Genomic DNA, 130,211 nt, shown 5'->3' on the forward strand with positions numbered 1-130,211 from the left:
CTTGAATTCCCGTTGGGAGCTTTGCCTATGTAGAAACATAGTTCTTAAAACCCACCAGGCCCTGCTCGGAGTTATGGCACCGACTTCAACTGAGGCACGGTCCGTAGGAGACACTCACTTACGCTTCGGTATTTGCAGCAGTGTCCAAAAAATCTTCTTGTTTTTCTTTACAGAGGTATTGCAATACCTAGGCAAAAGGACGGATTAAGGTCACACTCTCTCTAAACGTCCGTGCTCCTTTGAGTTTCACTCAGCCGGACGATATTTTTTTTTTCTGCACGCAATTCGTTTTTGGTTTTATAATAACGGGCAAAATAATAATAATAACTTTAAAAATGGACGTTTAACAATGAGTGGCATGAAAAACCGAACGGCTGGTGTTATTTAAATCGGTATTAGTGCTCCCCCTCCCCCCCGCCAGGTATATAATAACAAGCAATAATAATAATAATAATAATAATAATTAATAATTAATAATTAATTTAGACAGTAGCTTTTCCCTTTTCATGCCTAAAGATCTTGTGTGCTGTGAAGGCTATTTGATTAAAACGACAATAATGAATTAATTAAACAGTACTGCCTTAGAACACCAACATACAATACTCATCGTCCGGCAAACACCCAGAGAAAGGGAGAGGTGGCTAGGAACTAGGTATCTGCTTTAGGACTGTCCGGATGGGTTTTGCACATGAATTGTGACACCAGACACAAAGGTTTATTCACAGCTGTTATTATGCTAGGGAGTTTACATTCCCATTAGTTACTTGCAATAGGCTTTAGGGCCCGATCCGGCTGTGCTCTCTATTTCAGTCACTGGCCAGGTCTGTCTGAGTAACGACTGCAGGATCCAGTGTTCTTGTTTGTTTTGTTTGTGTTTGTTTGTGGTTTTTTAATGAGACTCTTCAAATATCCCAGTGGAACATAGTCTCTGTGAATACAACAGACACTTTTCTTTTTTCAGGTCCAGCATTTGGGGAATTGTATTTACCTTTGTAAAAAGACTGGGATGATGGCTGGATTAGGGACTAATCCAGTGGTCGGCAATTTTTCAGAAGTGGTGTGCTGAGTCTTCATTTATTCACTCTGATTTAAGGATTCACTGCCAGTAATACATTTTAACATTTTTAGAAGGTCTCTTTCTACAAGTCTATAATATATAATCAAACTATTGTTGTATGTAAAGTAAATACGTTTTTTTAAATGTTTAAGAAGCTTCATTTAAAATTAAATTAAAATGCAGAGCCCCCCAGACTGGTGGCCAGGACCTGGGCAGTGTGAGTGCCACCGAAAATCAGTTCACCTGCGGCCTTCAGCACACGTGCCATAGGTTACCTACCCCTGGATTAATCCGTGGCAAATTCCCCGCCGATTAAGGAAACTTCTCTTTCCAGGAATCTGCCTTTCCTTTTGTAAAGTCAAAAGTGATGTCGAGGTTTTGAGCTAGAGCAACAATATTTTTTGCACTCCTGTGAACTGAAAATAGCCACGAGCCATTGACTGCAGAGGGGTTTGGGGTGCTCCAGGAAAGAAGGAGGAGCCTCTAAATTAGACCGGGTCTAGCGGTTAAAAAAAATTTAAACTTTTGCACCCGAATTATAAACCCCGGGATTCCGGCTGGCAGTGCCGAGGGAAACTCACTTTCGTACAGTAGCCGAGATGGCGGCGTGGCAGAGTCTCGGAAAGTCTGTGCGCTGGGCGAGAGGCGGCGTGAGGTGTTTGGGAGTTTTCATTTACAAAAAAAACCCAAACGGGTGGTTTTGTCACTCAAAAAGCAGCTCCGATATTGAAAAGCATGAAGTTTACAAATCGCCCCATGCCAGTAACCATCAGCCATTGTCACAAATGCACTGTTATTTTTCCCCCAAGGGGGCATATCATTTCGTTAGTTTTGAGACCTTGATTTCAGCTGGGGATTTGCACTCAAACACTGATGGTACAGCATGCAGGGCCGGCTCCAGACCCCAGCGCGACAAGCACGCGCGTGGGGCTGCTCAACCGCAGCCGCCGGACCAGCCCCAGTTTAGTAACAAACGCGCTGTGTGGTATGGACACCGAGTAAAATCCCCGGGCCTTGCTGTCAGGGGCGCCTGCGGGAGGTCCACTGGAGCCGCGGGAGGAGCGCAGCCGTGACTGCGGCAGGTCCGCCGGCCCAATCTGCCGCCCCTGCCGGCAAGTGCCGCCCCACGCGCGTGCTTGTCGCGCTGGGGTCTGGAGCCCGCCCTGCTAAAACGGATTTACAGGTAACAAGCGGAGCAGCTTCGGACTAGTGTCTTCGGCCTGTGCTGGTGTTTCTAAAGAAAGGCTCTTAAAAATCCACCTCCGCCCTGGAATGCCTTTTCCTTGTTAGTTTCATTCTTTAAAGGGCAGAATCCATACGCCCCTCTCAATTTCTTGGGCCGGATTTGTAAACCTTTGGGGATGCAGACAAGGATTTGCGCTGGGGTTTGGGCTCAGTCTGTTTTGTTAAAAACCAAATACACCCACACGCCCGTGATTTCAGTGTTGTCTGGATCTCGAAAGAGAATCCAAGGTCCATTAAACCGCTCACCTGTGAGTAAAAGGGGAAGCCTGGGGAAAACCCTGCCTCTCCCCTCTCCCAACCCCGGTTGTGTTCTGAACAAGAAGATTCTATCGCCTTTCCAGCGTCGCTCCGGGTCCTAGTCCCTGGTGGGTAGATTTTAACTCTCCCTTCTCTTTAGGTGGCTCCTACGTGGTAGAGCAAGAGGAGAATAAGAGGACGAGGACCGCCTACACGAGAGCGCAGCTGCTGGAGTTGGAGAAGGAGTTCCTTTTTAACAAGTACATCTCCAGGCCCCGCCGCGTGGAGCTGGCGGTCATGCTGAACTTGACAGAGAGACACATAAAGATCTGGTTCCAGAACCGGAGGATGAAGTGGAAGAAGGAAGAGGATAAAAAGAGGGGAGCAGGGGGCGGCGGAGGAAACAGCAATGACGCTGACCAAGACTGTGTGGTGTCCTCTGGGGAGCTGCCGGGGAACGAGGAGCTCCAGCAATGCCACGCGGCGAACCTGGCTTCGGCCGCCTCCAGAGAGCTGCTCCCCTCCAGCCTCGCTGCCTCCCCCCAGCCCTCTAGCGCCACCCCGCGAAGGCAGCAGGACGCTCGGTGAAAGGACCCCCCCGGCCTTGGCAGGCGCCGCGTGGAGGGTAAGAGTTAAAGGAGAGGGGCCAGGGGTGCGAAGCCTCGGTGTCGGGTGGACCCTTGCCACGCGTCCCCGGGGAGCCCCTGTGCTGTATAGTTACACCGGTGTCCTTGTGGAAACATTAAAGCTGTTTGGCTGTAGCAGAGAAAGGCTCGGTGTGGTTTGTGGGGATGGGGGTGCGGGGTCCTCGCTCTACTTTGTTAGCACCTCTGCAAAGATCCCGTCTTTAACAAAGCAAATGTCCTCTCCTGCAAGGGGCGGCGGGGGCGGGGGGAGGCCTGGCTGGGATTCAGGTCACAGGCTGATCGTGGGGGGCAGCTCCCCGGGGCCCGTTATCGGTCCAGCTGCAGCCAACGTTAAAGCGGGGCGCGGAGGTTGTAGAAATAGCTGTCCTCACTGGAGGAACACTAGGGAAATAAAAAGACAGGCGCAGTTTTCCGCCCTTAACTATCCCGTGCATCAAAGTAGTAAGCGATGCACAAACTCCAGGCAATGGAGATCTGGGGATGGCAGGGGGAAGCGGCAATCTCCTGTTCAGTTTTGGTGGAGTTGATGAAACTGAAAATATATGGTGGGCCGGGTTCTCCAAAGGAGCCGAGCCCCGCGAGCTCCCGCTGACTTCATCTGGAGTTGTGGGGGATGCTCCCTTCTGAAATCCGGCCCGATAGCTACAGTGACGGTGGTTTTCCGAGAGAGGCACACGAAACATTGGTCACTCTCCTCGCCTTCCTTCTAAACTGGATTTTTCCCCCTTTGAGAAAAATTACCAACACTTTCTGCAGGGTGCACTTGTGTTTTCCTGGAGACACGGGACTGATGACTCAAAACTTCCGCTGGCTAGCTAGCTCGCTAGAGCATTTTCTCGCGCCGGGGTGATCTGTGTGGAAACACCTGTCTCTCTATATCAGCTCATCTATAGGTGGGCTTATATGGGAGAAAGCTAAGTTTTGAGAAACCAATTCTGTCTGTGTCTTCAGAAAAAGGATCGCACGCAGGAGGCTTTGGGGAGTGTGCTGTGTATGTCAGTGACGCCTGCTTTGCAGCTGCCTCGCACACCCCGCGGGCGCGCGTGGAAAGCAGTCCCTAGCGCATGTTAAACCTGCGGGGCTTTGGAATTAGCACCCCCTGAGATTTACACCCGCTGGCACCCGGCACGCCCGCACGACAAACTTGGGACGCCCACCGAGTGCAGGATCTGGCCCTTGCCCGTGGAGATGCTGAGGTTTAATTAAAAACAATATTAAACTGAACGTAAGCGAGCTCCAAGTCAACAAGGAGGATGGCGCTTTGGGCTGTTTTACCTTCAGCAAGGACAGGGCGAACCGACTCCTCTCCTCGAGCGGGGAGAGAGAGAGTTCGCACTGAATGCAAGGCAGGAGAAGAGACTGAAGGGCAAGTGATCGTCTGAACAAGCGGTATTATTATTTTAATGCACGAGCATCAGCAATTGCCTTTAAATAGCCCTCCACACAATTCAGGGCCATGTTATGCCATCCGGTTTTCAAACGAACTATATTGGCACTAGCCGTGCTTTGATGGAGTTTTTGTTTTCTTTGTTATTCTTGTTTCCTATCGGAGTACATGTAAAAGCTTTCCGGGGGTTGTGTGCATACGGTCTGTCCAGAAGGCCTGTGAGTAGAAAATTTAACAGCTACAGTATCAGTCTGCTCCGTATTTCCCAACCAAATCCCCCACCCCCCAAGTCCCTGGAGAAAGATCTCGCTGTGCGGTAGAATATGCGGAGGGTTTTTGCGCTGGAAAAGGTTTTTTGAGTGATTGTTTGTTTTCTTAAGAAAAAAATCTGTCTGACATAAACAAAAAAGTAACTCAAAAGCTGCCCAGAGCAGTGGCTCTCAGCCTTTCCAGACTACGGCACCCTTCCAGGAGTCTGATTTGAAGTTTCACCTCACTTAAAAACTATTTTAAAAACAGACATAAAATACAAAAGTGTCCCCGCACTCTATTACTGAAAAACTGGTGACTTTCTCATTTTTACCATATAATTATAACACGAAACAATTGGGCTATAAATATTGTACTTACATCTCAGTGTATAGCCTATAGAGCAGTAGAAAGAAGTCAGCGTCGGTATGAAATGTTAGTTTGTACTGACTTCGACAGGGCTTTTTGTGTAGCCTGGTGTAAAACTAGGCGAATATCTAGAGGAGTTGATGTACCCCCTGGGAGAGCTCTGCTTGCCCCCAGGGGTACAGGTAGCCCTGGCTGAGAACCACTGGCTTAGAGCACTAGTCTAATTGAAACCAGCAAGGAAACCAGATGCGAATTGGGACACGCCTGCTGGCAGGGAGCGGTTGCAAACTGCATGGCCGCCCTGATCAGCAAGGAGGAAAATGACAAAGATTACAGCATAGATCGGATTGTCTGGTTTGGTCCATCGTTAGAGATGAGAGATCCCTGCCTCCATCTGGGCTCCCGCTGCACTGGTGTTAGGCTGCCGGGGCTGCGCTTGTCGCATCACCCACAAATCGTTGTGCAAAATGAAGCCAGTTCCCGCGCGCATTGGCTGTTCATACGCACAGGCATAGGGGGAGAGGTAGGTGTATATTCTCTTCCCCGCGCCTGCACTAGCACAGGCGGAATTTAGGTCTGTGTAAATCGAGCACAAAAATCTGTCCAGGTTTTTGAGATTGCAAAATGTGTACGGGGGGGTGGGGTTATATTTCCTTTAGCACGTGGCGCTCACGGCCGCCACTGGGTTTGGGGAGATGGGTTTGAGCGCCTTCCTTGCAGTGTAGTGTTTGGCGCGGCCGAGCGCGCAGGGCGCTGGTTGCACCGGTGATCAGCAGTTGGGTTTCAGAAGCCCAGGCCTGAGTAGCCCGTCTCTATCTGCGGCTGAAACCGAGCTTTTTTTCCGCCTCCTGACTCTATTTGCCCAATACGGGAAACTCCTCGGTATCCCAACAACCGCAGAATAGGCACTTGGTGGGAAAGGAACGTGATATTTCAGCAGCTACCCACCTAAAAGGGGGGGAATTAAATTAAGTAAATAAGTAGCATAACGGATCGGTTCATGTTAACAGTCGCTTTTCAGTTAGTTAACAGGCGTTTCACCTGCATACAGACCGCAGACTCGGGTCCCAACGACTCTATATTAATAGATGAGATCTGTCATTTAAAATCTTCTAGGCAGGCAAATTGAGACATTCAGATACTGGGAGCAGGCTACCAAAATACCCACTCCGCCACTATTAGCTAGACACGGAGCAGCAATCGACTCTTCTTTCCATGCGCTGCTGGATAAATCCTGAGATCAATGCAAAGTTTAGTTTCAAGTCTTTGACCAAAGAAAGAAAGAACCAGTGATGTAGCCAATAAAATACCTGCAAATAGAGGCATCAAGTAGTAATGCCCAGTAGAACGCAAGTTTATTCAAATGTCAGCCTGAATTTCTTGATTATTACCTATTATTATGTGAATGTTCTTAACACCCAGGCGCTCAGCCATGGACCAGAGCTCCTTTCCAACTTTGTCGGAACAGCTCCGTATGGGCAGCTCCCTAAGCCCCAGAGCTTCGAGACTTGGCTCTGATTTTTCAGCTCTGGAAAGCACTAATACATTTAACTACTTATGTGAAATGACTTGTTGTGGGACCAGGCTGGGCTCAGGATTTGAGGTCTAGACAGTGTGATTCTAACCAGCCAGAGCATCCCTTGGTAATGTTCCTGCCCTTCTTCCCTGGAAGATGTTGGGCTCCTTTGGGTGTCTCTGCAGACTTTGTTCCTAGTTCGGTGTGGCTTGGCAACGACGAAGCAGCAATCGGGAGACCCTTCCTGGCCCAGAGTGGCTGAGCCAGTAAATCGGATTCGAGTCACCGCAGCTTCCCTATCCTTTGGACGCTTCTCAGCGAATCAGGTTGGACGCCCTGCGCCGGGTCCCGGGCAGATACGCGCGCCCCTTGTCTGAGTCAGTCGGGCCGGATCGGGAGATCCGGACCCCGCCAATAGGGTTCCTGGGGCTGACGCAGGAAGGTAACGAGGGGCATCCGACAGCCGCCTGCCGATGAGAAATGTGCGATCACCCGCGGATCTACACCAGTGCACCCGGCTTTGCCGGGGCGCTTGCAACCCCTCGGGGGATTATCTGAGCCCAGCTCCAGCGCCGGGGCGGGAGCCTCAGGCTGGCGTGGATTGATTCCCCCTCCCTGGCTTGCATTACCCCCGGCAGCCTGGCGGCGTGGGGGGAGGAGGGTGGATTGATCCCCCTCCCTGCAGCGGCAGGGCTGGCTGGAGACCAGGAGCAAGATGTGGAGCAGCCCGCAGTGCCGGCCGGGGTATGGGCAGAGCGGGGCTCGCCCCCACGGGGCTGCCTGGCCGGAGAGACACGCCGGGCTCAGGCCCAGGGCCCAGCAGCTCGCGGGGGGCGCTGGAGAAAGCCCTGGGCGCTAACCCAACGCGGCATCTCCGGGCTGCCCGGGCACTCGGAGCGCAGCGGGGCAGGCGAAGCGGAATCGGGGCGCAGAGCGCGCGGTTTGGCGGGGTCTGGATCTCCCGATCCGGCCCGACTGACGCCGGCAAGGGGAGCGCGTGGCTGCCCGGGACCCAGCGCAGGGTAATTAGCACTGGGTGGGAGACGGAAAGCCTCGCGCGTTGGTTAGTTTATGTCTGTTGATTTCTCAGCAAGGTGCTGGGGGGGGCGGGGGGCGAGCGCTAGGGCCGTCGGCCGAAACACAAGCAGAGAAATCAAGGCAGCCGCTGCGCCTCGCCCCCGAGCAAAGAGAAGGAGCAGCCACGGTAGAACCAACTCGCCAAGCTGCGCCAGCAGGGAGCGCCGGACCTCAGTGGGTACCCGGCCCCCCTGTGCAGGGGTCGGGCCCCATACCAGCGGATCCGTGCCTGACTGTGCCCTTTCCTCTGCAGAAACCAGGGCAAGGGGGCGAGCCTCGCAGAGGACTCCCAGGGTCATCAGCGCCACAGCCTAGCAGCCCCAATCTCAAATGAGCCTGGGAGCCCATTGGGCTGGGCCCTGTGCACATACAAAGCGAGGCAGTCCCTGGCCCAAAGAATTTACAATCTAAGCAAAGCGGGTGGGGAAGAGACTCTGAAGGGAGAAGTCGCTTGCTTAAAATCACGCAGTGGTAGAGCTGAACTGATTTCCTGCCTGCTAATCCACCGCTCTAGTCCCTAGGGCATGGCACCTCCCAAGAGTACAGTAGTGTATATTACACTTTATATTCATGCAGAGCGAGTCCTCAAAACACAAAGAGACAACCTCGAACTGAAGCACTATCCTATTCTATTCTGTTTTCTTACGTTAATATTTGCATTCAATCGTAAAGAAATATTATTTATGGGAAGTTTTAATGCGGGTTGTAAGAGGAATTTAGCGCCCAAACCTACAACTCCTTATTCCAGTGATCAGTAAAACTATAATCAACGGGCAAGAGTTTGCCACAGATTTTAAACAAAACTCCCAAATAGATGAGATAGCTGTTCGGCTTAAAAATCACTAGGGTGTAATAGGACCTACATCAATAGGAGTTTCCAAACTATGGTGCTTTTCTCATATTAAGAAGAATTTACGGTATGTTAACATAGAAAGTTGCTGTGGCTAAGTATGATTAGATGATTATATTGCATTTTGTTACTTAAATTCTCCTCGCATTTTCAGTAGAATATGGTATTCAATTTCTGCCCTACACTGTAGTGCAGTATTGTCACGCACTGTTCAAATTTCATCCCAAAGCTGGGGTAGTTTTATGTCTAGCTATCTCACCTGCATGTATAAACTGTAGTATATAGTCCTGAATCTTCCCTCAGTGACGCAGGTTTTACACCACTAACTTCAGTGGAGTTACTCCGGATTTACATCCGTGTGAGTGAAAGGAGACCCAGATCCTATTTTATTTTTAAAGAACAAAGTGTTTATCGGCATAAAGAAACACGGACCGGTGGGCGCACTTTTTATTTCTGTCTCTTCTGACTGACGCGAATGGGGAAACTACCACTGCCTGAAACAGAAGGATTGGGCTCTGTGTGGGGAAAGACCTGTTCCCCATGCTACTGTACACTGGGGAATGTAATGCAAGCAGCCCAGCACCCACCCTGGCTAGTGGTGTGGTTTTGGCTCTTTGGGTTAGGGTGTTGCACAGCTGCTATAGTTCTGGTGGAATGTCATGTCACTGCACAGAGAGAGCAGAAGCGGGACATACTGCCTTTGCACCTAGCACACCTTTGGTTGCCATGAAACCACAAGTAAGAACATTCCATCTGCTTACATTCTGTGAATAAAAATATGAAAACTCAATTGTCTAAATCTGATTTAAAACATTTTTAGGGAACAGGAAAATAGGTTTTGTGGTGCATTTAGATTTGCTTATTGGACAACACTTGGTTCCTTTTCCTCTGCTACTGAGCCATCTGTTGGAAGGAAGTGCCCTCCAAATGCCACATGCATGTTGGTTTTTGTTTCTTTTTAATATGAACCAAGCAAGATTCCTGGCCAGATTATTGTCTTGAGCGCCTGTGGAGCCCACGAGTAGGATTCAGCCCCTCCAGCAGTTGTGAAGGGAAATGTTATTTCTCCATAAGGCTCCAGATGAGCACAGTGAGGAGCAGGTCTTGATACACCTTTCAAAAGCCATCGCCTGCTTTTCCTCACCAGCTGGCATTTTCCAGGGCACATAGTGTGCAAGGACGTGACAAAGCCCCCGCTGTTTGGTAAGTACTGCTGGTAGGACTAATCGCCCCACTACTCTTTCTTGCTTCCTCAAGCACTTACATCCTAATTTAGCTGCTTTTGCACAGGGGTGCTGTGGGAAAGGATTTGTTGTACTTTCTTCTTCCTCTAGAGCACATGTGTAGAGCCAGCGACCTTTCACTCTTAGCTACTGTGATAAGTAGACAGATAATGTCACAGGTATGAATTTAAAATGTCTTTTTTTCTGATACAGTTGAACCACTTTGCTAATGCATCAGATTCCGGGAATACAGGGTTTGCTCTCCAGATGTACCTGAGTTCCGTTAAGTGGCCTCATGCCATCTTTCTTCCCCACCTTGATCCTGAGGACAACTAGGGGTTGGTGTGGCCCAAGGTGCAAGCTAGAGAGAGGGCTGAGAAAGAGAGAGAATCGCTTGAGGGGCACTAAATGTGAGCCCCCATGTTTGGTAATGATGGCCTAGGTGACGTCTCTATAAACAATTGTGCTATAAGCTTATATATTGAAGCAGACATGGTGCCTAGCCTGAAGAGCTTTCAGTGTAAGAAACATGACTGACTCCAAAGCATGATCAGTGTGTGATATGGGTGAATCTATTTCCATTGAAACATGCACTTGTGTGTTCATGTTAGTTGGGTTACTAAGATCAGGCCCATAAGTGCTAACTTATGCTGTTGCTATTTAATTACTGTATTCATATATTGCAAACAGGCATTCAGTTTGGTCTAGTAAAATAACTAACAGGTCTCTGTCACCACCACCAAGTCTCTCATGCCGGTGTAACTTCACTAACTTTCAGTGTCAGTACACTGGGTAATGCCAGTAAGGCCTGTGACAACTAAGCCCAGCAGATCATACACAGAGGAATCTCAGGACACTGTAAGATAAAGTACATTTAAAACATTCCACTTTTAAAACCAATGGCAAACAGTGGTTTCTTTTGTTTCATTTTCATACCGGGAATGGACTGGCCACTACACTCAGATTTAGGAAGTCATGGAACACTGTTGCTTCAGGCCTTTCTCCCTAGAGATTTTAGATTGCATCTTTGCCAAAGCAAATGGCCTGCTGATTCTGAGCTCCTTAGGTGGTTGAGGACACAGAGTGACAATGTTGCACCTGTTAAGCACCTTAAAAGAAAGTAAAACCTCAACTCCTCAGGGCAGGGAGGAAGGATGATCTGTATTTGTGTCTTGTAGACTAGAGCACTGAGCCCCGCTGCCTCGGGCTTCAGTGCCAGGTGGTGCGGCTCGGGCTTCAGCTTCGGTGGGTCTTGGGCTTTGGTGCTGGCCCTGGGCCCCAGCAAGTCTAAGCCAGCCCTGGTGACCATGCTGGACTAAAGCACTGAGTGCGTCATCAGTGCTAGAAAAATAACACTGGCCAAAAGATGTGCTTTTTTCAGCCTATTTTAAGCAAGCACCAGGAAGACACTGACCACTCCTGGAAACTGAAAAAAAATAAGTTAAGGGTAAATCTCCAGAAGAATTTTTGTTCCCCAGGGGTATTGGTATGGTTTATATTAGGGTTCAAGAATAAAATTACTGGGAGCCAAGAGTATCTTAGGGTAGAAGCGTACCTAGAGTGATTTGCTTCTCAGGTCATCTAAATTGGCAGTGGAAAGGAATATTCCCTGAAACGTTGGCAGGTTATTTTAAACATCTTCTGCAGCATTGAATAAAGGTAATTTGATGAGATTGAATAATAGCTGTGATGCTCACAGGCCAGGGTCCAGCTCATGCCAAAGTCCCCATGTCTCAGCTGGACACTAACAGATACATAGTGGGAATCTGTCTGGCTCACTTGGAGGTTAATAGTGATAAAATAGGTATTAGAATTATAAGAAAATGTTTAGTGTTTAGACTCTATTGCAGGGATCAGCAACCTCTGGCATGCAGCTCGCCAGGGTAAGCCCCATGGCGAGCCAGGCCAGTTTGTTTACCTGCTGCGTCTGCAGGTTCAGCCAATCACAGCTCCCACTGCCCACAGTTCGCTGCTCCAGGCCAATGAGGACAGCAGGAAGTGGCAGCCAGCACATCCCTTGGCCCGCACCATTTTCTGTAACCCCATTGGCCTTGGACGGCAAACCACGGCCAGTGTGAGCCACAATCAGCTGAACCTGTCGACACGGCAGGTAAACAAACTGGCCCAGCCTGCCAGGCTGCTTACCCTGCAGAGCCACGTGCCAAAGGTTGCCAATCCCTGCTCTATTGCATGCTTGTGAGTTGCTGCATGCATTAATCTCACTAGTAATATCTGTGTTTCAAGTTGTAATGTAATATCTGAGTGGTTGTACTATGAGCCACACTCTGTGACCGTATGTATCGCCAGACAGGAGAGATGCATTGAGTGTTAAGAGCTGCTCTTCTAAAAAATTGTTCGCCCCTTATGAAAGAGGACACCCATAGATACCAGATGGGTGCATCTTACAACTGGAAGCTCCCCACATCTGGGGTGAGGAACTGTCAACAAAAGGACTAAAGACCCTTATTGTTCTGCTCTCCTCTCCGTGAAGAGGAGTCATGCAAGTGGACTCTTCTAATCAGCTGAGTTTTCAGCTCAGAGCATATGGAGAAGGGGGATAAAACCCCAAACCAAATAAACTAAGGCTCTCTGCGTTGCTTGGACTCTGGTGGGGGCAAGGTGTTTCTAGGCATAAGCAAGAGATCCCCAGCTGCTTAGCCTGGGTTAGCCCTAAAGGACAAATAGAGCTTGCTGATTATTGAAGCCTATGTTATCATCTGAAACCTGAGGCAGCAACTCATTTGTGTGTCTATGTTTGCTTGCTTTGAGCTTGTAAATAACTCTCTCATTCCCTTTTCCTATTTAATAAATCTTCATCTAGTTTACTATGGTATGGGCTACAAGTGTTGTCTTTGTTGTGAAACCTAAAGCACAATTGACCTGGGGTAAGTGACTGGTCCTTCAGGATAAGGAATAACCTGAATATTGCTGTGATTCTTGGCGTAAGAAGCCATCTATATCACCTTGGGGGCAAGACAGACCAGAGTACCCAGGGGACTGTCTGTGACTCCATACTCAGGCTGTTAAAATGCCTGAGGAGTTTGCACTTGGTGCAGTTGGTTAGTGAAGAGTAGAACCCACAACCAATTTGGATTTGTGTCCTGGTTCTTAACTGTCTGCCCTGAGGTTGGTGCTCATGCTCTTGCATCACTGTTAAGAGTGTTACAATAACAGTAATTAATTATATTGTGCTTATACAGGCCTCTCATCCACAGATCGCAAAGCTTCTAGCAAAGGCAGGTAAGAATTATTAGCCCCACCTTTAAGAGAAGCACAGAATGGACCCACCCAAGAACTCACAGTGAGCCAGTCTCAGAGCCAGGCATAGAATGGAGGTTTCCTGAGACCAGGTTCAGAGCCCAGTTCCCTGGACGACGCTGCCTACAACCTGACCAAGCTTGAGACTGCATCGGGTGGCAATGAAGTGTCAATTCTTGACTTTCCCAAGGCGCAAAACCTACTCTTAGGAAAGGCAAAAGTCTCTGAAACAGTGACACAGGCAGGGAGCAGTAGATCATGCAGCATTAGGATGAAGAGTCACATTTTAAAGATGAGTCCATTTAACTCAGATCTCTCTAGGTGAATACGCCTTACTTCGCCTGATCGAGAGGTTGCTGAGAAGATGGCTTTCCTCCCAGCTCTCACCTGTGCCTCCAGCCTTTCAGATACCTTCTTCCCCAAGACACCTTTCTGTATTTCTTCCATAGATTTCTGTTTTAACCAATGAAAGCTTCTCTTCCAGCCAGAATGCCCTGTTTCCTGCAGTTTCCTTTTCACCTTCCAACACCTCCAGAGGTGATTCAATATTTGGTTAAGACTGCGTGGGGGTGACGTAACTCCAGATAAGGGGGAGGCACAGTAAAAATGTTACTCAGCTTTTCTAGTTCACTCCATGGACCAGGTTGTGCCCGTTGTAGCAGAGCCTGGAAGGGCAGCAGGATTGCCCAGCGAGAGAAAGTGGTTCTCAGTTTAAAGGCATCATCTGTGCCTGGAGAGGAAAGACTTTGTCCCTAGCATGGAAAGGGCACAAGGGCAGGGCAGGAGGAACAAGCTGGGGAAAGGGGATGCACATAAGACCCCCAAGCAGGAAATTCGACCCCATGGAGAACCCACCATTGCCCTGTGCATAATGTAACTAGGCAGCCAGGAAAATGGCCACATCATTTATGTGGCTTGTAAGATGAACATAACCCCCATTTACACCTCCCTATCCAGTTAGCTGCCATCTTCACCTTGCCCAGCTGCCATTTTGCCTGCCACTCCCCCACCTCCATGTGTAATGTTCTATAACTTCTCCCTAGGGAGCAGGCCTAGGGGTTTTCAGAAGCTGCTCCCATGCTGCTGCCTTAAAAAGATAGAATAGGAGACAAAGAGGGGGAGCTCATTCTGCGACTAGTGAGGGATCACAGACAGCAACACTGTGATCACCTGGGCTTGGTCTCCAGTGAGCTGTGGGGGTGGGCTGCCAGTCTGCAGCAGCAGCTAAACTGCTTCCCTCCAGTAGGGCTTAGGAGCTTGTAAGAAGGGAACCATTGAAAAGAACAGTGTTGGGCCTGGGGGTGGCAGAAAGGGCCCGAAGCAGAGCCGAGGTCCATGGGGAGGAGGAGAGGGAAGTTTCTGGCTCCTGATCCATCCCAGAGCAGAACTCCACTGGCGGAAACTACAAGGGTGAAATTTTGTGCCAGGGTAAAAGTCTGATGTCTACACAAAGGAATTTGGGCTGAACTGTGTGTCCAACAAGAACATGTCCTGGGGAGGAGATCAGTGTGTTAGAGGAAAGTGCTTGCTCTAGTACCAAAGTAGGCACTTGTAGCACAGACTTAACCCAGTCTTATCCCCATTAGTGCAGAGCAAACCTCTGATGGGCCCAGTGAGGCCATGGCCTTTCTGCTGAGTGCTCCACTCCGCTGCAGTGCACAGGAATAATCCGTGTTTAGCTCTATTTTCATCTCTGGTGCCTTTCCCCAATCGCCGGTTCAGCCCAATGGACAGTTCCCCATTGATTTCCCAGTCAGTTAACATTCATCCAGAAGGCCCAGCTTGCTGCAGAATTCTGTGCAGCTCTGCTATGTAGGTCACAGAAATTAGCACAGCAGATACTGGGCTCTGGGCTCGTTCTGATCCCTATACACCTCTCTGGCAGCATGTAGGGGATGAGGAGGCATGACTAGACGGCAGGAACAACATGGGGCTATTACATGCAGCCCTATACTGACCCCTTTATAGACCCCAGCATAGGGGACATACTAGGGGTGGGTGTTGCAAACTGGAAGGGTAGTCTCCATAATGCTCTGGGCTGCAATAAATTATACTGACCAACCTTGATTTCACCCATCCTGTGGGCCTCAACACAGAAGCTGTCCCTGGATCCTTGACCTTCTGGGTTGATAAGTGACTTGACCAGTCTCCACTATTATAGGGGTTCAAAATTGACAGCAGGGGTCCTTAGGCAGCCTGTACAATTAGCAGTCAGGATTGGAAATGGACGTTTTCACTTTGCACATAAAATCTGTGATGTGCTGAAAAGAAGAGTTCCCAAAGGGAGAGGAGGTGGAGGGGAGGCAGTTATATCTAATATACATGAGCTAGAACATGACAGTGAAGTAGGTAGCAAATATTTTGGCTATGTATGCAAAAAAATGAAAAACAAAAAGACTCTGACGTATGCATGTGTTACAGGCCACATGGACATAGGGAGAGCAAGGATGAGAAACTCCTGAACCAAATGTTGAGGATCCAACACCCTGGGTGAGAAGTAAATCAGACCTACCTCTTGGTAAGATGGTCATTCAGCCCCCCCGTCCCTGGGGTTGAGAACTCAAGTTTCAGCCAGTGGCACAACAAAAACAATATCTATACTTGCAAGCTCAAGATCCACTCAACACCAGTTTGTCAACTGGGACTAGGAGGCTCACCCCCAGATGCAGTGTAGACATAGCATTAGTCTCCGAGTCCCTTTGTTCCTTGGCCTCAGCTGAGGCCACCCAAAAAGTGACCATCCAGTAACCCAAAAAGTCAACAACATGATGGGTCCCTAGTCCTGACTGGGGCTTCTAGGTGCTACCACTATACAAATAATAATTACTGTTATTATGGTGATGGTTTCTTATGTGACCATTTGGCCACTAGGAACTGGTTAGAAACCACAAAATCATTCCCATAGGCTGTTGGACTGCTGTAAATTGGTTATACTATTAACCCGAGCTTGATTTATACTGCCACCCTAGAGATGAAGGAGGAATTCTTTGAGAAGACTTATGGATAATAGAGAGCGACTAGAGCTTTGGAGAAATGAAAATGCAGTTCCCAGTCTCTTAAAAATGGAGGGGAAAAGGGATCCTAGTGATTACTTTTGAGATAGATAATTATAAGCCTCGCTAAGTAGTTGAATAACTGTTAAAAGGGGAAAAAAGTCTGTAAACATCAGGAGATAACAAAATCATGAACAATGACCAACAGGGGCCAAACCCTTAACTGATGTAAATTGGTGTAACTCCATGGACTTCAATGGAGCTATACCAGTTTACACTAGCTGAGGAACTGGTCATATGTGTATAAAGAACAAATAAGGCTATAGAACCCTAATGGTTTATTTTTTCTGTTTCATTTTAATGAACTACAAAATCAAGGTTTGAATCTTCCCTTAGGGAAGTCAGTGGCAAAAGCCCCATTGACTTAAGTCAGAGCAGGAGTGGGTTAGCACAGCGTAGTGGATGTAATATAGCTAGCTGTTCGTACAGTCTCTGATATAGTCCCCCTTCATGTCTTACCTTGAAAAATAATTCTGTTTAGTTTGGATATGGGCATTGGAAACCATCAGAAAGACTGTGTGAGGGTCATTCATCATCATTCATGCCCGTCACCCCAACCGGGGTATGGGCCGCCAACAACAGATCTCCATAGTCTTCTATCCTGGGTCATTCAAAGGGTGATCGGCTTAGTGGCTTCCTCGCGGCTTTCACCACCCAGCGTCATGCATCTTCGAGTTGAAGACCCTTCTTTTTCCAGGCTAAAAGTCTCTGTTAACTCTATTGTTGGCGTTTCTGTAGCAAGCTGATTTTTACAGGGTGGAGTTGCTAGCCCCACGCCCAACCCTCCTCCTTTACCCTGACTTGGGACAGGCAGATGGCCCCAAAGGACCTCTCTGGTGGAGTTTGTGTGAGGGTAGAGGCTAAATAAATATTCATTGGGGTAATAGATGTTTGCCCAGCCTCAGCACAGCATGTGCTTCATTTTAAGCAAACGAGTAGTCTCATTGGCTCCTTAAAGTTAAGTACAAGTTTAAGTATTTTGTAGGATTATGGCCATAGGTGTTAAGTCCAGTTTTATTTAATACCTTTATTGGTGATCCAGAGGATGTGGTAAACAGCTCATTAGTTATATTCACTGATGATGTGAAATTAGGAAGTTCATTCTGCTTCTCTGTCCATGAAGTTCCACTGTTATTGTATTATATTACAGCTAGCAGTGCTATTACTAAGGTTGCCTGACACTTCCCATTATAAGAACCTGTTTTCAGTTTCTTATAACTCCCAATTTTTGTTTGCTTGGGCTAATATTTTCTATGCCAGGTGTCTGCCTCAGGGTGAATAGTTTGGGAAAATTTTAGCTAAATCAATATTGCCATTTCTGAGAAAGAGGCAAGGGAAAACCACATTGTTTTGGCCCTATTCAAAAATTCTGGTGACCTTTTCTTTGAGAAGCTCTATTACCCCCTTGATCTGGAATGGGCATTTGTAGTTTGGCAGAAGGATGGCCTTTGTGTCAGGGACACGCCAGTTCCCATCCCTGTGGAAATCTGCCCAAATTTGGCCATGTTACATGCCTTTGAAAAATCAGTTTGTACATGCTTGGTAGAGACTTCTTGGATATTAGCAGTTAAATTCCCTGAATGTTTCATTCACACTGGGCATGATCCAGTGCCCAGGGCTGAGCAGAACTTTCCCTGGGTTTGCAGCCCTGGGCTGGGTACCTGGACTGAGAGCAAGGAGATGCTCAGTCCTGTACTCTCAATGATATCCCTGCTGGGCCTAGAGAACAAGGAGAAAGAAGCTGCCTGATCTGAACACAGCAAACAAAACCTGGAGCTGCAGGAATGGGAGAGGAGAGGGAGTGAGGATAAAAGACTGAGCCCAGGGTTGAGGGAAGGGTGAGAGACAGGGACAGGAAGCTGGCTGCGCAGGAGAAGGAAATTGGGACTTGCAGAGGTAGGATACTGGGCCTACGTGCTGGGGGGAAGAGTAAGATGGGCTGGGCAAGGAGACTGACTGACAGCCAGGTGGATACAGGGAATGGCTGGGCAAGGAGACCAGGATTGAAAACGAGTGGATGAAGAAAAGGAGGTGAGAGGGGAGATGAATATCACAGGGAGCTGAGCTGTGAGGGGAGAACTGGGAGTGGTGGGCAAAGAGACTGGGATAGGGATCCAGAGGGATACTGAGCTTGTATGAGGAGCAGGGGGAGGGATATTGGGACTGAGAGGCAATGGAGAGGAGGAATTTGGGCAGTGGAAGTGTGGGCTGACTGGAAATCAGGGTTTGTGAGAGACACAGACAGATCAGATGAGCAGACAGGAAGGGGGGAATTGAAATTGGCTGGGCAAGGAAACTAGGGACAAGAGCTAGGGGGAGGCTTGTGAATGTTTGGGCAAGAAGGCTGGGACTGGTAGTGCAAAGGGGTGAGATTAGGATTTACGGGTAAAGAGATTGGGAGTGGGATGAGAAGCCTGATAAAAATGGGACTGGGACAAGAACAGGTCAGAGGGTGTCAGCTCAGATGGAGGCACACTTGGTAAGCAAGGACAGAAGAGTCTGTTCTCCTTGGAACACAGTCCCCTCCCCAGCCTGGAACTGACCCCATTATTCCTTTGCTGTACGTGAGTATCTGTGAAACCTACTGGCAAAGTGTGCATCCCATATCCCTCTAGTGCTTGTTCTCAGAGATGACAAATGTTATGTTCACCGCATACACACAGAGAACTTAGAGAACAGTATAAGAGGTTGAGGCTGAACATTATTTTATTTCTTAGAATGCAGAAAAATAATACACAAGAGCCCAAACCAGAGAAAGAGAAATCATAACTCACCCAGACTTACTCTGATTGCATGCTCTGCTTCTCAGCCCCTCAGCCTGCAAGCAGAACCAGGAAAGCCCACAGTCCTCAATACACCACAACAACCTACTATTTCTATCAGTTATTCCATTAGCTCAGAGGTCTGTGCAGCGGCTCTAAAATGTTCCTAGCCCGGTGACTGTCAATATGATGCCACATAATGGAATTTATGGTTTTTCAGTTTGCTTTTTATTAAACTCTAGGAAAATACACACACTGACCGTTAAAACACGATTAAGGTTGAAAAGTCCAACCCTCAAAACTTAGGAAATACCAGTCATTTAGGGCCTGATCCTCTTCCCACTGAAGACAATGAGGGTTTTGCCATTGACTTCTGCCAGAATAGGATCAGGCTATTCCACCTGTTCAGCATAATTTGGTAGCATTGTATACACCTGTAAACGGCTGTACAGGTGGTAAGGCACAGATAATTCTGCTCCAGTAGAGTTACGCCATGGATTAATTTGGCCCAGATGACTTGGTAAGGATATGATGGTCCCCTTCTATCAGCATACTTTGCAGTATATGTTTATTATGTTGACCTCTTACAACTAAAGGGAACACGAGGAAAATGTAATATTAAGACTCAAGGTTTTCCGAATTTGCCTCCATCTCAATAGATTTCATGCAAGATTTTCACCTGAAGCAATGTATTCCCATAAAAGTAAATAAATATGTTGAAGATCTATGAAAATTAATTGAACTATAAATTTGCTGGTGTGCGAGCTAAAAATACAAAAACAAAAACAAATACAAAATACACTTGGGTGTTTCCAAATCCGAACAAAATTAACAAACAACCAGCCCCAAGACACTCCACAGGGGGAAATCGCTAGGTCGGTTTACTAGGGTAATTACCCTCCATTTTCAGGAGATTCGAATTTTGCTTTTTAAAGAATGATGAAGAGTGTGAATTGGTGTGAGATTGCCAGAAATGTAAGAAGTCGCACGAAGGAGTCAATGGGGAAATAGAAAGGTTAAGTAGTGGCAGATAAGGGGGAGGGAGGGTTGCAGTGGAACTTGGTTTCTTTGCGGGAATGAATTTTGTTCAAAGGTTCCCAGGGGCGCTGCCTGATGATCACGGAACAGAACCCGCCAGGTCTGGGCCCCAGATCCAAGCATCAGCAGCGGGCAAGTGTTTACTCGCCCCTTTGCTAGCGAAGCAGAAGGGCAGATCAGCTTCCTACTCTGGGAAGCACTAGGGGCAATTGCTATTTTCGCTTGCCAGGGGTAACACCTAGAAGTGTCCTGGCGCGGGAGCTTCTTCCTGTTGAACAGGCAGTGGCTTGCCGTCCCCATCGCTCTTCTCTGCCATGAGCTCGTGTAAAGGGGGCGGATCCTGCGGGAAGGTGTTAATGTTGCTCATTAATATTGGCTCCCACCCCTGCTGGCACTCGCTAGGCCTGTGCTCCCACGGCCTTCTCACTGATTCCTTCCGCCCAGCGCCCACTGTGAGAGCCAGAGCGGGGTGGGGGGAGGGAGTCATTTACTCTATCACATGGGGCTGCAAGAGGAGCTATTTGGCTGGAACCTGTTTGTGGGGGTTGTAAACCGAGTAGGAGCTGAGGCAGAAAAGTAACTGGCGACAGATTCCTGGGAGAAGCCTTTCCCCCGTCCAGTGTCAGGGCCAATACTGCCATCTACTGGCCACTTCCCAACAGTGCCAGTCTTTGAAAATGACCAACCCAGGGCAGGGAAACACCCCGGACTAATCACTAATTATAGTAACGGCGAGTTCCTGCGAGCAACAGGGAGAGTTTGGACTTTATAGAAACTTGCATGTTTCTTACGTCCCTTGGAGGGAAGCTCATAGCACTAACAAACGCATAACTACGCACCCCTGTGACTGATTGCGGAAAGAGTTGGCGGGTTAAACCCTTCGAAAAAAAGCTGAAGAGCACAAGGGGGGAATGTGGAGCTACTCGGCAGCAAGCCTGGTCTAAGTAACAAATGTATTCTAGGCCCAGGCTTATCTGTTCTGAGCCAGTGTAGCAGTGAAAGACAGGTTCAAGGTCTAAGAATATTAATTAAAATAGATTTTCGTTGTAACAGTCCCTAGCACATAACTAGGGCTCCTAGGCGCTGGAGAATGTATTAATTATTATGATTATTGCCGGTGTGCTAAGTACAACCACAAACTACGCTCGGGTGTCAACTAAGGGAAAACTAAATCCAGAGAAAATGTTGAGGGGAAATATCTGATCCTACCAGACCTAGAGAAAAAGCTCCTGATTCTGCTTGTTCTATGCATTTGATTGCTATTATTTGTACTCCTAGTATCTAAAGTATGTGATTAGTTTATTGTTCTGAAGTGGGAAGTCAGAGTTAGAGTTTATTATTGGTCCATACAGGCGATCTCTATTGCCTGGTTCTCAAAACCAGGAAGCCCAAACGCACCAAAAAGTTGTATGAAATTGACAAAGAGTCCTGTGGCACCTTATAGACTAATAGACGTATTGGAGCATGAGCTTTCGTGGGTGGATACCCACTTCATCAGACGCACGTTGTACGAAATTGAGAAGATTTTCACCCCCAAGTCCTAAAGTACTTTAGCACGTCTGCAAAAGGTTCATAATTGTACATTGTTAGAACAAGCAGTAAGTGTGCTAAAGGATCCCAAGTAATAAAACACGGAAAGAAAAGCTGAAGCTGCAGTCATTAATACTGCCCCAGGACAGCGAGACACATCGCCTGCTACTCTGGAGGCAAATTCTGATCCTAGCTCACCTTTGATAAACCCATTCCGGATTTACACTGGTGTAACTGAAGGCCTTCTCTTGTCATCAGTTTTTCAGTAGAAGTTCCCATGGCATTGACTATAATGGGGACTTCTGCTTGAAAATTCATGGCGTAATATGGCCATGAGATCACAGTGTGTGACCCCTAATATTTAGAAGAAAGAACGTGAAGATTCGTGTGATCTCGGTTGAAGGGGGGGGGGGGAATGAGAGGGGAATTGTGGGTAACAAGATTGAGAAGCTTGTCTATACTGGGAGAATGTTGCGACGTGGGAGAGGATTGTGGATTCTTGGCGGTTGAGGTGTTTTGCACGTAACAGACACGTGCTTGTAATCACCGCACGGTGCTGTGTGTAGTGGTCATTTACAGGCGATTGTTTCCGTACTGCTAGCCATAGTACTGTATATCGGAGGGAAAACGCTGCTCTTTTTTCTAGGTCTCCTCCAGTCCAGTAACTCCGATCCATCTCTTGGTAGCTCGCTAGGTTATGGTTATTGCAGCAGAAAGTCTGCCCGCTTCGTCGTGGTTCTCTTGTATTTACAACGTGTGAGAAAGTGGAGGAACCCAGATGGGGTCAGATAGGCTGGAGAATGACTGGGAATTACAGGAGGGCATGGGACGCCGTGTATGATATTATTAATAGTGGCATGTGGTTACCGGGACTAGGAAGATGATCCATGGAAAAGAAATAACTAGCTGATAAAAGAGAGCTGCTTTCGGTTCTGAATCACATCGATACCGATTGAAGTCAGCGAGAGTCTGTCATTGCATGAAGTCCTCTGTCAGTAATGCCCTTCAGAGCCCCCAGCTCCCACTGACTCCAGCAGGAATTCGCTGCGACCTTTAAACAGTGTGAAATGTGTTTCTAGAAATTAGCAAATATTATAAGCATATGTTGCATTTCATACACTCGGCAGTAGAAAAAATCCTTCTATTAGTGCAATCCGGGAGTCCTAAAGCAGTCAATGTACTTTTAAAGTAAAATCATTAGTTCTCCCCTATAGCTAATTGGGACTGATTTTTAAACCCACAGCAAAAGAATGAATGTAAATTCCCTGTTTTAATCTTCAATTTTGTAAACTAAAAAAACTAAATTGTAGGGGCTTTTAAACCCATAAAGCAATAATGCTTTGACAGCTAGCAGAGAATTTTATCAACCAAGCTATCTCCTGGGGCTGTTTTACGTATTTTATGGCAGTGAAATGTGACTTTATAAATAACTGAAGGCAACTTTTAGAGCATGTAAACCAACAGAGCTGCGGTATGTAAATACATCTCAGTTGGAGGATGGTTTGCTGTGTCATCAGACAGCCAGTCATAACAGTCTTGAAATGAAATTGTAGGTGATGTATCTAAACATGGCTAATGATATTTAGCCATTCTATAGGCTGTGTACAAACCTGAGTTACTACTGATAACCGCTGGGGGAAGAAGGCCAAATTGTCCAATTTTTAAAAGGAGGGACTCTTAAGCGACTTGCCTATTTGAAGAACGAGTTAGTGATACTGTCAGGATTAGACCTCAAGTGGTTTGGTTTTGGCTTCTAGAGCTGTGAACTAACAACTAAACGACTCAGGCTCTAGAAAGTGCTATTTTCTGGAGTCCCATAATAAAGGAACGCTCCTTTCCTTACAGAATTCGGAGTTCTGTCGCAAACATTCAAGTTCCATGATGTACCGAGCGCTAGTGGAGTCAATGGGACAAGTAAAAGGAGCGGGACTTAGCCCAAAGGCAAAGCTACAAGAGTTTACAGTGGGCTCTGACATCAAAGAACACTTGGACGACTAAGGGCGTTAACAACGAGGAGTCCGGTGACAGATTTATTTGGGCATAAGCTTTTATGGGTAAAAAAAAACCCCACTTCTTCAGAGGCATGGAGTGAAAATTACAGATACAGGCATAAATATACCTCCCTTCTCTTCGTGTGTCAGTGTAATAATGCCTGCATCTGTAATTTTCACTCCATGCCTCTGAAGAAGTGGGGCACGAAAACTTACCCACGAAAGCTTATGCCCAAATAAATCGGTTAGTCTTTAAAGTGCCACCGGACTCCTCGTTACCGTGGAAAGGGTCTCTGGGCTTAACTGTCTCTGCAACAGTATTTGCTGTTTTAATGTTGTCTGTTTGGTTTGTTCTCCTTTATTTCCCTGCAGGAATGCAGGCTGTGTATTACTTCGTACCCTGTCTTTTGTACTTGGTAAAGAAACGTTTTCCTTTGGATCTGACAGTGCCACTCCCTTTGATCATGTCCGCATCGCCCCTATCTCTTGTACTTTGCATTTTCCGTCTGCCTCCAGTCCTTTCCTTATCGATGTAGTCCTCAGCATACGCTGGCTAGATAGTGCCTGCCCCCGGGTTCATTTTGTGTCTGATTTCTTAGCTGTTCAGGCTTCAACTTCTGCTTGCAGCCAATACAAACATCCAGCTGTGAACTGCTCTAAATCACTCATGGAGCTCCCTTTAATATCTGTCATTATCACATGTGAACTCAGGTCGATAGATGGCCCTTTGGCATTACATTTGATCATAACGCATTGGTTCGGTACAGCAATGTAGGTGTCAATGACACTGCACTAGGCCATAGAGCTCACTGGCGACTTCCTTTTTTTATATCACCCATCGCCGTGTACGTGTAGATGGAGATATGGCCACTTTCAGCTCTTCGATTCTTGTACCTGGGGCCTTGTCCTGCTCCAGTCGAAGTCCCTAGCAAAACTCCCATCGATTTCCACAGGGCGGGATCTGGCTTCTAATGAACGGTTGAGATACTTGTTTCTAGTCATTGATTCAGCGAATCAGCCAAGAGTGGAACTAAGGTACCCAGAGCGAGGCAATTGTATGTTTATAAAGCAGAGGGGATCGTTTTGTCATGGTTTCCCCTTGTTTGAGTTGGTTTTCCTGGAGTGGGATTTATCAACTACCGTTTGTGTATAGCCTGTTATTTCCATCCTTCAGGTGCAAAGTGCTGAGATAACAGGCCGACGACACGAACCACGCTGATCTATAGAACATGCTCGCCGCTAGAGAAATGTGGCGTGGATTTAGCCAGCGAGAGGCTGAAAACTCGAGCAAAAGGGGCGATGACTTATGGAATTGTTGGATGTCCGCCCTGCTCGGGGAGTGATTGCGGGAAGGCTGATTCGTGCTACACGTGGCGAGCTTGCTGGTATCGTTTCCATTTTCCTGGCTGGCAGCTACTGCTGGGAACATAGCATGGGGAAGGGCCTGGGTGAAGGGGGGAGGGGCAGAGGGAAGTCCCTCGGCCTATTCCTGCTGTAATGGCAAAAGGGAGCAGAGGGCGGCCTTCGGATTAAGACAGAGGGCTTGGAGATCTGGGGTCTATACCCTGCTCTGTTTCCTGAGCAATTCATCTAAGCTCCGTGTGTCTCCTTTTCTCCACCTGGACAAGGGGTAATTGTGCTGCCATACCGCACAGGGGTGCTGTGAGGATACAGTCATTAATGCTTATCATGCGCTTTGAGAACCTTATCTGGTGTAGGTGCCATATAAGCAGAAATATTAATTTACCACCTATCAGTAGAATCCTAGAATCTTCAGAGTAAAAAAATGGGGAGAAGAAAACGGTTAAAATAATAATCCAGCTGCCAGGGACAAATGAGGGAAGTTCACGCTGCAGCGTATCTGCCAGGGCTTTGTGTTGACTAGTTTCAAAAGTCACCTGAAATGAATAAAACAAACAAGCCAACAAAGCACGTGCCTTCTTATACTCCTTTATGATGCATGGGGACCAGGAAGATCTGAAAGATTTTTCCCCCCCAACTACAAATATTTTAAATTGGGGTAGGAAATTTGGTACTTTTTGTGCTTTGTTTTGTTTGGAAAGATTCCCTGATAACTAAGAAGGAGTGACATGATGCTATACCAAGAGTCAAGAAAGTGAACGCTGAGTAACCAAGAAGGAAACAGATTTGTAGTCAGGCTGTTTAAAACTCTGGCTTTATCTACACTTATTCCATTCTTACGTTTAATTATCATGTTGGAGAAACGAATTATTTTTTAAAGATTAACCCCCACCCCCGCTTCAGTTAAGAGGAGGTATGTAACCATTTTCTGATTTCTCCAACAAGTCCTCTGGAAAACACAGGAAGAGCCGATGTTCCTGATACTTCGCAGGTAAAACCAAAGAGAAAAACAAACTTCAAAAAGGACACTCGTCCAGCTGTTTTAAAAATCATGTGCAGACCACAGCTAAATGTGGCAAAACGTGAGGCGCCCAGCGTTTTCCTTGGGAGACTATATTCAACAGATTCCACTAGAGGGAAGCTTTCCTAATTGCCACCCTATGTATTTATTTCATTTCCTTCCCTGGCCTCTAGCAACGGGAATCCCACGGCTTCGCCAGCCCTGCAAGCAGAGACGCCCCAGCCTAGCTCCCGCAGAATGGAAAAATGCCAGCAAAACCACAGTGAACGGCGCGTATTGCACCCATAGATCCGTTGTGTTTAATTTCCTTATTGATGGCCTTTCATAACTCAGTAGTCATCTTTCTTGCTCTGCCATTAATTATCCCGGGAAGCAAATAAATGTGCCCAGAGTCAAGACACTGACATGCCTCCCCCCTCCCCAGCAGCCAGTGCTCCCGAGGGAGAAAGAACTTGGGATCGTTCGCAGTAGGACAATGCCGACTTTTGAACCTCTAACCACTAAGCAAACAAACCTTGCGCTCTGCTCCACAATCCAAACAAGGTTTATTGACAGGCGTTACACAGCAACGCATAGCAACTGAGGCAGCAGCAGCAGCCGCCAGCTCCCCGGCAGAGCACGAGGATCAATGGCGTGCGGGCGCGGCCCCTGCAGCACCAGAGGGCAACCTTGCAAAGGCTGCGCCCTCGGAGCCAGAGTCGTTTTCCCCCGCGCCCCGCGAGGGCTGGGCACAGGCATTCCAGGCCAGGCCAGCCCGCATCCTCCTGCCTGGCTGGGGAGGACTGCAGGCTCGGGCTGGGGCAGGGAGAGAAGGGCTGGCTTTGGTTTTCATTGGGGCCGGATCCTGCAGTCCCAGGTACAACTCTTGTCTCGCAGGGATGAAGAAGCGCTGCAGGAGTGGAGCGTTAGTGTTGTGGGTGAGACGGTCCTGATTGCTCAGGATGATCCAGCGTTGCCGGGTTGACCGCGTCCCAAGGCCTGCACACGGGCCAGCCTTTCCCCCCTGGTTGTTTCTTTTAACAGCACAAAGAGACTCCTAGCAGACACAGCTCCCCACGGACTCCCCTCTCCCAGCTTCGGGGTCCAGCGGCTAGTCCCTGGAGCTGCGCTTTTAGTGGGTATAAAATGAGCTTTTCGATGGATAGGACCAGCTCCGTATTCCAACCACCCTGCGAGGTCTTCAACTACCGCAAATGCTGCACACACCTTATAAAAACCGCATCCTACGGAACAGCGACCCACGCCTGGCTCAGTCGCACACACACTCATTTCGTATACATCTGCGCAGACACACACTGTTAGCCGCCAGATTTCGGTGAATGCTGCCTTTTCCAAATACACCAGGACACAAAATCTGCAACCCAGAGAACAAACAAACAAAAATCCAAACAAAAACAAAACCTCCGCTCATCAAATTATATTGGAAGCAACTAACAAAAGAGACTAGGGCTTTAAAACCACGGCAGAGCCCAGGGGGAAGCCCCATGTTGATTTCACATGCTTGGCACATGAAGTCAGCTTCTCCGTCTTCGGGCATGAGCCTGCATGCAGCACTAGACTCCCCTCTTTGGAAGACCCTTAATTTCTAACACATCTTCAACCCCCCACTGCGTGGAATCACACCGAAGCTACACAATCACTTATACAACCTCTCCGTTTTTAGCAGACGCCTGTCCTAGCCCTAACACGTGGTTAAAAACAAGATTGGTAATAAAAGAGCCCCCCCCCGCAAAAAAACCCACTCATGTTATTAATAGCCTTTCTAACATGACACGGGGCAATTAGTGTATTTAAAACTGCTCCAGCATGGAAAGGTTATAAATAAAAATAGCAGGAAGCATTTAATAGACTATTTCCCCCTTTGATTATTGGTATTGACCAGAGTCCCAGAAGGGATGATGGACTAAAAATTGCACCATGAACAAATCCTCACCAATGCTGTCTTTGGCCAAAGGTGTTGGGGCCGGAGCTCACATGTTACCATGGGCAATAACAGGTCTGAAATGTCAAATCAATTTCACCCTCATGGCGCACTGGTAACTGCAAATCCCGGGTAAAGTATATTGCCAATGCCCCGCTGAGTATAGACTGGCTAGCTGTCCCTATCCGCTGGCAGGTGCAATGAGGACATGGAGTTTCCGACCTGGCTGGAAAGCTTTGGTCTGTGTGTGTTTCAAAGACTAATTTTCCAGATTTTGGATAACGAGTTGAGTAAAACTACAATAAAACGGTGAAAACCAAACTGAAGCTTGACCAGAGATTGCAGAGATCCTCCCCCCCCCTTGTCTGTGTCCAGATCTGGGGAAAGAATCCATATTTTGGTCTTTCTCACCCATTTAATACAAAGATTGAAACGTGCCAACCCCCAAATGTCTGTGTTCCAGGCAGCTTGTTGAAGAACCTTCCTAGGGCCCAGTGGCTCCCCTGGGGGCTTTCTCTTCATTTTCGGCCCTATAATGAAGCTTGGATAAAGCCTGGGAAAGCAGGAAGGCCCCTGTGTGTATGAAGCTGTTCGGTTAGGGAGAAGAGAATGGCATAATTTAAACAACAGAACATTACACTGGGTGCATTTCTCAACTCTCTCATCCCAGCCCCTTTGGCAATAGTATCACGCAGGCAGCGATCCTCGCGCTTACACGTGTAGCTAGTTGCAGTTTCGCTGGAGAGCTCAGGCAGTGCAGAAAACTAATAAACCAGCACCAGATTTATGAGCTCCTTTACAGGTGGCTAACGTGAAGCAATTCCTTTCGGAACATTTAAGCGGTGTCTTATCTTACCTTCCCGCGCTGTAAGGCGAGATGGTCATTTTGAAGGTTTATGGTTGGGACAGACAAATGTGCTTTACATTTGGCTATTAAAATTCATGGCTAGCCCAGCCTGTGTAATGAAAACATGCGCACCGATCCCCGAGATTACCAGCGGGAGAATTTACAGACTATTGCGGTTCAGCTCTCGGCTACAGTGGGATTTACTGCATTGCAAACGCCAGTGTAAAAACACACGAGATCATGAATATCCCCGCCCACGGAAACAGACACACTGTACACTTTGTACAAAAAGCAAACGGCTGGAGTGTGGTTGAGGAAGGTCAGTGCGGCCATTGTAGTGCACAGAGGGGAAAAGCCTGGGCTCTGTCCGTTTCATTGGGTGACCAGTGACCTTTTCCACGGTGGGTTCTGTGAATGTCGGGCTCCTGTTCACCAAGGAGGGCAGAAGCCCCCCCGCCCCCGACTCAGTCTCTGGCTGCGGTCACTGGGTCACTGATGGCGCTAAGACCCCAGCAGCTCCCAGGACGCCCCCAGCTGGGCCAGGACCCGTTGATCCCTGGAGGGAGGAGACCGGGCTCAGCGCTTGCGAGCCGCTGTGCACCGCGCCGGGCTGAGATTGCTGCAATTTCTTCTTGTTGATCTTTCTTTCTTTCGCTCGCCTGTTCTGGAACCAGATTTTCACCTGGCGGGGATAAAAGAGGGAGAGAAAGAGATGGTCAAATCAGAGAGCGGAGCGGCTCCAGAATGACCAGGCGAGCAGGGCTGGGCAGCTGGAGAGGGCACCGTAGGGGTTTCTCCGCAATCAGCCCAGCCATCTGCGCCCGGCTCTGCCGCAACACGCAGGGAATAGCCCCGTGTAATGCAAGCCAGAGTCCCTGCAGAGCCTTTCACTGGGGAGTGGGCCCGATCCCAACTCCTGACGCCAGGGACTTTCTAAGGTGGGGCCAACATGCACATCTCAGCCGTCAGCTCAGAGCACGCTGAGAGCGAACAGGCGCACGAGTGGGCAGGACACCTCACCCTCAGATGTGCCACTTGGGAGTGTGTCGGGTTGGAAAGCAGGCACGCCTGTCTGTCGGTCTGTGTCTCCTTCGCACACACCAGTACTGGAGACAGGAGAGACGTTCCAAACATGGTCACATACCCCATGACCTAGGAAAACACCCACGCTCCTTGCCAGAGCAGACAGCGCCTCGGTATTTATCGCCCTTCCTAGGCCTTCCCAGCGATTGGTGCCAGCCATTCTCTACTATGCCCGCGACCCCACGCCCACGTTTGCATGATCTCTTGGGCCAATGGCACCGTGACAAAGCGCGTGGGTGTGTGGGGGGGATGGACACGACTAAAGAGCATGTGGGTACTTCAGAAATAAAGCGAAGGGAACTCTCAAGGGACACACCTGTCTCTCTGACAATCCCAGCGTAGCGGCCAGTTCTGCTTTCCTCCTGATTGTTATATACCGGCTGTAATGAAACTCCTTCTCCAGTTCCAGCCGCTGGTGGTCCGTGTACACCACGCGGTACTTATCTTTTGTCCTGGTTTTAACTAGAGAGGAGAAATCCATGACAACTGATCAGGCACATTTAACGGCAACCCTTTCCCCCGATCCATTCTTTCCGTCACATGATCTGGGACTGGGGCTCGGCTACTCTTCACCCAGCCCAAACCCTTCATGGGCAAGGAGTATAGGATCGGGACCCCGTTAATGATTTCAGTCCCTAAACTGGGACTTAATAAAGAGCGTGACCGGGCTCGAGAAAGAAGATTTGCAGATAACCCATTTTTTTCAGGCCGTGGGGAAAAAAGGGGGAAAAAACTGCACGAATGTCATCAGAAACCAAACAATATTCCCCGGCCCGGGGCAGCCCAGATGTCAATGATTTTGAAATGTACCTTAATTTTTTACATTTCTCCAAGGAACATTGTTCTGAAATGCCGCTGTTCCTGTTCATCCCTAATGGTAATAACCCCCGATTAATGTAGGCACGCGTTGTCTGGGGTTATTTGCTACAGCAGCAGAAGTCTTAGATTCTCACAAGTAAACTTCTTGGGCATTGCTCTGATTTTCCCCCTGATTTTTGATGTCCCTCAGCAAACGATGGTAGTGCAGACGATCTGCGATTGTTATGTCGAATCCGTACCTTTACTCGGATTCATTTATTTTTGCAGACGAGAACCGACAAGCCTGACACTGGAATGGAGGCAGAACATATCAGTGCTCAAAAATGCCAAGTTTGACGCATCTGATTTTTTTTTAATGCGGAGCATGTATGTACATTGCTAAATCAATTGATCTCCCTTTGCTTCGTATTGTTTCTTGTTTAACTGGTTATATCCCCAGCTTTCTGGTTCATCAGAAAGATCTGAAGAGTCGGGAGGTTCTGCCCCTAGGTATGTAATGCCCGGCAGGCTGACTTTGTTCAGGTAAACTCTCTGCAAACCACAACAAAAGCGCCCTGCAAAGATACAAGTCTGATCAGAGAAAACTCCCCAGAGCCGCTGAATGGGGAACACAATCGCAAACAATGCCGGACAAGGAGATCTTATCAAAGAAAGACCTTCTCAATGCCTTAATAACAGCCCCATTCTGTTTGAATTACCACTACTGAGCAAATGGCGGCAGGCGCTTTCATCCCCTGGCCTGCAGATTAACATAAACACTGGCTCCAAAGGCAGCATTTGAATGGAGACATCCCCCCCAAGTGACCAGCCACCCTTTCCCAAAGGAAAACGGTGGGAACAGGACGGAATTGTGGGGAAATCGGACAGCTTCCATTCCTGGATTGCTGGCCACTGGGCAGGGGGCTCAGCGGCCTGCAGATTCCCTCGCATTAGAGCTGGTCGTTTGCGTTCCCATGTAGTGCGCTGACTCGATGCCCTTTGGTTTGGGGGAAATGGTCAACCCCAATCGCCCCCCACGTTGTCTGGGGAAGCCGGGGGATGAGAGAGGAATGCCAGAATTCATTATTTACTGCGAAAGTTGCCACCCTCTTTCCGGCCAGTAAAAGGGACAATAGCGTGGAAGGTGTATATCAAAGCTAGATGTGTTTAAAGGCCCATGACAGATGAGGGTCTGCAGAGAACAGGAGCTCCTGGCTAGTCTGCAGGCACCCGGGAGACATTAACATCACAACTGAGAACGGCGCCTGGCCACCTCTTTGGCACCTTAGTGCAGGACATCACGGACCGTTCTCAGTTGACATTCAGCTCCCCTCCAAGCCTCCTTCCCCCACGAGATTGAGGAAGGGGGAAACTTTCAAAATCGGGCTTGAGACACCCCGCCCTACCCTTAACACCTTCCGATCCGCGCCCCGCTCCCCAAGGCGAGGAGGAAAAGACGCACAGATCAGTGTCGCCTTCCCGGAGGAAACCCTGTCCCCCGGGTAAGTTGCAGCCCCAGCTCGGTGGGATGGGAATGCCAGATCCAGCCCGAACCCTGACAACCCCAGGACCCAGAACCGCCTTCGCCCATTTCCCAGCGAGGGAGCAGCAGGTCGGCGTGAAGACCTAAAGCTCACCAAGACGTAAATAAAGGTATGCGCCCAATGACTCAGAAACGAATGCAAAGCGACACCGGCCAATGATTTATATGGCTGTAATTGGTTATAAAAATCCTTGAAGTGCCTATAACCGGGGCTACTCGGACTGAAGCCCGGGGAGGACCAGCGCGCACTCCACGGGGATGAAATTAAACTAAATTGGTCGGGAAATCGGTCAACACAGGCTCTCCCGGCCACTGCGAAACTTGGATCGTGCAGGAAAAGCCCCCACCAAAAGACTGTCCCACGGCTCAGCGATTCAAAAGACCCCTTGAAACAGGGGTTCCAAAGCTCTGTGGGGTCGGTCTGCCAACCCGCAGTGCGTTAAAATCGTACCGCAACCCCACCCCCAGCAGGGCTCGGTCTTTGTTGCCTACGTTTTTCATGTTAAGCTAATTTCTCACAAAGGTCCACATTTCTCTCTGTACCCGCAGCTCGGTAACACGATTCCCAAGCCCCAAAGTGACTCTACTTCTTGCTACAAACTCTCCCCGTAAGGATCTGTAATTCAAGTGCTGGCGAGAATACGACCAGTTATTTGAAGAATTTTTCTACCCACTGCAGTATTTTTGTTCAATATTAAAACATGTAAAATAATCGAAATAGAATTTTTCCTTTTGGGGAAGAGCCTCATTTTTGAGCTGCTGCTTCCTTATTTTCTTTAATAGATATATATTGGAAGTGAGGCCATTCCGGTGAAATGCCTGGGCCTGGGCCCGCATGCCTGCGGCGGCCTCCAAAACGAGTGAGCTTCTTGGCATTATCAAATGTCCCTGCAAATCACTTCCACGCGTGTATGGCACAAACCTCTCTCTAGTAACACCCAGGCTGCTCTGATCTGAACTAGCGCCAGCGGCTCCAAAGAGAACTCAGCTGTCTGGGGGGCCCTTTCCCTCCTGCCACCGGAAAGTTTGGGCCCTATTTCCTACTGGGTTTTCCTGGAGGAGGTTCCCTCCACTCCCCGAACCGAAAAGCAGCCAGGCTGAGAAATGACTAGCGAAACAACTGCCTGCTGTTAACCTCCATAACCCCCACCGTGCAGCCCGAGCGGTGCGCAGCGCGGTTCAGTCCCCGGAGAGTGACGGTTTCCTGGGCTGCTCTGGGTCCCAACAAGGCCCAGGCTGGTTACGAGGGTCCTCGAGCTCTGCTACTTCCCAGACTGCCCTGAGCTAGGCTCCCGTGCAGAGCTCCGGTGCGCAGGGCCCCAGCGCTTTGCGGCTAGCCAGAGCCCCAGGCCTGCAGGGCTCTGCTGCAATCCAGGACCCCTGAGCTGGGCTCCGGTCCAGGGCCCTGGTGGGTGGGCAGCTGGCTCCGGGTCCCAGCGCTCTGCCGGGCTCTCCGGGGCCCCAGGCCTGCAGGGCTCTGCTGCAATCCAGGACCCCCGAGCTGGGCTCCGGTCCAGGGCCCTGGTGGGTGGGCAGCTGGCTCCGGGTCCCAGCGCTCTAACGGGCTCTCCGGGGCCCCAGGCCTGCAGGGCTCTGCTGCAATCCAGGACCCCCGAGCTGGGCTCCGGTCCAGGGCCCTGGTGGGTGGGCAGCTGGCTCCGGGTCCCAGCGCTCTGCCGGGCTCTCCGCCGCCCCAGGCCTTTGCTCGCCCAGGCCCCCGGCGCTCCGCCGCTTACCCTGGCCGCCCAGGGCGGGCTGTGTCGGCTTCCTCATCCACTCGCACAGATTCCGCCGCTGGCCGCCAGGGGAGAGCTGTTCTGCGGCCGGGGCGCCCGGGTTGAGCTGCTGCATGACCCCGGAGGCGGCGTGGGGCGCCGGGCCCGGGTGGTGGTGGTGGTGGTGATAGTCAGCCGGGCTGTAAGCCAGGGCCGCGGCGGGGGAGCCGCCGTTCAGCCCGTGCACCGCGCTGGCCGCCGCAGCGGCCGGGCCCCCCTGCCCGTAGCCGTTCCAGTCATCCCGCAGCGGAGCACCGTAGGGAGAGGGCCACGAGGGGCCCGGGGACTGGGCGCTGTCCAGGTTCACCCCGGCCGCGGCCACATGGTATCCTCCGTAGTCCGGGTATTGCGGGGCGCTGACAAAGTTCTGCGCCGCCAGATTGAGCCCCCCCGAGTGGCGCACGGAGCTGGAGTACATGGGCACCTCCTTATCCAATAGGTAGCTCACGTACATGATGGCGAGAGCCGGGCAGCAGCTCTCCACATGCTGCTTGGGGCTCTGGAGCTGCTCTTCTCTTCCTTGGGGATGGGCTCCCCTTCTGGTCCGGGGGGGTGGCAGCGGGGGGACTGTCCCCCTGGTTGCCTCTGCAGAGCCGTCTCTCTCCCACTAGCGATCCGAACCCATTGGCCGGCAGCACTTACATGATTAACGATTGTTTACAAGGCTCTATTAGTAATGGCACAGACACACCAAAGGCAGGTGACGTGGAGAGGCGCTGGGTATATAGCTACTACCCCTAAAAGAAGATTTGCATTTAAAAAGATAAGGAGAGGGCAGCGACCTGATCACAGCTAAATATTCAAGCCTTTATTGTTTAAGAGCTTCCTCCTTCCATTGCAACCTGGTGCACTTTAACCTCCAATCACAGGTTCAAAGAACTAAATGAAGAGACTTGCAAAAGAGAGAGGGAATGAGAGAGAGAGAGACTTCTCAGAGCCAGGGTGGGAATATGGGAACCGTGTGTCATGGACTATCTATAGGCAGCACGTTACAGAACAGCCCTTGTTTAGGTTTTTGCTTTTGTTTTAAATGTTATAAAGGCAGCACGTCTAAGGAGATATATAGCTAGAGACATTTCGCTTTTTAGAGCTGTTAGTTTAGAATAACTTCCATAGACTACTGGATGACGAACAGAGGAAAAGTGAAATCGACAAGACTCTATGTGTGTATACAGAATTTTCAATCCTGAAGGAATGCACTTGGATCTCCTTTATTTCTTACCAAACAAATCAAGTTTTGCTTCCCCTAAATGTTGATAAGTGGCTCCTTTTTCGTTTTGCTCTATCGTGTTTTAGTTCTACTTTATATATAACAATATTACCGTGTTGTATATACTTTGCTGAAAACGTTTTCAGAATCATAGAAACGGCGAATTTTCGGATACGCCTGCCGAATAGCCTCAAGACAGAGAGGTCGCACAAAATCAAGAGAATTAACAAATATTAATCTAATTGCTAGATATTATTGTTGAGAAAGAAATATAATCAATGCCGAACAGTGAAGGGGGGGAAAAAGCCCTCTGCCGATCTAAAATATATTTTAGCCCCTATTTGATAGTTTAGATTGAACGGAGAGAAGTTATTGTAATTGAGGGAAAGTTTGCTATGAAATATGCCTTAAACGCAAACTTCAAGCTAAATCTTTGTTACTCCTATTTCAGTTACGATTCTGGAAAACCAGGGGATGAATTTAATTTATTTCATTCATTTTGATTAATTCCTTTTGACCAATTGAAACTAAATTCAAGCGAAGTAGTGCCTCGCAATGACACCATAGATGTGAGGATAAACATGAGAATGGTTTTGGTGATTTGCAGCGCTCACCAAATTATTTTTTCACCCAGTGAATTGCCATTTTAAAGCGCCTTGCAAACCCGATCAAACTCCTAGCGCCGACCAAGCAGCTATGAAAATGTTACTTAGCTACGAGAATTCTTCATTCTCCTCACAACACATCTCATATACAATTCGTTCTTTGAAGAGGCGCCATCCATTCAGTGCTTTTATGCTTTAACTTGTCACCTTGACCGGGAACAATGCAGAAAATGCTGAATATTTGCATCTCTTTATATACACAGCAACGAAGTCTTTTACTCACAGAGATAACTGCATACGATGGAAACTTTTCCCTTTCCACCCTGTTTCACAGAAGTTTGGCAACTCAGCACTGACCCTTCTCAAAATCCACTTCACAAGTCACCTTCAGTCATTCTGGGCGGCCCCAGGGGAGAATCCAGTGATCGCGGCAGAAATACCTTATGATCAGAACTCGATATCACAGTGCTGAGAATTGTGCGAACCATCGCTTGAAATTTCATGTCATGCAGACCGCGCAGGAAAATTCAATTCGCATTTAATATTTCTAGTTAATATGGTCCGCTTCCAGGCAAAACTCCCCTGGATTTCAGCAATGAAAACTGAAGGGTGGACCCCATTATTAATTATAGAAATTATTTTTGCCAGGGGTAACTGTTCAGGACTAGCTCGCTCAGAAAGGCTTGTCACTAAAGCCCTGGCAGTGTGTGGTGAAGTGTAATGTTTCTGACGAAGAGGTTTGGATCATTTTAGCTCTCAATTTTTATTTTCCATGGAATGTCCTCCTTCAGCACGCCAGAAAGTTGTTGGATTCATTTTTTAACCATTTTTTTAATGGTGGAGCAACGCCAGGGACTGTGAACAGTGGAGTTCAGATCTGATGCACACCTTGTTCGAAATCTTTTTTATGAGCTGGAATATATCCCCTTCATTAGCGAGCCTGCTTGGTGCACTCTGTCCCCATGCAGGGTCTTTATGCATTGTCTGTACCTAGCATGCACACAGACTCTACGTGGAAACCGTCCCTATAACATACACAGTTTAAAATACGGCTGGTATTTTATGTGCTGCAATATTGTACAGCTGTAATATGAACGTGCTGAGCACACGAAATCCACTGGCTCGGGGGCTGATTTCTTTCCCTGGTGTCAGTTTGATGACACGGTGCCAACATGAAAGATAGAAAAACGGGATGGAGAATTCTTTAAAAGCCCAGCGCTCCTAATGCCAAAGGCTTAAACAGACTTCTGGAAAAGGCTGCATCCTTCAGCGTAATCTCCTCTCCCGATAAGCACTAACAAAGCACATCTAGGAGTATGCGAATTTGATGAAGCAATAAACCGAAAACAGGGTCATTAAACTGACAAAGCTCTGAACATATTGGATCCAAAATGCACAAGCGCCCCTGGCCCTCGCGCTCCGCGGGGACGCACGCGGTTTACACGGGAAGCAGATTTCTTCCCCCAAAGCACCGACAACACGCGCGTCCCTGGAGCACAGATACTTTGGCTCCAGTTTGTGCCTCGGCTTTGGTGTTTGGGGGACGGGGGCTGGCAGAAGTGTGCTCAGCCGGTGGAGGGGAAGGCAGCGATCTGCACACCCGCTCAGGAGGGATAGGGGAATGCTGCCTGAGGTGCCTGTGGTGATATAAAGCGGGACAGGTAATACAAAGCCACCGCGGATGGGACAGGGTGCTAAAACCTCGTGGCCTCCTCCCGGCTTGGGAAGGCCTAAGGGAAAACGCACACACCGTGACGCTTAAAATAAAGCCCAGGATATGACTTTAATCAGTACAAAAGATATGGTCTAGTTATGAGCGATCAATGTGCTAAATCCAGCCAGCACCGGGGTTTAGGGGGCGAACAGCTGTTAGCCAGACAAGGCGAGTTCGGGGCAAATGGAAACCTTTACAATGTCTTGCTCTTGGGGGAATTTCATAGCCAGGTTATTCAAAAGCATTTTTGTGGGGGTTCATTTAATCTTGCGTTTGCCTCTCAGAATAAAATCCAGGGGGAGGCCGCTGAGTTATCGCTTTAATCCACACCATCACCGCCAACAACCCCATTCAGCAGCTCCAGAGAACTAGTTAGGGACCCATCATCCACCAACAGGGGAGTCTATTGTGTGAACGGGTCAAAACCGCGACCACGTATAGGGCGGAAGAACTGCAGAAGAGAAGAATGAGGGGGGATTTAGTCTGCAGAAGAGAAGAATGAGGGGGGATTTGATAGCTGCTTTCAACTACCTGAAAGGGGGTTCCAAAGAGGATGGATCTAGACTGTTCTCAGTGGTTGAAGATGACAGAACAAGGAGTAATGGTCTCAAGTTGCAGAGGGGGAGGTTTAGGTTGGATATTAGGAAAAACTTTTTCACTAGTAGGGTGGTGAAGAACTGGAATGGGTTACCTAGGGAGGTACTGGAATCTCCTTCCTTAGAGGTTTTTAAGGTCAGGCTTGACAAAGCCCTGGCTGGGATGATTTAGTTGGGTTTGGTCCTGCTTTGAGTAGGGGGTTGGACTAGATGACCTCCTGAGGTCCCTTCCAACCCTGAGATTCTATGATTCTATGAACAGGAAGTGAGGGTACCCAGAACTCTTGCGAGAAGTAATGTACCGGCACGAACAGCTGGCAATGGTCACCTTGTAGCTATTTTGGGTTTGTGGTTTTATTAATGGTTGCATTGCATCGGAATTGCTGCAAACTGGGATTCAAGCCTTGCCAACGCAAGGGACTCCGTCTGAGGCGAGCAGCCCCCTTGACTGTATGGGGGCTACTTGCGTGAGTAGGGATTACGCGAACGAATAAGGGTTTGCAGGCTCAGGTCCGTTCTCGTTAAAAATTCCGCATTTGCCAGGTCCCGCAGCAGGTTTGACCAAGGCACAAAGAAGTCACGTTAGTGCCTCAAGGTGACAGGGAGTCAGTGTCCCATCTTGCCTCAGGACCCAAGGTCTTCTCGGCTCACTGGACCATGTGGCCTCAGTTGGGCGCAAACGTGTTACTGATCCGTTTGAACCGCCTCCCCTCTTCCGTGAACTGGGGTTCTTCATGGAGATGCTGCTCAGCGAATGGACCCACAACAGCCCGATGCCAAACATGAAACCGGAGACAAAGGGACTGAGAAGATTTCGGGAGCTAAATTCGGTTACACAGCCTGGGCCAAATTCAGCCCTGGTGTAAACCAGCGCAGGGCTGAATGTGATCTCTCACTAGCACTCACGGGGACTGCAATGGAACGGGGAGAGGGGGGACAGCAGGTGACCCTCAGTCCTGCGCGGTGATCTCCCTCATCTCCCAGGACTCTCTGCAACACCTTTCAGGATCGGGCCCGCACCTGCTCTCCCCTCCCACCCTTCTGCTTTTCCCTTTGGCTCTTCCCTTACCGCGACGTGCACACCTTGCCCGTGGAAAAGAGTTAATCAAACACACCCGAGTCTCTCTAACCCGAGCGAGTAGATTTGCAGCTGCCCAACTCCTCTCCGCAAGTAGCGTTTCGGCGCTTGCTGCCTATTTGGTCCCGTCTGATTTTATTTGCTCGGTATCTGAAAACACCGAGGGGCGAAATACAGGATCCCTGGCTGCCAGGGGCCGCTCAGACCCGGGCTCTCATGTTAGCTTGCACCGGGCTTTAATCAATATCATTCCAGGGCAGAAATGAAGCACAACCAGCTGCGTGATCTTGCTTGAGTTGCCCGGGATGTCCCAGTCACCCTAGCCCAGCATGAGAGCGCTCCACGCTGAAAACAAACCCCGGGCGTGAGCAGGGCCCCGCGGTTGCTATTTATGGGACATCCCGGTTGGGATGGTGCGGTATCATAGCTACATAATCGGAGGGGTCGCTTGTATTTGTACATCTCTTCTTATATCCCACCATTACACTGCGTTGCATTTGTCTTTGTTGGGAGGCAGGGAACGGGTTTTAACAATCGTGTAATACACCTACAGGTTGTACAGTGTTGTATGCCTGCACATTGGAAATAAATGCAATCCACAACGACCCTCCCTCCCCCCTGCGCTTCCCAAAGCAACACCATGGTCCAACAAATAGACACGAAGGCGGGCAAGGCCATTTGTATGTATTTTAATATAAAGTTTTCCTTGTCAAATCCTGACCATGCTGTTCATTGTCTAAATAAGGTTCTTTATTATTGGGACCGCCCCTAGTTTGCTACATGCTTCAACGCAAGGAAATCGGGAGTACATGGCTACGGGGCTTTACCACAAATAACCTCAACTGTACTCCAGTGAGGACCTTGATATGGGATCGGTGTTGGCTTATAACCCCCAGTTATCAGTGCGCATCCTCCCCCTCTCTCTTTACTCACATACACCACTGTGAGCAAGCGACACAACCACACACACCAATGCACACATCTCAAAGACCCTCCTTTAAAACTTTTCGCTCCTGTCAAAGAGACATTCCGGGTGGTTTCAATGCCGCGTTCCCCTAGGACAAAACTGAAGCATCATTTAACGCCTAATTATTTATTACGATTTCCGCCCCCCCCCCGCAGGCTGAGCAAGTTCCGAGTTTATTAATGACTAGATCGAGCGAGGTGCTGAGCTCCGAAGCCCCATTGCAGAACCCGGGGAGCCCAGCGCGCTCAGCGCGGGGCAGGATCGGGCCCACGTGCAAAGCCTTTTTCTCTTCAGAGCCTTTCAAGTGTGAGGTTAGACAAACGATTTGACCTAAAAGTTGCAAAACGCTGATTGCGGGTGGGACGAAACCCTCGTTTGCTTCGGTTGTGCGGCGTCTTCACCGTCAGGCTTCTTGCTATGTTTCCTCCTCAGGGCAAAGTTGTTCGCATTGGAACCAACTGGAATATCACCCTAAATGTCTGTTGTTATAAGAGGTGACATCTGGCCTTTGCACGGCACAGCCAAAGGGTTCAAGCCAAAAATACAGGATTTGGTAAAAGCAAAACGGAATAAAGCACCGTCCCTTTTCACGTGTCTTTATTCACTTAACCCGCAGCCTGACACCCGCTTAAACTGACTGGACCAACAAGCCACTCTCTTCTCTCCTGCATGTATAAGTAAAACGAAATGTTGTTAGCAAATCCTGCTCTGTGCCTGGGGCTAAGGAGCACAGAATACAGATGCAGCCTTTGGCTCCGATTGTGTTCGGAAAGTGAGCTCTGTGTTCACACTGGGAAGCTAGCTGGACGGAGCCTGGCATTACCAAACAGCTGTGCCCCGCACCACCTTTCGCCAGTCTGAAATGCGGCTGTGGGGAGGCAGGGGGCTCTGTCAGCGATGGAATTAAGCCAATGTGTGTGTGGGGGCTCGCCTTGCCTCTGTCCCCTGCAGTGCGCGGGGCCAGGGCTTGTCACCTCCCCAGAGCTTGGGAATAGATCCCAGGGGCCGGCTTTGAAATTTCCACTGACGAGCTGGGGCGTGATCTCAGCCAAGGGGAGGCTGGTTTGTAGCGCCGAGCCCCCTCAGCCCAAGGGAGGATCCGGCTCTCGCCCCTCATTCTGGCTGCGGGGAGGGAGGGGAAGCCGAACTGATCTGCTTGCTAGACGTGCAGCCGGGTCAGCCTTGGGCTTGGGGCGCTGCTCTGGCTGGGACTCCCACTCCGCAGCGCCTCCGAGTCAGGGGCTCGGCTCAAGACCCTCTCCTTACCTGCCGCTGGCTGCGATCGCTGTGTGTGAAACCCGGCAGGCTGCTCGCGGGGTAGCTAGAGATCTAGGCTCCTGGCCGTCACCACGCCAGGATGGCTGGGTTCCTGGGCTGTGGTGGAATCACTATTCACTGCCACCAAGGGACTGGTGGGGGCGGGGGGCCCACCCCCGGGACTCTCTCGGAGATGCTCCTCTCTGCCCCCCCAGCTTTGTTTGCGAGGTAAAAATAACTGTTTTAAAGCCCTCGGTGGCCCAGCCGGGGAAGAAAAGGAGGAGCCGTGGGTTAGTCCGACCTGTGGAATTTATGGCTCCCCCTAAAGCACAGACACGATAAGGGGCTGAAATAACATCTTGGAGCTTTTCAAGCTGGCTGCCCCCGGGGCTTTGATGTAGATTAAGTTGCAGAATAAGCCAACACTTTTATCCTTGGGTTTAGGGTTGTTTAAATACACGCCGCTAGGAGCGGAGCAGAAGACGAGCGTTTGCTCGCAGCGGGCTCGGGTTCAAACGCGTGCACACGAAATACCTACTGAGAATGTGGCTGCCCTTCGCTTCAGTAAACGCACAGTGACAGCATAAGCTCTGCCATCGGCTTTTCATTGCCCTTACAGAGAAGTTCACCTCCCCCCTTTTCTCCAGTCAGCCCACATGCCAATATTTGGCTCGTTCCGCCCCCCCCCCCAGTAAAACGTGGGGCTCTCTGAGATGCCCGTCTCTGGAGCGAATTTGCCAGGTTACGCATTAAGTAACTTCTCTTTAGCCAGGTGTGGCCAAGTGGGCTGCCCGCTCGGGGGAGATGAAAAGTGTCTTCTCCTACAGTCGCTGTGAGTGAATAGGAACCGGGAGGACGCAAACACATCAGTCACCGGGTTTGCTCCCCAATAGGAAGGCACTATCATCGCTGTTAATCAGACATCTCTCGCCGCCACTCCACCTTTGGCTTAATAAGGCGTCGGGCTCTGCTGCAGTTTGCAGCCTAATTCGATCGACTTCAGTGGAATCCTTTCGGGTTTACACCAGGATTCGGAGGCCCGCTGCCATTGAAACCCCATTGACTCCGCTGGTGCAGAGCCCAGCTCCAACCGGGCCGAATCGGGCTCTTGGTCTGGGCTGAGACTAGTGTGGTCTGGTGAAACTGCAGGGACCGGGTGAGGATGAAATGAACTGCGCTTCCCTGTGGCAGTTTTGAAGAGAGGGAGCGAAAGGACAGCAAGTCAGTTTCACATCCCAGAAGAGGGGCTTGTGAAATGCAGGACAAGTTGGGCCCTCAAGCCTCTTGCTAGCGATTGCAGAACAATTCAGTACAGCAGTGACTAGCCCCCAGGGTCGCCCACCCGCCTTTCGTCTGCAGACCGGTGCCTACAGCCCAATGCCCCGCTGCCCGGACCGTCTGAACCTCCATGCAAAGGGACACTCCAACCCCTTCCCCGCCCGCTGCCTGGGGCCCGATCCAGCTCCGCACAGGCATCGGGGCGTAGAAAGAACATTACTCCACCCTGATCACTTGCGCTAGTGAGTCCGAGTTCGAATTCTGGCCGTTTCAGAGGTAAATACCCCCAGACTTCTCCCGTCACAGCGCCTTCCCGGCCGCCCAGCTCCCCGGGAAAACAGCACAATACGGATTCCCCACTGTCTGACCTCCGCCGTACACCGGCATATCTCCACGGGCAGCCAGCGTGTCGGACTGGTGTCAAAGGGAATGTATGTCTCCCTGTGCGTTAGCACAGCAGCCACGATCAGGGGACCCGAGCCCCCGGACTCTGGGCACGACGCAGTGTTCAGTATTACCATGGTGCCGTTCATCCCTAGTACACGGCTTTACACAGGTGCCGAGAACGTTTTCATCCCCATTTCACCCGTGGGGAAACTGAGTCATGGAGCGACTATATGACTCGCAGGGCATCACTAGCGACAGAGCTGACAATACAGCTCCTAATGACGCCCGACTCCCCCGCGACACAGGCTCGCTGGTGCCTGGCGCGCAGGATAATTTTGCTAGTGGCTTTATACTGACTCCATTCCTCAGGAAAACGTGAAATTCCAGCTGTAAAACATCTAGAGCACTATCCGCTGCACACTCCCAGAGTAGCCTTCCCTCGGGCGAATCGAATCGTTATGCCTTAGTTAATTACCAAGTGTCTTTATTTTCTACACTGTCTTCCATAGCAAGAGACTTTGCAGCGCCTTCTCTGCAACCGCATCTTGTGCGACAGCATCTCTCTCTGTGTCCAACTAAAGACCATAGGTGCTGGAACTAGGGCTTCGCTCCGAGTGGTTCCCATCATACACAGGGTTAACAGTTTGGCTCTCAGAACCTCCACTATACAAATTGTTCCAGCGCCCCTTCTAAAGACCCACTTCTACAACTCCTTATTCTAAGGGAAGGAATAAAACTACTCCCTTGAGTATGGATTGCAGGCTTGAGTAAAGGTTTGTAGGACCGGGCCTGTATAAGAGGGCGATTTTATTTGTCATTTAAACACCATTGCACTGCCCAGGTGCTGTATGAATAATAACTAGAACCACTACTAGTACCAGAATTATTCCTATGAAGACAGTATCTGAATTCTTATTTGACTTTAATGGGAGCAGGCTCAGGCTCATTAAGAATTACAGCAGTAGCTAGTAGTGGATGCTACAGCCAAAGTAGTAACATGTTTAAATTACAACCTCCTGATTTAACTGGCTCATAATTATCCAAAATCTTCTTACAGGATGAAATTTTCCATGCTTCGTCTCCGCTCCCGAGTCTTTCTTTCTTTCTTTCTTTCTTTCTTTCTTTCTTTCTGGACTACATGAAGATGAAAACAAACAAACTTAAAACCTTCTTTTGGGGCCCAAACCTGCTCTCACTGGAACCAAAGGATACTTTCCCATTGACTTCAATGGGAGCAGGATCAGACCTCTGTTTCCTTCTCTAAACACCGGATTTCCAGGCAGTTCTATCATCTGAGATAATGTGCCCATCTGGGCACCAGCACACCTGTGAGGTGGGTAAAGCATTTATTTCCCCATTTTACACATCTGGAGAACTGAGGCAGAGACTCTTATCCAAGCCCCAGGAAGAGTTAGGGGCACAACTAACCTTAGATGTAATTCATCCAAGAGGAGGGTTCTGTCTCTGGCCCATGCTGCCCTCCCCAGGCTAAGTTGTCTGAACTCTACAATCAGACAAAGCAGGGCCGTAGCCCTCAGTAACATATGGTTTTAGATCCCAAAGTATGACAATTTGAAAATGCCTTTTGGAAGGTAATGAGCTCGATCCTGCACTTTGTGTGCATGTAACTCCAACAAGAGTTACTTATATCCTGTAAGGGGAGAGGAAAGCCCTGGCAAACCAAGTAAGAAAGAATTCCCAGCCCTTGTTTAGCCTGTGGAGAAACTGGGCAAACAGATTGTGTAAGTGACTTGCTTGAGTTCTCACCGCTGCAGAGAAATAAACCCAGACCCCAGGAGTTCCAATCCACTGTCCACACAACGCTGGCTCTGTGTAGAAAACTTGACTGAATAATAAACCTATAGAGCCAAATACTGTCCAGAGTTACCCCTGAGATAGGTATAATTGTGACTGTCCCATATCAATTAATCATAGCAAAGAGAGTGAAGCAAATGGGCCACCTCGATTATCACCTTAAGTAGCCATACTGAATTTGGACAAAAAGCTCCAAGGCAGAGCTATTTAAAATGGTTCTTTTTTTTCTTTTATTGCAGTTACAGGATTTTAAAATGTTAATATTGATTATTGAGGCCAGTGGACCTTACTCGGGTAGGGATAAGTGGAGCAGGGTGCCAGGATTTTGTGAGGATTAACTGTTATGTTTGTACAAAACTTTAGATACACAAAAGCTCTATAAATCATATATACAAGACTAGGACTAGACCGTAGTGCAAGGCTAACCCGGTACAGAAAAACTAAAAAAGTGATCTTAGGGCGCCACCTCGTGTCCAACAATGTCTGAGAGGGTTGGCCTGGCTTTTCCTCTTCAACCCTAGCGTCCAATAAAAGTGTAATTGTAATTAACTGCGACTCCTCACGGGCACTTCATAATACTTGACAGTATTTTAACATTCACAAGCTATGCATTTAGGCCATCATTTTAGGCTTGATGTAGATTCTGAATTGCCTTTCCTTCGGTATAGGTGTCATGACTTTTCTCTTCATGGTTACGTCAAAAAGGGAGCTATATCTATTTGAGGGGTAAGGGGACCCTCTCTTGTTGATGATGATTTTACAACTGTTTACAAAAGTAGGCAAAAGTGTGGCTAATTTGACCAAGGTCACTTGGTACTGCCCCCTAGCAGAAAAATAAAAACAAATCAATTGGATCACAGCAGCAACTAGGCGCCTCAGTCATGAAGGTTGGGGGTAGTGTTGAGTGTATCTTGCACTTTGGTTTGTTATATTTCCTATTTTGTTCTCTGTTTCATAACGGTTTTTTAAACCTGGGGGGAGCATATGATGCTTTTTATGGTAGCAGATCCAATTAATTTTTAAACCTTTGTTATCATTCTTTGGCTGTGGCAGGACCACTGCTGTTTAACTGCTTCTTAGTTTAATGGTTCTTCTGAAGTTTTCAGCACTCTCTCTCTCTCATCTTTCTAGCAGGGACTTTCACTAGAAAGATGGTTCCATACTCTTTATTGATGTCCTATAATCCTCTGGGCAGCTCCACTGATCCTTATTTCAAGATATAAAGCCCATTCTGTATAAAACTTAGCCATTTTAGGTACTTATATACCCCTTCACAGCAGTAGCTGACAGCCTCACAATCCTTAATGTATTCATCCTCCTAACACCCTTGTGAGGTAGGGAAGTGACATCCTTATTTAACACATGGGGAACTGAGGCACAGAGAGGCTACAACCCACTAGCACAGGTCACACAGGAGAGCTATGGAAGAGCAGAAAATTGAACCGTGATCTCCTAGGTGCTAGGTTGGTGTCCTAACTGTTGGACCAGTTTATCTCTCAGCTCCAGCATTTCATTTTGTTATCCTTTATTAAGGAGAAATCCCTTTGCCATTCTATTCTCTTCTGGGGTGAAATGCAGGAACAACGCACTAGAAACAAAATCATATATTACTCCCTCCTCATCCCAGAAGCCCTGAGAGGCATTAGGAATTATTCAAACAACATTTTAGCTGCACACAGTACGTGTGACTAGTACCTTTCTCCTTATCAGATAGCAGTGTTGTGACACTCATGTGATAAATCTTCTCTGGTCACTGTTGTGTATCTACATGTTGCTGTATAACACCCAACATGTTTAACACCAAGGTTAATATTTTTTTTGGAGAGCGAGAGAGAGAAAATTGCAAATCAGCCATTTAAAAGGGGCTATCTTGTGGTTTTGCACAAGCCTGTGAATGGGCCAGCACTTTGCTGTGCTGAACCAGGAAAATCCAGGGAGGGAATTCTGGCCCTAAGAGTCATTATTTCCTTTCGAAGCCCCTTACTCCAGCTCTGCTCTGCTCCAGCCATTCTTCACACTCTGGAGGTGGGAATAGCAAATACACAACACCAACTTATCGCTGTGTGCCCAGAGCCAAGATCCAGGTAGCCCATGCAAGATTTGTAAGGGAGGTGCCAATTGTCCTATCTTCAGTGCCGGGCACAATCTTACCCAAAATATTTATACACACGTGTGTGCTATATGCAGCAGGTAACATGAATGGCATGAACTACATGTACAGTTCATCCCATAGAGCTCTACAAATCACAATGGCCAAAAACCTATCCAAATGGCCCCCTCTATCTGTGGAAGGATCACAACCCTTTTTTTTCATCTGCTTTTAAGACATGTGTTCAACCATGCTCAACAGTGCAGTCCCTTTTCTGAGTATTTTGAAATTATTCATATTTCCATATATTGGGAAAAAAACCCTTTTGAAATACACCAAGCATGTTTGCTTTTTCCAGAAACAAAAGAAAAATATATTTGAAAAAAGTTTATTGCTACACTTGCATTTCAAAGGCAGGATTTTATATCTGGTATAAAACATTGCCATCTGATAATCCAGTAATAAATGTTAACCTAGATATGCAATGCATTATTGCTGTACAAGAACAGATTTATTAATTATTGTCAGGAGTTTGTTAGTAAATAGTACCATAATTTATGGGGTAACATTTAATCAAAATAATGATACACCTACTGAAGTTACCAAAGAAAGTGCTGAACGTGGTTAGCAATTCTTGTAGGGCAGAAAGAGAAAAATGGTTAAAAAAGCATATTCTCTTCTTGATTCACTGGGAGTTATGCACACATCTCTGGTTAGCATTCCTAGAAGTTGTGCCAACACATCCCATATCATCAACAGGAAAATAATATATCTCCAAATCTATATGAAGAACAATCACCTCAGGGATTTTTCTCATAGGAAAGCAGGAAAGGAGATAGAGAGGTATATTCTCATCTCAGTGCAGTGGGATTCGTACATGTAACTCTCATTAAAACTCCTGGGAGTTGAATGGTTGCTGAATCATAGAGATGAGATTATGCCCCTAAATTAGGACCAAGAATAACCTCATTAAAAATGAAGTGTGTCCATCTGGCAGAAGTATAAGAACTCAAGCTGTACATCTAACAGGAAATGTAAAGGAATGAAAAGATTCATAATCAAATGATCAGAAATACTCAAAAAAAACATATTAGGTTCTTGGCAATAACGGCCAACATTTTCAAACACAGGTGCTTACAGTTAGGTCTTTAAATAAAGTGGCCTGATTTGCAAAGGTGCTGTGTACTCTCAAGCCTCATTAACTTCAATGGGAGCTGTGTGTAAGAAGCACTTCTGAAAAATCAGAGCCCTAGGATTTAGATACCTGACTTTAAAGCTCGTAAGTTTGAAAATGCCTTAAGATTTTCATGTTTGCTTATAATGCAGCTTACAGTAGTTTGAATGTAATACCTTGATTAAATACAGCTTCCATAAAGCTGTTACTGGAAGGTTTTCAGTTGTAGATGCATCAAAAAGTCATTGATTAAAAATACATACTGCTTCTGGCTTGTGGTAAATGCATTTTCTGGACTTAAAATAATGATTTTGAATAAAGGTTCCCTTCATGGTATGAGATGATGGAATTGCCTGTAAGAAATGCTAATATAGCAGCAGCTAATAATCTGTTTACTTATAGTGGTGACATAAAACATTAATCATATACAACACTTATATGAATTTCTAGGTAAAGTCCAGAAACTGGATTATTTTTTTATCTGAGAATCTTCATCCTGGGATGCATCAGTGGATGGAAGACGTTCATTTTTCCTGCTCACAGGTGGTCTGGTTTTGGAATTGGAAGGGTGTGTAGAAATATTGCTCTCCATATTTTGATAGACCTATATATTAGGAAGGGAAAGTAAGTCATATAAATTATTGTTTGCTCTAAACACAACAGAGTACATTAGCATTGAGTTTTTCCTCATAATACTGAATTTTCATATCTAAATTCAGTGTAGCTATATTAGCAAAATAGCAAGTAATACAATAATGAATACCAGCTGTAAAGCTGAATGCACTGCAGCCACAGTACAGGAGAGTAAATCTTTGCTAAGCACTCTCTTGTAAAGGTAATAACCATCTAAGACCATATTTTCAAAACTAGTTGTCTAAGTTGTGCCTGCCAAATGTGTGCAACTGCATTTACTAATTTACTGCTGTTACTAAGGGACGAGTTATAATAAAGCCACATGTGAATTTTGTGCATGAAAATGGATGCGTGCTCATGTTTTAGCGGATGCAGCTTAGCTGCCAGCATCTTGAACATTTTGCTTTACATAATATTAAATTGTTTGGGGGATAAAAATCCATTTTCCAAACCAGGAGGTCAAATTCAAATCCTGTGGAGAAAGTGATCTGGTCCCCATCTGACAAACAGGTGCATTTAGCCCCAAATTCAGCAAGACACTGAAGCATGTGCTTACGGATGTCCTTAAGTCCTATTGACGTGAGTAACTTGAAGAAAATCAGTCTCCTGGAATGCAGAGACCTAGGAATACAATTCAATATTTCAAGGGGCTGTGAGTAAGAGCTGGGTTTGGGTATTCCCTTGCACAAACACATGGACTGTGTCCTTGGCCTCCATGACTATGATCCATTACATACCTTCCTGACTTTTGTTTTGGAGGTTAGACAGAATAGATCCTCCATGACTGTTCAGGAGAGCTAGGCCTGGGCTGGAGATCTGCCATGCATCATAACAAAGGTTCAATCCCACAAGGTGCTGAGCACTTTGGCCTCAATGCAGAAATCAGGAGGTGATTAATTTTAAGCACCTGAATAGTCCCATTGGCTTCAACAGGACTAGTCACATGCAGGGGCGGCTCCAGGCCCCAGCACGCCAAGTGCGTGCTTGGGGCGGCAAGCTGCGGGGGGCGCTCTGCCGGCGCCGCGAGGGCGGCAGGCAGGCTGCCTCCAGTGGCTTGCCTGTGGAGGGTCCGCTGGTCCTGCGGCTTCGGAGGACCAGCAGACCCTCCGCAGGCAAACTGCCGGAGGCAGCCTGCCTGCCATGCTTGGGGCAGCAAAATGCCTAGAGCCGCCTCGGTCACATGTTTAAAGTTAAGCATGTGCTGATGTATTTTGCTGGATCAGAGCTAGAATGCTCAACTCTGGATTGAGTTGCAGGATTGAGCCCCTACTACATGCTTTCCCTTCAGATTTTCCAATGAGGCCACATGAATAAGACAGAACTTGGCCTCATAGTTGCACTCAATAAACATGTCAAGCATAGGCAGAATTGTGGTAGCCATATTGATCCCAAGATATCAGAGAGAGAAGCTTGAAAGCTGGTCTCTCTCACCAACAGAAGCTGATCGAATTAAATATATTTCCTTACCCATCTTGTCTCACAGGCCAGGTGTACATTTATTTGATATTACTGGCTCTTCTTTACCTTTGACCCTGGCACCTGTGAAGAACTGAGGCCAGATCTACTCTCACAGCACTGCCTGCATCTCTGGAGGGGTGAAGTCAGCCCACAAGTCGTCTTCCGAAGACCCCTGCTTTCAATGGAGGGGGACTGGGTCATGACTGACCTCTCGCCCCACATCCCCACTGCTTTGGTGGAAGGCAGAAGGGGGTTGCCCTTTGAGTCACCTCCTCCGTAACTTCACTCAATACACACACAGGGAGAGGATCCCTGCTGCAACAGCCCTAGTAGCACACATTACCTCATAAGATGAGTGCACTGGAGATTCATATGGTATGAACACTGAAACGGATTAGTGATTATATGTAATTCTTTATGTTTAATCTCTAGTAATGATCATTTATAACAGTGTTATCTATAGCAGTGTTAACCTGCTAGATGTCAAGGTCTTCTTTGAAAACGATGGACGAACATACATACATACATCTATTGCACACAGTTTCCTAGCAACCAGTATCACACTGGTTATCTATCATTCCGTTCAAGTTCTTATAGTGCCTTCATCGCTGTAGAATCTGAGCACCTTCCAGAAGTGCCATAAGTGACATGAGTAGCATTTGTCACATGTATAAGAACAAAAACATCAAGAAAATACTGGGGCAGCAACAACACATTTAGGGCTTGCTATTAACAGCCAGAAAATATGCTAGATGGTCTGTAACAGTTTTGTACATTGCTGCCATCTGAATTCTGACTGTGATAGTGCATCCAGGCTATTTTTCAGCAAAAATGTGGAATAGGAGCAATAAACATTCAGCCCCTGTGGGAAATTCTTCCCCAGGAGGAAAAATATCTCAGCTGATCAAAGATGCAAGGGCAAAAAATGTCTTTTTTAGTTCAACAGTGGAATATTGTCTCTGGATTTCAATGAAACCCTCCTTCAAAAGCTCACGTGCAACATACAAACCCCAGCCCCTTTGTACAGTTCATCCCTTAGTGATGACAGTACGTGCACTCTACTGAGCATGCTCAATGAGTCTATTGAGAGCGACAAAAGGAGAAGGGGCCCTTTTTGGTTAAATTAATGACTACTGTCAGCCTACTGCTGCAGGAAGGCTTAAGGCAGAAGCAGGAAGGTTAATTTATAATCAGCATAAGGACACTCCATCCTTGAAATTTGTTTGGCCTGTTAAGTGCAGGAAGCCAGCTGGGAACCTATGGCTTTGAAAGGCATTAGTTCATCTTTTCACTGGGATCACTTTTCTGGCAGGGAAAATAAGCTCCTCTAGGATCCTGCATATTCCTATTTGTCAGCATTAGGATAACATATCTCCATCTAAAGAGGGTGGCCTATTGCTCCCTCCAGACCCTGTCAACATTAGTTCTACTGGCAGAGGGGGTCATTTGAGAGTGACATAAAGCTCTCCCTCCTCCAGGACTTAAGCATGTTGCACCCACAGAACTCCTAGCCCCTGACAAACCCTGCAATATGTCCCAACTCAGATCCCCACATAGAGCAACCAGAAGCATTGCCAGTAGACCACAAAGCCAGCTGCATTAGCTTTTACAAAAGGGGAACTAGTTTCTGTGGGCACAGAGAGACAGTTAGTGACCTTCCTGCATTGGACTGGAGAAACAGGCAGGAAAGGGGAAGTCCCTATGTCGCAGGCGGTTTGTTAGAGCAACACAACAAATTCTGCAAAAAGGATTCCTCCTCCATCTCAGCTCAGTCCTCTGTGTGAATGGCTCAGCTAAGGGAAGAAACCAGCTCCATGACATGATGGGGAGTCCCTGGGAATCCTTTCTAATGAAGTGGGTCAGCAATAGGAGCCATCAGTTCCAAATACCTTATTATGGACTCTAAAGATACATTTAAAATATAGAACTGCAAAACAGGGCATTTTTTGTATTTGCATGATTGCATACCGCTCTTTCTGCATCAGCCAGCTGCCGTGCTAAAAGGGAACGCAGCTGTGAAAAGGAAGGTCTTTTTCTAGAGTCCAGAGCCCAACAGGACTGCATTACAAAGTATCTGCAGGAACAAAAGAAGAAATATGTGACAGTTTCCAAAGAAAATGTATCAATGGTTAAATACTATGGTAACTGCATTACAGAAATGTCAAAGATCAACAGACTGTATTATGGAGTATCAGAAAGATATTGATAAAGAATTCAGGTTTGATTTATTTGTTCAGAAAGATAAATAAAAAGAATGAGAGTGAATACATTAAACTCTGTAGTTCACCCCTTGAAGTCAATGTCAAATCTCCTGGTGGACTTCACAGGGGCCAGGATTTCACCGGGGGTTGGCAGTTACTTATCACGTTACATATCACTTATCATGTGAGATCTTAGCAATGTTAACATGATTCAACAGGTCTACCCTCCACATTGAGACTAGTAGGAGAACATTTCCCTCCTAAGAAATGGCAGACTGTGTCTATGGGGCTGATCCTGCCCCCACTTTAAGTGAACGTCATAGTCATATAATCTCCATAGGGATCTTTATGGAGCATAATCCTGCAAAAGTCTTTGTGGAATTTATATGAAGTCCACACAGAGTCTTCACAGGAGTCCATGCAATGTTTATAATCTCTGCAGAAGTCCCTTGAGAATTTATACGGTCAACATAAATGCTTGTGGGGTTTATAAGTTCCACAGAAATCCCTGCTGGACTCATAAACATTGTAATGTATATGTGCAACTTCCCAGGCATTACCCTATCTACAGGCAGAGCCTGAAGACACTGCAATGCCCATAGCTTTGCAATATGTGTACCTGGCCTTATGGATATCAGCATGTCTACAGGCTGTCCTGGTAAATGTCAAAAGGTCTGCAATGGGGAACCCAGAGAAACCAAAATCCTTCTCTTTTGTTCATGCTCAATGTCTTGCAGCCCTCTGCCTTCTCCCCTCTCTCCATTTTTGTCCCCTAGGACTCCTCCCCTTTGGCAGAGCACACAGTCACAGGTGTTTGCAGGGTGTAACCTCCATAGAATTTGAATATCCACATCAGACTCCATGTTGATTGTAATGTCCATACTGAGAAGCACAAGAGTTACAATGCCCCTGCATATCCTGTCTCCTGCTCCCACCCAACCCCTTTTGTGTTATCACTCGCCTCTTCTAAAGGCACTGATATATCCCTGGAATTGAATTGGACATGGCTGGGTTCAGTAAAAAAAGAAGAGAAAGTTCATGAGAGCTTTATTTAGTATCTACAATGGATTTTGTGTAACCCTTGCTATAGAAAATAAACCCTCCTGCATGAATGGAGCTGAAGATTCTGAAATACCAACCCAAGAGGAAGTTTTCTGAGAATGTAAGGACCAATTGAAAACAGGTATTAAACTGGTCTTTTCAAACAAATACCAGAAATTTCCACCACTTGCATCTGAAGAAGTGGGTATTCACCCACGAAAGCTCATGCTGCAAAACGTCTGTTAGTCTATAAGGTGCCACAGGATTCTTTGTTGCTCAAACAAATACATTCATTGCTGATCATGACACGATAATCATTTCTGCTTCTAGACAAAAGCTACATTAACAAATATCCTTCACCAGCCTTAGAGAAAGATGTGATTTTGCCTGGAATATCTCTTAGGCAGGGTAGAGGGAAAACGAGTGGAATAAATATAAAGATAGCATTAGGAAAAATAATTACTTGATTAACAATTAATTAATCCCTATGCAGTATCCAGAATTTACACTTACATTTCTTCTGTAGCATAAAATGGCTGATCCATTTTAAATCCACTTTGAATGAGTTTGTAGAAGTTTGAATCAACCTGAATTCCAGGGTAAGGATTCACACCTATGAGAAATATTGTGAAAGTATTAGCATACAGGAGGCTAGGGAAAAGTGGTGCTCTTCTGTTGTGATATAGAACATACCGAGAGAGAATATTTCCCACAGTAATATTCCATAAGACCAGACATCACTCTTAATTGTGTATATCCTGTCAAATAAGCTTTCAGGAGCCATCCATTTGACTGGTAACCGAGCCTGTACAAAGAGACAGAAAAGGAGCTTGATTAGTATTTTCTACACACAGTATAGCCAACTTCTTAGAGCATTCACTGCTGACGTACAATCAAAGTGTGATTGCAGACAGAAAAATAGACTCATTTTAAATAGCTTCTGCAAACAGCTCATCGAGCTGTAGGTGAGGTTACTGTCTGACAGGTTCTAAGATTGTTTGTCTTCCATGGGCTACATTGTCAGAGTCCTTACTTTGCTATGCAGGAGATTAAGGACCCCTCTTATTCCTCTTCTTGATCTTGCTTAGAATATGATACTGGCTATGAGGAGGAGAGATGGGGCTACTCACTATGAGCAAGCTGACAGGGATGGGGAGTGGAGAAGACAGGAAGTGGGAGGAGCTCTGGTTTGACAGCCTACTCACTGACCTGAGTAGCCAGCGGGGCACACATGTGGTCTGGGGTGAAGTAACTTGCTCCAGCCCCAGAGCAATGGGGAATCAGGAGAGGAGCTGTGAGTCTCTGACACAGTTTGTTCTCTGGCCTGCTCCTGGGCTAGTGCAGCTGTGTGCTGCCCTTCTCTTAGGGCAGGTTATAAGGTTACAATCTAGCTTTATATCAATAAAGAGCTGATCAACAAAGTTCTGTGAGTGGTTCGCTTGGCATCATCCATGCCTGGAGTCACCTGGAATACTCCATACAAAGCCAGTCAGGACTCTGGTGCAGCATGCCTTCGCTCTCTGAACATATTGTCACCAGGGCAAGAAGCTTACACAGCTTCAACTTTCCTGGATCTGACCTCGGAGCATTCAGCATCCCTTTCCTCCCTGTGTGCTTCCCGCAACAAGTCCCCCAGGCGAGGCTCCTGGGGAAGCCAGAGAGCCCTGCACTCCAACTCCTGCAATCAGTAGTGACTCTCAGCCAGCTTGAAGAACAGAACGGTTTATTAGTTGACAGGAACACAGTGTAGAACAGAACTTGCTATCACAGAAATCAGTGACTTTCAACCAAGTCCATCTTGGGGAGTCCTGGGCCAGATGGCCTGGCCTCCCCCTCTTCCAGTCCCCCAAGCAGACTGCCCACTTTCAGGCATCGGACCTCCAACACACCCCTTGCCCCTCCTCCTCCTCTTTGTCTCACTTCCAGGGTAAAAGGTGTCACCTGGTCACACACTCCTCCTGGGTCTCAGGTTACGAAGGCACCACCATAGCATAGGTACAGACCGCTGGGCAGCCTCACCTGCCCTGAGGTCCTCAGCAAAAATCACACATCTAATTCCCACCACCGAAATATTGGTGCAGTGCACAGGGAAATGGAGGTACACACAGGCTTAGTATAGGACAGTAAGACTCACATGCAACCTAACAAGATGAATAAAACCCCACTTTGTCACACCTGGGAAACCTCATCCAAGTCCTCATTCTCTCACAGATCAAAGGAAACACCCTGGGTGTCCCAACGACTTCTTAAGTGTGGCCACAGAACTTTTGTTTTCTATCCTTACTCATCCCTGTCCTCAAAAGCCTCCCCAAGCCTTTACATTAGTCTAAAATAATACATTCATTAACAGAGCAAGCTCTAATTATTCCCCCTCCCCCAACACACACACACCAAAAAATTCCAACTCTGGAGCTCATGTTGAAATCAACGATGACTCAGCCTGCATTCTTTTCTAAGATCTTGCTTCCCTCACCCTTCTTCTGTAGTATATGAAACTGAGTGGCTTTTATAAAGTGCTGGTTATGCCATATTGACTTAAATACAGTGACTTCCCTGGAGCTATTCTGCTTTGCACTAGCCGAGGATCTGGCCCACAGTGTTGTATTCTTAAGTTAACTAATGTTTAAATTACTATACAAACATTTGCAGGGTCCAGCCCAAATCTGATTAGGCTAATACCAAATCTACTATTTTCATTTGCCAAGGCAAGAAAACTTTTTCAGTGACACAGTGAGGTTACTCTCCTGTATGTCCAGCTACATGTATAACTACCAGCTAGTATAACTATCCCACTGTATATGCATTTATCAGCTCAACAGTTCCTTATAGTTTTTACAATTATGTGAAAAATGTAAAGTAGGCGTGAGCTTACGTTGCCTCTGATGACGTAGTTAGAGTCATTCATTATATCTCTAGCTAGACCAAAGTCACATATTTTCACTACTTTTCCACAGGTCACTAATACATTCCTGGCAGCCAGGTCTCTGTGAATGCACTGTAAAGAAAGAATGGGTTAGGGTTGTGCATTGTTTTACAACAGATGGAAGTTGTTATTCATTGTTCTTGGTTTCATCGGCAAAATCTTGCACCTTTCCCTGCTCAAACAACTTTACCTGCATTAATGGAAAAGTGAAATAGCTTGGCTTTACAATGTTAATATGTACAATGGAAAACAAGATGTCAGAACTAAAGTCATAGTTACTAGTTGTTTATGGAATAATATTACCTGTTTATTATGAGGAATGGGAGAAGGCTGAGATTAGAGAGGTGAGTGGCTTATTTAATTCTCTCCCCAGCAACTATCATTTCAGAGGGGAAAAAAACAACAGCAGAAATACAGTTTGATTATACACTGGATAAAGCTAAACCTCCAAAGGGCACCAGAATGCTAATACATAGCTTGAGCCACAGATGTTTTCTGTTTGACAGCTAGAGCCCACCACCCCCCTCTTCACTTCTGCAAGCAGAAGGAATTGAAGCCTGTATATCTGGGTTGGGAGTGGGAGAGGAGACTGTGGTAAGGGATGGGGGTTGGAAGCTAGCTATTCTCCACAGCATAATCCACTACTCCCCACAGACCCAATCTGTAGTAATATGGATAGGTTCATTCTCTATGCTGTGGAGACACAGACACATCCTAAGGTTTGGTTTTATAGTCAGAAGTAATCAGGGAACCTCAAGCAACATGGCTTCTATAGAAGTGATTGGGCTGACGTCCTCAAGGTGCCCTAGCAGCTGGGGAACAATGAGCAGGCTTAGGTCCTCAGCACAAAGGTCCTTATTGCTCCAGCAGATCTCCCAGGATATCTGTATGGCTCACCAAGAACCCATGGGTTTAAGAAGCTGAACCCCGACCCCTTCCACTAAGGCAAACTCTGCCCTGTGACAGAAGAATGAGGCATTTCCAATCTTCCTTAGAAAGGAGGACATAGCCCTTTAAACTCTACTTAATCTTATTGGAGATCAGTGGCCGATTAATGTACAGGACTATGGGGCCCGTGCCCAAGGTCCCCAGCCTGAAAAATGGGTGCCCCTTGTGCCCCACACCCTCACCCCACTCCCTGGCAAGAGTGCTGGGAAGGAGGGCTGAGGAGACTGCAGGCAAAAGTGGTGTGGAGGGGCCCCCACTTGCTCTGGTCCATGGCCCAACAAAACAGTAATCTCCCTCTGGTCGCATATGCATCAGACCTGGCTCACACACAGTCAAGCCTTAAGGCACAGTCTAGGAGTATTTTATTTTGGTTATTTTAAAATCTGTAATAAAGATATGGTTTAAACCTGTCACTTCACAGTTTTCTATTTCAGACAGCCTGCTGCTAATTTGATCTATCTTTCTATTCTTTACACTCTAAACATTGTTCACAGGTTAAACATACCAATTTTGATTCAAGAAACTCCATTCCTTTGGCAACTTGATATGAGAAGCAGAGAAGATCTTCAAAGGTGAGCATATTGAAGTCTTCCTCTTCATACACCCTTCTATTGATATATTTAATTTCTTCTGTAAAACATAAGCAGACCTTGGGCTTGTGAGTACCTGGGGACACTCGGGAAAGTGAAGATGAATTAACTGAAGGTGTGAAGCTGAATTGCAGGAGTTCAAGTGCACTAAACCTCTGGGTGGACACACTCATTCAGAAGTAAAGTAAAGCAAAGGGCTGGTCTACACTGCGGGGGTGGGTATCGATCTAAGATACGCAACTTCAGCTACGTGAATAGTGTAGCTGAAGTTGAAGTATCTTAGATCAATTTACCTCGGGTCCTCACGGCGTGGGATCGACGTCCGCGACTCCCCGTGTTGACTCCGCTACCGCCGCTCGCTCCGGTGGAGTTCCGGAGTCGACGAGAGCGCGTTCGGGGATCGATATATCTTGTCTAGATGAGACACAATATATCGATCCCCGAAAAATTGATCGCTACCCGCCGATATGGTGGGTAGTCTGGACGTACCGAAAGTTTCTGTAGCTTAATCCCTTTCTCCATTTATCTCAATAAATCATTACAATTGGCTTGTCTGATACAGTATCAAGAAGCATAATCAGTGCATTGTGCACTTATTCTTCTCACACAGATAAGGGGAAGGTGTCAAGAGTAGATGTCTTCAAAGTCCAGTACCACTTTTATTGTTATTATTTCTATTACTGCTAATAAATACATAAAATAATTGCAAGCAAAATCCTGAGATCCTTACTAAACATTGGCTTAGTCGTTATACTAGCAAATTCCTCTTGACTTCGATAAGAGCAGATCAAGAGCTAAGGTTTCAGTCAAAACTATAACTAAACTAATAAACGTAAAATACAATTTGTGACTTTACTTTTATTGTTATTGGCAAAGTTATGAGATCCTCTTTCTCATGCACATATGCACACACACACTTACACTTATAGAGGTGATACTGATGTGATAGCTGTGCAGCTTATATGATAAGATGCATTTTTCTTACATCTATAACCATCTTACCTGTTCTCTACCAACTAGTCCATCTCCGCTGGAACTACAGGCCTTGTCTATAGGAGAAGGCTGCACTCAATTAACTTAAGTAAATTTTTTAACCAATTTAGTTAAGCCAGTGCAATACCCTGGGTGGACTCTCTTCTTTTGGTTAAAGTGTGGCTTACTTCTGATTAGTTTAAACTGATTCCTAATCAATTTAAAAATGAACTCAAATAAGGGTGGCAACCCAGTCTTTTTCAGCAGTTTATGTAAGTTTCCTGCAGAAAAGGACCTGGGGATTACAGTGGACGAGAAGCTGGATAGGAGTCAGCAGTGTGCCCCCGTTGCCAAGAAGGCCAATGGCATATTGCGCTGTATTAGTAGGAGCATTGGCAGCAGATCAAGGGAAGCGATTATTCCCCTCTATTCGGCGCTGGTGAGGCCACATCTGGAGTACTGCATCCAGTTTTGGCCCCCCCATGACAAGGGATGTGGACAAATTGGAAAGAGTCCAGCGGAGGGCAATGAAAATTATTAGGAGGCTGGGACACATGACTTACGAGGAGAAGCTGAGGGAACTGGGGTTATTTAGTCTGCAGAAGAGCAGAATGAGGGGAGATTTGATAGCAGCCTTCAACTACCTGAAGGGGGGTTCCAAGGAGGATGGAGCTAGGCTGTTCTCAGTGGTAGCAGATGACAGAACAAGGAGCAATGGTATCAAGTTGCAGTGGGGGAGGTTTAGGTTGGATATTAGGAAACACTATTTCACTAGGAGGGTGATGAAGCACTGGAATGGGTTACCTAGGGAGGTGGTGGAATCTTCATCCTTAGAGGTTTTTGAGGCCTGGCTTGACAAAGCCCTGGCTGGGATGATTTAGTTGGGGTTGGTCCTGCTTTGAGCTGGGGGTTGGACTAGATGACCTCCTGAGGTCCCTTCCAACCCTGATATTCTCTGATTCTATGTTTCTAAGTCAGTTTTCACACCTTTAGTTAAACCCATGCAACTTTCTCACATTCATGAGGCCAAATTCCAATATTCCAAATCTCTGAAACAGGCCTTTAAAAAAAATCAATCTGCCATCAAAATGTTTCCGTCTTTCCAATCATGTATGGAATTGCTGTTCCCACTCCAAATAAATAAATAAATAAACAAATAAATAAATAATCTGTCCCTACATTTTTGCTATAATCTAGATCTATTAATTTCTCTCTATTTCTATACAGGTCTCTAATACAAACTAAGCAAATTTGTTTTTTACAATTGTTACTCAGAAGAAAATGCTTAATTTCTCACCTTCCTCCGAATATAATGTAATCCCATTTGATCCAGAGGTCAAATCTGAGTCTTGCCTTAGTTGCATTCCTCCAAAGTCATCCATTCTACACAATGAAATATATGATCCATTTTTTAATGTTGTCCCCTGTCTGGAGTAGGGGGCATATTTAAAAAAGTTGCATATTTCAAATAAATAATAATCTAAAATGTGAACTGTTTTGTAATGAAAAGGGCATCAGTTGCTGCCATTACAACCTTTGGCACTGAATTATTACTTATTATACATCTAGCATGGCCCTTTAAAATGCCAAAATCCACAGAAGGGGTTTCATGATGCTTGCAGTGCAATCGGAAGAACTGCAGCAAAAATAGGACCATTTTTTTAGCCAATTCCCAGTGGGTTTCTTCCTGCAGAGAACCAAAGATTGGAGTGTGATGAGCCTAGAATTCAATGGTGTTCTTTGTTAAAGGACACTCCTCAATTCACTCCTTAAGCTAGATTTGTTTATTTACATACTGGCCCCAATCCTCAGCTCTTCAAAGGAATTATGCCAATTTACAGCAGTTTTCTTTGCAAAGAGTTCCGGGACCTGTGCTTGCATGGAGTTGCATCAGTGCAAGCGCTTGACTGATAACAGGTTACTTATAGTTCAAACTGTTACTGAACATTTTACCTGGAGTTTCGATCCAAATGGAAATTGTGGTAAAAGCTGAAATTGTGCTGTTTGAAGATATCTGTCCATGTCCGGTGAAATATTTCTCTTTTGTTCCTTAAGTAGTTCAGCAGGTCACCATAGCAACAGTATTCAAAAATCAAGTAAACTGGTCCTGAGATAGTTTATGGAATGAATATCTATTACTGTCTGGGTACTGGATGTACTGAAGCAAACTTTCTGGGGGGAAGGAGTGCCTCCCTGGTGAAGCCCTAGGGAACCCTTATTTTCTCCCTATATTAAATGTCTGAACCTTTCACAGTTTCCATATAAATAACTGGTACTGATGAATATGAGGCAAACATCTCAGAAAATTTGCCTGGCTGACATTGCCAAATGTGTATCATCAAAGGTGGATTGGGGATCACTAAAGGGGAATAAAGATCCCTCCCAGAAATGTTACCAGAGGAGCACTAGCACTAGTGACTAAAGGCCAGATTTGTAAAGGTATTTAGGCACCTAGTGGGATTTTCAACAGCACGTAGGCACCTAACACCCATTGAAATAAATGAGTTTTAGGCACCTCAGTTTTAGGCATCGATGAGTTTTAGGCACCTTTAAAAATCTGGCTCTTAGTGTACAGGACTGGAAGGTGCTATCCATGAAGATGTAGCTTATCATCCACACTAGATGGAGTAGGCACAAAAGATGAGGTAGAGTCCAATTGCTTTTGGGAAATGACATAATGGCTTTTGGGGGGGGTGTGTGGCAAAGAATGTGGTTTTCCCCTAAAGCCCAGACCCCTTCCTCTGAGAGTGTGAGAGACTTCCTGGGACTTCGGACATATATACTCCTCCTTCAAACTGCTTGCTGGAGAGAAAAGCCCTTCTAATCGGCAGCTTTTCATATTGCTTTACCCACATGCTGTCATTACGGTTGGGGCCCTGCTTAACAGTATTTTTTGTTATGGCAAACTGAGTTACTATTGTTTGATTTAAGCCACTTTCATTCATAGTGTTTTATTATTTTGTTCATACACTCTAGCAATCAACTCTGTTCTAAGACAATCTAGAACAAAGGTGCCGCCATATGTGGGCATAGTCATTGGTGGGGCATTTTGAGTATATTTACACAGCACTTGGGAGCAAGGCTCTTGACCTGGGCTGACAGACCTGGGCTAGCAGGGCTTGCTCTAAAAATAACTGTGTAGACAGCACTTTGAAGTCGTAGCTTGGGCTGGAGCTCAGGCTCTGAATCCCCCTTATCCCCCCAGGCTTAGCCGCGAAGCTAGTCACAATGATCTATTTAACTGCCCTCCTTTTCTTTTCATGACAGAATTATTGTTCCTATGAGCTGGGAAAATTAGATTTCATTGTTATTATTATTTCTGCCTTAAAATAATACCTATGGCTCAAATCTTCCCTATTTTTGAGAATGATAAATGTAACAAATCAATTACAAATACAAACGCCAGGCCCTGCTCACACTATATAGCTTCCTTATACTCTCTCTGTTCACTAGTACAACTACATTACTTAAATTGTAAGCTACCTGGGGGCAGGGCTCATCTTTTTATTCTGTGTTTGTACAATAGCTAAGCACAATGGGGTCCTGGTCTATGACTGGAGCTCTTGGGCACCACCACAATACAAACAATGAATAACAGTAATCCACAATCTTTCCCCTCTTATTTTTTTTCCACCCTCTCTCTATTCTTCTCTTCACTCCCTTCTTTACTTTTTCTTTCTCTTCCCTTCTCTGCTTCACTCACTCCTCATTCTTCATTCCACTCTCCTATTTTCATTTCATTTTTTAACCCGTCTCCACTTCCTTTCCTGCCAATCCATCAGGCTTTCTAGTCTTCTTTATCCCTTAGTATTGGTCTTCAAACAGTTTTTGTATCATTGTAACTATTTTGGTGATTTTCTACTGCAAAAAATAAATAGGTACAACCCCCAGTGTGGACACCGTTATATTGATATAAAGGTGCCTTATGCCAGTATTCCTTATTCCCCTTTCCTCACAGGAATTAACTGTTCCAGTATAACTGCATCCACAGCAGGTGGGCTGTGCTATTTTAATTATACCAACTATACTAGTATAGTTAAAGTAGTACCATTTTTCCATGCAGACAAGCCCTTAGATTCTCTTTCATTTTACCCTCACTTTATTTTCTGCATCTGGGCTACTGCATAGCACAACATTGGAAAAACAAACAAACCATGGTATTTGGGATTTATCAGGATTCACAGATGTTTCATATTGCTGCTAATGACCAATTTTTGAGGTATTCATATTCCATTCAGAAGTCTTCTTTACATTGATTTAGGTTAGTATATTTCAATGTGGTGTTTATTACCTGATGTGGTGCAAGCCCCTAACAGATTCACAATGTTTTCATGGCTTCCAATATGAGTCATCATTTTGAGCTCTGACATTAGAGCATCTTCTTCAGAAGGGTCAGATTTTTCTGTAAATACAACAGCAATACAAACTTAGAAAAATATTTACAGGCTAGAGTTTGAAACCTAAAAAGTTTAGGTTCTGTGCGGCATGCAAAGCTTTCTGTTTACATTAATCCCATTGATATAAAGCTGTGACTGTGTAGAAAATTGTTCTAAAGAGTAATACTTTAAGATAAATAGATATTCTATCTGCTATATATCACAGCTGGAACTCTCTCTCTCTCTCTCTCTCTCTCTCTCTCTCTCTCTCTTTGTGTGTTTGTATTCCAGCTACAAGCTTTGTGAGATGATTTTGTGGTCTTGAAAAACAGATATTATGAAAATGACAAAATAAAGAACGGTTGGCAGATTCTGACAAGTAGCCAGAATTTGCTTTAAATATGAGACAGGGAGACAGATATAGAACCAAATTCCTTTTTAAGTTTATATTGCTATAAAATTGAACCGTGTTCAGTAGGGCTACTTTGCATTTAAACAGTTGTAACTGGGAGCAGAATTTGGCCCATAATTTTTCTCTATTGTCTCTCCTGATTCAAAACTGAATAATGCAATTTTGAGGGAAACCATAGCTTCCAACTTAAAATTATATGGAATTGTCTCAGTCATAATATGGAGAAGCAGTACAACTACTGACTCATAACTTATTTCTCATTTATGCAATTCCCTGCATTCTGATTGGCTGAGGGAGTCTATGTTCATGATTTCTCATCCACCATAAAGTATACAAATAATTGTATTCCAATTGGCTAATAAAGGCCGTTAGCCAATTAGTGTACAATCATTTCAATAATGACTTTATACCTGTTTTTCAATAAATGTAGAATCATTATGCAAACTCACCTCATCTAAATCTAGTTAATAAATACAATTTACTTTATTAATTTAATTACTCGTAGTTGGAGAGAGAGGAACTAATAACTAATAACTCCTCATTATGCAAGAGAGGGGGAAGTATTGGATGGGTAAGAAACTGAGGCAGTCATGTCTGTTCTGAAGGCAGTAGTCCATGGAGATGAGGAATCCATAGTAGCCAATCAGAGAGTAAGGGTGAGAAAATGGAAAGTATATTTCCGTGTAACAACAAAATGAAGGTCTTTTCTGTTCCCTCAGTAAAAATGGTACCCTGTGCTAATGAACATCTCCTTTGCATCAGAGTTCATTTAGCCCAAAATAATGTCACTTTACCTCATGAACAGGAAGCACTCTCTCTATATCAATCAAATATAGAAAGAACTTTAAAAAAGTTACTAGAGTTAAAACTTTGCCCTACCACAGCATGAAGGGGGCCGAATTGCATGGCAGAGCTGGTTTCTCCAACGGGAGAGTCCTTCTAGAATCCGGAGGTGGGAAACCCTCTTAGGACTGGCCTTGTGGGAAGCCCTCTCAGGGCTGACACTACATGACTGTTAAGCCCTGCCTTCTCTTCTGGATGGAGTCCATATTTCCACCTCTGAATGCCATATATGGCAGTTGGGGTACTGGGTGACCATATCACAGGAGGCAGGAGGGACCTCACCACATCCCAATGGTTTGATGGGGCAAGTTCTTTCCAGCTGTGGAACAGCTGAGAAACTAAATGGCCTGCAAAGCAGGGAAGACAAGACCCAGCTGGGTAATGTGGACTAAGACAGCATCCATAAGTAGCAAGTCCACAACAGAGCTGTTAGCTAGGCTCCCTCCAAATCCCCATGTCCAACTCACCAGAGCTGGCCGGGCTTACACTGGGAAGAGAAGGATGTATCCCATTAAAAGATGCTGTAGCAGGTATGCAACCTCTGCCATGTGGGAGGCCCAGGAGTCCTTCCCTTGAGGGGCAATGCCTCCCTGTGCCCCCCAGGAGTGTCAGAGTTCTATCCTTTCCCATACTATTGGTTGTGCCTTAGAGACACACTCTAGAATTTAGTTAATACATGGAATAAACTACAAAATGCAGCAATAAGAATATGCAAAAGGAACAACTTTTTTAGAGCTAAGTAAGTATTAAAGTATAAAAAGGACTGTGAGGTGCAATTGCTAAGGGAATTGATTTAGAGGGGCTTCTGGTGCTGTTTCTACCTTAAAACACAAACGATAAATCACTGCTTGTGAGAGCAGTATCTTTCTGTGATTTACTGTACCTTTTAGCATTTTGACTGCAACTTGGACTGAAACTCCTGTTTTACTAATTCCATAAGCTGTCGCATTCACCACTTTTCCAAAGGCACCAGAGCCAAGTGCCTGCCCTACAAGACAAAATGAGTTAAGGTGATTTCTAGTTTAGTGCAATGCAAACTAATACGATGACTTCATGGTTTACATAGCAGATTGCTCACCAAATTCCAGATTTTCTCTTGGAAACTCCCATTTGAGATCATATTCAAATTCACTGAAATCAATGTAGATGTACTCATTATCTGAAGGACCAACTATCTGTATCATTTGCATTTGGCTTTCATATCTAAATTGCTTCAGAAATGGAAAAATTGTATTAGTCCAACAGAGAAATAGATTTCTAAGAGAGGGGAGTGGACAGCATTCATTTAAGTTTTTTGCTTTTACCTTTTTGTATTTATGAAAAATAAATATAAGCAAAACAGCTATAACTGGAAGGCAAAATCCAGTGGTTGCATAGAATGAAACATTATCTTGGAGGGAAAAAACAGCTCCTGTAATTTAAAAAGATATATGTTACTAAACAATGAATCAGAACTGGAATATAATGTTAGGTTACGAGGAACAGAGTCAAATCTGTCCTGTTTGTATTATCTCCACTATTTTCCATTCCCTTTGGCCTGACTCTGAGAATTGCCAGTGGGAATTACAGGTGGTCAACATCTCTCAGGGAACCAGATCATGCCCTTCAAACCTCAGTACATGAGTAAGATCCTCTGTATGTGGATCAACCAACTCTCATATGAAGTTGCCTCTGGAGTAGAGGTGATCCAAGATGCAAAGATTTATGCAGAGGGAAGGGCAGGGTCTGGGTGACCCAGATTTGGGTGAGGGTGGAGCTGGGAGAATACACGTTGTTTCCCCTTTACACCACAGAGCTTATCATGTCTGTGATGGGAAGATACCTTTAATGAGGCTCCAGGGACAGCTGAAGCCTGGGGAGTCCCTGGTAATGTAGCTATGCTGCCAGATAGCAAAGGGGACATGGAGCCAGAGTGAAGGCAAAAGATCTCCACATAGATGCACCTGATCTGCTTGAGGTCCCTGGTCGGCACCATGATCCATTCCACATGGGACAGACTGACAGCCCAAAGTGGAATGAACAGACAGGAACCCCTTGTCATAAATATTTCCTCCTCTTAGCCTCCTCTTGTTGATTCTACTGCGGGAAGAGGTGTTTAATGGAAGTAACCCCATTGACTTCAAATGTCTTTGGGTCAGGGCTTCAATTAGTGCTGTGAATGAGTTGTATTCATAACAAAACAAGATGGGCAATACTTATAAACTGGGTAAGTCTGAAACTTATTTTCATTCAAAAAGTGAATGTTATATGACTCTTTAACCCCTTTGACATCATTGTTCAACCAGATGCCGTTATGGCATGTTGCCCAGATCCCAGGGAATCTAAAGACAAGCAGCCAAACAAATAAAAAGTCATCCAAGGTTAACTGCATAACCCCTGCCTCAATGCAGATATAATATAAAGAGTCACCAGTTAACTGAGGACCAATTACATCAAACCTGCTTAGAGTATTGCTCTGCTATTGCCTAGTTAACACCATAATGCCAAAATTACCAGGTCTAACTTTTTCATCATACAGATAAATACATCCTTGCCCATTCAGAAAATTAACACCAGCATACAGTGTGTGCCATCCACACAGTTTACTCCAGTGTAAACTAATTATGTTTGACACATGCTTACAAAAATTCATTGCTCATTAAATTCAAAATATTAGACATTAGATGACTGGATTCATAATACTTAAATATATTCTACACATGTTCTCATAGACATTCCAGTCTATGTACACCACTAATCAGTGTACATCACTACCAGGCTGGGTGTCAGAAAGACAAATTAAAATGACTCAATAACTAATGGTAGTAAAATTGGAATTCCCTGCCTTTTCCTTGTTATATTTTTATGATTTTAAGACACTCAAGGTGAAAGTGTGTGACTTTCTCTCACAAAAGCAGGCTGACTGCTACCTTCTACTCTTTCTTCTCTGTCTACTTCCTTTTTTACTATATCTGCAACATGTCTTCTGAAGGTCAAAACTGAGCAACTTTAATATCCTTTATGACACTATATAGTGTGTATGTGAAATGGTACCGGGTAATATCTATCACTTGTGGTCAACGCATTTACTGAATTAAGACAACATCTTGTCTTTTCAAGACAAAGGAAATCTTTATGTTCAAACTGAATAAATTACATATTTGCCCTCTTTCTAAATAATACTGCATGTTATTTTCTGTAGCTCAGATATTTTTCCTCATGCAATATCTATGGGCTGTAAATCTTTAGTCTCAAGACATTCAAACAGAACATGACCTGATAGCCACATTGCTGCTTCTTTGCAATCAAACATAAAAGGAGGATCTCATATATTTCCATAAGCAAAAGGGGCTGCACATCAATTTGTAACTTAATTTCCAGGTATAGCTTACTCATAGGAATAAAAAGCAGGCCTCTAGATTCACAGGGTGTGATTCTGCAGCTGACTTTAATGGAAGAATAATCTGCTTTGGGACTGCTAGATCTGGTCCCAAACACCATATCACTGAACTTAAGAAAAATATCATGCCAGGAGAGACACAAATTTTACCCACAATTCCACTCACAGTCTGTGTGGAATCCTATATTTTATTTGCAAAGAATATTCAAATATGAACCAACAATACAGATGATGACATAGTTTTCTCTTTGTAGTCTTTTAATAACTTGAGATGGCCTGCACTGTCTCAGTAGTGGTACAGTACCTTGTTGGTTAATGAATCTCTTCGCACAGGATGAGCCAACAGAATTGTTTGCACAGCACTCAACGGAAAAGCCTATCACTGTATCCTGTATATCTAAAATGCTGCTGGAATGCCAGGACCCAAAAGTTTTCCTCTCATGTGTGTCACTCCAAATCCCTTCTGTGATTTCTTCTGTACAACTAAAAAGAAATGAGGTCCAGTTATGATTGTTACAACTTGCACAGGGCTTTGGGGAGGCCAAATCATGAGAGGTGGCTGATGTTTGTGCTAGAGAGGAGAGTATTGCTGGGCTTGATTTTCACTATATTATTATACATGATGATATATACATCTACATACATTATACATTAGATAGATAGATAGATAGATAGATAGATAGATAGATAGATAGATAGATAGATAGATAGATAGATAGAGTCCAAAGCAGACTGCGAAGAGTTACAAAGTGATCTCACTAAACTGGGTGACTAGGCAACAAAATGGCTGATGAAATTCAATGTTGATCAGTGTAAAGTAATGCACCTTGGAAAACATAATCCCAACTATACATACAAAATGATGGGGTCTAAATTAGCTGTTACCACTCAAGAAAGAGATCTTGGAGTCATTGTGGATAGTTCTTTGAAAACATCCACTCAATGTGCAGCGGCAGTCAAAAAATCGAACAGAATGTTGGGAATCATTAGGAAAGGGATAGATAAGAAGACAGAAAGTATCATATTGCTGCTCTATAAATCCATGGTACACCCACATCCTGAATACTGGGTGCAGATCTGGTCGTTCCATCTCAAAAAAGATATATTGGAATTAGAAAAGGTACAAAAAGGGCAACAAAAATGATTAGTGGTATGGAACAACTTTCATATGAGGAGAGATTAATAAGACCAGGACTTTTCAGTTTGGAAAAGGACGACTAAGGGGGGATATGATAGAGGTCTATAAATTCATGACTGGTGTGGAGAAAGTAAATAAAGAAGTGTTAATTACTCCTTCTCATAGCACAAGAACGAGGGGCCACCAAATGAAATTAACAGGCAACAGCTTAAAACAAACAAAAGGAAGTATTTCTTCACACAAAGCACAGTTAATCTGTGGAACTCCTTGCCAGAGGAAGTTGTGAAGGCCAAGACACTGACAGGGTTCAAAAAAGAACTAGATAAGTTCATGGAGGCTAGGTCCATCAAGGGCTATTAGCCAGAATGGGCAGGAATGGCGTCCCTAGTATCTGTTTGCCAGAAGGGAATGAGCGAGAGGAGATGGATCACTTGATGATTACCTGATCTGTTCATTCCCTCTGGGGCACCTAGGGTGACCAGACAGCAAATGTGAAAAAATTGGGATGGGGGTGGGGGGTAATAGGAGTCTATATAAGAAACAATCCCAAAAAACTGGGACTGTCCCTATACAATCGGGACATCTGGTCATCCTAGGGGCACCTGGCATGGGCCACTGTTGGAAGACAGGATACTGGGCTAGATGGATCATTGGTCTGACCCAGTGTGGTCGTTCTTATGTTCTTAAGTTCTTATTATTATTGTGGGGGTTGGGAGTAGATGCTGGGTTTTCTTTTTATTTGATTTAATTTTTAATTTTGGTAAAGGCACCTAGAGCCAAGGATAGGGTTTTTTTTTGTATATTATGGTCATATCCTGAGCTGGTGCAAATCAGCATAACTCTGTTGCTTCCAGTGGATCTATGCGCGTTTACATCCGCTGAGGAGCTGGCCCTATGACTCTACATAAATAAAAAAAATAAATAAATTCAAGGGATATTATCCAGGTTCTACTTCCAGCCTTCCATCTGGGTTTCACTTTGACTGTTTCTCCATCACTCTGCCCACTAATGCATTTCCGCTGGGGCTACTTCAAACCCTCCAGAGTTCTCAGAAGCTTCAAAATAGCTGCCATTTAAAAAGATTAACCTGCCATAAAAATGCTTATCTTTCCTGTAATGCATACAGTTTCCTCCTCAAAATTACACTTGATTAAGGCTTAGAATGGAAAACATTCAGTCCCAAATGAGAAGCAAAATTTAAGTCTAATATTTAGAAAGAGGAATTTTATATCAAAGGAAAGAGGAGATTGCCACATTTTAATGGGACACACAACACTTTTTCTAGACCTACATGTTCCCAAGACAATCAGCATTTTATATATGAAAAGCTACTTCAAGAAATATTTTAAATTTACCAGTTATATGTTTTCCTCTCCTTTTGATTTCTGTACAATTAGACTCATAGAAAGAAGTGGATTTGGATGCAAGGATAGAAAAATTATCATAATATTTAAAAACAACTTTCTAAAATATTTTAAATCTCATACATAACGTTCCATTAATATATTTGATCTAGTACCTTAATTTGAATGTAGGATTATTTTTTTGAATGAGCTTTGTAGAATGAGTAACGCAATGTTGACACAGTGCAAGAAACACCCTGTACCTTGAAGTTTTAGGGCCTGATTCAATCTCCATTGCAGTAAATTGAATGACTCATTGACTTCCTTGAGCATTAGATCAGATCCTCAGTGCACTTCCAGATACTGAAATGGCTAGATAAACCAAAAGAATATCTTGACACTTTGATGTATTCCCTGACAAATCCACTGGTGCTGATACTTTGATTCATTAGGACCACTAAATGCACCAAGGAAAGCTTTTATGGAATCCAGTATTCATACTGGGACACTGTGCAATTAAATTAATGTCTAACTACTGTTCTAGACACAGCTGTGTTTATTTCAATATAAAGAGCTTCAGATACACATGCTTATGGGCCTGATGTTGCTTCTATTAAAGTCAAGGAAAAACTCTGATTTAGTCTGATTCATCCCTGTACCAGACTATTATTTTACATGTACCCCAAAGTTCATCTTACAGTATCCTAGTCACTGGCTAGTCTTTATTTAGCCAAAGAAACATCAAAAATAAGAACATAGAAATTAAAAAAAAGGGCAAAAATGTCTTTATTTACTTAGAAGAATCGGGTCCTGGACATTTCCTCCAGGTCCAAGATGGTGCAGGGTAACTATCAGAGTAGCAAGAAATATCTTTTGATGTTGACTGTATTGTTACTTCAGGTTTCCCTGTAACAAACATATCACAAAAAAGTTTAATATAATACTTTAGTCAATAATACAGTTAAGTCTATTGGGTTACACCCAGGGATGCTGGAACAATTTGTATAGTGGGGGGTGCTGAAAGTCACTGAACCAAACTGTAAACCCTGTATATAATGGAAACCACTTCAAGCCAGGGAGTGCAGCAGCACCCCCAGCATCCCTAGTTCCAGCACCTGTGGTTACACCACACCCAAAGTAATCAAAATCTACTTAGGTATTTATAAAGTATTGTAATGGAGACAGGGAAGTGAAGTGATTGACCCAAGATCTCACAGTGAATCAGTGGCAGAGCCAAGATTAAAACTCAGAACTTCCTGACTCCCAACCGCAACATAATCATTCCTCCAAACTATCAAATTCTGATTGCCTGACTCCCACTGAAGAGCATTTCTTTTGTTGACAGTTAATGTAAAGCAATGACATGATATTACAGGCAAGTCGCATCTTAGGCGCATTTAACATGCATGAATTCAGCTTTGCGTGGTCGGCAAAAACAGGGAAAAAAAAGAAAAACAACAATATAAAAACTGCATCTGTAGTGCGGGTGATTCCCCCCGCCATTCAACTCAATGAGTGTTTCACTATACATGGTTTTTGCTTTACGAGCTAACCGCAGAACGGAACCCCCGCGTAAAATGAGACTTGCCTGTACTAACATGTAGCAAAGCTGAGATTTTTTCAACAAAAAATACTGGATGCAACACATAACACATGATAGTGTAGCACTAACAGGTACTAAATGTTCATGGGTTTGTGATGGTCAGTGCTTGTTGGAAGTATCACAGGGTAAGTCCCTTCTTAATGCAGAGGGGAGCAGGGCAGGGGAGCCCAGACCCTCCTACTCCACTGGGATCTGGCACCCAAGACCACCTTAACACTGCCCTCCTTGGGCCACTTCCTACCCCTGACTATATTGGCCAAGTTTTGCAGTCTGTAGCAAATAGGTAATGGAAAAATGGTACTAACTGCCGCTCCTGTCTGTCTGGGTGCACCCCTTTTCCAAGAATGGCTTTTGCAGCATCCCTTCTCAGGAGCTCCCTGCCTTGTTAGTCCCCTTCTAAGCTGTGTGACTTTCTTTTAAGCTCCATCTCCATCTGGCGCATGCTCTGCAGGTGAGGCTGGGCGGGGTCATCTGGACCCAGAGTTGCTCTTTAACGTCTTTAGTTCTAGGGCAGGGTTATACACCTCATCACAGGGTTCTGGGATGAATTTCGTGAACTCGTGAATGGCATCAAGAAGCCACAAGCAGGGTATGGCAAGTTATACCTAATGAGTGAATCTTCTCATATCATTCTATCCCATTCTCATGGATTAAGACTATTTTGCCTTTTTGAAGTAATGTAACTGTATTACAGTTGGTGCCTGCCCACTGTAGTTTTCTTAAGAAGTTTTCATTTTCTTGCTCTATTTTTGTCCACGCTGTTGGTGGCACACTAGAGGTAGGAATTCTTTGTAAAAGACTATTTCCTGATCATATTTGATGGCTGAGATGTCTTCGGTATTTTCTGCTAGGTTTTATAGGGCTTGGGGATTTCTAATTAACAATCCAGTCACATAGGACCTGATTCTCCTGTCACATTGGTGTAAATCAGGAGTACTTCTATTTAAATCAGTGGAGCTCTATCGGTGCAAAACAGGCGTAGGATACAGGTGAACAAGGCCTAGAGAGTGCTCAGCGAGAATGAAACAAGAAACAGTGAGGCTATGTCTACACTGCCCCGCAGACTGGACTACGGGGTGTGAATAGCAGTGTATACCAAGGTGCTGCACCGTAGAACCTGTGTGGATGCTGTGGGTGCAAACTAAAAAGTTCCTAGTTCGCATTACCACAGTCCTCTTTAAACAGGATTACATTAATCAGAACTAGGAACCTTTTAGTTCACACCTACAGCATCTATATGGGGGAGTTACCAGGGCAGCACTTTGGCATGTCCTGCTATTCACACCCCTGAAGTCCAAACTGCGAGGTAGTGTTGACATCTCAGAAGCACATGACAGCAGCTGCTACATGATGAGTGTGAAAAAATTCTGACAGGAGCTTACCCCCTCTCCTGCTTTTTTAAACCTTTCCCATTTTGATGACATCTGTCGCTGCAGTAATATTTTCAGGACAGGCATCTAGTTTTCAATATATCACTGGGACTCAAACTACCTGAGATAGGTCTACACTGCAATCAGAGGCGTGTGTGCAGCTCAAGTAGGCCTACTCACGCTAGCTTTGATCTAGCTAGCCTGGCTAAAGGTAGTAGTGAAGAGCTGGGGTCCCTGCCACGGTGTCTTCATTGCTCTTTTTAGCTGTGCTGGCTAGCACAGGTATGCCTACCTGAGCTATAATCACACCTCCAATTGCAATGTAGATGCACCCTTACTGTACTCCAAAATCTGCAATATGCAAGTCAAAAAAAATCTCCCAAATAGGTGGTAGAAAGAAAAACAGACTTGTTTATGAGATGCACAAATAAAAACATAGTTAGATGGGAAACGTTAGGAAACAGAAGACATTAGCAAGCAGCCTTACTATTGGTTAAATCTCAAAATTCCCACTTACCCAACCTTTTTTTCCTCATAAAAACAGTTTGCTTTTTTGTATTGTCTAATATATCTGACAACTAGTTATAGTTCACTCTTACTATCCGAAAAATTCCTGATCTACAAGGTGATAAATTGTTACTTTTTTTCTTTGGTAGGATGAAAGAGGAATGGGAAAGAAACAACCTATTGTGTGAATTCCTGGCCCCATTGAAGTCAATCGCAAAAATTCCACTGATTGATTCCAAAGGGGTCAGGATTTCTCACCCATAGATTTCATCAAACCCGTGCGTTTTTTTACTTACGTTTCACATACAACATCATTGTTTTATTCACATATGTATCATCATTTTCCGCATAGAATACGTACTCCCCTGACTGATAATTATGATCACAGAACCTTGAAGAAATGCTGTTGAGAAAAGAGGGGGAAATGCTTAAGTACATTTACAGATTACATGTAGTCAAGATGCAAATATTTTTTTAAAAATCAAGTCGTTAACAAAGAATCCAAAATAAAAATTTTCTGAATAAAGAAATGTAAAACCAGTCTCCAGACATAATTATATTCTCTATGTGCTGTAATGAAAGGAAATGGGAGTGATTCCCAAACCTGTTCATTTGATTGTTTTATTTTTGTCTGGATTGTTGTCAGATTTGAGAGGGAACTTTTGTTGGTTCATCAGTGATAGAAGAGTACTTAAGGGAGATGCTCCTTGCATATAATTACTGGTGCTCTAGGGCAGTGGTTCTCAACCAGGGGTCTGGGGTCCCCTGGGGGGCTGTGAGTAGGTTTCAGGGCCAGTATTAGGCTTGCTGGGGCCCAGGGCAGAAAGCCGAAGTCCCACTGCATGGGGGTGAAGCGTGGGGCCCTGGGGCCCGCCATCTGGGGCTGAAGCAGAAGCCTGAGCAACTTAGCTTCATGGTGCCCCCCCGTGGCATGAGGCCCTGGGCAATTGCCTGCTTGCTAACCCTTAACACCAGCCCTGGCTTTTAGATGCAGAAAACCAGTTACTGTGGCACAGGTGGGCCGTGGAGTTTTTATAGCATGTTTGGGGGGGCCTCAGAAAGAAAAAGGTTGAGAACCCCTGCTCTAAGGTACAGATGTCCCCATTTAAGGGAATAAAGTTTTTTGGCTAGAAGAATTTCAGTCAGTGAATAGGGGTAAAGAGGGCAGGCATCTGAGGAAAATCTATGTCAGAAGAGAAGAAACAGCCAGAATCAGCAGGTACTGTAGATGTACAGGAGAAAGAAACAGTCAGCCCTGAAAAAGAAACCTGGGGCAGGGAGTGGGGTGGGAACTAAGTAGCTTTTATGTATCAGAGGGGTAGCCGTGTTAGTCTGGATCTGTAAAAGCAGCAAAGAGTCCTGTGGCACCATATAGACTAACAGACGTATTGGAGCATGAGCTTTCTTGGGTGAATACCCACTTCGTCGGATGCATGTAGTGGAAATTTCCAGAGGCAGGTATATATATGCAGCAAGAATCAGTATGGAGATAACGAGGTTAGTTCAATCAGGGAGGATGAGGCCCTCTTCTAGCAGTTGAGGTGTGAACACCAAGGGAGGAGAAACTGCTTTTGTAATTGGCTAGCCAGTCACAGTCTTTGTTTAATCCTGAGCTGATGGTGTCAAATTTGCAGATAAACTGAAGCTCAGCAGTTTCTCTTTGAAGTCTGGTCCTGAAGTTTTTTTGCTGCAGGATGGCTACCTTTAAATCTGCTATTGTGTGTCCAGGGAGATTGAAGTGTTCTACAGGTTTTTGTATATTGCCATTCCTAATATCTGATTTGTGTCCATTTATCCTTTTACGTAGGGACTGTCCAGTTTGGCCGATGTACATAGCAGAGGGACATTGCTGGCATATGATGGCATATATTACATTGGTGGACGTGCAGGTGAACGAACCGGTGATGGTGTGGCAGATCTGCTTAGGTCCTGTGATGGTGTCGCTGGTGTAGATATGTGGGCAGAGTTGGCATCGAGGTTTGTTGCATGGATTGGTTCCTGAGTTAGAGTTACTATTGTGCAGTGTGTAGTTACTGGTGAGAATATGCTTCAGGTTGGCAGGTTGTCTGTGGGCGAGGACTGGCCTGCCACCTAAGGTCTGTGAAAGTGAGGGATCATTGTCCAGGATGGGTTGTAGATCCCTCATGATGTGTTGGAGGGGTTTTAGCTGGGGACTATATGTGATGGCCAGTGGAGTTCTGTTGGTAGCTTTTATTAGACAAGCCACATAACACAGAGTTATGAAGCCAGCCCATCCATATGTAGTTCTAAAGCAAGAAAATTCACACTGAAGAGAAGTGTCATTTTACCTGCTGACTGAGGCCAAGATTTCCATTCATGATTATTGATTTTGAGTGCCTCAGTTGTAGAGTGATCAACTGGGACACCTTCAAGACATGATAGGTGGTAGAAAGAAAAACAGATTTGTTTATGAGATGTCTAGGTGCTCAGCACTTTCTAAAAATCAAGCCCTCTTTAGAGTGTCTCCAGTTGGGCACCCAAACGTAGATGCATCAAGAATCACTAGTCACGGGAAAGAAATAAGAAGAGCCTTTCAAGAGTCATTTCTTGGGTGTCTGCATGTAAGCACAAGGAAAGGTGAGAGAACAAGATGTACATGAGAGCATTTGCCTTCATGGAATTGATTCACCCATAGTAAGGAAGTGAAAAGCAGCAGTGTGCTAAGCACAGAGATATGGTCTGTTTTATAAAGAGAGAACAGAAAATGGAAAGTCTGAAAGAACCTGTTGTTGCTCTTAGCACTTAGAGGAACTAAAGATGGTGCCAATTTTTTTATAGCATGAATTTAAATGTTAAGGAGCAAAGTTCATAGTACAAATTTATTATAAAATGCAATAAAGAGGAACAACTTGATAAGGATATAACAGAAATCAAAAAAGGAAATAAAATCAATAAAAAGGATATGAAAGGAACAAAGTAGAAGTGAAGGGAGATATGATTACTCAACCATAAACCGAAACATGCAAAGCTGAAAAAAACAAATCAAACAGGGTGCTATAGAATGTGATTGCATATTTATTTTTTAATGTATTTACTTTTCTGTCCATTGAACCCATCTGCAAAATGGGTACAATAATAATACTTAACTACCTGCCTTCTTACAGGGGCATTGTGTTGGCTGAAATCTGTACAGTGCTTTGAAAATCTAAAGCACTAAGTATGACTATCTGGGATGCTGTAAATGTAAACATTTTAAAAACAACATTTAAACAAAACTTATTCTCTGGGTTCTATGCATGGAGCACCTGGGCAGCTATGTCCTGTAACTGATGCAGCTTGACTAGGACTTGGTTACAAGAATTTTGCCTGAAGTGACTATGGTGTGAACAAGCAAAGCCAGGCCTGCAATAGACAGAAAAGGGTGGGCTTTTCACAGAACTTGGTGGTCACCACTCTGGAGTATGATAGTAACATGCATTTCCATGCTGAAAAAGCAATCTAGAGTGACTTTTATATTCCTGAGATCAAGTGGTGACCCCACCCTCCTGTATATCACAATTACCTAAACCATCTCAGAGTTCCTCAAAAATACTATTTTTGGCCCATCAGCATCACTTTACTCTTATCTGGGTTGAATCAACTGTCTGTCCCCCATCACAACGGTCTGCCAGACAATCAGACAGCTAGGAGACAGTCTGCAATAGTTGGAAAGTAAATAAGCTGAGTATTATCAGTGTGTAAGTGGTATCTCTTGGACAAGGATGAGTAAATGCTCATGACTACCTTCAGCGAGCTCATCTCCAGAAATGATCTTATCCACTGAAGAACAGATCAGCATACTCACACCAGGGACTGCAGATTAGTCACCAAGACCCAGTAATCAACTCTACCAAAGTCTGCTGACAAAACTAATGTTATCAACAAAGACAGATCTCTTGCCTCCATTGCCAAGAGAAGATCATTTACCAGGCTGATCTGTGCTGTCTCTGTACTATGTGAAGGTCTGACTCCAAATAACCAATCTGATTCAGATGATTAGCCAAGTCTGTTACAAAATAGGACCAATAAAAGCAGCAAAGAGTCCTGTGGCACCTTATAGACCAGGGGTAGGCAACCTATGGCATGCGAGCTGATTTTCAATGGCACTCACACTGACTGGGTCCTGGCCACCGGTCCGGGGGGCTCTGCGTTTTAATTTAATTTTAAATGAAACTTCTTAAACATTTTAAAAACCTTATTTACTTTACATACAACAATAGTTTAGTTTTATATTATAGACTTATAGAAAGAGACCTTCTAAAAAGGTTAAAATGTATTACTGGCACGCAAAACCTTAAATCAGAGTGAATAAATGAAGACTCGGCACATCACTTTTGAAAGGTTGCCGACCCCTGTTATAGACTAACAGACGTATTGGAGCATGAGCTTTTGTGGGTGAATACCCACTTCGTCGGATGCATAGGACCAAAATAGGACCAAAAAGGCTTAAAACTAAAGTGAAGTGTAACATAACGATAAAGAAAGCAAAGCTAAAAAGTGAAAGCAAGATTGCAACAGAGTTTTAAGCAAAGAATTAAATGTTTTAAGACTATGAGGAACAAGACATCAGCACAGGAGCATTATGTCCTCGGACCTGGCACAGGCCAGGCATAGACAAGACTAGTTAACATTGCTAAAACGTTAACTTTTTGCCTGACTTTTCACAAAGTTAGAGGTTAGAATGCTGTATGACTTTATTTTGCAAAGTTGAAAAGAAACTCGGAAGGAATTAAATAATGATATCAAGAAATTAGGCTGGAGAATGGATACATCATTAGGACTAGACAGAATCCATGCCAGAGCTTTATTATAGGAAGTAGCAGAAAAAATAGTTAACACATTTTTTTCAAAACTTTTGTAACATGGGAAAAATCTGTGAATTGGACAGCTAGTAAAATTTCTGTAATGTAGACAAGGCCTAAGGGATCTACTAAAGGTCTAGGAAACTACGTGCCAATAAGTTGGCTTTAGCAGCCTGAAAGATACTGGGAACATGAGCTAAGAATGGAACAAGACTAAGGAAACACTTAGAAGGTTATAATTCAGCCATGGATGATCAGAATGGGTTCATAAAAGGAGAATTATGTCTAAGATCAAGAAACTGAGTTTTCCGAGGATATAACAAAATAATTGAAAGAGGTATGTTATGTGCATAATTTGGGAAAGTATTTGTTATAACACACAAGACTAATCAAATGTATAACACAAGATATTTACATGAGTTGCTGTGGAAGACTCGAATAACATTACAGAACATTTTGGTAACACTGCTTCACCACTATATCGATCTATTTATATTTAAAAAATAACATTTAACTTAAAAACGAAAACCATACTCTACATGTTAAAAGAAAAAAATGAACAAATACTTCCATTTTTTAAAAGACAAAAAATAAAATAAGTATTTGTACAAATTATAACAGACAAATATTCAGAATAGTTAAGTACCTGTATCCATCTGCATTGTATCTTTGCTCACAAGGAAATGATTTTTGGGAAAAAATCCATATACATCTAATTGGTGGGTATGCTTTAAGTTTAATTTCAAAACAAAACTTTTCCAACAGATCAATCTCAAAATCTTCTCTTGAGTCAGTTACATTTATAAATCCCTTTTCTGTAAACAAAATATTAAAATTCTGTTATAAAAGCTGCCATTTAATTAAGGAATTTGAAAATGTGCACATTTTCATTCTCATTTATTATTGCAAGTTATAAATGCATTGGTCATAAAATCACTAGTGACCATTATGTTTATCTACAAAAAAATCAGGTGCAATACTGAGTGATAACATGCAGGTTTTTGTCCTGATATTCCATTCCAGTCTATGTGTAAATGCTCTGTCTTTGAATGAACCAATCTGATTGGCTTGGTTAATAAAAGACTCAAAGATCTTTAAAAATACAGGAACTCATCCATCTTTCTGCCCCGCAAGTCATTTTGAATTGACTACAGTGATCATCCTGTGTAAATTTATTTCACTCAATTGTAAATACTTATTCCAAATGTTAATAACTTAAGATTTATAAAATATAAAGAAATACATCAGTGCCAGTGTAAGCATCTCTCGATGGCTGCTGCCATTTCTTACCTTGTTAACTTTGAAAAGACAAAACAAAATATATATCTACTTCTTTGTTTGTTCATTTTATATATATAATGAAAAATAGAAAAGTAACCTTAAAATGTATTAAAATTATCAATTAAAAAAAAATCTACATCTCACAGGGCCTGCTCCAAAGTTCACAGAAACCAATGGAAGCCTTTCCAGTGGCTTAGGATCAGGTCCATAAAGAAAGAAAAAAAACCCCAAAAGACGTGAATTGTAGTAAATAGTGCTGGTTTGGGCTTTTCTTTTTAAATGGTTTTCTTCTGGCCAAATCCACATGCTCTGTAAAGCACAGTTTTCTCTATCATTTAGCAAATAATATGGTGGAAATTCCCAAATAAACCATAAAAATGGCCAATGCTTTAAAACAAGAAATGCTTCCTTTTGTGTGAATTCTCCAATTTTTGTGAGCTATAAACGTCTTGGGCTTGGCTGTACAAATGGGACCAAGGGGAGTATTTTTCATCTTTCCAGGTGGAAAGTCATTTGAAGTTATGCTGTGAGCACCATCCAAACAGATTGGGTCTAACAGCTAATTCCATACTGCCCACAAGTACCTTGAAATAAAGTGACACCATTTCTCTACAAAACAGTTTAAACAAAACAGTTTTTCCTCTTACAGCTGAAAGAAAGGAGTGCAGGAGTGAGTGATCTGATCTTCACAGCCGTTCCTTTTTCTGTTTACATGTGGCAGTTTTTGGATTTCTATTCAAAATGTATTAAGAGTAATTATTTAGGGGCCATGGGAGTCAAGTTGAAACTCCTAAGTGTGAATATGATCTTTTTTTGTTTCTGTAATTATTTTTACCTTTGAACCTGGTATTCAGCAGCTTAAACCATTTATTTTAAAATAGCTCCTCTCTCCTGGAACAAAGACTGGATAATGCGCAGAATTCTTTTTCCAATGCTGATAAAACAAAATGTCAGGTAACATCCAGAAACTGGATGTGAGAATAACAGATATGGAGAACTCTGCAGCTGTGGTTAATGGCCTGGTTTCTGCTGTGTTTAAAAACCTCTCTGCCACACTTGACAATCTGAGAATAAAGCTAAAATTAAAAAGGTGAGATTAGCGGGCGTACTTGAAAAGGAGCAGAGAGAGAGAGCGAGCAATTTATGCTTTTTGGCTGAAGTATTTTCTTCCTTCAATAATACTGTGCATATCTACTTTGAGACTACCAGGAAGGAAATCTATCCACCTCATTCATCTACAAATTGAATTAGTCAGGGTTGAGATGCTCCAGCATGACGAATGGGAACATTACATTTAAAAAAGCTCCATAGTTAAAATTTGGGATCCAAGGATGCAGTCTTTCTAGGCCATCCCCCAGCCTTGAAGAAGACGAAGAGGGACTTGTCTCAACTATAAGCAGCAGCTTCAGAGGCTGGGTTTGAATTTCTGCTTCCTTTACTCAGAAACTTTGGGTACAACAGCGTGGCCAGTCTATTGTATTTAGTTATCATGAGATAGGAAAATGTTCTGCTCAGTAAAAGACTGAAGCTGAATGTGAGTATTTCAGAAATTGAGAACTCCCATTTGAATGACTCCTTATTTCTCAGGATCATAGGCTTATTTCATTTGTTATAGTATCTCCCTTTTGGGGGCAAAGATTGCTGATGATGGCATTTGGGATTAGTTGCTAACTTTTGAAATTACTAATTTTGAAATGATTATGGTTTTTGCATTGACCTGAAGGCATACAAGCCTCTTTGGAAGCCACACAAACTGAATGGGCTGATGTTGTTGGGCCTTTGCTTTGCCTTGGATTTTCTTTTCTTCCTTTTTTTTTTTTAATTGTCAAATTCTATGTGCACAGTACTAGGAGTTAAAGATATTCACCTATAACACCTGAAGGTGGGAGTTAACTAGGCCAAGCAATAACCTAGCAGCTAGAGCTGGGCAAATGATGGATTTTTTTTTGATTCACTAGCAATTTCAGAAAATAAGAAATAAAATAAATTTCAAATTGAACCATGAATACAATTTTTCAATAGTTTTGGCAAATTGAAATGTAAAAAAAAATTGTTTTAGGTCAAGCATAACATTTTCCTCCCCAAATCAAAATGTTTTGTTTCAATTTTAAGCATTATTTTTACATTTTAATTTTTTAAAATAAAATTAAAGAAAATTTCAAAACAAGTCATTTTCAATAGGAAAATACACACATTTCATTTTGAAAACCTCAAACTGAAACATTTCAGGTTTTCCTGAATTTGATTGATTTATTTTAGTTTTATTTTCAAGGCTTGAAAGAAATTGGCAGAATCAATAGGAACCCACAAAATGTTTCAGTGTTGCCAAATCTGCATTTTTCTGCTGAAAAATGTTTAGGTAAAAAAAAATACCACCCAGTTTTACTAGCAGCATCTAGCTACTACTGTAGGGTTTTCCATGGTGTCCATTACTGAAGAATCTAAGGGTATTTCTACACTGCAACGAAAAACCTGCAGCAGTGAGTCTCAGAGCTCAATTGACTTGGGCTTGTGGGGCTCAGGCTACGGGGCTAAAAATTGCCATGTAGACATTCCCGCTCAGGTTGGATCCCATGCTCCAAGGATTCCCCCCTCGCCAGGTTTCAGAGTGTGGGCTCCAGCCTCAATGGAAATGTTTACACTGCTAGTTTTAGCCCTGCAGCCCAAGCTCTGCAAGCCCAAGTCAATTGAGCAGGGCTCTGAAACCTATCAGCGCTGAAGGTTTTTCTTTGCAGTGGAGACAGCCCTAAGCCCCCTAGTGCATCACTTTGGCCAGTCATAGCATGGCTAGGTAGTCATAATCACATTGTAGTTAATTTAATAAGAAGAAAATTTGGATTTTACCTGAAAGTTAGTATTTGTTTTCTGTGACATAACTGGGACATGTTTATTAATCTATAAAGAAGGTTCAATTCTTTCCCAGATTTACTCTTTCACAAATCATTTTACCCATAATTTTCATTCTGTAGTCACTCCCTTTGAGCAGGGCTCTATGAGGGAAAGCCGTCAACCTCATGCCTTTGTTAATGGGTTGATGGGTTCACCACTGTATGCCTGGAACAACTGGATTTCATTCCTTTGCATGTAGGTTATACTTGATACGGATTCGAGTAAACTAAGTTATGTATTAGAGCAACTAGTATGTAAAATAAATGATAACTGGATAGTCCTCTGGGGCAGGACGTAAGGTGGTATGAGGGCCCCTGAGCCGGCTCTTTGCATCATGAGTAGCAGTGCAGGAGGGAGAGCAGGGTCCACATACATGATATGTCCCTCCCTTGCATGGGGGAGCAAAAAGGGACAGGCAGTGGGTGGTAAAGACCCAGCTCACTTTACTCCCTCTCCAAAGCAATAGGGACTCACTCTCTCTGGATCACAGCCTCACCCTGGGCTTCTCCAGAGTGAGCACAACAATGCACTGCTCCTTACTGTGGGCTCATGGGAAAGCCACCATTCAGCCCAATAAAATGACCTGATGTTGGTACAATATCACTTAAAAGCACTTTATAATGTTTACGGACTATGGGCAAAATGTATGTTATGTATATGTTATGTATATTTGCTAGCACAAATTATTAAATATTAAGATACATATTTAACAAGAAAAACAGGAATAAAATATTGCATAAATACAATGTGACCAAGTTACTGTTGATTTAGAAACTTTAACTTTTGCATATTCTGACTTTTTTAATTTTAACTGGACAAGCTGAATTTTAATTTAAAATTGATCTCCTGTATTTGTTAGAAGGTCAACAGGATAATTCTAAAGGATGGTTGGTGAAACCTGCACAGAAAATTTTAATTATAGGAAACTTTGGGTATCTGGAAACCCTCTGGATAGGTCCAATATTTTACATCCCCAGCCTCCCTTTGAAATGGTTGCAGTTGCCATCTTGAATTATTTTGTTTCTGGAAATAATACTGAAAGGATGACAACAGTGTGTAGGCTAGACTTCAAACTAATGTTATGGTGGTGTGTAGCGGGGTGGTCACCCCGCTCCTGCCCTGAGGGGGTTAAAGCAGCCCTGGAGAGGGCTGGGGCGGAGAAATGCTAGGCTGATTGGGGGAAGCAGCCACAGGTACGACCATGCCCCAATAAGGCCACAGCTGGCCCTATAAGAGGGCTGAGGGCCAGAGACAGACACACACTCTCTCAGCTCTCTAGAGAGAGAAGGACTTGGCTGCCTGGGAAGCTGAGGAGGGTACCTAGGGTGTAGCAGTCCTGGGGAAGGGCAGAGGGAGCTGGGGAGCTTCAGCCTAGCAAAGCCCCAGGCTGCAGGCTGAGTTAAGGGCCCACAAAAGGGTACTAGGGCAGCAGAGGGGCAGCCCAGGAATGGGCAGCTGGTCCAACTCCCCTTGCCGATGATGAGTGGTTTACAGACTGCCATCTGCCCCAGTGAGTGGGGGCTAAATGGAGACTGGCAGTAGCCACTGAGGCAAGGTGGGGATAGAGAGTTGGGGGTTCCCCTGGGAGGGGAGACCCAGAGCGAGGGGGTACTGTGATGGGCAGAACCCCTGGGCAAAGGGCACCGGGGTCTGGGAGTGACATGGGGCCAGTGGCAGGTGAGACACCCGGCCTGTAGAGGGCACTCCGGGCTGGAAGAGCTAATTCCCGAGATGACCAGCAGGAGGCGCCGCGCCGGTGAGTCGTCACCCTGCCACATGGTGTCACTCTCAGAACTACTGTCCTTGAGGAGTAATGCAAATAACCTGGGAGCAGGTGTGATTGTGGGGCACCTGCAGCGATATGGATAATCCAGTTCTGGCTTATCTCCAATATCAACTTCAAGTAGAAACAGGATTTTTTGTAATTGTAAACATAGTGTATACACATGCAAGCAAACAGTTGAATGACTAAAAGAAAAATATGGCACAAAGTTAACAACATGAATCTGAATTACCTAAGACTGTAACCAAAGTTGTTTTATTTGGATGTTCTGTGGAAGAACAGGTGTAATGTCCATTATCACTTCTTCCCATTGATGAGACAAATGCATAGAGAATCCGTACCATAGAGGAGTCTTGTTGATAGTCTGTTTCTTCAAACCAGCGCTCCTAGTTTTTAATAAAGGTTTATATTTATTAGGAGGGGAGGGATAGCTCAGTGGTTTAAGCATTGGCCTGCTAAATCCAGGGTTGTGAGTTCAATCCTTGAGAAGGCCACTTAGGAATCTGGGGCAAAAATTGGTCCTACTAGTGAAGGCAGGGGGCTGGACTCAATAACCTTTCAAGGTCCCTTCTAGTTCTAGGAGATTGGTATATCTCCAATTATTACCTAATATTGTGTGGTACTGTCCATTATTACTTATGTGAAAAGAATCCTGTTTTATTACCTGTTGTAATTCTCTGTTTTCAAAATGCCATTTCAATCTGAATTTATAGTTTTCATAGAAAGCTCTACATCTTATCAGTAATGGCTCCCCAACTTTAAGAAGGAGTTCTGGTAAAGATCCTCCAAGTTTTTCATTTAGATCTGCGAAATGAAAACACCAGGGAAATAACAAATGAAATTATATTTTACTATGGGGAAAATTATTTATTTAAACTTTTCCTTCCCTCCCACACCCCATTTTCACAATTGTAAGCATCCATAGTTTTGCATCTATTATTGTATTTGTAATAATAAAAGACTATTTTTCCAGATTTATAACTAACATTAAAATTAATTATAATAGTCTAACATTCAAATAAATAAAACCAAATTCTGTCCTGACTTTCAAATCCAGCAATAACCGTGTATTCACACAGGGTGCAATTCAGCATAGAATAAAGCTAATCAAAGTTTATTAAAAAAACCTGAATATCAGTATTACAAAAAAAATTAAAAATATTTTATTATTGAAAAAATAGCAGTTACTTATGAAATGTAAAATAACACAACAATTTGTTTTTAAATGTACTATGAATAGGGCCCTACCAAATTCATGGCCATGAAAAACACGTCATGGACCGTGAAATCTTGTCTCTCCCCATGAAATCTGTTTTTTTGTGTGCTTTTACCTATACTATACAGATGTCACAGGGGAGACCAGCATTTCTCAAATTGGGGGTCCTGACCCAAAAGGTTATTTTAGGGGCATGGGTAGCGGATGGAGCCCCCCTTCAGGGAGGCTAGCCCCCAGCTCCACCCCTTCTGTCCATGCCCCCTGGCCGGAGCCCCAAGCCCCCCATCCCCTGCAGCTAGAGCCACAAGACCCCCTGTCCCCTCCCATGACTGGAGCTACATGCCCCACCCCAACCTGCCTGGAAGAGCCCCGAGCTTCCCCCCACCCCCGATGAGGCCCAAGTCGTCCCCTCTCCTCCACTTGCCTGGAGGAGCCCCGGGCCAGCTGCAGCAGCACCTCCCCTCTCCTCCCCAGACCCCAAGCCACCCGAAAAAAAATGCAGCGTCTCTTTCTGAAGAAGAACCTGTGCTTTCATTATGCCCCATGCAGGGTGCCTGAGGAGGCGGTATCTGCTACTTAGCTTCCTGACTTTATCAGTAATCTCTCTGGAGTCCAGGGAGATTACTGACGAAACCAGGAAGCTGAATAGCACATACCACCTCCTCAGCTGCCCCGGAACCTGCATGGGGCATAATAAAGCAAAAACTTCACCTGCCAAACCTGCAGTCAGGTGTCTGGTGGCAGCGTGCCCTGGCCTATTATACCCGCCGCCCATGTTTAAGGGGGTCATGGTATTGCCACCCTTACTTCTGTGCTGCCTTCAGAGCTGGGCGGCCAGAAAGCAATGGCTGTTGCCCAGCTCTGAGCACCTGGCCCCTCCAGCAGCAGTGCAGAAGTAAGGGTGTCAACACCATACCATGCACCCTTACTTCTGCGCTGCTGCTGGCGATGGCTCTGCCTTCAGAGCTGGGCTCCTGGCCAGCAGCCATCGCTCTCCAGCTGCCCAGCTCTGAAGGCAGCACTGCCGCCAGCAGCAACGCAGAAGTAAGGGTAGCAGTACCGCAACCCCCGCTACAATAACCTTGTGACCACCTCACAACTCCTTTTTGGGTCAGGACCCCTACAATTACAATACTGTGAAATCTGAGATTTAAATAGCTGAAATCGTGAAATTTATTAGTTTTAAAATCCTATGACCATGAGATTGACCAAAATGGACTGTGAATTTGGTAGAGCCCTAACTATAAATAAGCATTAGAACTTAGGAGATAAATATGAGACAGAAATATAGCAGCATTACATTAGTTTTGCCTAGTAATGTACCTCTAAACATATTTATTCCAGTGATGACAAATTTACAGCCCTGTCTTGCAAACCTTACTGAAATGAATAGTTGCAATTAACATCAATGGCAGGATTAGGCCCCTATTTAAATAAATCTTATAGTTATGTTACCTATTGTATACAGCTTGCTGCATTCTCTGCCCAGCTCATTAGTTGCGCAGCACCATATGTCTGTTTGAAATAACTTATTTGCTGAATATCCACGTGGCACCTCCTGGACTCCATATACTTTCCCATTTCTTTTACTGTCTTTACGATTTGTATTGATGCAACTGTAATTACACATACATTTATTTAATGAATATGAACAACAGTAAGGAAACTGGCATATTTTGTAGTTGAATAAAAGGAACTAGAAAATGTGGAGATTATAAAACAAAACACAAGGACAATGGAGCTAGGGAAATTATAAACAGAATGAGCTGATATTACCTGAATACACTATTCGTGCTTATACTGGTAGGTGTAAACATTTGTAATTTTATGAGTGAAATTCTGGCTCCTTTGAAGTTAATGGCAAAACTCAATGAGCCCAGGATTTCACCCTACATCTCTGGGACTGCACTGAACCCAGGATGTTGGACTATGAGCCTCTACTACTTGAGCTAGAAGACACAGTACTGGTAGTCTGAAGGCTGTTGAAGACTCATAAATCCCTGTGTCGTCCAGACACTCGAGAGGGACAGAGATCCACGCTGTTACACGTGCACTCTGTATGACAACATACTGAAAGTTGAATTTACTTACTCATGATCTGATATGTTTCTTGGAACATATTCATGTTGCCAATAGAACCACTTATCATACACAAAACTTCAAGCTACAAGAAAAGGCAAACTTAGATAGAAAATTTCTAATGACACCCTTCCCACCTTTAACCCCCACTCATTCTCAAAATAGCTAGGTTTTAGGGAAATGGAAAATAGAGGGCTATGGGGTTAGAAATATATTTAATATATTAGCTATGTCAAGTGAAAATGCTTGGACTCGGGCCAAAATTTTCAGACTAGGGTGCCTAAAGTTTCCAAAAGTATACATTGGCCCAATTTTCCAAGAATACACTGCAGCTCATACAAAAATATGAATTCGCCCATTGCACTCATATGCACTCAATTTTTGCATGTAGTTTTTTGACGACACTGTGAGTGTGTGAAATTTTATGGGAGCATTCATTACATTCTCCTTTCAAAATCTGACTCCACAGTTCTCCTTCAGTTGTTCAGGTTCAATCACATCAAAAATAAGTACATCATGCTGTATAAAGTCTGTTGGCTTAGAAAGAAATCAAGACTTGCACCGTAAAATTCAGTAAACAAAAAAAGGTAGCATTATATGCACCATACCTGTCATCAGGTGTTCTGCAAAATAACCATTCGATATCTGGTGTAGGGTAGCTTTCGGATATGCAGTTTATAATGCCCAAGTTTTCACTTTTTACAAAATAGGGCTTCCTTGGTTTACCTATTAAAAGTAATGCAAATATTTTCAGACATGCTGCAATATTTTGGAAACATCATTATCCATCTTTCTAATGCGTAGGACACTTTTAACACATGTGAACCCACTGTTGGTTACCAAAAAAAACTACACTATTTGCTCAAGAAACTTCCTGAAAAAACACAGGAACAAATCTACACAGACACACCCCTGGAATCCTGATCAGGGGTATTCTATCTGCTTCCTAAGATCCATAAACCTGGAAATCCTGGACGCCCTATCATCTCAGGTATTGGCACCCTGACAGCAGGATTGTCTGGCTATATTGACTCTCTCCTCAGGCCCTACGCTCCCAGCACTCCCAGATATCTTCGAGACATCACTGACTTCCTGAGGAAACTACAATCTATTGGTGATCTTCCAGAAAACACCATCCTGGCCACTATGGATGTGGAAGCCCTCTACACCAACATTCCACACAAAGATGGACTACAAGCCATCAGGAACAGTATCCCCGATAATGTCACGGCAAACCTGGTGGCTGAACTTTGTGACTTTGTTCTCACCCACAACTATTTCACATTTGGGGACAACGTATACCTTCAAGTCAGCAGCACTGCTATGGGTACCCGCATGGCCCCACAGTATGCCAATTTTTTTATGGCTGACTTAGAACAACGCTTCCTCACTCTCATCCCCTAAACACCCCTACTCTACTTGCGCTACATTGATGACATCTTCATCATCTGGACCCATGGAAAAGAAGCCCTTGAGGAATTCCACCAGGATTTCAACCATTTCCATCCCACCATCAACCTCAGCCTGGACCAGTCCACACAAGACATCCACTTCCTGGACACTACAGTGCTAATAAGAGATGGTCACATAAACACCACCTTATACCGCAAACCTACTGACCGCTATACTTACCTACATGCCTCCAGCTTTCATCCAGACCACATCACATGATCCATTGTCTACAGCCAAGCTCTAAGATACAACCGCATTTGCTCCAATCCCTCAGACAGAGACGAAACACCTACAGGATCTCTATCAAGCGTTCTTAAAACTACAATACTCACCTGCTGAAGTGAAGAAACAAATTGACAGAGCCAGAAGGGTACCCAGAAGTCACCTACTATAGGACAGGCCCAACAAAGAAAGTAACAGAACGCCACTAGCCGTCACCTTTAGCCCCCAACTAAAACCTCTCCAGCACATCATCAAGGATTTACAACCTATCCTGAAGGATGATCCCTCACTCTCACAGACTTTGGGAGACAGGCCAGTCCTCTCTTACAGACAGCCCCCCAACCTGAAGCAAATACCAGCAATCACATACCACACAACAAAAACACTAACCCAGGAACCTATCCTTGCAACAAACCCCGTTGCCAACTCTGTTCACATATCTATTCAAGGGACACCATCATAGGACGTAATCACATCAGCCACACCTTCAGGGGCTTGTTCACCTGCACATCTACCAATGTAATATATACCATCATGTGCCAGCAATGCCCCTCTGCCATGTACATTGGCAAAACCGGACAGCGTCTATGCAAAAGAATAAATGGACACAAATCAGACGTCAACAATTATAACATTCAAAAACCAATCAAAGAACACTTCAACCTCCCTGGCCACTCAATTACAGACCTAAAAGTGGCAATCCTTCAACAAAAAAAACTTCAAAAACAGACTCCAATGAGAAACTGCAGAACTGGAATTAATTTGCAAACTGGACACCATCAAATTAGGCCTAAATAAAGACTGGGAGTGGATGGGTCATTATACAAAGTAAAAACTATTTCCCCATGCTATTTTTCCCCCTACTGTTACTCACACCTTCTTGTCAACTGTTTGAAATGGGCCATCCTGATTACCACTACAAAAGTTTTTTTTACTCCTGCTGGTAATAGGACACTTTAATTGATTTGTCTCATTAGAGTTGGTATGGGAACCCCCATCTTTTCATGTTCTCTGTATATATATATATATATCTATATATATATATCAATATATAGATATATAGATATATAGATATATATAACAAGATATATATATATATATAGATATATATATATCTATAACAAGAAATGTTGATTGGCTACTGCTTACATATATGTCTAAATCAGTGTTGGATTCTTACTTCAGGAAGTCTGTCAAGATTATTTAAAGTGACAGACTTGTTTGGTTTATAAATCTATAACTCAGACATAAAATATATATAAAAAAAGAATGAGGAGTACTTGTGGCACCTTAGAGACTAACAAATTTATTTGTGCATAAGCTTTCATGGATTAAAACCCACTTCATCAGATGCATGGAGTGGAAAATACAATAGGAAGGTATATATATAAAAAATATTATATATATATATATATAATATAACAGTAGGGGGAAAAATATATATATATACCTTCCTATTGTATTTTCCACTCCATGCATCTGATGAAGTGGGTTTTAATCCATGAAAGCTTATGCCCAAATAAATTTGTTAGTCTCTAAGGTGCCACAAGTACTCCTCATTCTTTTTTTATATATATTTTATGTCTGAGTTATAGATTTATAAACCAAACAAGTCTGTCACTTTAAATAATCTTGACAGACTTCCTGAAGTAAGAATCCAACACTGATTTAGACATATATGTAAGCAGTAGCCAATCAACATTTCTTGTTATGATAGAAAAATGACAGCAGGTGTCAGACTGAGAAGGCTGATTGTATTACGCATAAACAAAGTACAAGATGAAACCAGAAGGCAAAAAATCTACCCTCAGATACCCATACTCCCAACAACAGCAATAACTTCAATGAGAGCAATGCGCAGGCATTCAAGAACAAAATTTGGTCTTTGGATATTTGAGCTTTGCCATACCTCATATTTAGGCTGTTAACAACACTAGGCCAAATTGTTTTGCTCAGCTCATAATATATTATGTCATTTTGTTTGTTATAATATTTTTTTCAAGTGATTTTAACACTTGAGGAAAGTAAAGAACTGTTTGTCTAAGGTCCTCATTGTATAAGCTCTTCAACCTTGACCTGGTAAATGTGCCATCTCCCTGACTTCAAGGAACTGCCTGTAGGAATCAGAAGGTAACCTAGGGCCTGATTTTCAGAGGTGTTGAACACCTGTAGCTTTCATTCACTTCAACTGGAGTTATGAGTTCTCATACCTCTGAAAATCAGCTTCTGAATCTATTTGCTTTAAACCCTTGAAGAATCTACTGAGACTGCACGCAGGAGTGCTACTTCTAACCAACTCATTTCATATACACAGTGGAAAAGTCATTAATGACTTCACCACCATAAATCTGTAACCTAGAGATGTAAAGTTCCATAAACCATTACCAATCCCCTGAGCCTGCCAGCTTCGCAGTTTGGACTATGCTTGAAAGTTTATTGCACCAAGACTGATGATGACTTCACTTAAAACCAAAAACACTGATTTTGTTTTAAATTCAACTGTGATTATGAAGTTAAAATTTCTGATGAGAAGACTGACAGTTGCTCCTGATTCATACTTTAGGTATCTTAAAGACCCTGTTGCTTATAAGGCTGTCTACACTACTGCCTATGTTGGCAAAGCTTATGTCGCTCAGGGGTGTGACTATTCCACCCTACTGAGCAACATAAGTTACACAGACATAAGTGCTAGTGGGCACAGCGCTATGTTGACAGGAGAGTTTTTTATGCCAATGGGACAATTCTGCCCCAGGCTGAGTTTTTTAATTTCAGCCCAAACAGTTCAGTCATTTCTAAGAACAAGGCTAGGGAAATATACACTGTTTTGTCCATTTAAAAAAAAGTGACTTTTTTTTTAAAAAGCTCTAGTGCCCTGATGCTTGGGAGCCTGGACTTGAAATTTGGCAAGTTTGCCAGGGATGTGCTTTTTGCTACTCCTGTGAAAATCTACCCACATTTGGCCAAGTTATAACCCTATGAAAAATCTCAGTTCACACAAGCTCAATGGAGATTAGAGTTTACAGTTAACATCTCTGAAGAGTCTATCTTCACTGAGCATGCTTCAGCCTCTCACAGCTCCTTGTGAGTACACATGGACCATTCTCACAGAGTGACTGAGCATGCTGCAAGCCAGGGTTACGGGGTGAAGCCACTCTTTCCCTGTAATGGCTCCTGCCAGGTGCTCAGGGTACTGAAGATGAGAGCAGGGCACCTGTCTCTTTGGTTCTCTCAGTGATCCCTCTGCTGGCACCCAGGAAGCACAGAGGAGGAAAAAAATCTGATCTGAATATAAAGCGGGTCAAGAGCACACCCAGGGAGTAGGGAAAGGCTGAGGATGTTAGGGAGATTCCCAAACCTGAGCTGGATTTTGTAGGTGACAAATCTGAGGAACTGTCACAGTTTGAAGTATCACTAGAGGAGGTTTTGGAATTAATTGATAAACTCAACATTAACAAGTCACCGGGACCAGATGGCATTCACCCAAGAGTTCTGAAAGAACTCAAATGTGAAGTTGCGGAACTATTAACTAAGGTTTGTAACCTGTCCTTTAAATCGGCTTGGGTACCCAATGACTGGAAGTTAGCTAATGTAACGCCAATATTTAAAAAGGGCTCTAGGGGTGATCCCGGCAATTACAGACCGGTAAGTCTAACGTTGGTACCGGGCAAATTAGTTGAAACAATAGTAAAGAATAAAATTGTCAGACACATAGAAAAACATAAACTCTTGAGCAATAGTCAACATGGTTTCTGTAAAGGGAAATCGTGTCTTACTAATCTATTAGAGTTCTTTGAAGGGGTCAACAAACATGTGGACAAGGGGGATCCGGTGGACATAGTGTACTTAGATTTCCAGAAAGCCTTTGACAAGGTCCCTCACCAAAGGCTCTTACGTAAATTAAGCTGTCATGGTATAAAAGGAAAGGTCCTTTCATGGATTGAGAACTGGTTAAAGGACCGGGAACAAAGGGTAGGAATGAATGGTAAATTCTCAGAATGGAGAGGGGTAACTAGTGGTGTTCCCCAAGGGTCAGTCCTAGGACCAATCCTATTCAATTTATTCATAAATGATCTGGAGAAAGGGGTAAACAGTGAGGTGGCAAAGTTTGCAGATGATACTAAACTACTCAAGATAGTTAAGACCAAAGCAGATTGTGAAGAACTTCAAAAAGATCTCACAAAACTAAGTGATTGGGCAACAAAATGGCAAATGAAATTTAATGTGGATAAATGTAAAGTAATGCACATTGGAAAAAATAACCCCAACTATACATACAACATGATGGGGGCTAATTTAGCTACAACGAGTCAGGGAAAAGACCTTGGAGTTATCGTGGATAGTTCTCTGAAGATGTCCACGCAGTGTGCAGAGGCAGTCAAAAAAGCAAACAGGATGTTAGGAATCATTAAAAAGGGGATAGGGAATAAGACTGAGAATATATTATTGCCCTTATATAAATCCATGGTACACCCACATCTCGAATACTGTGTACAGATGTGGTCTCCTCACCTCAAAAAAGATATTCTAGCACTAGAAAAGGTTCAGAAAAGAGCAACTAAAATGATTAGGGGTTTAGAGAGGGTCCCATATGAGGAAAGATTAAAGAGGCTAGGACTCTTCAGTTTGGAAAAGAGAAGACTAAGGGGGGACATGATAGAGGTATATAAAATTATGAGTGATGTTGAGAAAGTGGATAAGGAAAAGTTATTTACTTATTCCCATAATACAAGAACTAGGGGTCACCAAATGAAATTAATAGGCAGCAGGTTTAAAACAAATAAAAGGAAGTTCTTCTTCACGCAGCGCACAGTCAACTTGTGGAACTCCTTACCTGAGGAGGTTGTGAAGGCTAGGACTATAACAATGTTTAAAAGGGGACTGGATAAATTCATGGTGGTTAAGTCCATAAATGGCTATTAGCCAGGATGGGTAAGAATGGTGTCCCTAGCCTCTGTTTGTCAGAGGATGGAGATGGATGGCAGGAGAGAGATCACTTGATCATTGCCTGTTAGGTCCACTCCCTCAGGGGCACCTGGCATTGGCCACTGTCGGTAGACGGATACTGGGCTAGATGGACCTTTGGTCTGACCCGGTACGGCCTTTCTTATGTTCTTATGAAAGGAGTAGATTGAGACAAGGAGCCTGGTGAGACTAGGGAAAGTCACTTAAACCAAACTTTACACAGGAGGTCACTAATTGTGTGTTTCTGGGTGCCCAGCTTGAGATCCTGCAAAGTGTGGTGCACTCACAGCTACAAGTGAAATCAGTGGGAGTTGTGTTTTGAACATGTAATGCACTATGTAATGTTAAGAACTCTGAAAAATCAGGTTGTAGGTTTCTCAAATTAGGCACCCAAAATTAGTGGATGCTTTTGATCTTGATCTTTCTGTGCCTCAGTTCCCCATCTGTGAAATGGGGATAATACTGCCCCTCACTGGGGTGTTGTGAAAATGAATTAACATTTGTTACTCTCTCAGATACTATAGTGATGAGCAAGACAGAAAAGCCCACGAGGAAATTAGTAATTCTAGATTCAGAGCAGCATTTGAATAGTATAAATAAAGCATGGGACCACTTTTACAATGAGGATAGCAAATTCTGAATAGCTGTTCATTAAGTAAGCACCATCCACCCTGGGCACTGAATGAGGCAGGGGATCCTGTAATTAAGGACTGTACCGTAATGCATTTGCACAAGGGGGGCAAGACTGGCATTTCCTAACTTTTGAGTGATTGATTTTGCAATCTTAATAATGTTCTTTTAATATAGTTTGTTTTGGGTTTGTGCATGTGCATGTCCATGTGTGTGTGTGTGTGTGTGGTGCATAATACATTACAAAGAATGAGAAATGAGCACAAGTCCCATTTAAAAACAATCTTTTTTATGTCATCTTTAACAACACGTAGTGACTCAGAACCTTTTTAACCTTCACAATGAACCAAGGGAAATGAGGCAGCCATACATAAAATAAGTGACAAGAAAAATAGCCCACAATACAAGAACTGAAAGAGAGGGAGGAGAGACAATTGAGGAAGGGAGAAGTCTCATGGAGTGTAGAATTGACAGAGTTTCACTGCTTAGAGAGGGTTTGGTTACAGGCTTCAGCCTCCCCCTTCTCAAGCTGATTCCCTGATAGACTGATTTCCTTGCTTTGACACATACTTACTCCTTACAAGAACTGGAAACATTATTGTGTAGTTACTGTTTTCACTTTGAACTGCAAGGGTGTATTTTCCAGCTTGAGTTTCTTTTATTTTTGCAAAGGCCAGCGAAACAACATATCTGTAAAACAGAAAATAGATTAGAGACCATTCACGTCAGACAGAGCAGCAGTTCTGAGCCAATGGTCTGGGGCCCCCTGGGGGGCCACGTGAGCAAGTTTCAGGGGGTCCGCCAAGCAGGGCTGGTGTTAGAGCCACTGGGGTCCAGAGAAGAAAGCCAAAGCCACGCTGCCCTAAACCCTGCCACCCGGGGCTAAAGCTGAAGCCTGAGCAGCTTAGGTTTTTTTGGGGGGGGGGGCTGGGGAGTGGGGCCCCATGCAGTTGCCCTGCTTTCTACCCCCTACAGCAGGCCCTGGCTTTTATATGCAAGCACAGGTGGCCATGGAGTTTCTATAGCATGTTCGGGGTGGAGGGGGGAGGCTCAGAACGTAAAAGGTTGAGAACCCCTGAGATAGAGGGTAGTGGGCTGAAGAATACACTGGCATTACACTTAACCCATGCAAACAGAATTCTAGGCTAGTGGTACTCAACACACATGCAGCACATTCAGTCTCCAAAGTGCTTTCATAGACAATGGCCCTGATTCATGTAATCATCCCTATTCAGGACAGCACTTAAGCACTCGTCCCAAGTGCGATTCAAAGTTCTGCTTAAGTACTGTCCTGAATAGGGATAGACTAGTATGTGCTCAAGTACTTTCCTGAATCGGGGCCCATGCAACAGGATTCCCATGGAGATTTCCTCACCAAGAGGCCATCCCATGGGTTTCACCCTGCAAGGGAATCATCTACACTAGGCCTCTGGTCCTACCCCAGCTATTCTCAGCTCTCTGGGTGGATGTATGGACTTGTGGCTAGAACACAGTCAAGAGAATTAGGGTGGTATTCTAGGCTCTGATGCTGATCTGCAGTGTAACCTTGGGCAAGGCATTGCATTAACCTTTTTGTGTCGTGGTTTCCTTGACCTGAGCATGTGATGCTTGAATTGATGAATGTTTGTAAAGTCTGTTGCGATCCTCAGATATAACATGCTATACAAATGCAAAGAATCACTATATTGTAAACTATAAAGCCAGTGTTCATTGCTTTCCTAGTGCATATTTGTATAAACATCAATTAGCAACATGCAGTTTAGTGATGATAATAATTAAGATAGGTTTAGGAATATAACAAGTAATATGAACAGAAATGATAAATAAGCTTTCTCATATGGAAAATATCCAATTTGCATTCTTTAATGAAAGTATCCCATTTAGGTTTTTTGATTCAGTACAACCCTTTACTTACCGGTTTTCTGAGTCCAATGAGGGTTTGCAGTCAGCTTGGTTCTCTTTGAAGACCCAAAGGCATGAAATAGTCTCTGAAATATTCATGATCACTTTTAATTCAATGTCTCCAAACACGTCAACTTCCACACTTTTTGCTGTTTCATAGACATTCTCTGTGCTTTGAGAACTCAAATCACAACCAAGATCTTCTGAAATACTAGGCATCTGCATTGCAATAAAACAGATTGCTGTGTCTTATGGTGGTAACTCGATTTTTCAGATTTAAACATTTAAAAAGGAAGCTCACCTATGAAAACACTTCACTCTATTAAAAATATGCCTATGCCTATTGATAACACATATATATGCATAGTAATTATAAACAAAACTAATCTTTATACTACACTTTCATTCTTGTTTCCCTCTTCAATTTAGCTCATCAAATATGTTTAATTCTACTGAATGAACAAATGCAGGAAGATTTGTGCTATACTAACAAGTTTTGCTTTCTGGGCTGACAGCATAGTTAGTAGTAGTTCAGTCAGTAATGTGCTACTTTCTCCTAGTGATTAAGGCTATGTCTACACTACAAGCTCTGGTTGGTGCAAGTCACATTGGCATAAAGCTGCCAGAGCTTGTCACGCATGTGTGCAAAACACTTGGATCCTTGCATAAGTGCTGAGCATATTCCCCAGGAGTGCTTGTGTGGATGGACAGTGCAGTGCACCATGGGCAGGTATCCCAGTGTGCAAACCGCCACCATCCAGTGCATTCTTTTGGGATGTTTTGCCACTGCATCATGGGGCAGAAATGAACTGTGCAGGGCTGACTGGGAGCAAAGGGTCAAATTCCCAGCATGCAACTGTCTGCATCCCATAATGTCATCTATATCCCATATTTTGTGTGTCTTTTTTTAAAAGTCCAATGAATCTGAGTGGCCCTCCTCACTGTCCTTCATCTCTGATGGAAGCATGGAGCCTGCACAGCTCTGCAGTACCATCATAAGCATTGCAAGCACAAGATGCATGATCCTTCAGTATTTGCAGAGCCATAAGAAGAACTGAATCAGCATGGAACATGATGATTTCTTTGAGGCCAGAGAGCCTTGAATTTCTTTGAGGCCAATTCAAGGTTATTGTTGGTGTTCATGGAGCAGCTGCAGATTGTGGAATCTTGGCTTCTGGGCCCAAGAAATGAGCACTGACTGGTGGGATCGCATCATGATGCAGGTTTCGGATAATGAGCAGTGGCTGCAAAACTTGCGGATGTACAAGGCTACATTCCCGGATCTGTGTGCCAAGCTCGCCCCAGCCTTCCAGCGCAGGAACACCTGAATGAGAGCTGCACTGACAGTGGAGAAGCAAGTGGTGATCACACTGTGGAAACTTGCAGTGCCAGATTACTACTGGTCAGTGGGAAATCATTTTGAGTTGGAAAATCCACTATAGGGGCCATTGTCATGCAAGTGTGGAGGGTCATTCAATCTTCTTCTGCTATGCAGGACTGTGACTCTTGGCAATGTTCAAAATGTAGTAGATGGATTTGTAGTAATGGGGTTCCCATGTATTCAACGTGTATTTTTGGCACCAGACCACCTTGCCACAGAATACATCAGCAGAAAGGCTACTTTTGTAAGGTTATGTAAGCACTGGTGGATCACCAAGGATGCTTCACTGACATCAGTGTTGGCTGGTCAGAGAAGGTGCATGATGCTTGCATCTTTAAGAACACAGGACTATTTAGGAAGCTACAAGCAGGGACTTTCTTTCCCGACCAACAGATTACCACTGGCAATATTGAAATGCAGATAGTGATCCCGGGGGATCCAGCCTGTACCTCGCTCCCCTGGTTCATGAAGACGTACAATGGCCACATTGACAGCACCAAAGAACAATTCAACTACCAGCTCAGCAGGTGCAGAATGACAACTGAATGAGCTTTTGGTAGACTGAAGGGACACTAGCGTTGTTTACTCACAAGATTGGATCTCAGTGAGAAAAACATCCCAATGGTTATAGCTGCCTGATGTGACCGGCATAATATTTATGAAGCAAAGGGGGAAAAGTTGCTGTCAGAGTGGAGGGCAGAGGTGGAACAGCTGTCTGCTGAGTTTGAACAGAAAGACATGAGGGCTATTAGAAGAGCTCAACATGGAGCTATATAGATCAGGGTGGCTTTGAAAGTGCACGTTAGCAGTGAGCCACAGTAATACATTGTGGTGTACTGTGCTCTACCTGGCCCTTATGTTTTGGGACCTGTTAGGAATTGTGTGGTGCTTGATGTACATCTGTGAATATAACACTGACAATGCACCTATTAATTTGACAGTACACTGATTAGTACACTTGTGTTTATTACTGATCCTATGAGTCGGGTCACACTATACAGTAACAAGGAAGTGAGTGCTTTCAAAACTGCTGGGTGCTCTGCAGCATATGTTGAGCACTAATAAAGATGAATTATTTTCCAGATAATAGAATTTTATTCAGTAACAAAACCAGGGAAAAGAAAAATCTGTGCAATGTAAAAGCAAATATATTAAAAACCTAATAAAATAATGGAACAGAGCTTAACAAAGGAATGAACATTCATGTCCATTTTACCAACACATACAGCAACTGTGGCTTTCACAGGTCAGTGTATGTGAAGCGGTGGTTGTCCTTCATGTCCCGCTGGATGGAGTGGTATGGATAGGGCAGCAGGCAGTGAAGCCACATGGAATGTTGAGGGGGCTGTAGGGAGGTGCCGTAATGGAGTTTTTCATGGGCTGCAAAGGGAGTTGAGCCTGTGATTTTTGAACTTTTAGGTCCACAAGAGTCTGCAGCATCTGCCTTTGCTGCTGGAGAAGCCCCATTATATCCTCATGCATCTCTCTCTCCTTTTCCTGCTGGGACTCCTGGGCCTCTCTCCTGTCCACACTTTCCTTCCTTAGGCTGTCTGCCATGTTCACCCTCCAGACCTTTTGCTCACAGTCTGATGCAGCACTGGCTTGCAGGACTTCATTGAACATGTCATCCCATGTCCTCTTCTTTCTCCTTATCTGGCTCAATCATTCTGCAGGTGTGTGTGTGGGGGGGAATTCCTCAAAGCTGCAATGGCAATGGCAGGAGCTGCAGATAAAAAAGGTAACACTGTCAGTACAGTCACAATGTAAAGTGAAAGTTAAGATTCAGAACTCCCTTCCCTTGCTCCCTTAAAGCTTTAAACAAGACAGGCTTATTGACACTTCTGCTTGGGATTGCTTTTGCACAGCACAAGGGTCCACCAAGGGTGAGGGAAATGAAGAGGGAATTGCTTGGTTGCGTGAAACTATGAGTATAGGGTGGTGGTGATTTTAGCTAATATCTCACCCCAGAGGGTAACAAAGACACAGAGAGCATTTGCTGCCCATTTTCCGCTAGCCTGTGTATTGCAGTGGTGCCTGCTGAAGTTATCGCTGACTGGTGTGGGAAAGTGTCTTATCGGGGAGGAAGAAATAAGGCTGCCAGCCCTAGAAACCTTTGGTAGAGGACTGAGAATACCTCCATGAAAGTTTCATCGAGAATGCAAGGGCCATCTCTCTGTACCTAAACAAACTGCTCCACATGCACATACACCGCCCCCTTGGTTAACTCTGGAGGGGAATAAAAAGCAGATAACAATGCTACCAATGAGTGGTGGGCTTAAGGGGCTTGGGAGAAATGCCAGTATAAGAAGCACCCCCTTTAGAGGTGTGTCAGCCTGCCACCTTTGGAGAGCCACCGCTAGAAGCTCCCAAGAAGTGGAGGGCCACCGGCATCTGGACTATGGCCCATCCTGTGCTCTGCCCCGAGGCCCCACTCCAGCGTTGTGCCTCTTCCCCCATGGCCCCTCCCGCGTTGTGCCTCTTCCCCCCGAGGCGTCATCCCCACTCTGCCTCTTCCCACCCTTGCTCCCCCTCTCTCCCTGTCACTTGCCCTTAAGGCAAGAGAGGGCAGAAAGGAGCAAGCGGCAGGGAACTCGGGGAGGGGCCAGAGAGGAGCAAGCAGCAGGCAGGGGAAGGGGAACTTGGGGGAAGAGGCAGAGCGGGGGCAGGGCACTGAGGGAAGAGGCGGAACAGGGGCAGGAAGAGGTGGAACAGGGGCAGGGAGAGGCGGAGCGGGGGCAGGGCACTGAGGGAAGAGGTGGAGCGGGGGCAGGGAGAGGCGGAGCGGGGGCAGGGAGAGGCGGAGCAGGGGCAGGGCACTGAGGGAAGAGGCGGAGCGGGGGCAGGGAGAGGTGGAACAGGGGCAGGGAGAGGCAGAGCGGGGGCAGGGAGAGGCGGAGCGGGGGCAGGGCACTGAGGGAAGAGGCGGAGCGGGGGCAGGGAGAGGTGGAACAGGGGCAGGGAGAGGCGGAACAGGGGCAGGGCACTGAGGGAAGAGGCGGAACGGGGGCAGGAAGAGGCGGAACGGGGGCAGGGAGAGGCAGAGTGGGGGCAGGGCACTGGGGGAAGAGGCGGAACGGGGGCAGGAAGAGGTGGAACAGGGGCAGGGAGAGGCAGAGTGGGGGCAGGGCACTGAGGGAAGAGGCGGAGCGGGGGCAGGAAGAGGCGGAGCGGGGGCAGGGACTCTGGGGAAGAGGCTGAGCAGGGCCTCAGAGAAAAGCGGGGGTGGAGTGTAGTCACCGCTCAGGGCGGAGCAGTGAGTGGGGCTACAGTCCAGGTGCCAATGGCCCCTCCCACTTCTAGGGAGCTTCTGGCACTTGTGCCCAGCCTCCCCAAATGCAAGAGTCCTGTGCTGCCTCTCTCAGTTGTACCGCTACCTCTTCTAGTACAAGTAAATTCATGAAAAGTTGATAGCTGTGTCCTGTTAAGTTGTGGGTACCATCACTGTAATGGGAAATAAATGTACACACCTACCCGAGGATCTGCCCCTGCATCAGGCTCGCCCAAGCTCGACTGCTAGGACTGACTGGATTGCGGTAGAGTCTCAAACAGGTCCTGGCACTCAGCATAGCTGAACTCCCCGGTTGCACGTCCCCCATCCTCCTCTTCCTCCTCCACCTCCTCCTTGTCCTCACTGTTCATGCCAGGGGCCTGTGACTTGGACTTCTTGGAGGTATTCATGGTGGTGTGTGGGGCAGTAGTGGGGTTTCCGCCAAGTATAGCATGCAGCTCTTTGTAAAAGTGGTAAGTCTGTGGCTCGGCACTAGATTGACTGTTGGTCTCCCTGGACTTCTGATATGCCTGACACAGTTCCTTGGCTTTCAAGTGGCACTGCTGCTGATCCCTGTCATACCCCTTCTCCAGCATCCCCCATGCAATCTGCTCATACATGTCCTTGTTTCTGTAACAGTGCTTGCACAGCCTCTTTTCCCCACAGGCCCAGGAGATCCAATATCTCCTGTCTACTCTAGGCAGGAGCATGTCTGACATGTGCAGCCAGCATGGCCAGCTGGGCAGCTGCGCACAACAATGGAGAGCTACTAGGTGTGCTCACCGTGCTGGACAATCAGGAGAAAGCATTAAAAAAATTCACAGGGTTTTAAAGGCAGGGGGCCTTATGGTCTCTGTGACCCCGGGGCAGTAAAGTTCACAATCGTGACCGGAGTGGTCAGTGTCGGGCAGTGTGGGAAAACTACTGGGGTCCATTAGGATCCACATAGGTAACACAGTGTCTACATTCATGCTAAGCCATCCTCAGTACATCAACCATGGCTCAGTGCTTCTGGGGAAGGTGGTGTTACTGCATTACTGTAATGTGGCACTTACATCGGTGGGAGACAAATTGAAGTGTAGACACATGCACAACAACTAGGTCAACACAAAGGGCTTACTTCGACCTAACTTTGTAGTGTAGCCCAGGCCTAAGATCACACATCACTCAAGCTTTCACTCCAGATTTCACCTACCTTTAGGTATTTCCATGGATAAAAGAACTGCAAGACCATCCTTTTCCTTCAGGCTTCTACTGCAAACCCAAGGTAAGGAAATCTCTTAGCACCATGCTGTGCGTCATTCTGTATATTGCTGGAGTTCTGTTCCACACTTTGTACTGTACCAAGGAACAGACTATATACACCATGACCTTCCTTATCATGCATTTACTCACTTTTGTCTATCAGTAAAGGCAGTACTTAATTTATAATGAAAGAGGTGCTGAGGTTCAAGCAATTAAGTGCCAGAGCTCAAGCAATTTTTTTACATTCATAGCTGATGCAGCAAGCCCAGAGGTGCTGGGGCTATGAACTGCCAAGCCTAAAGGTGCTGGGGCTTAGCCCTGGCACAAATTAAGTACTGGCTAAAGGAGAACCTCAAATGGAAAAATAAATATTCTGCGCTGGTTCTGAAAGCAAGTGAAGAATAGTTGAGCCTTTAGGCTCAGCCTGAGTAAAAGGGTGGCATGTAACTACTCCATTCGAAGAGCAGCTCCAAGATTTCTTTCTGCTTGGCATGGGATGGGGTGTGGGTGTGTGTGAAAGTAAATAACTCTCTGCAGCACATGAAAGGGTGCATGTTATTTCCTTCCATTGTGCCTGGCCAGTTACTCTTCCCAGTGAGGGATGGAGGGGAACAGGGAGAGAAGCCAAGTTTCCATCCAAATGCCTGCCCATCTTTTCCACTTCCCTGCCCATTTGCCAATGGGGAGTAGTTAGAGAAACCCCCTTATTCTGATCAGCGATATACAATGGCACAGTCTAGCCCTACAAAACTTGAATTTACTAAATGGGATTATCACATTAACAATTAGCTGACTGATATGGAAAAGTATGTGACATAATCAGCAGAACATGAATATCGGTGGAATATTGTAGAAAGCACCATTATACAGATGAGAACATACAATTACAGAAATGGGATTACCATCCCATAGAAACCCTTAGTAATCTTCATAAAAATGTGTGCTATCTGATTTTTCTGTGACAAGAGGAGGTGGACATTCTTCATGTTCTTGCATTCAGAAGAACATGTTTATGCAATTTTGAGTGTTCCGTTTTTGGTACCCAGCACTGGAAAATCGTGGACCTTCTTCTTAGTTTACTTCTGGGTGTGCAGAACTATCCATTTATTTGTCCAAGAACTAAAAGATTGTATAGGATTGTCTCTGTAATTAAGTCTCTAAAAGAAATAGCAGGTTTCAGTTCCACAGGGTCTGTTGTTGACCTTCAATAACTCAGCACTGGAAGGGAAAATTGATTTTTGATCCACACATCCATCTTTGATGCCATAGTCCATGTCCAAATTATTTGTCTTTCTAATCATACACTTCCTTTTCTTTATACATTTCAAAATATACTCAGAGGTGAATAATTTAGGCCAAATTATGTGAGACAATCTCATAGTATTGATCAAATGTTCTGTTTTAGATATTTATCTTATTTCTAGTTCAAAAATATTAAACTCAACATGGATTTCAAAGCTTCCTTCTCTACTAATATTTTTCCTAATCTCAGATGAGACTATTTTTTTTTTGTGGTTGGCTATTTATTCACTGTTATCTTACCTCCAGAAATACTGATGACTCCATTGTTCTTGAATCTTTACTCTGCTGGTTGATTAACATGCACGTAATCTCTGATATATGTTGGCTTGTTGCAGAAGTGAAAGTCATTGCTGTAATAGCAAGAACTGCAAAACCAAAATGGAAAACAAATACAGTCATGTTTCTACATGGAGATGACGATAAACATGATTTTAATGAAAATAGAATGCAACAAAACCTATATAGAGAGATATTTTTACAAAAAAGGAGGCAAAAGTCCATGTACATACGTGCACTTGCACAATCTGATTTTATACTTGCAAACTGGATGACTGCCTGACTGCTTCCTATGGATCCTGGAGAGTGCTTTAGAATAAAAATAAATGCAAAATAAAAAACCCATTACAAACCATGTGCCACATCTTCTAGTTCTCTTATGCATCAGAATCTCTTAAAGGGTCATGCTGCATATGCCTCAGCAGCATCACGTCAGAATGTCTCAGCTGCCAGATAATGTTTCAACTTGCCTGTTGTCACCAAGATGATTCATCTGTCACCCAGGAACCCAGGGTGCTCCTGCTCAGAGAAGCAGCAAAGTGCAGCCCCATACATGTCCTCATCCCACACCCAGCTCACCCATAGAATCCTGCCCGGCAATTCTCATTCCTGCTGCACTCGCCATGGCAGTACTTAGCCCTACATAGAAAGTGAGGAATTTCCTTACTCTTTATGATTTACATTTCTACTTATAATCTTAAAGATAGGATAAAATGATCATAAGCAACATTATGTCCCAGTTTGTGAGCAACCTCTGGGCAACCATGCCAAGGCAGATGGGAGAGTAAGAAGCTTCCCCCACTTACACAGACACTCCCAGTAGCTGTCCCTGTGCTCCCTGGATTCTGGGGAGCAAAGGGACCATTGCTTCTGCTTTTCCTGGGGAACAGGATGCTGGAAAAGAGGCAGGGAATGGCAAGAAGGAGGTAAGGTCCTGGATTTCCCCTCCCCAACCTCACAGTGGCCCGTGGAGTCTGGCAAGGGCACTAAGGGTTAACATCCCAATGGATCAAGCAAATTATACTCTCCATGTGCCCAAGGAGCTGCACCAGAAAGATTCTGCTTGCTGTGAGGTACAATCTCTTTTGTGCTCTGGATGGTGTGGTGTGGCTCCGCACTAGCCCCATGCAGGGCCATGGCTTAAAAAAAGCACACTCTAGCCCTATAGGTGTAATACAGTAACCCAAGACCTAAGCATGCACAGAAAAAAGAAAAAGAGAAGTAAGAATAAGGAACTAACTCAGAGGAGTGATCTGTGTGTGATTTTGATAAGCTCCTCAAGCTGGCCCTCAACTGTATAAGTAAGCATGAGATCCCAAAATAACATCATAGGACTGTTCTTTCAAAACACTTAAAAAGCTTCTGCCACATTGTTTACATTGATTCTTAAGGTGGTTGGACTTGAAGCAAGAGTCTGAAGTTAAAGAAGAAAAATTTAGGCTAGATATTAGGAAAATGCAATCACAGCAAGAATAACTGAGCAGTGAAACAGAATATCAAGGCAGGTGATGAAGCCACCAAAATTGCAGATAGTTAAAGACAGTTTAGATCAGTGGTTCTCAACTTTTCTAGACTATGTACCCCTTTCAGGAGTCTGATTTGTCTTGCGTACCCCAAGTTTCACCTCACTTAAAAACTACTTGCTTACAAAACCAGACATAAAAATACAAAAATGTTCACAGCACACTATTACTGAAAAATGGCATCCTTTCTTGTTTTTACCATACAATTATAAAATAAATCAATTGGAATATAAATATTGTACTTACATTTCAGTGTTTAGTATATAGAGCAGTACAAACAAGTCATTGTCTGTATGAAATTTTAGTTTGTACTGACTGCACTATTGCTTTTTATGTAGCCTGTTGTAAAACTAGGCAAATATCTAGAGGAGTTGATGTATCCCCTGTAAGACCTCTGCATACCCTCTGAAATCCTAGTCTCATTGAAGTCCATGGTAAAACTTTCATTGATTTCAATGGGGTCAGGATTTCACCCAACATTTAAATTGCAATCCTGCAATATGGTTCTGAAAGTACATACCTGGAAAAATGCTGCTAAAAGGCAAGTACCAGGTAGCAAATTTAACTGCTAATATCCAGGCCAAAGACCCTGCTTTTTGGGGCAAATATTGAATTGAGAAGCTACTTTTCTGCTAGTTAAGCATTAAGCAGATTGTTGATCCACTAGAATTATATGTTAGATTTTATTTTCAAACCAGGAGCGGGTTTAGCTAAAGTAACAGAGGCAAAATTATTACATTCCCAGACAAAGTCATTCTGAAGTTTGCAAACTACACCAGTGTTATATCCAGAAAGAACAGCCACAAAACTCAAGCTTTCTAGAGAATGAAGGGGTAATAGCTTCATAGACTCATAGGTCAGAAGGGAACATCGTGATCATTTAGTCTGACTTCCTGCACATTGCAGGTCACAGAACCTCACCCACCCCAACTTCTGAAATAGACCCCTAACCTCTGGCTGAGTTACTGAAGACCTCAAATCATGGTTTAAAGACTTCAAGTTACAGATAATTCATCATTTACACTAATGTTCCTATTCACAGTGAGAGGAATGCACCTTATGTTTATATGTAACTAAAACAGAGATTGTGGATTATAAAGTGACATCAGATCTTGCTTAGATATACAATAATGCCTCTGAAATGATCTCACAGACGGTCATCTGGCACTTCGAATCCCGGGGCCTAAGCCCTATGCCACCTGACAAAAACTGAAATGTCATACACAGATAAAGCAGCCTTAAGTTTAATGTTAGGAATAACAATATTACATGAGTACTCACTGAATGTGAATTTCAGGAATAGCATACTGTTTCTGGTTCATTGACCATAAAATATTATTCAAGGTGTTAGGACACAAGACTTCTTTATTCTACTTTCTTTATCAGTTGCTAGCCTGCAGCGATTGTTTTTGCTGTTTTCAGTATATTATAGGTGGTGGTGGTGACTACTATATTTAAATTATCTAATATTTTCCTTATAAAGGTTTCTTACCAGGAGCAGATGGTATTCACCCAAGAGTTCTGAAAGAACTAAAATATAAAATTGCAGAACTACGAACTGTGGCATGTAAACTATCACTTAAATCAGCTTCGATACCAAATGACTGGAGGATAGCTAACATTATACCAATTTATAAAAAAGGCTCCAGAGATGATCCTGGCAATTACAGGCCAGTAAAACTAACTTCAGTTCTAGGCAAACTGGCTGAAACTATAGTAAAGAACAGAATTATCAGATACATAGATGAATGCGATTTGTTGGGGAAGAGTCAACACGGCTTTTGTAAAGGGAAATCATGCCTCACCAAGCTACTAGAATTCTTTGAGAGGCTCAACAAACATATGGAGAAGGGTAATTCAGTGGATCTAGTGTACTTTGAGAAAGCCTTTGACAAGGTCCCTCACCAAATGCTCTTAAGCAAAGTAAGCTGTCTTGGGATAAGAGGGAAGGTTCTCTTATGGATCAGTAACTGCTTAAAAGACAGGAAACAAAGGGTAGGAATAAATGGTCAGTTTTCAGAATGGAGAAAGGTAAATAGTGGTGTCCCCCAGAGATCTGTACTGGGACCAGTCCTATTTAACATATTCCTAAATGATCTGGAAAAAGGGGTAAATAATGAGTGGCAAAATCTGAAGACGATACAAAATTACTCAGGATACTTAAGTACAAAACAGATTGCAAGGAGTTACAGAGGGACCTGACAAAACTGGGTGACTGGGTAACAAAATGGCAAATGAAATTCAATATTGATAAATGCAAAGTAATGTACATTGGAAAACATAACTCCAACAATATACCTACAAAATGATGGAGTCTAAATTAGCTGTTACCACTCAAGAAAAAGATCTTGGAATCATTGTGGATAGTTCTCTGAAAACATCCACTCAATGTGCGGCAGCAGTCAAAAAAGCGAACAGAATGTTAGGAGCCATTAGGAAATGGATAGTTAATAAGACAGTAAATAGCATAATGCCACTATCTAAATAATGCCTGGAATACTGCATGCAGTTCTGGTCAACACATCTCAAAAGATATCTTAGACTTGGAATAGGTACAGAAAAGGACAACAAAAATGATTGAGGGTATGGAACAACTTCCATATAAAGAAGGATTAAAAAGACTGGGGCTGTTCAGTTTAGAAAAGAGATAACAAAAAGGGGATATGATAGAGATCTGTAAAATGATGAATGATGTGGAGAAAGTGAATAAGGAAGTGCTATTTACTCCTTTATATAACACAAGAACCAGGGGTCACCCAATGAAACTAATAAGAAGTGGGTTTACATCAAACAAAAGGAAGTACTTCTTCACATAGTTAAACTGAGGAACTCATTGTCAGGGAATGTTGTGAAGGCCAAAACTATAACTGGTTTTAAAAAAGAGCTAGGTAATTTCATGGAGGATAGGTCCATCAATGGTTATTAGCCAAGATGATCAGGGATGCAACCTCATGCTCTGGATGTCCCTAGCATTGGACTGTCAGAAGCTTGGAGTGGACAACAGGGGATGGATCAATCAATAATTGCCCTGTTCTGTTCATTCCCTCTGAAGCACCTAACTTTGGCCACTGTCTGAAGACAGGATACGAGCTAGATGGGCCATCGGTCTGACCCGTATGGCCTTTCTTATGTTTTTATGTGACCCTTTTTTTGAGAAGCTCTAATACTGCCATTGTTTGCAACAGGTTTGGTAGTCAGCAAGGGGAATGCCCTCAGGTTAACAAACTGCCTTTTCTTTGTCCCATGAAATTCTATTTATCTTTTGCTGAGACACAAACTGTTAAAAATGGCCCTTTCCCATCTCTTGTTTGTGTCCTTCAGGAAAAATTTGGCAGCTTGCCAAAATAATAACTGAACACACAAACATTCCAAAGTGCCAGGTTCACATCACTGCCAGAGCAGCAGCAGTCACTTTACTGGGACACCTGGGAGCTGCCCACCCAGCTGTAGCAGGGGAAGAGGTGCAGATATAAGAAAAGAAAAGAACTCTGTTGCAGATACACTATGGTGCAGTCATGACCACATACTATTTTTTCCACAGGACCCTTGCCCCATTCAGCGCACAGGGTGAACGCACAAGGGGGCGGAATTAAGGTTGCATGAGCAACCATAGATCTGGCATTTTCTAACTTTTCAGTGCTTGACCTTGCAACCTAAGTAACATTTTAAAATGTAGTTTTGCTGTATGTAGATTAATATGGATCCTCTTAGTAATGCAGACACTCTTTCAAGGCTGCCTACATAAACCTACCTATTGAGTGGAATTACACTAAACATTATTTCCAGCACAACCTGCACCCATAAAGAGTACAGAAGCAGAGAAGTTAGAGGAAGGTGGTTACAAGGAATGGCCAAAAGAAGTCTTTGGTCCAGTAACACACTTAATGGAAGTATATGTGGGAGGCAAAGACTCATGCAGCTTAGTTGCAATCTAGTTACTGGGAAAACTAATAGGTCTGCAGTGAAAATACATGGGTGTGAAGTTTCACACTTTTCCAGTAATGACACGGTACTGGCAACCTCAAACATTCAAAAATCAGGAGTCAGGCTGGGGCTTTAAGAAAAATACCACATATCCTATCAGAGTTGGCTATACTGATGACCCAATTATTCATAGATTCCAAGGCCAGAAAGGACTGTTGTACTACAGGTCAGACTAGATCAGGGGTTGGCGACCTCTGGCACGCGGCTTGCCAGGGTAAGCAACTGACGGGACGGGCCAGTTTGTTTACCTGCTTCATCGGCAGGTTCGGCAGACCGCGGCTCCCACTGGCTGTGGTTCACCGTCCCAGGCCAATGGAGGCAGCGGGAAGTGGTGCAGACGACAGATGTGCTGGCCGTGGCTTCCCGCCACCTTCATTGGCCTGGGATGGTGAACCGCGGCCAGTAGGAGCCACAATCAGCCGAACCTGCAGACGTGGCAGGTAAACAAACTGGCCCGGCCCACCAAGGTGCTTACCCTGGCGAGCCGCGTGCCAGAGGTTGCCGACCTCTGGACTAGATGATCACACAGACAATAGAACTTCCCCAAAATAATTTGTGCAGCAAAACTCATGATCTTTTGGGATCTGATTCATGAGTTTTGATCTCATTAGGTGGTCCAGCTCATGTTTTTTGATCTTTTGAGTTGGCAGTACTGATATGGTCTCCTATAGAATGGCCAGGTACAATTATTGGCTCTGCTTTCTGAGCACAGGGACTTCTCCTCCTACTGTCTCTTGAGGTGCAAGCCACCCAGAGGGGTGGTGAGGAAGGGTCCATTGCCCCCCTTGTCTTAAACTCAAGCCAGCGTGTAGCTGCAAGCTTCATTAATATTTCTGCACACATGCTCCCCCAGCGGCAATATACCTCTAACACTACCTCTCTCCACCAATGCATGGCCATGCTTGTGTGTGGCTCCTTTGTATTTTCTTCTCAGATCCATTTAACTACCCATCTGTCTTGGTTCTTATACCACACCCATCACTGTAATGTTATTTAAATAGTTCCATTGTTCCAGAGGAATATAGCTGTCACAGAGGATACCTTCATATTAGGATTTTTTCTACATTACAGAATTATATTGTGTTTGAACAATATTGTAAATAATCAGGCTAGATGACATGAGTATGATGCTGCTGACCACAACTTTGCTGGTCACTGTAGGCCGGGATAAATCATGTTCAGCACTGTATTGGCACCAGGGTTTAAATCATGATAATTAATCATGGTTAGTTGATATGACAGTGAGCATGATTTTTTCTGGTGTACACTGACAAGTCTGTCATGGACAACCCTGTGTCATTTAACTCAATTGATGACAATCATGTTCAAACATGATCAACTTTTGAAATGTAGACAAGCCCGTAGAATGAAGTAGTCCTTGAAGTAAATTGGAACAATCCCATGGAGAGCTTTGCAGATGAGTACTGAAACTTTGAATCTGAATCAGGATTTAACAGGAAGCCCATGAAAAGAGCAGAGCGTGCGGTGATATCAGAGGTGAGGAGCCTATGCTACTGAATGGCTGCTGTGTTCTGAACAAAAACAGAATTAAACAAAAAAGATTGATTGGCAATTTCATTCCTAGAAACAGTGTATTGAAACGTCATTTATTTTCTTTCAACCAATATAATTCTTTGCATTTGCTTAGGCTTTTTTTCAGTTGGCATCAGTCTCCATATAACACATATTATTTGGAACATTCATTCTAGACTAGGCAATATATTGTCAAGTCTTCTTAGTGCTCCTGATGCCTCTCGCTATTTTATCTCTGTGAGACCTTCCCCAGACACTCAGATTATACTTGAAACATAATGCCCAGCTTCTAGAAAATGTATGGTCTATCTCCTAGCTCTTTGGCTATGCAAACTTCACTCTGCTTCACTTCACTTCCCTACTTTACCCTTTACTACTGGGAGAGGCAAAGAAGAGGGAAAGCAAGGGAGTAGGGCTAGCTCAACTAATATGCAAAGCCATCCTCCAATTGCAGAGAAGATTAGCTCACAGTTCCTTTGGTGGTGGGGAGAGAGAGCAGGTGGATGCACCTTATTACTGCTTCATAAAAGGAGCAGTCTGTATCCACAGCATTTTTGCTGAAGATCTTCCCAAATTCCTTGGTGTACTGGTGGAACTAGTGGCAGTACCCCCTCTTACCACCAGGTGGAAATCCTGCCCTGCTTCTTGGAGGTACTAAGGCAGAAGGAAGACTTCCTTCCTCCATCTTCTTCCTGCACCAACCTATCCATTGAATTCTCAGCAGGCTTTAGTCCATGCTGTTCAATGTCAGACTGTTTCACTGCAGTCACAGATCTGTACACGCAACAAGGTTCAGAACATAAAACAATAAATACCAAAAACAAGCTAGTGTACATGTAATTCTGTACAGGAGGACTCCCACGTCACAAATCTGATAGAACAAATGATGGTTCAGATTGTGAAGACAAGAAATGATAAAAGTCTTAGATAAGCATCTCATTTTCATGAACAGTACGTTAGGTCTGGTAAGCATGAACTCCCTTTTGAAGCTTCTGAAGTGCTGAGCTTGGAGTCTGAACAGATATAATCCAGCCCCCTTTCCTGAATGGGTGCCAAAATAAACCCAATAATATGGTGTCCTTTTTATTTGGTGTAATTTATATCTTTCCACTCCTTTAGCATGCAAGTAAAACCTTCTTGGACTGTCTTACACACTAAGGGCTAAATTCAGCCCTACAGAAAGCAGACACAACAGTAATCGAAAGATACACCCGCTTACTCTCAGGCTGGCACATTGAGTAAAACCCTAGCCCCTTTACAGTGAATGAGAGTTTTGCCCTCAGTTTTAGTGGGTCTAGGATTTCACCCATTATGTTTTTCCCTATGCTAACTTTGACTTCTTTCAATTAAGTTGTTTATGCAACATGCAAACTATTCCTTACACCCTGTAATCAAATTCCCTTTGCATATTTCCTTTATGGGATTTGCTTCAGACAGAGCAATGTGTATTGAATATATATGCATTCCTTTGAAGTCTTTGAATTTATGGATAGTTTCACAGCTCACAACTAGTTTAACCAGTTCTCCCTCTAATTGCAAGCTAAGGATTTGCATTCCATTTTTCTTAAAAATTACTTCTAAACGTTTTCTTAAGCCTTGTCTATGCAAACTTTATGCACCAAATGAACTAAATTACTGATTATACAAATAACTAAAAACTAGTTAAATAGGTGCACAAACTGTGTAGATATGCTCATCGGCTGTAAACTCTTCTGGGCAGCATCTTGAACAACAGGGCCTCTGGACAGTACAATAATATAAATATTACATCACCAGAATATTGATTTAAAATCTGGCAACCAGACCTGTTCCTAATTTTCTCTTTCACATTGGTGTTTTTGGTTAACAGCTCTATTTCAAACATCCTCTTGTTTTCATTCAAAGTTATCAATCTTAAAGTATTATCCCTTTTTGGAAGGATCTCCAAGGCTGAAAGAAAATTCCAGATTAGCACTAATTTCTGAAGAAACAAGAAATGTTATTTTTGGAGCCAGGACAAACAAACAAAGTGCAGCAGCAATAAATATTCAGCAAGTGCATTCATCTTCTTGCCTATTATTCTGTTGGACTTTACTATCCCATTCTTGAAGAGATACTACATCAGTTTAATACACAAAATAACAAATCTCTCTTGGCTGTTCTGATAATAGACATCTCCAGTTTGCCCAATCCATTGTGCCTTCATCTAGGCCTCAATCTAAACAATCTCTCCTTAGGATGCATGAAGGAGAAGCAGCAGCTCCCATCCAGCCTACTTCAGGAACACCATTTTCAGCCCTCCTCCTGACACATGCCCAGAGAAGATGACTGTCACACCTGTAACAAGTGTATCAAAGCTCTGCTCACCAATCAGTTTTCAATCTTCCTAAAAGTTCTTCTCATTCTCCATTGTCTATCATCAGCTAGGCAATAGCTGTGGGGGAAGAGGAATGTATTCCTTCACCTCCGCATCCTACCACATCACTCCTAACTCATTATCAGTCTCCTCTTCCTGGCAGGGGCGGCTCTAGGCACCAGCAAAACAAGCTGGTGCCTAGGGCGGCAAAATGTAGGGGGCGTCCCCTGCCGCCGGGGAGGGCGGGAGTCTGGGCCGGCGGACCTGCCGCCGTCATGGCTGCGGCAGGTCGACCGGAGCCCGGGACGAGTGGACCTGCCGCAGGCATGACTGCGGAGGGGGCGCTCGTCCCGCGGCTCGGCTGGACCTCCCGCAGGCATGACTGCGGCAGGTCAACCGGAGTGGCAGGTCCACTCGTCCCGGGCTCCGGTCGACCTGCCGCAGCGGGAGCTCAACCGGAGCCGCGGGAAGAGGGGACCCGCCGCAGGACCGGGGAAGGGCGGCGCAGCGCACCGCGCTGCTTGGGGCAGCGTGATTTCTAGAGCCGCCCCTGCTTCCTGGTCACCATTTCCAAGAGTTTGACCGCCATCTACTGAGCCTTACCTATTCGTAGCACCCTGGGTATAGATTTCATCAGTTTTTATTTCTCAGTAAAATTATTCATTTTTACTATTGTACCTTGCTTAGTTGGAAGAGGCTGGTTAATGGTTATGTATAAGCTTCATCATAGCCAGATTCATAGTTACTTAGTGATTTTAGATAAGTGATCCCATTTTGGGATTTGCATTATATTCCTCTGTCAGTGGCACTCATTTTCTACATTTGTTTTTTCAATGGTACACCAGGCTGAGTGCCAGGAGACCTGGATTCTTTGTCTGCTCTGCCATTGACTCACTGTGAATCCATGGGCAAGTCACTTTTCCTCTCTGTGCTTCAGTTTCCCTCTCCAGGACAACAAGGATAATGATGACACAAGGATCAGTAATGTTTCTCATGTGATACCACTGCATATGCAGCTCAAACTCTTATTGGCTTTTTTTGCTGTCATCTTGCATTGCAAATTTGTATCTTATTTGCTGTTTGTCACTCCTATTCCTGTTTCATCATTTATGCTGTCCAGGTTTCTTTTCCCCATTGAATAAATTTATGTTTTGGATTGTTTTGTATATATTAATTAGCTTTCCATTTTTCTGCCTCTCATTCTAATATTTCCAGCTACATAGGAGTTGCCATAGCTCTGGTAACAGTAGCTGATTTTAATGAGAGAATGTATGCATTTGTGATCAGCTCAGCCACTTCTTTCTTACATTCTTTCAGAACTCTTGGACAAATACATAGATTCCAAGGACAGAAGGGATCATTGTGCTCATCTAGTCTGACTCCTGTATAACACGGGCCATAGAACTTCCCCACAATATTTCCTGGAGCAGATCTTTTAGCAAAACATCTATTCTGGATTTAAAAATTGCCTGTGAAAGAGAATCTACGCCTACCCTTGGTCAATTGTTCCAATGGTTAATTACCCTCGCTGTTAAAAATGTACACCTTATTTCCAATCAGATGTTCTTTTTATCCATACTTTCATTTACCTTTCACCTTGCTAAAGCAGCAAAAAGTCCTGTGGCACCTTATAGACTAACAGACATTTTGGAGCATGAGCTTTCGTGGGTGAATACCCACTTCGTCGGATGCATCACCCACGAAAGCTCATGCTCCAATACGTGTGTTAGTCTATACGGTGCCACAGGACTTTTTGCTGCTTTTACAGATCCAGACTAACACGGCTACCTCTCTGATACTTGTCACCTTGCTAAGTTACTTGTCCTTCAGTCCCTGTGATTCTGCATCTTAAATATTATAAAGTACATTTCTCAAACTACCATACTGTTATTTTGCTTGTGGGAGTTGAGTGTGTATCATGCTCCTATTTAAATAAATGGCAAAACTTCTCTTGGCTACAGAAGGAGCATGTTGGGCCTATGGGCCTTGATACTGCAATGAGCTCTGTGCAGGTAGACTCCTGTGCCCACATGCAGCCCTGTTGCAGTCAGTGCTCTTCCAGGAGCACTCTGTGGCTTGCCAGCTACTTTCAATTCACTTTAATTTACAAATTCACATTAATTTGGACTGCTGAAAAGTTCCCTATTTGGAAAGAAGGTTAAAAGTGGTGGAAAGGGCCACCAACCAGTGCTGAAATAGCTCAAAATTTTGTCTCTTTCACCAACAAAAAATAGTCCAATACAAGATATTACCTCACCCACCTTCTATCTCTAATATCCTGGGACCGACACAGCTACAACAACACTGCAAACAAGAAATAGTAACTTGCCATTTGGTGGAAGGATTTAAAAAGTGACTTTTTCTTCTTTAGACCCTCACTCTCCATACTCCCATAACTGCTTCCATTCATCTTCCATCCTCATGGGTTCCTTATTTTTGTCCCCCATATTAACCAGTCCCTTACTGCACCCTGATCCAGGGACATAGAGTATTTTGTGTCTGTGCGTGTGTGTGTGCTGAAGTCCCAAATGGGACTGGGAGTTGGTAAATGGCTGTGACAGACATAATCAAAAAAAGCCAACTAGCCAATCATCATGTGGCTTTGGACCATCAGGGTTCTTGGCTATATATAGTGATTTGTGAACATGTGCCCATTCCATGAAAACCATGCAATTTATTCAGGTGAAAACCAAAGTATTTGTATAAACCCACTAGCTTCACCTGATAATGTGAGACTTTTTGCATTGTTTATTAAAAGAATATCAAAAATACCCTTCAAGTTTGCACACTGAGGGCTCAGTCCTGTTACAAGAATAGTTCCACTGATGTTAATGGAGCTACTAACTTCTTGTGAGTACGAAGTACTCACAGGAGGAAGCGCTGCAGGGTCTGGGCCATAATAACTTGCCTCCAAAGAGAAAAGTTTCCATGAAATAGAGAAATGAAAACACAAGAATGTATGTGTCACTGACAGTTACTGAAGAAATGATACTCTTTGTCACCCTAGTACCATATACATTTCCCCTCTGAATTAAAACAATAATTTCCACTACAGCTGGTTTCCTTGTGTTCTGTTTGTTGAGGGGAGGAAGAGCCTGTCAGCAAGTTAAGAAGAGCTATGCTAAAAAAGTGTAAAAGAGGTAAAAATGAATTAATAAAATGTTTAAAATAATTATAGGGTTTGTGCTAATGTATCACTGCATGTCATGTACGGCAATGAGCCAGATAACTGTGAAAAAAATTACACTTATAAAATAGTTTTATACATGTAAAACTAAATGTGTTCACACCATAAAGGAACACGCTGTAACCCAATAAGTATTTGTCCAATCCATACTTATGTCTCATACAGCAAGAAAATCTTACTTACACAATTAAACCTATATTGTAAAAAGCAGTGTAATTATTGTTCTACTTTACAAGTCAATTTGGGGGGTAGGGGGTTGTTTGCTTTTTTAAGCAGTGTGGTTTCCAAGGATGTGCCCTAGAATAGGCAACAGATATTCCTTCACTATCCTAGTTGGACCTGAACTGGGTGGAAGACATCCACACAGTAGCAATCCTGTCTTTTTTAACCTTTTGACTTCCATGAAGTATGCCAGGAAAAAGAAGATTCTATCCTTCAAACATAATGTCCCGGTTAGATCTTAGGGTTACAGAGACAAAGAGTCCCTAATCCAGTATTTTGCACTGTGCTTCTATTTTGATTCCTGTGGCATCTTCGTGGGAGGATATGTCAAGGAACTGAGGAACAGTGTTAAACGCAAAGTGAATCAAAAGCTGGGTTTTCCTTGCCCACTCAGATATCAAGTTCTAGATGTTCTTGGCTGTGACCTAGTTTTGCTGAGTCCCGCTTTCCTCTTAATTATTATAACAGTTTTGATCACTTCAACTGAGAAGTCCTTGATCTCTTCCATTGCTGTCTTGTGCACCTGCAATTGGTTGTTAGTCTTCTTTGTTACCCTCTACAGCTATTCCTTTTTAATTTTTTTTTTAAATTTTTTTTTGGTTCTGGAAATTCTTTTTCACAACCTGGCTCCCCCATTTAATTATTTCTGACATTAGCGTTACTCTCATGTCCCTGAATTTTTCAGTGAACATTTCCATGAGGCATTTGAGAGAGTTCATAGATTCATAGATTCTAGGACTGGAAGGGACCTCGAGAGTTTTCTTAGTTACTGGTTGCTTCAACTTGGCAGAGCAAAATGGCAGCAAAGACAACAGTAACTGAGTGAATGGGTCTAAATGATACTGCTTTTGCTATTTTATATTCAGCTCTTTTGAAAGTTATATTCTCCATATACATACAGATCTCTACATACCCTAAATAAGAGTAAACTAGGATAGTTTATGAATCTTGTGCCTTGATTCAGCCCTGGATATACCATCTCGTTTTGGTAGCAGAAAGTCCACTCAGTGCAGCAGTGCAAGGAACCTGTAATCTCTCCCATTGAGGTCTCCACTGTTGATGAGCACAGATCCAGAATGGATGCCAGTGGCCAGGGACAGGAGCCTGTCTATGGTAGCTAGGTATATGCTGAATTAGTACATCTTCCAAATGTTTATCTGCTTGAAAGTTGGGCAAACTTTGGTTTCCCCAAATGAAAATGCTAGGGTCTATCTTCAAAAGAAATACAGCATGGATAGACCAAGCTCCGTTTTAGTCAGTTGCAAAAATCCAAATAATCCTTTTTATCTTCAGGAATCTTCATCTCAGAAATAACATTTCTTAAATTTTTGATACATAAAAGATTTGCTAATGTATGACAAAGCAATGATACCTTGTGGTCCAGTAGATCCCACTGTGTTTTAAGATGTAAGCGGAGCATGTACTAGTCTCATACAAAGAATTTGTTTGGCTTGCATAAAGGTTTAACATGCTTCAGGAGAGTGTAGTCAGGATAAAACATGATTCTGCCTCTTGGATGTTCACTGATTTACCATTTCTGGCAGTGGCATGGGTCTGTGTCTGAACATGCTCTAGAGTGTTTTATCCATTGGTTTATAAGAAGGTAATCTTTGCATTGCAGTGAGACTGACAAATTCTGGAGAAATCTAGATCCCAAATAATTCTGTTATCTGTTTAAAAAATAGAAATGAAATCTCCAGTCTCAGACTTCTCTGGTACTCCTGCATAGGAATGTTACACACTTCAGTTTTGTTTTCTATAGGCTCCATGATATGTATGTCAATGTTATTGTCTTTCAGCTTTTGCGCAATCAGAGAAACTGCTGTCTAGTCTGGAGCTTTTTAGGGCCTGAACTTGCAGTTCTTATGCAAAATGTCCATTAACGTCATTGAAAGACTGGGACCTAAATCAGTAACCCATGACTTGATTCCTCTAATTTGTCCTGAAACTACAGGCAGCCCCATGAAAAGCTGTCATGAAAAATTAATGTAGCAAATATAAATGAAACAGGACTATTTCTTAAGGGTGAAATTCACTCTTGTGAGTCAAACCAACACAAATCCCTCTGCACCACATGCTCCTCACAATTGAGGCTGCATGGAGAGGTCCACTACTAAAGCCCAATGGGGTCTCTATACCCATAGTGGTTGCAGAGATTTTAGTGGCAGCCCCATATAGGCTGCCATGAAAGGTGGCATTGGACAGTTTCAGGTTCAGTGATTATGCATATTCACAAGTGACATAGAAAGGCAATGATTCCATCCCATAAACTGCAGGATGAAGTGGGGAGGGCAGCTGCACAACAGCCCTATTCCCCCACCTCTCTGCACTTCAGTTCCCTGGATTTGTGCAAATGAAACTAATTTCACCCCAGATAATATTACCTTTAACCACATGTGTCTGGTTAGGATGGCCAGAAAAGCAATTAGGGGAGGAGCTTTTAATGGTCATAAACCAAACAAGTTCTGGTTCATAATGCTCCCAGGATTCCTTTCCAAAGTCTTGCTGCCTGGTTATTGCAGCAAATAACACAGTAGGACACTCTGTTCTGAGATTTCTGCAATTGCAGATATATGAGGTAAAGATAGAGTGGGAGTCTTAACTTCATAGTTTCCTGATCATCTTAGTTTTAGAGAGTCTCTGAATGTTATTTTAACATAACTTTTCTTTGCTGGGTAAATACAGTTTTCTGATGACATTTTAAAATCAGATGTATAAAGTCTGCCAGACCTGGACCTGCTACATTATTTGTTTTCAGTTCAAACTTCTGAGTAATAATGAAGAACCTTTAGAAAGTCTTAGGAAATGGCTACTTCAATGTTAAGAGTCTCATTATCACTCACTAAAGTCATAATTCCTACTCTAAAAATGATTTTTTTTTTAAAAAGCACCATATTTGTATATGCATGGAGACAACAATCCCCAGTGAAAATCTTGTTGTACTTCTGAATTGACAAATTATATATCTACACAATTAACCATGGTACACAATGGAGATAATAATACTCCCATTCTCTCACCCTTTGTCCATCTTGTCTTCGGGGCACAGAACGTCTCTCACTATCTGTTTGTACAGCACCTAACTCAATGGGGCCCTAATCCCAGTGGGGGGCTGTAGGGTTACAGTAATACAGATAATAATTAATAGTAACACTATGGTTAATTTTTAATGCACTGTGTAAGACTAACAAAGCCCAAGATTGGATGCTACACTAACTCTGATTCCCACAAAGATTACTGTACTTTGTTTGCATCCTTTGCTTTTCTAGAAGAAAATGCACCAAAATCTAAGCTTGACAGGTTTTGCTTAGTACTCATTTCATTAGAATAATTTGCAGCAGGAGATCATAAAATAATCCTTTTCATTTCTACTGTGCCTTCCCTTGGCAGATCTCAAATAGGTTTACAAACATTAATGAACCATACCTAATAACAGCTCTGGAAGGCAGGTAAGTTTTATTATCCACTTTTTACAACTGGGGAAACAAAATCATTAAATGACTTTTCCAGTCATACAGCAGGGCTGTGGCAGAGCCAGGAAAAAAACAAAAACCTCTCTCCTGATTCACATTCCTGAATTTTGTAACAACTAGATCAAGCTCACCTCAAGCAAGGAACATTTATTTCAGAGACAAAGGAAAGTAGCTTGGAAGCATCTCACATACAATAAATGTGTTCTCCGTTTCTCCTAACATTAAAACATTTGGAATATTTTTTTAAAATGGGAAACCAAGTCTTTAAAAGCTAAAAGCTTTGCAGTAGCACTGAATCAGGCAGAAGTTGCTACATTTTAATATGATGTGTTCTTCCATTTACACCCTAGAACAAAAATACAAAACAACATAATTTACTCTAAAACACCACCAAATAACCCACAAATGCAATATTAAATCTTACTCTGCCATGGTATTCCATATAAGGTTTAGCTAAGAAATTGCCCCATATTGCTTAAAACAATCCAAACAAGTCTGTATTACTATTCTTTACACTGGAAAATAACCACTTTGTCATTAAGTCTGAACTCCTTACTTGTACATGAGATGAATTTGGGTGCACTGAGAGTAAAAGCCGAAAGAGGATGGGGAAGGGGGAGATTGTGAAGGTGGAAAGGAGAGGGAGAGAGAACAGTATGCAAGGAAGAGAAAAAAGGAGGGGAAGAGAATGAGAGGGAGGTCAAAGGAGGTGGGCGGAAAGACTGAGTGAAAGAGCCATGGAAGGGGTAAGAGAAGAGAAGCAGGAGGGGATAGATGGAGGGAGAGAGTGGGGATGCAGAAGTGAGAGAAAAAAAGGAGAAAGGAATCAGATAATAGTAAGGGAGGACTGGAGGAGGCTTTGTGCTGTGTGTGCCCTTACCAAGCAGCTGAAGAGGGCTGCTGCTGGTGCAGATGCTGGCTTGGTGTGGTCTCATGGTTGCTGGTGCCGGAGACTCTCCTGCCTGACTGGAGCCTGCCGTCCCCAGACCCAACTGAGTGAAACTGAGCGCAGCAGGTGCCTCTCTTAAGGGTGCGCGTCAGTGACCACAAACCTTTAAACCATGAAACCACTTCTTCAAAAGCTAAAGGCCCAAGAATGTATATAACTGAGACCTGCACCCAAAGGAAATGGCTGTGAAAGGGGGAATAAGGGGCCTCTCTGAGGGACAGAGAGTCTCTTCCTTCTGTTGCAAGGATCACTGCAGAAAGAGCTGCATTATGTGAACCAGACTAGATATGTTAGTGCCACTGTATTTCTCTCTCTTGTGTTCCCTTAATCCTTAGCTCATAAGTGTTGATAAAAATATACCAGGGCAGGTTGGACAGAGTTGACTTTTGGCCATTTAATTACAATCCAATTTTTGAAGCAAATGCAGTTTCTGCTGCTCAGTCTATGGCTGAAAGTCCACGTAATTTGTTGGTATCTTTAGGGAGGTGCATCATTCAAGCTGTGATAACAATCCGAAAGAGGAAGATTCAAAGCAAAAATCCGAGTGAGATTCTAAATGTCTCATGGAAATATGCAGCAACATTTGTCATCACAAGGGGGAGAAAACTTTAAAACTGAGAGCTGCCCCTTCCAGATGGTTAAGACTTTGTTAGTCAGAATCTATCAGCTGACTTGCTCAGTTTAAGACTCTTAATGAGAAGTTTTTGTTTCTAATATCACAGACAAATTTGTTACCAATGAAAATGGAGCTGGAACAGGAGTAAAGCAGCAGTTTGTGTGGGTGGGTGTAGGAAGCTATTAATTTCCACAGGAAAGCTCAAACTTAGATACAGCAGCTGTGAGGACCTAGTATGGCTTGCTTTACAGCTTGCTTGTCTAGAGTACAAAAAAAGGGTCACCTGACTTGCCCACTCTCACAGTGAGTTAGTGAGTCATTCTATCTAAAAGTGGAGGGCCCTCAATGTTAGCCTATCCTGGTCCTTTGCTCTAGTCTCTAAATCACATCTCCATATCTTTCTTCACATATGCATGTGATGTTGTAGCTCAATTACTCCTGTAATTTGCCCCGTCCATTGGCAATGGCTGGAAAGGTGGAGCTTGGCTAATTAAAGCTGCTTGCCTCAGCTAGGGCACTCATATCATAACTCATTGTTGGAGTGAGAGGGGGTGGTGTAGTTCCAGAACTTCTCATTAGTCTTCATTTTATTCTTATTTTATTCATTATTTATGAAGCAGTAACAATATGTTGTGAGTTCAATCCTTGAGGGGGCCACTTAGGGATCTGGGGCAAAATAAGTATTTGGTCCTGCTAGTGAAGGCAGGGGGCTGGACTCGATGACCTTTCGAGGTCCCTTCCAGTTCTAGGAGATTGGTATATCTCCAATTATTATTATTATTATTATTATGTTTGGCACTGTACAAGACACAAAATACAGACAATCCCTGCCCCAAAGAGCTTGCAGTCTAAGCAAGACAGACTCAGTGTAGCTAGTATGTGCTATGAAACCCAGCAGAAGCAATGACTAGGATTTTTTGTTATTAATATTGGTTGAATAATTTCTTATGGGCATCATGGAAAACAAACCTTTAGGAGGGATTTAAATGAAAAGAGTGTAGTAGCTTGATGGACCGGAACTGGGAAGGCATTTTACACATTGAGGATTGCATAGAAAATGTCAGAGACAATTGCAGAAGTGGGTGAACAGAGCATTGAGGTTGATGTCACTGGCAAAGCAGAGCCAGCAATGTGTTAAAAAGACTAGCTTGGAGATGCAGACTGGGGCAGTTACGTTGGGTTCTGATGTTGAAATGAAAACCAGTTTAAACATGATGTGATGAGAAATGGGAAGCTGAAGAGATTTGAAGGAGTGAGGGAGATAGTCAGATGAGTGTGAAAGAAAAAGATCCCTAAAGCAGGAAAAAAACATAGGCTTAGAGAAGGTATAGCAAACTGAGGAACACCACTACGGATTATGACTAAGGCCACGAGTTTGTCATGGAGGTCACAGATTCCATGACTTTCCGTGACCTCTGATTTCTGCAGCGGCCGGTGCACCTGGCTCAGGGGCAGCTCAGGCAGCCCCTGCACCAGGCGCACTGGCTGCTGCTGGGGCAGTCTCGGGCCACCACGCCCCTGCCCCCAGTAGCAGAGTTTGGGTGTGGGACGGGACACGGGATGGGTGAGGAGGGCTCTGGGTGGCGCTCACCTTGGGAGCTCTCCGTAAGTGGTGACATTCCCCTCACTTAGATGCTAGGCAGAGGCATGGTCAGGCAGGTCTGCATGCTACCTCTACCCAGAGCACTGGTTTCACAGCTCCCATTGGCTGGGAATTGTGGCCAATGGGAGCTGCAGGGGCGGTGCCTGCAGGGGGAGGCAGTGTGCAGTAGAGCTGCCTGGCCACGCCTCCGCCTAGCAGCTAAGCGAGAGTGATGCTGCTGCTTCCGGGGAGCCCCCCGAGGTAAGTGCCGCCCAAAGCCCAACTCACCCCGTCCTGTGCCCCAACCCCCTCCTACACCCAAACTCTGCTGCTGCTGGAGGGGAGGCACGGAGCCATATAGGGAGCCTGCTGGCCCTGCCAACCCCACCCCGCAGAACCAGTGGGGGTCCTGGGCTGCACACCACCACCTGCCCCCACTCAAGCAGCCGGGTCATCCTCCCCCAGCACCTGCAGGGTCCCCAGGCAGTCGTCCCCCTCCTCCTCCAAGTTTTATTCACTGGTATTTTTAGTAAAAGTCATGGACAGGTCTGGCCCGTGACCTGTCCGTGACTTTTACTAAAAATACCAGTGACTAAAACGTAGCCTTAATTATGACAACTAACTTTTATGGCGTTCACCTCCTCTACCTCAACACATTCATAGAATCATAGAACTGTAGGACTGGAAGGGACCTCAATAGGTCATCTAGTCCAGTCCCCTACACTGAAGCAGGACTAAGTATTATCTAGACCGTCCCAGACCTTCAAGGACAGAGATTTACACAATCTTCCTAAGACTGTAATTTGTTCCATTGCTTCTTGTCCCATCCTCATTGGATAAGGAGAACAATTTACCATGCTCCTTTTTATAACAACCTTTCATATATTTGAAGACTATCATCATCCCCCCCCGCCCGCCCGCCACAAATTCATCTCTAAACAAATCCAGTTTTTTCACTCTCTCCTTGTAGGTCATGTTTTCTAGAACTTTAATCATATTTGTTGTTCTCCTCTGGACTTTCTCCAATTTGTCCACATCTTGCCTGAAGCGTGGTTCCCAGAACTGGACAGAGTACTTCAATTGAGGCCTTATTAGTGCTGAGTAGAGTGGAAGAATTACTTCTCATGTCTTGCTTACAACACTTGTGCTAATACATCCCAGAATGATGTTCGTTCTTTCTGCAACTGTATTACATTGTCGACTCATATTTAGTTTGTGACCCACTGTAACCCCCAGATCCTTTTCTGCAGTACTCCTTCCTAGGCAGTCATTTTCCATTTTGTATGTGTGCAATTGATTATTCCTTCCTAAGTGGAATACTTTTTATTTGTCCTTATTGAATTTCTTCCTATTTATTTTAGACTATTTCTTCAGTTTTTTAAGATCAGTTTGAATTCTAATCCTGTCCTCCAAAGCAACTGCAACCCCTCCCAGCTTGGTATTATCTGCAAACTTTATAACTGTACTCTGTAAGCCAGTGGTTTTAAACCTTTTTTCATTTGCGGACCCCAAGAAAACTTTGAATGGAGGTGTGGACCCCTTTGGAAATCTTAGACAATCTGCGGACACTCAGGAATCCAACAGCTGAAAACCTCTGTTCTGTGGGTAATGACAACCTTTTGTAGACCCTTAGACATAGTCTGCAGATCCTCAGGGGTCCATGGACCACAGGTTGAAAACCACTGCTCTAAGCCATTATCCAAATCATTTATGAAGATATTCATAGAACTGGACCTAGGACAGATCCCTGTGGGACCCCACTTGATATGTCCTTCCAACTTGACTGTGAACCATTGATAACTACTCTTTGTTTTCCAGCCAGTTGTGCACTCATCATATAGAAGGTTCATCTATGCCAGGGGTTCTCACAACACATTTTTTGGTGGCTGTTCTGACAATTTTTCCTTAAATACTTAATTAACTTTAGAAAAAACAATAAATATGCACATATCCATGTCCAAATCATAGTTATTTATTTATGTAGGGTTTTAAAAAACCTGCTAGCTAGTAAGTCTGCTACTGTGAAAAGCGATATTTGTATATTTGTTAATATCACTTTTCACAGCAGACTTACTCATCCCTGGCAAGGTGGGAGACAAATTAAACCCTGGATGGGGAGGTGGGTAAGGAGGGTAAGGGGCAATGCGGGGCTGAAAGAGGTAGCGGGGGTTGGAGCAATGTGGGGGTGATTCCGGGGCTGGATCCTGGGGTCCTGCAGCATGACTGAGGGATGGAGAAGGCAGCAGGGACCAGGGATGACGTGGAGGGTATGAGCCTGGGGCCAGAGCCCAAAGCTCTGCAGCTGGGGGATGAAGCCCACCGTTGTGTGGCCAGAGCCTGCTGCCCACCACCCCAGGGATGAAGCCCAAAGCCCAAGCCACACCGGCCCTAGGAAGGTGGGGAACTCACACTGGTTGCCTGCTCCTACAGTGTTTGTGGCTCCAGACGGGGACAGGGACCAACTCCTGCTGGTGGCCCACTGCTTCCCACCACTTCTCAATCACCACCCAGGAGGTTGTGGCTGTAAAAAAAGCCCCTGGTGGCCACATGTGGCCACCATGGCGGCATTTGAGAAACACTGGTCTAGGCTGTTTCTCCAATTTGCTTATGAGAAGGTCAAGTGAGACAGGATCAAAAACCTTACTAAAGTCAAGATTCCTCACATCTACTGCTTCCCCACATCCTGAAGTCTTGTTACCCTGTCAAAGAACGATATTAGGTTGGCTTGATATGATTTGTTCTTGACAAATCCACGTTGACTATTATTTATCACCTTATTATATTCTATGTGCTTACAAATTGATTATTTGTTCCATTGTCTTTCTGAGTACCAACATTAAACTGACTGATTCCTGGGTTGTCCTGATTTCCCTTTTTATAAGCAGGAATTAATTTGCCCTTTTCCAGTACTCTGGGACCTCTCCTGTCCTCTACTATCTCTACCATCTGATACAAATTCTCAAAGACAATTGCTAATGGCTCAGAGATCTCTTCAGCCAGGTCCCAGTGTATTTTTGTCAGGCCCTATTGACTTGAAGGCACTTCTTAACTTGTTCTTTCCCTATTTTAGCCTCAGATCTTACCCCATTTACACTGATGTTCACTATGTTAGTCATCCAGTCACTGCTAACTGTTTTGGTGTAAACTGATACAAAAAAGGTCTTTAACACTTCAGCCGTTGCTCTGTTTTCTGTATTGACTTTCCCTTCTCATTGAATAGAGTAGTCAGGATTTTGAACCACAGATGTAGATGTATTCAGCCAGGTGGATACTGATGTAGTAATTTTGTACTTAATTAAAAAAAGATACCAACTGGCCTGTGTGCAAATGGTATCAGACTCTCTAATCAGACCTTTCACAAAATAACACTCTTCCACTGCTTCAGTCAGATGTTGGGCAGTGAAGTCACTACATGAGCCTATAAGAGATTGATCTCTAAATGTCAAAGCCATTTACAGGTGACATTGGTAACAGAACGTAGCAATGTGAAATACCCAATAAAAAATATTTGCTAGAACGTTTTAAGAGGTTGGAGTCCTTTCCCAGCACTGAATAAAAGCTACACTGTCACTGTAGAGTCAAAACGTCACTCCTCCTGGAGCCTGGCTTTATTAACAAAACTGTAAATCCAAAATAATACAACACAATCCACAATGTGCGCCTTCTCCTTAAGTTTGGTATGTCTGTCTAAGCTTTCTCCTTGGGTTCTTCCCCTCCTAAGATTCTTTCTATTAGGTCCTGTCTGTCAGAAATCCTAGCTAATCCCACCTCTCTTATTATATTCAGGATGGAATCTAATTCATCACAACTGCCCCAGAGAATTAGTAGCAATTAAATTGCAATTCCTGGTCAGGTTCCAATACCTGCTAACAAGGTAGAGCCACCTACCTACTGTCATGTAGTGCAGGGCCGGCTCCAGACCCCAGCGCGGCAAGCACGCGCGTGGGGCGGCCCTTTCCCGGGGGGGCGGCAGATTGGGCCGGTGGACTGCGGACGGTTCGCTGGTCCCGCGGATCGGCTGGACCTCCCGCAGGCAAGCCTGCGGCAGCTCAAGCAGAGCCGCCGGACCTGCGAACCGTCCGCAGCTGCGGGAGGTCCAGCCGAGCCGCGCGACCAGCGGACCCTCTGCAGTCATGCCCGCGGGAGGTCCGCTGCTCCCGCGGCTCCGGGGCGCCTCCCGCGCATGACTGCTTGGGGCAGCCAAAAAGGTAGAGCCGCCCCTGACGTAGTGGATAGTCATTTGAGGTAAAAGATGTTTGCACATCCTTCTGCAAGCTCAAACCTTGTCACAGGAGCTCCATGTACTTAAAAAGCCATGGTGCAAAAACTCTTAGAGCCTGGAGAAAGCTATTTTCTCCAGTGATTCCAGTGTAAGTGAAATCTGCCAGAACCCACTAGGTCACATGTCTGACTCAGGATGTTATTTCCATTACTCATTCTCTGTGGTTCAATCATAAAGTTACAGCCCTGTTAGAAATTTGATGTCTTGCTGAAAGTACTGCATGGCGTAATGCTGTTCATGATTGTCTTCTATATATTCCTGAACAACAGGATAATCTCCCTCAATTGAGGGGATCTTCATCTGTCCCAATCTGACTCACAATGGTAGGCTGGTTTCCCCTAATAGGACTGGAAATCCCACAGCTTCTGAGAGGGGAATCTCTGAAAACTCCCTAGAAACTGGTTAAAATGAATGACATCCCACTCCAATACAACTGGGTTAGCCAACTCGTACTGCTCCCCAACAGACAACTTTATCCTTTCATTTGGACATGGTCTAACATCCCCATGGATGTACACTATGTAGATACCTCACCAGCGAATGGGCGGTGCCCTGGCACTACGGGGTGTTCTCAGACCAGGGACTGGTTGCAGCGGGAGCTAACCCAGACAAGGGCTGAACCCAGATGTCATTCATTGAATGGTGACTCTAACGGACACCAGTGAGTTGCAAATCTCACAGAGCAGGTGTGGCTGCAGTTGCATTCCACAGAGGGACATTTGCAGTGACTATGACTTGATCACCATATAATAAGCAAATAATAGAACCCTGACTTGTTGGATAGGATGGGCCTGGATGTTGCCCATCTTTCTGACCAACCTCTTCAACCAAGCAATTCATTTGTTCTCCCTTGGTTTGCAACCACCTGAAAAAGTCATACCAATAATGCTAATTGCTAGAACTGTGGTCTGAGGTTTAATTTTAAGACAGCCTTTTAAAAAAGTTTTAAAAGTCTTTATGTGATGAGGGAGTATTTTTATTTGTTTCAATGTGACATTTAAAATCCCACTCATTCTTGAAAATCTCTTTTCGTACAAACTGTCAAAGCATCTTGATTGCAGTCCGATTTTCTATTTTTTATAATACACCTCTACCTCGATATTACGCTGTTCTTGGGAGCCAAAAAATCTTACTGCGTTATAGGTGAAACCGCGTTATATCAAACTTGCTTTGATCCACCGGAGTGCGCAGACCCGCCCCCCTGGAACACTGCTTTACCACGTTATATCGGAATTCATGTTATATCAGGTCGTGTTATATCGGGGTAGAGGTGTAATGAGTCTAAGCAAGACAAAAAAGGATCTTAATTCCACAGAAAACGTTTTTCTTACCAAAATAATATTCAAGGTGCTTAAAAATACGGGGATTCTTCTGCTATATATATAATTGCAAGGACAGTGTCACAAACTGTCGGTGTCACAGTCTGACTCAGGAAGACTTTTAAAAATTTTTGAGATTGCAAATGACTCATTGAAAACCCACATAGCAAAATTCTTCATCTCTAGAGTCTTTAAACACGCCTTTAAAATGGCAGGTTTGCTCATCCAAAGGGAGAATCCCTTATTTTGCATTAATTTTAAGTCAGTTTTCAAACATCTGTGAAGAAGGAATTTGTTGTTTGTTTTTCAGCATGAAATTTACAGTTATGCTTTTGGAAATCTTTACCGAATCCTGTCATGAAACTCAAAATGAGGGTGTGTCCAAACCCCCACCTTTCATCTACAAAGGAGAACAGATGTTGCAGAAACAGCCTCACAATATTATTTAGTATTTACATAATGTCATAGTTGTATATGGTGTTTTCAGGCAATTAAGAAATGACAGGTCCCTGGCAGAAGATTTAAGTTTAAATAAGAGAAAACACAGCAAGGTTTGGCTGTAAGGAAATGGGGAAGAATGGGAGGAGGGTTACATTAGTGAAAGAACATGAGATGTTCTCATTGTTATATACACATTGTATTAGCTCCTTTAAAAATAATATATTAGAATTTTAGGACAGCGTCTACAAGACTAAAAAAGGGCCACTGGTTAAAATGGGGATGAGGTGGCTCTAGCTTTTTTGCCGCCCCAAGCACGGCAGGCAGGCTGC

The 130,211-nt window shown here is 44.4% G+C and overlaps 3 protein-coding genes across 6 annotated transcripts in view; 1 reads left to right on the forward strand and 2 right to left on the reverse strand.

Annotated features, from left to right (window-relative positions):
* Positions 1-3,260, forward strand: part of PDX1 (pancreatic and duodenal homeobox 1) — a 6,587-nt gene extending 3,327 nt beyond the window's left edge. Inside the window, exon 2 of the mRNA XM_039500633.1 lies at positions 2,700-3,260. Within this exon, the coding sequence (XP_039356567.1) occupies positions 2,700-3,127 (428 nt within the window). The 3' untranslated portion in view covers positions 3,128-3,260. The remainder of the gene's footprint in view (positions 1-2,699) is intronic.
* Positions 3,261-25,834: 22,574 nt separating this feature from the next.
* On the reverse strand, positions 25,835-34,293 carry CDX2 (caudal type homeobox 2). The gene is made up of 3 exons (XM_039492225.1): positions 33,801-34,293; positions 30,040-30,185; positions 25,835-29,322 (listed from the first exon to the last, which is right to left on the reverse strand). The coding sequence occupies exons 1-3, from the start codon at positions 34,291-34,293 to the stop codon at positions 29,122-29,124; spliced, it is 840 nt and encodes a 279-aa protein (XP_039348159.1). The 3' UTR covers positions 25,835-29,121.
* Positions 34,294-47,235: 12,942 nt separating this feature from the next.
* On the reverse strand, positions 47,236-121,682 carry FLT3 (fms related receptor tyrosine kinase 3). Of its 4 annotated transcripts, none has more exons than XM_039520456.1 (24): positions 121,574-121,682; positions 104,401-104,525; positions 96,978-97,183; positions 95,637-95,752; positions 88,405-88,522; positions 87,173-87,333; positions 85,166-85,305; positions 84,734-84,887; positions 79,195-79,363; positions 74,043-74,149; positions 71,061-71,172; positions 68,090-68,268; positions 65,711-65,817; positions 65,485-65,617; positions 65,290-65,394; positions 63,067-63,177; positions 60,729-60,882; positions 60,073-60,158; positions 57,719-57,843; positions 56,215-56,337; positions 54,036-54,147; positions 53,856-53,955; positions 52,069-52,174; positions 47,236-48,613 (listed from the first exon to the last, which is right to left on the reverse strand). In XM_039520456.1, the coding sequence occupies exons 1-24, from the start codon at positions 121,626-121,628 to the stop codon at positions 48,479-48,481; spliced, it is 3,039 nt and encodes a 1,012-aa protein (XP_039376390.1). In that variant the 5' UTR covers positions 121,629-121,682; the 3' UTR covers positions 47,236-48,478. The 4 variants fall into 4 exon arrangements, with proteins under 4 accessions (XP_039376390.1, XP_039376389.1, XP_039376391.1 ...); XM_039520455.1 differs by having other exon boundaries at positions 60,073-60,203; XM_039520457.1 differs by lacking the exon at positions 121,574-121,682 and adding an exon at positions 102,809-102,867 and having other exon boundaries at positions 60,073-60,203; positions 104,401-104,480.
* Between the last annotated feature and the right edge of the window lie 8,529 nt (positions 121,683-130,211).

Source organism: Mauremys reevesii, linkage group 1 (assembly GCF_016161935.1).
Source record: "Mauremys reevesii isolate NIE-2019 linkage group 1, ASM1616193v1, whole genome shotgun sequence".
Lineage (NCBI taxonomy): Eukaryota > Metazoa > Chordata > Testudines > Geoemydidae > Mauremys > Mauremys reevesii.

What these genes read in the sequence shown, in the direction of transcription:
- FLT3 (XM_039520455.1), bottom strand. Translation starts at nt 121,628, where the DNA reads ATGAGACCACACCAAGCCAGCATCTGCACCAGCAGCAGCCCTCTTCAG. An exon ending in GTGGGAAATATTCTCTCTCG is followed by an intron (nt 53,956 to 54,035) that starts GTATGTTCTATA and finishes TATTTCTCATAG; the next exon opens with GTGTGAATCCTTACCCTGGA. An exon ending in TGGCTGATGCAGAAAGAGCG is followed by an intron (nt 48,614 to 52,068) that starts GTATGCAATCAT and finishes CCTAATATATAG; the next exon opens with GTCTATCAAAATATGGAGAG.
- CDX2 (XM_039492225.1), bottom strand. Translation starts at nt 34,293, where the DNA reads ATGTACGTGAGCTACCTATTGGATAAGGAGGTGCCCATGTACTCCAGC. An exon ending in GCCCGCCCTGGGCGGCCAGG is followed by an intron (nt 30,186 to 33,800) that starts GTAAGCGGCGGA and finishes TCTCCTCTCTAG; the next exon opens with TTAAAACCAGGACAAAAGAT. An exon ending in TGGGATTGTCAGAGAGACAG is followed by an intron (nt 29,323 to 30,039) that starts GTGTGTCCCTTG and finishes TATCCCCGCCAG; the next exon opens with GTGAAAATCTGGTTCCAGAA.